Below are 103120 nucleotides of genomic sequence, written 5' to 3' on the forward strand. Positions count from 1 at the left end.
ATCGGGAAAGCAGTGCCAAAAAAGGGACCTCATCAATGTGATCAGTATTGGAAAGGAGGTGCCAAAAAGGGATCTCATCAATTTGTATCAATATTATAAAGGGGGTCCCAAAAAGGGATCAGTATTGGAAAGGAGGTGCCAAAAAGGGATCTCATCAATTTGTATCAATATTATAAAGGGGGTCCCAAAAAGGGTTCTCATCAATGTGTATCAGTATTGGAAACAGAGTGCCGAAAAGGGATCTCATCAATGTGTATTACTATTGGAAATGGAGTGCCAAAAAGGGATCTCATCAATGTGATCGATATTGGAAATGGGGCCAAAAAGGGACCTCATCAATGTGTATCAATATTGGGAACAGTGGCCAAAAAGGGATCAATGTGATCAATATCAGAAATGGAGTGCCAAAAAGGGACTGCATCAGTGTGATCAGTATTGGAAATGGGGGCCAAAAAGGGACTGAATCAGTGTGATCAATACTGGAAACAGTGCCAAAAAGAGACTGCATCAGTGTGATCAGTATTGGAATCAGAGTGCCAAAAAGAGATCTGATTAATATGTATCAGTATCAAAAATGGGGTGCACAGCGGGATCTATCAATGTGTGTCAGTATCAGAAAGGGGGTGTCCAAAGGGGACTTACAAAATGTATCAATATTGCAAAGGGGGGGGGGGGCAGAAAGGGGGTGTCATCAATATGTATCAATATCAAAAATAGGGAGTACAGGGGGGACCATCCATGTGTATCGATATCAGAAAGGTGATTCCAAAAAGGGGACCTTTCAATGCATACCAATAGCGAAAAAAGGGTGTCAAAAAGGGGCCTCATCAATGTCTATCAATAGCAAAAAGGGGGTGCCCAAAGGGGACCTTATCTAATCAATACCTAATGTGTATCAATACCTCAGAGGTGGTGCCCAAAGGGGACTTATCAAAATGTATTGAATATTGAATAGGGGGTGCCAAAAGGAGGCTGTTATCAGTGGGTATCAATATCTGAAAGGGGGAGCCCAAAGGGAACCTTATCAATGTGTATCAATACCTAAAAGAGGTGCACAAAGGGAACATATCAATGTGTAAAAATACCTCAAAATATACCAAAAGGAACTAATCAATGTGTAAAGGTCTCTTAAGGATAAACTGTCTAATTAAAAAATGACATTTAAATTATTTTTATTTTTAACTTAATAACTAATTACCTGTGTTCTGTAATGTGGTCTTTTTAATCTAATTGCACAATACTACTTAAAATTGTGAAGAAGGTAAAGAAGGACTAGCTTCCACCCTAAAACATCTATCTTGTTTTATATATATATATGTGTGTGTGTGTGTGTGTGTGTGTGTAGTGTGTATAATTTATATATATATAATTTCTATTATTATATAATAATATAAACAATATATAGTATCTATTATATGTATTTTATACATATATAAAATTTTAATATATTCCTATAGTCTAAAATCTTAAACTCTAAGTTTTCCACCCTGTGATATTACACACTTCTATTCAAACTCCACAACCATAATCTTAGTTTTGTCATTCAATTTTGGAAGCCTTCTCCACGGCCTCAGGTCAAATGCAGTGTTCTCTTGAGGGTCAGTGCCTGTCAGCACAGAAAATCTAAAAATTCTCAGTACCTAAGGCTCTAACATACCAGTACCTAAAGGGGTGCATAGAGGGAACATATCAATGTGTAAAAATATCTCAAAATATACCAAAAGGAACTTATCAATGTGTACCAGTACCTAAAGGGGTGTACAGAGGGGACCTCATCAATAGGTAGAAATGCCTGAAGTGGATCAATGAGTATCAATGTCCTGTGCCAGGGCCTGCCCACCCTCCCAGAGAGCAATTCCTTCCCCCTGTGCCACCTAACCCTGCTCTCTGCCAGTGGGAAACCACTCCCTGCCCATGTAAAAAATTCTCTTTTTTAATAAGCCCCCTTTTCCTTTACATGGAAGATCATTTTTCCATGGGAGAAGCCATGTCCATGTTTCTGCCTCATTGCCCCGGCCACTGTCTCATTTCTTTCTTATTTCTTTCTAATTTCTTCCTCATTTCCAGGCCTCTCAGCTCCTGTCTGGACTGCTTTTGCTGTGTTCCCAAGGCTCCAAAATTCACCCTGGATTGCACACAGCCAGCCCCCAAGGACACTGGATAAATGACAGGATCTGTGTGTTATAGATGCATATTATAATATTGGCTTTTCGCAAATTTTAAAATGTGTGGTGCTAAAGTAACTTTGTTAAAAGGTATAGTTTTTATTTCTGGTGTTAATTAAGCTCAGTGCAATAGCTGATATCAGTGTGCTTGTGTTAAAATGCCTGCTGGGATGGGATAACACCCAGTGAACACAGGATGAGGACCCTGCTATTGAAATTCCAATTATCAGCACTCACTGGCTGAAGGCAGTGTGGAGCAAGGCCCAAACACTGGAGATGATAAAAAAGGACTAAAGCCACAACCAAGGAATGTGCACGCCCTAAAAAGGCAGATACAAGAAGAAACCAGGCTAAACAATTCATGGAACTTATAAACTAGTTTGGGAAAAATTTTACTGTGCATAACTGTTTATGAATATGCAGCAGGCTGATATAAATAAAAGGTATTTAAGGGCTACCCCAAAGATAACAGGGTGTTCTTGGTTCAGTGCCAAATTGCACGCGGCCCTGATAACCTTAGCTCTGTGCTCCTTGTCCCCTATTGTCCTTTATTAAACTTTTTGGCCGTTCCCAGGAGAGTGGAGGTGTTTTTCACACACGGGTGCTGTGACTCAGGCCACCTCACGAGGCACTGCGTGTGTCTGGCAGGTGAAGGGGTGCTGCTGATTGTCACTGCTATTTGTGGCACCCTGGCATTGCAGGTGGCAGAGCAGAGCCGAGGCCAAGGCACCAGCAGAGACCTCGAGCACCTTCTGGTGCTAAAAACCCAGAGAGGAGAGAAGAACTGCCAGCTTTTAGTTCACTTTTTTATTTGGACCGTAATGCAAACAGGCATAAGTATTCCATAAAATCAGAAGATTGGGACTATACAGAGAGAGGTGCATGCTTCAGAACAACGTGGATATCTTGCAAACAGAGCCAGAGCCAGTCTGAGAGAGGGGCTGGAGCACGGGGGACGAATGGCAGAGATTTTAGCAGCATTGAGAGCTCAGAGGTAGGGGAAGAACCATGTTTCTGGCTGCTTAAAGCACTGGTAGGATCACACACAGCTCAGGTCACCCCACCCCTGCACAAACCTACCCTGGGATCACACAAAAAGCAGCTACAAAAGGAGCTCCCCCTGCCCCACACACACCTGGGGGATGGGATGCAAAGTGAGAGTGCCAGGCTCAAATCTTGGCGTGGTTTCCTCGAGCGGATGAAGGCACAGTGACCTGAGGGTGTGAGGGGAGCAGGGAGCAGCCAGGCCTGGGAGCCCCAGCCAGCCCAGCAGGATTTACCCACATCTCAAGGGTTTACAATGGAAAATTTGGGAGTTCCCTGCCCCAAAGCTGCCACCTTGCCCAGCCCAGTCCCCGTCCTCACCGTGGCACCGCTGCTCTTCAGGAAAAGGCCACTGGAAAATGAAAGACTCCAACCCAACCTTTGAGTCTGAGACTGAAGGTGCCTGGGGGAGCCAAGGGGATAAATCCCTGCTCCTATTACAAAAATTAATTGGCACTGAATATCAAATTCCCCGGGCAGCTGGCAGAAGTGGTGTTTTTAACTCTGTGCAATGGAAAAAAGCGACGAGTCCTGGCTGAAAGTCACCGTGCTCTGCTCATCCTCTGCCTGGGGAATTGTGTGTGCACTCTGGAAAAGCTGCACACTGCTCACAAAGCACACACAGCCTGGGGTTTTTAAAGGCATTTCGAGGCAGCTGAGCATGGGAATTCGACCTTGGGAATTGTGGGGATTTGCCTATCTTGCAGGGTTTTAGCAAAGCAGGGATTTTGCACTGAATCTCTCTCACAGGGAGATTCTCCAACCCCATCCCTGTTCCTGAGCATCCTCTGGGCTGCTGGGAAGTGGCTTTTGTTAAGACAGGATTCCATGCCACGATCACACGGAGAGGAGAACACAAAAGCAGGCTCAGAAGCAAGGAGCATTAATGTCTCAGTCAATTAAGGCTGGTTTTGTTGCCCTTGATAAATTTTTAAAATCTCTGCCAGCAGTTATTGTAGGAACAAAAAGTTTGATTTAATCCAAATTTGATACACTGGCTGTTTGCTCTCTGTTTGCTTTCCTCACCCCAAAACCAACACATGAAAACAAAGCAGCAAAAAGGAGCCCTGAATTAGCTCCTCTTTTAGACCAACTTTTCAAGTATTTAGCCTTTCAATTTTCCAGGTATTAAGGATGCCCCTGGAAGGAAAATACTTTGCCTGGTGATTTTACCTCCCCGATTTTTGCACCAGCCCTGCAGAGAGCTGCCCTGCATCCCAGTTCTTGCTTTTCCACAGCTCCAGAACAGCTCTGAAAGCTTTGAATACAAGAGTCTCGCCCAATTCCTCTCCACAGCAATGAGGAATAGCTGCAAAACTTCAGCCTGTAGGCTCCTGATAAACCAGGAATTTTCAGGGTCAGCATCACAGGTTTGATTTGCTCACTTTGAGGCTCTTCCTCCCCAAAATCTGGCCAGGTAGGATGTGGATGAGTGAGGCAGGAGAGCAGCAGCCCTGGCAGTGAGGTGCTGCCACTGCTCAGCTCTGAGCTCACAACCTCTTGGGGTTTTATTCCTGTGATTCCAGGGCTCAAATTTCCATCACAGCCAAACATCTGCAGGGGTGGAGGCCAGGAATTGCCAGTCTGCTTCATTTTCCCAGCAGGGAAACAAAAAACCAAAAAAAGGTGGATCTGCATGGCAATGCTTGGATATGCCATGAGTTTCCCAAGCTGATTTTCACCTTCCCTAAATTCTGTTTCACCTCTGGAACCAAGTGCTTTAAAGCAGCAGCTTTCTCCCTCTGCCCTGACTCCCTGCTGAGCACACATGGCCACATGGGAGAAGCTGGAGCTGGGATTTTCCTGGGAAGGGGGAGATTTCCCAGGGATTGCTGGAGCCATGCATTGCAGGCACGTGCAAGCGCAGATTGACACACGTAAAAATATTCGGAAATTACTGCTGCTGCTGCTGTGCAAGCTGCCAAAATCCCCAGTGCCACTGAAGCCAGCAGGTGTGGAAGGCATTTTGGATCTGGGAGGACTTGGATTCCAGGCTGATTTTATCCAAGTTTAGGATTACAGGTTTTTCAAGAGCACTGGCCAAATTTTGCTCTCCCTGTTACAGCAGAAGGAATTGCTATAACAGGGAGTTTCAGCAAAGTTGAATGGTCCTGCAAATGTGTCTCCATCTGTTGTGTGAAGGGACTGTGCTCCCCTCTGGAACTGTCAATGCAATTGCAGAGTTATCAGAGCAGTTCTGAAGCTGAGAACGAGTCCCTGGTGGAAGCAGGAACAGAATCGAGTTTTGAGCATAAAATCATCCTTCCAAAAAATGGTGGGAACCCTCAGGGGGCAATGGAATGGCTTCAGTGGTCAGAAGTCAGGAGGCAGCAGCTTTGGCTTGGCCTTGGTGCAGGTCCATGAGGCTGTGAGCACAAACACAACCTCTCCGCCCAGTTTGACCAGAACGGGTTCTCCAGGGTGTGGGAGAGTTCCCAGCCCAGTCTGCACCCACACTGTGACCTCTCCCACCTCCATCCCCCTGTGGAACCCCAGCTCAGGGAGATGGGGCTGGGCTTGCTCCCAGTTATCCCAGGAGGAACAGGGAGCCCGAGGCAGGAGCAGTGCTGTGCTCCCTGCCCAGCACAGGGCACTGCCAGTCCCTGTGCCCCCAGCAGGGCTGCCAAGGGAGGGATCCCAGGGGAAACAGCCAGGATGGGGCACAGGAATCACCACACACTGACAGGGCAGGAGCAGCCACAGGCTGGACACGGGGACATTGTCCCCTCTGTCCCCACAGCCTCCCTGCAGGGAGTGGCTGCTGGCCAGGACACAGCTGCAGGACTGCTGGCTGTGCACAGACACCTCAGATCCCTCAGATCCCCGTGCCCAGGGGGTGCACACAGTCCCTGCTCCCCTGGGGACACACAGGCACACAGGGGACAGGGACAGCACAGAGCCACATCCCATTCTCCGGCCAGATCAGCTCCTCTCCAGCAACAAGCTCAGGCCACAATGTGGAGGTGACAGCTCTGTGAGGCCACTCCTGGTGGCAGGTGTCTCATTGTCCTGCCCTTGTCTCATTGTTTTACCCATTGTCTCACTGTTTTACCCATTGTCTCACTGTTTTGCCCCGTCTCATTGTTTTACCCTTGTCTCATTGTTTTACCCATTGTCTCATTGTTTTACCCATTGTCTCATTGTTTTGCTGTTGTCTCACTGTTTTGCCCATTGTCTCATTGTCCTGCCCCTGTCTCATTGTTTTACCCTTATCTCATTGTTTTGCCCATTGTCTCACTGTTTTGCCCCTATCTCACTGTTTTGCCCCTGTCTCATTGTTTTACCCTTGTCTCATTGTTTTCCTGTTGTCTCACTGTTTTGCCCCTGTCTCATTGTTTTACCCCTGTCTCACTGTTTTACTCATTGTCTCACTGTTTTACCCATTGTCTCACTGTTTTACCCATTGTCTCATTGTTTTGCTGTTGTCTCTCATAAACAGAAGAACAACAAACTCCCAGGCAGCCCTTCCCAGGAGATGAAACCTTGGAAATCACCAAGAGCACTGGATACTCATGCACTGAGTGGTTTTTCCCTGCTGGTGGGCACAGCAGGGTGGGAAAACACAGAACCTTTCCCCCTGGGATTTCAAATCCATATAATGACTCTCTGTGGACACTTGAAAGAACGAGGAAGTGAAATCTTTGCAAAAAAACCCACTTTGTAGTGTCTTGAAAATCAAACCTCCTTTTCAGAGAAGAGACTCTTTAACACCTGGAGAGTGAAAAGGAGCAGAGCTGCTCCAAACTGGGGTGGTGGTGATGGTGGAGACCCTCAGGAGAGCCACTGGGATGCTGGCCAGGCTGGGTCCATCAGGTCCAGCACAGGAGGGGTGGGCAGCAGGCACCCAGAGGGGACAGATTTGTCACCTGAGTGCCCCAGAGGCACAACCCCTGTGTGTGTGACCCCTGGAGCAGTCAGGGCCCAGGCTGGGGCACACCCACCTCCCTCTGTGTTCATAGCAGAGATTTTGTGGCTACACCTGCACATCAGAAAGGCCGCAGGGAGACGAGCAGAGGCCAGGCTGGAAGAGCCACATCTCAGGAATAATAAAAGCACATCCACAAGTTTCTTTCCCCTGTTGCTAAGGGAGAAAATGGAGCTCGAGGGGAGTGTGAGGCCCCTGCAGGTGGAGGGGATGAAGGGGAGCAGTTCAGACGTCTGAGACTGACTCAACAGCAAAGAGTGAATCAAAATTCCCAGTGGTGCAGCTTGTGAGGAGCCAGCAGGAGCAGAGGCAGCTTGGAGCCCTGGGGGGGTTTAACCTCATGGACCTTCATGGCAGGGAGGGGTTTCTGCTCCAGGTCCAGGCAAGGAGCCCTAAACCAGCATTTCCCCTCCAGGTGTTTGCTGAGCTCTGCCTGCCTGGCCCAGAGCCTCTGCAGACCCTGCTGGCTCCCCTGGGAGGGGACATGGAGCTGATGAGCTTTGGGATGCACTAGAAGCGAGATAATCCAGCTCAGACACAGGCTGCAGGTGGGAGGGGGGACAGCAGGGCAGGCAGGAGGCAGGACAGGGGGAAACCTTGCCAGCAGCACGGTGGGAGCTGGGAAGAGGACAAAGAGATGTTTCTTTGGGCATTACCTCCTCCTCCTCATCATCATCAGGTGGCATCTTCCCTTCTTCTAAAGGAGAACCAGAGCATAAAGCAGGAGCCAGAATTCCCCAGAAGAAGAGGATGAGTCTGATTTTCTTTCTGATTTTCTTTCTGATTTTCTTTCTGATTTTAGCTTTGTTCCTGCAGCCCCAGGATGGGGGTCAAGCTTGCAGCAAATTCCCAGCTCTGAAGCCAGGGAGTTTTCTCCCAGAGAGGACCTCTCCCAAACTCACACATCCCAAGCCAAGGGGCCCATCCCTCTGCCTGCCCTGGGTTTGGGGTGGGCTGTCCTTTCCTCCGTGCTCTCCAGCTTTCCCCTGCAGGTCCCCAATGCCGAGGCAGTGCCACAGAGCCGGCCGTGTGTCCCAGCCCTGCTCAGCTCTGGCCACACCGTGGCAGCATTTATTCGTTTTATCCCGTGTTGGATGCTCAGCTGGCACCAGCAGACCTGGATCTCAAATTCTCCCGGTGCCTGGAGCCCTTTTGCTCCTGGGTTTTGGGCTGGAGATGTTTCAGGGACTCAGGGAGTCGAAGTTGCAGAAGGTGTCCCAGCCCACGGAGATGTGGCAGGAGATCCTGGCTGAAGGTGGGAATAACAGCACAGCCTGGGATGGTGGGGCTTGTTCCAAGGGCTGGGAGAGTGGCAGAGCTCCTGCAGCCCTTTCTGTGCTGCCTTTAGCTCAGGGCAGGAGAACTGAGCCCTGTGAAAGCTCCTGGGCAATCCCTGTGCTGTCAGCAGTTCAGGAACTCAGCTCCTCATATCCAGGATATCCATGCACAGCTGGGCACAGCAGGGCAGGAGGGGAGCATCAGCAGCTGCCACCTCAAGATGCCAACCCTGCATGCCTGCCTCCAGCAAGAGCTGCAGCCACGTCCTGCTGTCCTTGTGCTGACAGTGAGGGAGGACAAAGCTGGGATGGGCAGAGCCAAAAAACGCTGAGGTTCAATCCCTGGATGGGCCATTCATCAGGAGCTGGGCTGGATCCTTGTGGGTCCCTTCCAGTTCAGAATATTCTGTGATGCTCCAGGGTGCAGCAGCAGGAAGGACACACAAGGTCACGTTTGCTTTCCCTTGCAGACAGCTTTTCTCTGTTAGAGCCTTTCTGTTTCCTCCAACCTTTCTGTGGTTGTGTTAAATTGCTTTTGGGGCCAGGCTCTTGCAGCAGGGCCGAGGTGTGAGCGTGTCAGAGCCCAGCACCTTTGCAGCTGATCTCACCTCCCTTCTCACAGGAGCTGTTCTGGCTGAGACAGCTCGTGCCACTGGCAGGTGGCACAGAGGGGCCTCACCCCCAGAATGCCACACACGTCTCTCTTGGCAGGCAGGTGGCTCCACAGTGGCACTTTCTGCTCCCTGAAATGTGGAAAGGGCTGGCATCTGCTGTCCCAGAAGTGCTCATGAGATGTGCTAAGAGCTCTGGGATTTCATGATTCCTCTGTTGGCACATCCTCACCAAAGACCTGGAGCCTCCATCCCCCTCCCAGTGCTGCCTTTGTTCCCTCTGGGAGCTGCTTCTGTCCCATCCTCATGGCTTTCCAGGCTCACCTGGGAGGGGGATCAGGGTGTGCAAAGCTCTGGGTGCAGCCAGCATGGCTGCAGATCAAATATTCTCTGGAAAACCCCCCTGGAGAAGTCATTGCCAGGAGCTTTTCCTCGGCCTGCACATCAGCCTGTGTGCTCAGAGCTTGTGGGAGAACTTCCATGGCACCAAAAGTTGGGAGTGAGCAAAAGGAGAGGCTCACAGGGAGCAGGAAAAGAGAGCAGGAGAAGAGAGACAGAGCAGGGCCCATTTAGGAGCAATCATGACACATAAATCAGATCAAAAACCACACAGCTGTACCCAGGATGCTTGGGGATGAATAAAATTCAAGGGAATTGCACATCATCTGCCCCCAGCTTCAGGCATATGCCCAGGTTTGCCCATATCCAGAGAAAAGCCATGAAAACACAAAGATTCAGCTAAGCCCCAAGCTGGGGAAAGAGGCAGCTTGGCAGGAACAACCCCCAGCTCTGGACAAGCAACAAGACCTCACCATTGCCCAGCCCCTGCCACCTCTGCTCACCCCCAGGAACTCCCACAAATGATCACAAAGGTGGTGATTTCATGCAGCTGCAAAATGCCCTCACGGGAAGGAGGGGAAGTGTGGAATTCTGAAAAGAGCCACTGCAGGTTATAAAGCCATCCAACTCCAGTGGGGAAATCCAGGGGAGGGGAAGGAGGTGAAAAGAAATGGCCACAGGACAAGAGCAAGAGAAGGAGGAAGGAAAGGAAATAAAAGTCATCATCATCATCATCATCATCATCAGGACACAAGAACAGGACGAGAGACAGAGCGCTTTCCATGGGCAGTTCCCCTGGGAAAGGAGCCACCGTGTCCGTGAAATACAAAACCCAGTGCCCTCCAGCTGGAGGGGGCAGCAGGTGCTGGGACTGGTTTGGCATCCCCTGGGGGCGAAGGGTCCAGTTAGGAGCAGAAAACCCTGCAAGGGAAAGGGGAGAAAGGCTGGCCTTAGAGGGAGCAGTGAGGAGCACCGGGATCACCCCGACCTGGCCTTTCCGTGTTGTGGGCAGGAGTTTACAGAGCTGGGGGGCTGGGCAGGAAGGTGACCTTGAGCCCTATCCACAGGTGGGAAACTGAGGCACTCTGGTAGAGTCCAGACCCCAGAGGATGTGATTCCTTGGAGAAAAATTCCTGCCAAGCCTCAGGGATGTGGGGAAACTCATTCCAGGCACTACACAAGGAAGGGGTTTCACCCCAAGCTGCCAAGGGCCAGCACAAGGAGCACGATCCATGCAGCTGCCCCAGCCTTTATCCTAAATAATCCTTCTGCTCAGCCAGGGAAAATCCCACCACGACCAAGCTGAGCAAATGGCAGGACTTGGTGGAGCAGAAACAAACACGGCAAATGTCAAAATTTCTTTTTTTTTTTTTTTTTTTTTTTTTTTACTTCTGGTTGTTTTTGCAGCATCAGGGAGAAAAATCTCTGGATCTTTCCTGAAGGGGCATGGAGAGCTGAACAACACCTGGAGCCAGCCAGGCTTCCCTGCAGCTGGGGAGAGCCACCCCTGCCTGTGGGTTTTGCCAGCCTGGAAGCAGGCAGGACCATTTTCCTTTGCATGGGATTGTCAGGTCTGAGCACATCAGTGCAATAAATTGGGAAGCTGGGGGGATATATCCTGGAGAGGTGACAGCTATTCCAGAGCAAAAATCAGTGCCTTCCTCAGCCTCTGCTTCAAGGTGTGCACAAAAACCAAAGCTTCCTTCCCCATCCTTCCTTCCCCATCCTTTCCCAGCCCATGAGGTGGCTGCAGGGGTTAAAACAAAGGTGTGGACTCACTCATCCGTGTCTTTTTTGCTCTCCTCGATGAAGGCAATGGACTCGGATCTAAGGCGGTTTGTCACCTCGTACGTGCGCAGGGTGACTCCAAAAATATCCTCGTGGTACCGGCTGTCATCCTGGGAGGGAGGGTGGCAGAGGGAAAAAGGGCATTTGTGAGCACTCAGGGTCAGCTCCAGCAAAATCCTGCATGGTGGGGAGGCAGCAAAAGCGCAGGAGAGGGTTTGGGGTTTGTCACGAGGGGACAGAGTGACCTTCCCAAGGTCACACCCTGGGCACAGTGGGGCTGTTCTGGGCATCAGAACTCCCTCAGCTGCTGGAAATTCCTGGCTGGCAGAGGCACAGTCTGTGGACAGGCAGAGGCTCTGGGCTCCCTTGGATGGGGCCTGGGTGGAGGTGGGGACATGGTTCAGAAGGGGAAATCCATTGGGAATCATGCTGAGTTATCCTTCTGTGGAGAAGCAGAGCTGTTCCAGCACCCACCCGTGGGTCTGTGTCCCAAACTGAGCTCACTTAAGCTTCAGCTGCATCATCTGTGTCTGGCACAGGCTGCCCAGACAGGGAGATTTGCAGCGGGGACCCACAAAATGCCCTGATAAATCCATTTATTGACGGATGGCCAACAAGCCCTGCCAGGGGCGCCCAAAAGCGCTGGCACTGGTACTCAGCCCGCTGCCCAGAGGAGCCAGGTGACCTCCCTGCACACAGAAACCTTTGGCATGTCCCCCTGCTGACCCTGCCTGGGCACAGGGGCAGGCAGCAGGTGCAGTGCCCCTGGCAGGAGTGGCAGTGGTGGCACGCTGCAGACAGCACTCACCCGCAGCTTGCTGAGGAAGGCTCCTGCCTCCTCTGCTGACAGCTGGCCCTGCTGCCTCACGATGAGCTGCACGGCCTTGAGGACGTCCCCGGCCATGGTGACATCCCCGCAGACGTAGATGTGGCCTCCCTGCTCCTTCAGAGCTTTGAACACGGTCTGGGCCAGCTGCTCCTGTAACACGTCCTGCACGTATTTCTGAGGGATGAGGAGGGAGCTGGGATTAACTCGGGTTTGTCCTGCCCTGGGGGCAGCACTGAGGGGTGGCCCCTCTTTGGGGGACACAGCTGTGCCTTGCAGCACCCACAGTGACAAAAAAGAGATGGGGACAGCAGCAAAGCATCCTTCTGCTCTTGCATGGGCACACCTGCACCATCTCTTCCATTGCCAGGCCTGTTCAGTCCCAGTGGGAATTTGGAGCAGGTATTTGCAGTGGCTGTGGGTCACTCCACTGGGTGATACCCTTTCCCCTTTCCCCTTTCCTTTCCCCTTTCCTTTCCTTTCCTCACCTTTCCTCTCCTTTCCCCTTTCCTTTCCCTTTTCCTTTCCCCTTTCCCCTTTCCTTTCCTTTCCTCACCTTTCCTCTCCTTTCCCCTTTCCTTTCCCTTTTCCTTTCCCCTTTCCCCTTTCCTTTCCTTTCCTCACCTTTCCTCTCCTTTCCCCTTTCCTTTCCCTTTTCCTTTCCCCTTTCCCCTTTCCTTTCTCCTTTTCCCTCTCCTTTTTCCCCTCCTCCCTTTTCCCATTCTCCTTTCCCCTCCTCCTCTCCCACCTGGATGGCAGCAGGAACAGCCTGGGCACACATTCTGGCTGGCACTGGGATGGTGACACGCTTTGGGAATGGTGCCCACAGGGAAGGGACAACCCTGCCCATTTCTGTGCCCCAGGGATGAGCCACCAGTGGCCAGGGACCCTGCCCAGGCTGGGCAGCATTCCCAGGGCCATGCCCACCTTTGGTCTGTCGGGTTCCCGGGAATAGGCCGTGTACAGCTCTCTGAAGACACCCTGGCTCTTGGCAAACAGCGTCTCCTCCTTGTAGATGTGGTCAATCCTGGACTGCCGGCAGCCAAACACCAGCACCATGGGGCATGGCTTCAGCCCTGGGGACAGCGTGGGGACAGCTCTCAGCCCGGGGACACCAATTCCCACGAGGGGCCACCAGTTCCCACCAGCCATCTCCAATTCCCACCAGCCATCTCCAATTCCCACGAGACATCTCCAATTCCCACCAGCCACCACCAATTCCCACGAGTCGCCTCCCTCCACACTGCCACTGCCACCAGATCTGCTGGGACACCCCCAGCAGGGCGGGACCCCCATCCCAACACCCCAACCAAGGGTTCCCAAAACCTGTGTGAGGTGAGGAAGAGGATGGCTCCACCCAAAATCTGTGTGAGGTCAAACAGGGGGCAGCTCTAAATCTGTGGGGTGAGGAAGAGCACAGCCTCACCCAAATCTACGTGAGATGAGGAAGAGGATGGCTCCACCCAAAATCTGGGTGAGGCGAGGATGGCCCTGCCCAAAATGAGGTGAAGAAGAGGATAGCCTCACCCAAAATCTGTGTGAGGTGAGGAAGAAGAAGGACGGCCTCACCCAAAATCTGTGAGGGGAGGAAGAGGACGGCCCTACCCAAAATCTGTGTGAGGTGAGGAAGGATGGCCCCACCCAAAATCTGTGTGAGGTGAAACAGGGGACAGCTCTACCCCAAATCTGTGTGAGGTGAGGAAGAGGACGGCCCCACCCAAACTCTGTGAGGTGAGGAAGAGGACAGCCCCACCCAATCTGTGTGAGGTGAGGAAGAGGATGGCCCCACCCAAAATCTGTGAGGCGAGGAAGGACGGCCCCACCCAAACTCCGTGAGGTGAGGAAGAGGACGGCCCCACCTTTGTGCTGGATGTCGAAGAGCCGCTGCTGCCAGAAGCTGCGGAAGGGGGCGATGCCGGTGCCGGGGCCGATGAGGATGCAGGGCACCTGGGGGTCCTGGGGCAGGTGGAACCCGGGGGCACTGCACACAGCAAAGCTCCAGTTAAACACCAGCAGGGTGTTCCCTCTGCCCACAGCCAGCTCCCAGAGAATGAGGGGCAGAGAATGAGGTGAAATCCCAGGATGTGACATTTTGTGCAGAATTTCCCTCAAAGGGGAACCATTTGCTCACAAACCCAGCCCTGTTTTCTCCCACACTGTGACAACAATTGAGGGCAGAGAGCACATCCTGGTAGGGGTTTCACCCCCTCCTCTTCAGGCCTAGCCTCTGTGGGTCACTCACCCTCGTACAAAGCAGGGCACCACTTCATCCGTCTGGATCCGACTGAGCCACGAGGAGCACACTCCATGGTGGATGGGTCCCTCTCCATCTGGGAAGGGAGGGAGGGAGGGAGGGAGGGAGGGAGGGAAGGAGGTCTGTACGTGGCACATCACTGTTTTCTTTCCTAAAACCCTCCCTGCTACATCCTGCATGAACACCTCCCTGAAACATTCATATCTCAGCATCCATGCTCCAAGAACTTGGCAGAGTTTTGCACATGTATCCCTCTGTGGAGCTACCCAGGACCCTGAGCTGGCAGAGCTGGACCTCCACAATGCTTAGGTAGCACACAGCTCTCCTTTGAGCATTTTTGGCAGGAGCAGCCTTGTGATGCACCCAGACACAAACCCTCCATGGCAGCTCCACTGTCCTCCCTGTGTCCTGCAGAGCACCAGGACTGTGCCCATCCACACCATGACCGTGCCTGGACACATCAGTGTCACTGCTGCACAAGTTTGGCTACTGGGAATGTGGATTTTAGGGTGGGCAAACACAATCCTACATGGAGCTTGGGTTATGGACCTGCCTGTCTCAGGCTGAAAGGTGCAGCTGTGGGTGTGTGTTCTGTCCCCATCTGTCAGAGCTGGGGCAGTTCTCTGCTGTCCATGGGGCAGTTTTTCCTTTATCTCTCCTACAGCCAATCCTCCCTGCAGGAGATCTCTGCTGTCCATGGCCACTGAGTGTCCCTGCAGGGCTGATCCAATTCCAGCATCCCATGGGGAGATGCTGCATTGCCCAGGGCAGGAGCCAAGCATTCCTACCTGGATCCAATGTGAGCCTGGCACAGCCCAGCAGCCTTTGCCCAGTGCATTGCCAGAGGAGCAGCTTCTGCTGCCCTGCATGGCCAGAGGGAGCCCAGGCCCATCTGCAGCAGCCCTGGAGCTGCAGAGGAAAACTCCCCCCTTGTGCAGGATCCCTGCTCCAGCAGAGCCACAGCTGGCACTGCAGGAGGGCTGAGCCCCCATGGGATGGGGCTGTGCCACCCCCCTGACACACAGGGGACAGGGCATGGTCTGACTCTGGCAGTGTTGGGTTTTTTTGTTCTTTGTATTGCATTTGTATTTTTAATTTTCCTAGTAAAGAACTGTTATTCCTACTCCCCTATCTTTACCCTTAATTTTAAATTTATAATAATTCAGACACAGGAGGTTTACATTTTCCATTTCAGGGCAGTCTCCTGCCTTCCTTAGCAAACACCTGGCTATTCAAACCAAGACACCACTCCAGAAGTGTCACCTCTGTGTCACTGCTGCTCTCCATGCCATGGGCCAGCAGCGGTTTGGGGGAATCTACTCTTGCAGCAGGCAGAAGGGCTTCCAAGGCACATCTCCCTGCCCGAGGTTTGCTGTGGCTGCCCCTGTGCTGTTTCCCCCAGAGCCCAGCCCTGGGGCGGTACCTCGGGTGCGGTAGGACACCACAGCCACGGTGAGGTGCACCTCCCCTGGGTACATCTCTGGGGATGAGCTGATGGAGTAGTAGCGAGGCTGCAGGAGGGGCAGCTGGGTCAGCAGCAGCGTGGAGGGCATCTGCACTGAGGGGAACTCCTCCAGCACCTCCACGATCGTGGGGTTCTTGGACCACTTCCACTCCTCGTACTCCTGCAAGCCCTGGGAAAGAGAGAGGGAGGAGGAGAGAGCTGCAGGATCCACCTTTTCCAGCTGATATCCCACGAGGTCCGTGGCAAAGCTGGAGAGGGGGGCAGTGAAGGCACCATGAGCCCTGCTCAGGGCTGGAGACTCAGCCTAAGCACAGTGTGGGATGGAAATGCCCTGGCTGGGCTGTGATTGCCCCCAGGCCCTTGCAGAACCTGGGGCTTGGGCTCTTTACCTTGCTGAGCACCTGCAGACGTTTCTTCTCCTTGTCACTGGTGGCCAGCAGAGCAAACTGCTGCAGCAGCAGCGGGGTGGGAGGGGTGGTGATGTCCAGGTAGTACTTGAAGGCCTGGAAGATGGTGCAGGGTGGGACACGGTTCTCGTCTGTCCAGTTACTGATGACACCTGCCAGGAGGGAATCCAGCACGAGCCTGGCATCAGCTGAGCAGCAGGGCCAAGGTGGGCAAATCCTGGTTCTTATCCCCCTCTGAGACACTGGATTAGGGTTTTCCATCTCAGGCAGGGAATCAGGAAATCCCTGAAATCCAGTGTTGGGATGGCCCCTCCACATCCCTTAATTCTTCTTCCCAGTCCTAGACATTGCCCTTTCTAAGGGAATATAAACACCTTTAGTTTTTTCCATGGAAAATTTTCCCCAGGACCCTGCCCACCCTTCTGTCACAAACATCTTTTATGAAAAATCCTTTCCTTAGGATTTTTTCTCCTGAGAAGCTGAGAGGCCTCAGGAACAAAATGTAAGCAATGGTTATCTGCTGCTGTGGAATGCAACAGGTGCATCTGGGATTGGCTCATGTTGGTTGTTTCTAATTAATGACCAATCACGGTCCAGCTGTCCGGACTGTCTCAATCAGTCACAAGCTTTTGTTATTATTCTTTTTCTATTCTTAGCCAGCCTTCTGATGAAATCCTTTCTTCTATTCTTTTAGTATAGTTTTAATATAATATATATCATAAAATAATAAATCAAGCCTTCTGAAACACGGAGTCAGATCCTCATCTCTTCCCTCATCCTTGGTCCCCTATGACCACTGTCACACCCTTCAAACCCTTGCTCCACATCCCAAGTGCAGACAAGCAATGGCTCTGGGCAGGGCAGGGATGAAGGAGGAGCTCCCAATCCACACAAACACAGCAGGCAGATGAACACAATTTTCCTGGGGCCACCCACCTCCCTGAGGAGCTACAAGAACTTCAGGGACAGGAGGAGAGAGGCCACCTGTGCTCCCTGGTTACCTAGAGCCGTGCTCCTCTCCTCCAGCAGCTCCACCTTCACCAGCTGGTTGGTTGGAGGGGCATCCTCAAGCCTGTCGATGAGGGCATTGACCAAGTCCTCGTGGTTGCCCGGGAAGACGCCCAGGTGGTCCCCGGGCTGGTACTGCAGCTCCTGGTGCCCGTTGGTGTGCAGGCGCAGGAAAATCGTCAGGCGGCTGCAGGGCGAGGAGCAAAAGCAGGAAAAAGTGGTTTGGGGGATCCTTCCCCAAAATCACTGACTTTGGGATGATCTTTGGGAAAGCCCCCGAAGATCCTTCAGGGAGAGGCTGAGCCCTGGCCTCAGGAGCTGCTGGTGCACTGGGAAGGGGTGGTGGCACGTCCAAGCTGTGGTGGCCATGTCACCAAGGTCACAGCAGGGAGAAGGGACACTGCAGCACACCCTGACTCACCCTCAGGGACTTTTTAAAAGGGGGAAACCAATTGAACCTCTTGCTCAGCAATTTTATCCTTCCCTTGCTGCTCCTCTGTCAGGATCTTTAGCTGGTCAGAGTGACCCCAAGAAAAGTTTGAAAGTCTCTTTTCCCAGCCCGGTGCTCGAAGAAGGAGTCAGGGCTCTTCATTTCTCAGTCTCAAGGTTGTTCATTGTTTCTTATCTATAAAAAATTTTCTCCTGCCCTGCTAAGGTCCATCCAGCAGGACAGTTCCAGGCACTCTGCCTGCCCCCAGGGCAGGGTTATGTCTTTGTACTAAAAACTACCTGTACAATGTTTACAATTCCTTTCCAATACCCATCACCTGTGTTAGACAGTGAGCTTCTACTCTAAACCAATCCAAAAGTGCCACCATCACAGCAGAAGATGGAGGCCAAGAAGAAGAAGGAGAAAGGCTGGACACACCCAGTTCCCTCCATCTTGCCTCCTGAACCCCCATACCAAAACCCTAAAATCTACTTTTCCACCCCGTGATAACTTCACTATTATTCTACCTAATTTGTCATGGCAGATCTTCATCTAAGTTTGGTAACTTGCTGCATGGCTCATAATCAAACCCACAGGTGTTTTGGGCTCTGTGCCAGGGCTTCTGAGCCCCCTGGCAGGGGTTTTGGCTGCTCAGGACAGCCAGAGGGATGTTCTGGGTTCCCATACCCCTCCAGCCAGCTCCCCATCCCATGGGCTGAGGGAGGGACCAGCAGGAATTCCACCATGCATGGAGGGCAAGAACACCCCCACTGCCTTCCAGGCTGATTCATGGCCAGCACAAAGGTGGATTCCCTGGACATCCAGGGCTCAAGGGCTGTTTGTAGCACTGTTCTGGGTGCCCCAGGTGTGTGTCCAGCTCCCAGCTCAGCTGCATCTCCTACCTGGACTTGGGGCTCTGCAGGTTCTGGCGTGTGAGGAGCCGGGCTGCATAGACACGTTTTTTGTGGATGCTGTACAGTCCTGAGGAGGAAAAGAGTCAGGGAAGGGATTCAGCAGAGCATGGCCAAGGCTTCTGTAGGATCATTGTGGGTTCAGCCCCTCAGACCAGAGCTGACCACAGGGGTTTGACCTCCCTCCTGTGAGCCCAAGGGATCAGGAACCCCAGGGGTGACCCAAACACATTTTTTTAGTGACAGAAGACTCCAAAACCACCCCTGTGACAGGGCAGTGCCCTCACACTGCCCACAGCTCCTCTTGCTGCCAGTGCCACCTGGCTGTCAGGAGAGCGCCTGGGTTTGGGCAGGGCTGAGCTGGTGCTGCAGGAGCTGCAGGAGCCATGCTGAGGGGCCAGGTGTCCATGGGCTGGACCTGCCTTTGCTCCACAACGCTCCACGGAGCAGCCTTGGACAAAATAAGCCTGGAAAGATCCCAATTTTCCAGCTCCTTGCTTCAAAAAACGGGGTCAGGAGGAGGGAGAGCAGATCATGCCCAAACATCTCTGTTACAGACACAGACAGGACCGGCCTGAGGGGCCTGGGGCCGTTCCTTGGGCATGGGATGGGGGGAAAGGCAGGGCTGAAACACTGGGGATTTAACAGAGACAAAAAAAAGGGGTCAGGATGAGGGAGAGCAGATCAGGTCCAAGCATCTCTGTTACAGGACCAGCCTGAGGGGCCTGGGGTTGTTCCTTGGGCATGGGATGGAGGGAAAGGCAGGGCTGAAACACTGGGGATTTAACAGAGACAAAAATTGGGGTCAGGAAGAGGGCTGGGGGTGGAACACAAGGGCAAGGGGATACAAGGGAGGAAAACTGCTTGGGACAGGAGGGGTTTAACAACTGGATGTGGGAGGAAGGGGTTTGACACTTGGCAGAAATGTAGCTAAGTAGCAAAGAGATAAACTGACACCTGGCTCAACTGAATAACAAAGAAAGTCTGTGTCACTCTAAAAGCAGGGGGGAAAAAAGCCCAAAAAACTACCAAACAACGAATCAAACAATAACCTGCAAAATAAAAACACGCTGCAACATCAGAGCAGACCATGCCCAAACATCTCTGTTACAGACACAGACAGGGATTGGCCTGAAGGGCCTGAGGCTGCTCCTTGGGCATGGGATGGGGGGAAAGGCAAGGCTGAAACACTGGGGATCTAACAGAGACAAAAAAAGGGGTCAGGAGGAGAAAGAGCAGATCAGGTCCAAGCATCTCTGTTACAGACACAGACAGGACCGGCCTGAGGGGCCTGGGGCTGCTCCTTGGGCATGGGATGGGGGGAAAGGCAGGGCTGAAACACTGGGGATTCAACAGAGACAAAAAAAAGGGGTTTGGCCCCTCTAGCCCTGTGTGTTGCCCATGTTCCCCACAGGCAGAGCCCTCCAGGCCTGTACCTTGTGTGAGCTCTGGGGCCTCAGCCACGTAGGTCAGGCGGAACTTGCTCCTCTTCCAGCTGCGGTCGTTGCTGATCAGGGAGTTGTTGGCTTTCTCGATGTTCACGTCGTCCCCCACGCAGAACACGTCACACGCTGCCTGCAGCACCCACCAGGCCCTCAGGCACCCCCTCAGCCCAGCCCAGCTGACCCCCTCACCCAGCCCACACGGACAAGGAGCCCCCAGCAGCGTGGGGCTGTACCAGTGGCCATGGCCATGGCTCTCCTGGTGGTGCTCTCCTTCCCACCTATGTGGGATGATGCAGGGATTCAACACGCTGGTGACCTTTGGGTGGCCAGCACAAAGCAGAGCATCAGCTCCACCCTCTTTACTGTGGGCTGGGGCGGTGCTGGAGTGTCCCGGTGCCAGGAAGGGGAGGCTGGGTTCGGATCCAGCTCCAAGCTCCGTCCTTCTCCCCCCTGCTCCTCCCTGCAGCCCCAGGTTACCTTGAAGACCTTCTTGGCCCAGGTCCTGAAGGATTCCTCCTGGCCACAGAGCTCATCCCCCTCTCCCATGCGGAGGATCCTCTCTCCCCCCAGCTCCTCCAGGAGCGTGTCCACGGCGCGGGCGAAGGCGCAGAAGTGGGGGTAAGCCCTGGAGCCCAGCCCAAACACGGAGAACCTGTGCAAAGACGGCTCAGCTGTGGCTGCTCAGCTGGGAGGGACCCTGAGGGGGAAGGTAATCCCACCAGAAGACACCAGAGTTTATTAATGTGGTCCCTAAATTGTAGGGCTCACAATTCTCTCAGCACACAAGGTGATGAGCAGTTTTCAACCTCAGTGTGCAGTGGGGTGACTCACCACAATGCAGCTGTTTTCACTTACTATATGAACAATTTATTCTCAGAATTCACTTGATGTGTGGCTTTGGTGAAAATTTGCAGTTTGTGCTGCACTGGAGACCACATGTCTGGGTAGCAAGTCAGCAAATGACAGGTCAAGTTCAAAAGCTTCATCCAGATATAGCTATTAAGTTTTAAAAATCGCAGCTACTGATCTGGATTACTTCAGTTCAGAGGCAGGTCTCACAGAAACATGACAGGAAAAAGGATATTTTAAATTTGCCAGAGCACAGCTGGCCCCTCCTGTCCCACCACCACCCACAGCAGCCTGGAGGGGTCTGCACATCGCCCCAACACCTCGGGGTGAGGTGGGGTCTGTGCAGCACCGGCTCCTGCCCTGTCCCTTTACCTGACGTTTGCCAGGGGCCCCGTGCTCTCGAAGTTGTCCCTGGGGTCAGGGCCATCGCTGGAGGATTTCCGTGCGTCCGAGTAGGAGGAGACGCTGTTGAACCGGACCTTGTAGCTCCTGTGGGCAACAACAGCAGCCAGGCTCACACTGGGGGCACCCCCTGGCTTGGGGCTCACAGAGGGGCTCCAAAGCAGAGCTCAGGGCTCACAGTTTCACCAGCAGGCAGTGTGGGAAGAGCAGAGGAATGTGCTCCCTCCGGGGGTAGAGCCATAGCAACCCCTGAGCATCCCCAGCTGGAGCAGGGATGCTCCATGAGGTCCTGGTCACCTCCCATTGTGGTGCTGGCCACCACAGTGACACAGAGCTGCCAGGACCTTGGGCTTTACCTGCCCTTCCCTGGCAGCACACAAGGTCGGGTGTGTGTGTCTGAAGAGATATTCTGAGGGTTCTTTCATTCACAGGAAGTGGGAAATTAAAAAAAAAACAAAACAAAAACCAGAGTGAGAGAAGAAGGGGTGAGGAGGGGGAAGGGGAGCCGAGAAAAAAAAATAAAATCTGACAACAGCAGAAGTATTTCTGAATTGAGCCATCTCCCAAAATTGCTCCGCACAAGAGTTTCTAAATTTACAGGCAGAGCAGTGAGCAGTGAGCAGCGCTGTGTGCATGAGTCACGGCACAGCTCCTGCAGCCGGCACGGCCCGGCCTGGAATGGCATGGCCCGGCATGGCATGGCACAGCATGGCATGGCCCGGCATGGCATGGCATGGCATGGCACGGCATGGCCCAGCATGGCATGATACGGCACGGCATGGCCCGGCATGGCACAGCATGGCATGGCCCGGCATGGCATGGCACGGCATGGCATGGCATGGCATGGCACGGCATGGCATGGCATGGCCCAGAACGGCATGGCCTGGCATGGCCCAGCATGGCATGGCATGGCATGGCATGGCATGGCACGGTACGGCATGGCACAGCACAGCTCCTGCAGCCGGCACGGCACGGCCCTGCCCAGCACGGCACAGCCCTGCCCAGCATGGCCCGGCATGGCATGGTCTGGCACAGCACGGCACGGCCCAGAATGGCATGGCATGGCATGGCATGACATGGCATGGCACGGCATGGCATGGCATGGCATGGCACGGCATGGCATGGCACGGCATGGCACGGCATGGCCCGGCAGGGCATGGCACGGCCCGGCCCGGCATGGCCCGGCACAGACGGCACAGCACGGCATGGCACGGCTCCTGCAGCCGGCGCGGCACGGCGTGGCATGGCACAGCACAGCACGGGAGAGCACGGCCTGAGTCAGGGACAGCCGGGTCACAGGGCCCCAGTGCCACCTCTGCCCCCCAGCCTCCCCCCTCTCCCCAGACCTCCACGCTTTTCTGCTCCTCCACTCTGCTGGCCCTGGCCATGGCCTCCCCTGGGTTATCCCGGGTTAGGGGCCCTCCCTCCCCGGCCTCTGAGGCGCTCCCAGCTCATCTTGCAGTGTGGGAGATTTTCTGCAACCCAGGCTCTGTTCAGGGCAGCAGAACCCTCTGGATTAGAGGAACACAAAGCCCAAATTGCCCAGCTGGGTGCTGGGCCCAAGGCTGGGACAGCAGCTGGAATGAGAAGGTCCCTGTGGTGTGGGATGGATGGGCTGCACTTCAACAGCAGGTTTGGAATAGGAATGCTTTGGAAAACCCTTGGGAAACCCTTGCTGTAGGACATGAGGAGCCAAATACCAAGCCCAGCACAGCCTCAGGGCTGTGGGCAGAGAGCCCTGACAGGCTCCTGTGACACTGTCACACTAAGGCCACCCTGCCCTGAGGGGTCTCAGCATTCCCTGGGGAGCTGGGATCCCTCCGGGCTGCATGGGCAGGAGCTGCTCTCTCCAGGTGCCTTTAACCAGGCTGACACTGTCCCTCTTCCCCCCACTGCCTCCTCCAGGTCTCCTTTTCTCATTGCAAAAGGTTTTTTGTGTGCTTGATGCTAGCAAGCTCCTGGATATTGGTTGGGGCAATCCCGAAAAGAGAAGCTGTGGATCCCTGGATCCCTGGAAGTGTCCAAGGCCAGGCTGGATGGGCCTTGGAGCAGCCTGGGACAGTGCAGGGTGTCCCTGCCTGGCTCTTAGAAACTCCCACCAGTCCTTAAATCACACTTGGAGGTGTCTGGGACAAGCAAACACCGAGCTCAGGGGCTTTAACCTCCTCAAATCTGCCTGACCAGCCATGGGCAGCACCTCTGCACCCAAGGAGAAGATCCTTGGGGTGAGAACTACATGTGGAATGCTCCTTCTCTATCCTCACCCCTCCAGGGCAGCCTGCTCTGTCACTGTCCCCATTGAGGCACGAGGCCATGAGGAGCCTGCTGGGTTTTCAGCTGGGCAGCCCTGCAGGGATCCATCAGCAGGGCCAGCTCTGGAGAGCCACAGACTGGTCCCTGTGTGTTTGTCACCATCCTGGGGACAGGGCCATCATAGACAGACTGGTCCCTGTGTGTTTGTCACCATTCTGGAGCCAGGGCCATCCCAGCACAGACTGGTCCCTGTGTGTTTGTCACCAACCTGGGGACAGGGCCATCCCAGCACAGACTGGTCCCTGTGTGTTTGTCACCACCCTGGTGACACTGCCCTGAGCCAGGGTGCTGGAATTGCCCTGGATCCCTCCTGAATTAAGGAGCAGCCCTGTGCCAGTTGTCAGCTCAGGAGATATTCCAGGGCACAGCAGTGACCCAGTTCAGGGAAATATTTTATTCTTCACAGCTAAAATTAGAGGAGACCCCAAATGATCATTGTCAGAGCCCTCCCTTCCTTCCCCCCCTGGGATCTGCACAAAGCTCATCCTCCCCGGAAGGGGGATTTTCTACAATCCCACATTCTGTCTCCTAGGTACCGGTTACAAACATCACAGGATTATCACAGCTCTTATTTTCCCTAGAAATCTTTTCACACCATGCATGGAGCTAAATCTGGTTCTCCAGCCCTCCCCCACCTACATCTGCAAGGCTGGGAACTCCCTTCTACCTCCAACTCTTACTATTTTGGTGCCTCCTGGACAGGCCCTGGCTCTCAGAATCGATGATTTTGGGAAAATTTCTACTTTTATATGTTGTTTTCACAGATTCCTGCCTCTTCAAGATGAAGAGAGAAGCTTTGAAATGTCACCCCAGGGAATTACAAGCTGGGATCCACAGGCACCCCTGACTCTGGGTTTTTGTCCTCCCTGGAACCTCCAATCTCTCCATTCCCTGGGTCTCCAGGCGGGTCCCATTCCTGGATATTTGCAAATGTGAGATCTGCCCGAGGATTTCCCACTCCCCTGTGAGAGGATGAAGGCAGGGAAACCTGTCCTGCATGCTGGAGTTTGGACTGGGAGGGGAAAGGGTTGGAGTGGGAGGGGAAGGGGTTGGGGTGCTCTTACTTCCTCTCCTCCAGGTTGGAGTTGGGATTCTTCATCTCCATTAATGCACAGCCAAATTTCTACAGAAAAAGAACAAAAAAAGGCCATCAGTTTTGCCAGGTTTTACAGGAAACCAAGCCCTGAGCTCAGCCTGGGCTGTGGCTCTGCTCCCTGCTCGCTGCCCAGCTCACAGCCCCCCAGCCAGGGCACTGTCACCTTCTGTGTGACACTGCTGGGGTCACACAGCACGAACTGAACATTGGACCAGTGGCTGTGTCATGGCAGGGAACCAGGAGATGTCCCTGCTCCAGAGCAGCCTGGAGGCAGCTGCAGCACCTGGACCTGTTTTGGGTCCTTCCAGCTCAGTCTGAGCCAAAAGGGGACGTTCCTGGTCCTGTCCCCTGCTGTCCCTGCTGTCCCTGCTGTCCCCTGCTGTCCCCTACTGTCCTACCTCTCCGTTCTCAGGGGGGTCCCCGTTGCCGAAGGTGCTGGTGACCACCAGGACCATGGTCTCGTGCTCCAGGTGCACCACATCATACTCATCCATGGCCATCACCTGGGGGCACAGAGAGGGCACAGAGAGCTGGGAGCCCCTGGGCAGGCTGGGGATGGGGACAGCATGTCCCTGCTGGGACCTCTGCACGGGGAGGGTGGGAACAGGAGCCCGGAGGGACAGGGCCAGCCCTGGGGCTGCCACCCCAGGGGCCACAGCTGCAATCAGGGCAGGAAATCAGGGATTTTCCTCCACCCCAGACCCACAGGGGCACACCCTGAAGGCCCCTGGCAGCTGTTTTCACACCATGACCTCACACCCAGCACGGGTCAGGAGCAATACCTTGGCATCAAAGGCGTGTTTGAAGATCTCACAGAGGGTTTTTGCATAGACCTGGGACTTCCCTGTTTCTGTGGCATACAGGATGGTGGCCTTGACTCTCTTGGCCATGGCTTGGCCCATCAGCTTGGCTGAGAACTTCACAGCCCTGGGAAGCAGGAATAAATCCCAGTCAGAGCTTGGACCTGACCCATCCCTCTAGGCCAGACCTTTTTATTTCCTATTAAATGAGCAGCCTTACAAAGCTGCAGCATCAGTATTTTGGTTGTCACATGGCAAACAGAGAAGCCTGGAAGAGCTCAATTTGTCAGAGAGGAAGAGGAGATGGGGGAGCTTGAACAGAGCTCAAATACCTGGATGGGGTGAAGGAGGAAAATGCTAAACCAGGCATGGGGGTGGTGTTTCTGCAGGGGCACAGGAGCAGGAGAAGGATCAGAGGCAGGGAAAATAAAAAAGAAGGGAAGGGAAGGGAAGGGAAGGGAAGAGAAGAGAAGAGAAGAGAAGAGAAGAGAAGAGAAGAGAAGAGAAGAGAAGAGAAGAGAAGAGAAGAGAAGAGAAGAGAAGAGAAGAGAAAGCTGGAACCAACCAGAGCTGGAGCTACAGGAGGAACAGCAGCTCCTCCATCCCTTAAATCCATCCCAGCCCTGCTGCACACAGAGCCTGGGGACACCCAGGTCACACCCAGCTGTCCCAGTGCCTGTGATTTGCACTCTGGTGACCTCCCCTGGGAGGAGCAGGCCGGGGGTGGCACATTTACCCCAGCCTTGTGCCCAGCTGGCTCTTTCCCGTGCCTCAGCCATGCCTGGGGGCTTTTCCTCCAGATTTCCCCCTGGCTCAGGCACACAGAGGGGCCCTGGGGGTCCCCAGCCTCTCTCCAACCCTGGCCCAGGTGATGCAGCACCAGGAATGCTGATTCCTTGGCTGTGGCACCACTGGGAGCACCGTGATGGGGACAGGGGTTGAGGGTTTGTTGTTTTAGGGACATTTATAGCACATCAACACTGGTTTTCCTACATGCCAAACATTTTTTTTTTTACTAAGTGGACCACCAAGCTTTTAAATGGGGCCACCAGAAAGGCAGAAATCCATCAGGTCTGGATTTAGGCTGCTGTTGCAGCAGGGAAAGGTGATTTTAGGGAGTCTGAGGGAGCACAAAGCATCTCTGGCCTCTGCAGCAGGAAGGGCTGCCTGATTCACTCTGACAGCCCTTGCCCCGGGTTTTTGAGTTCAGCAGGGCTCCTGCAGCCCCTTTAGAGGAGCTGTGGGAAACAGAGGCTGCAGCTGGAGTGTGACCGTGTTCACAGGGGTCTTATGTTGAGGGAAGAGACGAGGATCTGACTCCATGTTTCAGAAGGCTTGATTTCTTATTTTATGATATATATAAAATAATAAATCAAGCTTATCAAAACTATACTAAAATAGAAAAAAAAGTTTCATCAGAAATCTAGCTAAGCTAAGAATAGAAAAGAATGATAGCAAAAGTTTGTGGCTCAGACAAAGAGCCTGAGCCAGCTGGGCTGTGATTGGCCATTAATTACAAACAACTCTATGAGACCAATCCCAGATGCACCTGTTGCATTCCACAGCAGCAGATAACCATTGTTTACATTTTGTTCCTGAGGCCTCTCAGCTTCTCAGGAGGAAAAATCCTAAAGAAAAGATTTTTCATAAGAAGATGTCTGCGACACTGGAGTGGTCACACTGGGCAGGAGGAGCTCAGCTTCCCCCTGCCCCTCCTGCCCAGGAATACTCTGGCTTTGGGGAATCATTTAGGGAGGACAAAAAGAGGGAAGAAGAGGTAGAAACTCCTGCAGGCTGGTTTATCCTGCCTGCCCCTGGCAGGGTCAGCCTCAGGAACATTTCTGTTTGCTGCTGCATCACCACCCTCAGTGCAGTTCTGGCCCCTGTCCCCAGGGCAGGGACTGCAGGTCTGGAGGCTCAGATCTGGCCAGATTTTTGAGTCTGAGCAGGCACCAAATCATGCTCAAGGCTCTGGGCTCAGGCTGCCTCTTCTTCAGCTGATAAGCTCAGATCCAGACAGGATTAATGGTGAATTACAAAAACAATTCCTCTCCCTACACCAGGAACAATGGAGATTTTGTTTTAAATGACCTGCCACGCTCACATTTTTATAAAACCATCCCTCAATGGGGCAGAGGGGAGCAATAAAAGCATTTTTTTTTCTCCAAACTCCATGAATCCTCCTGCTCTTCCCCCGGCCCCAGTGTCACATTCCTCAGCTGCTGCTCCTGTTTATGGATGCACCACGGAGAGCAGCTCGCAGGAGGTGACAGCTGAAGAGTGGGAGCAAATTGATGGCAGGGATTTGGGGAAACTGAAGCATGGGGAGATGCTGTGACGAGCCAGGGCCACCTGGCAGCCTGGCCACCGTCCCCAGGGCACACCCAGCCCGCTCCTGCCTTGGCCCAGGGCTCTGCTGCCACAGAACCAGCAGCTCCTCTCTGCCAATGGCCCCCAGGGGAGGAATTTGGGCCAGAATCAGCCAAATTGTGCTTCATTCCTGCATCCCTGCTGCTGAGGAGCCTTGGCAGGGAAGAGGGACTGGGGTGGCCCCTTGCCAGGGGTCAACTGACCATGAAGTGCAAATCTCAGCTCAGCCCTGATCCATCTGCTGCCTGCAGGGAGATTCCTCATTCCCATCTCCCCCCTTCCTTCCAAAGCAGGTGTTTGGAGGGCTGGGCACACACTGGGGGCAGGTTCTCCTCATGTAGGGAAAAGTCAATGGGAAAAGAAGGAATATGGACAGGAGTTGGATCTCCTAAGTGCCAGCACAGCCCTGATGAAGAAAGGGGAATCTTCCTGCCCCAAGGGAAGGAAAAATGGGCAAAACACCCTCCAAAAGTGGGAAAGCCATCCCTGAGAATCAAAACCTGCTAACCAGAGAATGAACAGCTTGGGAGAACAAACAATACCCAGGATCTGGGATTCACCTGGTCACACCCCTTTTGGTGGTCTGAGGGGGTGCTCAAAGGACTGCCTGTGTCCCCAAATGTCCCTCATGGCAGGTAAAGCCTTCAGTGGCCCAAAGCCCAGGCTCAGAGCCCATCATCTGTAGGCTGCTGCACACACCCACAGGGTGCCTAAATCCAGGAGCAGCCCCAAACATTCCAGGCCTTTCCAGAGCCTGCTGGTACTCACTTTGCCAGCTTCTTAAAGCCAATGGCCCTCTTCTTGGTGGGTGTCCCATTGACCCCTTTCCAGACGTGGGTGTTCCAGGGATCCGGCTAGGAGAGGGAAAAGCAGGATCAGAGGGTGGGGAGTGCCCAGGGCTTGGAGAAATGCAGCATCCACAGCACTGAGAGTTAAATTCTCCCCGTCAGGAAGGGGAAAATGCAGCATGCACAGCACTGAGAGTTAAATTCTCCCCGTCAGGAAGGGGAGGAATAGCTGCTACTGCACAGCTCTGCCTCTCCTCTCTGTGTCCCTGATCCTTGGAGCCTTGTGGGGGGTTTGTTTGGGCAATGGAACATGCCCAGGAAAATTGCCATCTAATAAACCCTCCTGGCTTGTAGCAGCATCTGGCCAATTGCTCTGTCACCTCTCGAGAGCAGCGTTAATAGGCCACAGCCAAAAAGAAGACAACGCCAGAAGGGGAGAGGTGATGGAAACAGATCCTTTCCCCTGCTCTGCCACAGGTTTTTTCCCCTAAGAGGCCCTTTGGGAAGGGGAGGCAGCTGAAGGCAGGAGCAGGCACACAGAAGCTCATCCTGTGCCCTTGCAGGCTGCAGTCAGAGCCAGGAAGCATCGGGGTGCCTGGTGGGCTGGGCAAGGAGTGAACAGACTGCTCCTGCTCTGGGATTATTCCTTAAGGGCTCTTGACTAAAGGTCACATTGTGTGGAAAGCACCGGAGCAGGGAAGGCTGGATAACGAGGGAGTGTTTGGGAGGGGATTTTCCTCAGGGTCTGCAGGGTTCAACAGCCCAGCAGCAGCGTTTGAGCCCCTGTCCCACTGCTGGATCCCCTGGGTGCAGGAGCATCCTCTCAAACCTGCAGGCTGGAATGGGATATGGGATATGGGATTTGGGATATGGGATATGGGATTTGGGATATGGGATATGGGATTTGGGATACAGGCACCATCGTCTCAAACCTGCAGGCTGGGATATGGGATATGGGATATGGGATATGGGATTTGGGATATAGGGTATGGGATATGGGATATGGGATCCAGGAGCCATCGTCTCAAACCTGCAGGCTGGGATATGGGATATGGGATTTGGGATATGGGATTTGGGATTTGGGATATGGCATTTGGGGTATGGGATCTGGGATATGGGATTTGGGATATGGGATATGGGATATGGGATATGGGATATGGGATTTGGGATCCAGGAGCCATCATCTCAAACCTGCAGGCTGGGATATGGGATATGGGATATGGGATATGGGATTTGGGATATAGGGTATGGGATATGGGATATGGGATCCAGGAGCCATCGTCTCAAACCTGCAGGCTGGGATAGGGGATATGGGATTTGGGATATGGGATTTGGGATTTGGGATATGGCATTTGGGGTATGGGATCTGGGATATGGGATTTGGGATATGGGATATGGGATATGGGATATGGGATATGGGATATGGGATTTGGGATCCAGGAGCCATCATCTCAAACCTGCAGGCTGGGATATGGGATATGGGATATGGGATATGGGATATGGGATATGGGACTTGGGATATAGGGTATGGGATATGGGATCCAGGAGCTATCGTCTCAAACCTGCAGGCTGGGATAGGGGATATGGGATTTGGGATATGGGATTTGGGATTTGGGATATGGCATTTGGGATATGGGATTTGGGATATGGGATCCAGGAGCCATATCCACTCAAACCTGCAGGCTGGAATGGGATATGGGATATAGGATATGGGACATGGGATATGGGCTATGGGATTTGGGATACAGCAGCCATCCTCTGAAACCTGCAGGCTGGAATGGGGTATGGGATATGGGATATGGGATATGGCATTTGGGGTACAGGAGCTATATCCACTCAAACCTGCAGGCTGGAATGGGATATAGGACATTGGATATGGAGTATAGGATTTGGGATATGGGATTTGGGATTTGGGATATGGGATATGGGATCCAGGAGCCATCCTCTCAAACCTGCAGGCTGGAATGGGATATGGGATATTGGATATGGGATACAGGAGCCATATCCACTCAAACCTACAGGCTGGAATGGGATATGGGATATGGGATATGGGATATGGGATATAGGAGCCATTCTCTCAAACCTGCAGGCTGGAATGGGATATGGGATATTGGATATGGGATACAGGAGCCATATCCACTCAAACCTACAGGCTGGAATGGGATATGGGATGTGGGATATGGGATATAGGAGCCATTCTCTCAAACCTGCAGGCTGGGATGGGATATGGGATATGGGATATGGGATATAGGAGCCATTCTCTCAAACCTGCAGGCTAGGATGGGATGTGGGATATAGGATTCGGGATCCAGGAGCCATATCCACTCAAACCTGCAGGCTGAAATGGGATCCAGGAGCCTTCCAGGCCGTTTCCTCACCCACCCATTAGGCACTTCCAAAGTGTGATTAAAAACTGGGAGCTCAGGTGTCCCACATCCCCACGGAGGGGCAAAGCCCCATTATTACACTATAATGCTGGGGTGAAACATCCATTGTGCAGGAATTGGATGGTGTCCGTGTCCTTCCTGCACCTCCTGAACTCCCGCTCCTGCCCCGCCCTGGGCCAGAGGCACGGTGGAGGGTGGGGACAGCACCTGGTACTCAAAGGAGGGCGTCAGGCGGTAGTTGAGCATCTCCTGGTGGAAGACGGGGGTGATGCTGCCCGACATGGGCGGCACAATCCACACCCAGTCGGCGGGACAGCCCCCCCGGCACCGGTACTCGTTCTCCATGTGCTTGATGAAGGACTCGGTGGCCGAGTGGTGATCCACGATGGTCACCTTGTCACTCTGCAGGGGGACAAGAGAGCAGAGCCAGCAGCTGTCAACACATCCCAGAGGGAAAAAGCCATGACTTTACATCTGGAGCTGTTTGTCCCAAATATCCCTTACTCCCATGGTCTTTGGGGATGATCCAAGGTGGCTGCTGAACCTGGTCTTCCAAGGGGGCTGTAAAGTGCTTTGAGAATAGATGTGCTATGGGAGCCTTGTTCCCCCTGCTAATTGTCCTTGGCCAAGCAAAGATGGGATGGGTGGGATGGATGGGACGGATGGGATGGATGGATGGGATGGATGGGATGGACGGGATGGATGGGATGGATGGGATGGAGAGGATGGATGGGATGGATGGGATGGGATGGATGGGATGGATGGGATGGATGGGATGGATGGGATGGATGGGATGGAGAGGACGGATGGGATGGATGGGATGGGATGGATGGGATGGATGGGATGGATGGGATGGATGGGATGGATGGGATGGATAGGATGGATGGGATGGATAGGATGAATGGTATGGATGGGATGGATGGGATGGATGGATGGGATGGATGGATGGGATGGATGGGATAGATGGGATGGATGGGATGGATGGGATAGATGGGATGGATGGGATGGATGGGATGGATGGGATGGATGGGATGGATGGGATGGATGGATGGGATGGATGGGATGGATGGATGGGATGGATGGGATGGATGGGATGAATGGGATGGATGGGATGGATGGGATGGATGGATGGGATGGATGGATGGATGGGATGGAGCACCCTCTGCTCAGACCCTTGGGAAGCTCTTCCAGCAGGGCAGCTCCAACCCAGCTCTGGGAAGGACTTTCCCCCTTTGAGGCTGGCTTGCCAAGGACTGGTTTTGCTTCTCAGCCTTTAGGTGCAGGCTGGGGGAGAGCCTGGGCCAGTTCCTGCCTCACGGATAGGTCAGAAGGGCTGGATTTTCCCCCGATGGATATTCCTTCTGGACCAGCAGGACTCAGGTGCTGGTGGTGTTGTTTTACAACATCCAGAGTGTGGAGATTATTAAATCTCACTGCAGCAGCCCAAATTCAGGAGCACAGCCCAATTTCAGCCACTGTGCTTGGGTGGATGTCTCCACACTTGTCCCACCCTGTCCCTGTGTCCCTCCAGCTGGCCCAGGCACAGCAGGGTCTGACTGAGGTACCTGGAAGCTGTAGAGCACAGCAATGTTGATCTCCACCAGCGCCTGGTCCTTCCACAGCGAGGATGTTTTCCTCATATCCAGGTTCATTTTCTTGGCCACTTGCTGTAACAACACATGGCAGGAGGGGAAGGACTTAATGGCCAAGAAACAAGGATGGGAGAGGTCTGCTTGGGGAGAGGAAGCCAGAGGAGAGGCCCAGGCTGGCACAAGGCACCCACAGGGCAGGGAAGGGCTGATGCTGTGCCTTCCTCTGGGAAGAAATCCTGTCTTTTCCTCTCCATGGCAGGAGCACGGCCTTTCCTCCTCCATGAGCAGACGCAGCTGGCCAAATGCTGCTGAGGAGGCCTCCAGGAGCAGCTGGACACTGCTCTGGTGTTCAGGAGACTGGGGAGGGATGGAACCCCTGTTATAACACAGCATTCCCTGGGAGGTTTTGATGGATCCAGACCCCTGCACAGGCACCTTCTCATGGCTTGGCTTTGTCCCTCCCAGTGTGGGCAGTCCCTGAGCCATGGGACCAGCTGGAGGGTCCCCAAGGGCTCACACATCCCTGAGGAGCCACCAAGGGTCTCTCCACCCTTTCATGTTTCAGCATTTGGCCTCGACTGAGCACATGACCAGGCCTGCTGATCCCTAAGATTCTTTGGGAAGCCTGTGGGAAGCTCCACAGGGATCACACTGGCTGTGTCAGACACCTGCTGTCCCCACAGGACACAGAGACCTTGCCAGCCTCAGCCATGTGGCTCCAGGAGAATTCACAGAATTCACAGAATGACCTGGTTGGAAGAGACCTTCAAGACCATTGAGTCCAACCCAGCCCCAACACCTCAACCAAACCCTGGCACCCAGTGCTACCATCCAGGCTTTGTTAAACACATCCAGGGATGGTGACTCCACCACTTCCCCAGGAAGCCATTCCAGAACTTTATCACTCATGCAAAACTTTTTCCTGTTATCCAACCTGTATTTCCCTTGACACAGTTTGAGGCTATGTGCTCTGGTTCTGTCAGTTCCTGGAGAAAGAGCCCAACCCCACCTGGCCACAGCCACCTTTCAGGAGTTGTGCAGAGTGATAAGGTCACCCCTGAGTCTCCTTTTCTCCAGGCTGAGCACCCCCAGCTCCCTCAGTGGTTCCTCACAGGGTTTGTGTTCCCAGCCCCTCTCCAGCCTCGTTGTCTCTGGATGCGCTCAAGCATCTCAACATCCTTCCCAAACTGAGGGGCCCAGAGCTGGGGCCCAGAAGGGACACCCTGTGCTCTCCCAGCGTCCTGCCTGCTCCCCAGTGACCCCAGAGGCCCGCCAGGAGCAGCAGGAGGTACCTCCAGGATGTTGTAGCGGGAGTTGTCGCAGTAGTCGCGGACGCCGATCTCCGTGCCCATGTACCAGCCGCTGAAGGGGCAGGCCGAGAACTCCAAGCCCCCGATCTCCAGGAGCATGTTGGAAACGGCTGGCAGCCCGTACCACTTCAGGCCCAGGTCCTTAAACCACTCAAACCTGCCGGGGAAAAGGTCAGGATTAGGCAACCAGCCAGGAACTCCCTTCCCAATGCAGGCAGGGGGATGGGGGAGGTCACTTTGCCACCAGGGTGAAGGACTTGAGCAGAACATTTCCATCAGTACCTTCCTTTGGGGCTGTTGATGGGGACAAGGTGATTATGGAGGGGTGTAAGCCTTGGGAGGCTTCAAGGAAAAGGAAATTTTCCAAGGAAATCAGTCTGGATACAAGGGAAAGCACTGAGACATGGACACAACCTCCCTGCCAACTTCACTGGAGGGAAGATCTGGGAGAGGGTCTTGGGTGAAGCCCCCAGGCCATGGCAAGGGTGGAACCAGGGGAGCTCAGTCCTGCTGATCCCCTGGAGCAGTTCTGGGGCTGCCCCTGACTCACTTGGGGTGCCGGATGGGCACTTCCAGCACGAGCTCTGGTGGGATTTCGAAGAGCTCGGGGTCGTTGCCGTTGGCTTGGAGGAGCAGGGGCAGGATATCGAAGCGCCCATACGGAGCCTTCCAGCCTTGCTGGATGCAGATCTGCAGGGAAAAAAAGGCAGGATTGGTGTCCCAGCAGGTCACCTGCTCTTCAGACACTGTGGGCAGGGAATTGTGTCGTCCTAGGAACAGCTCCTGGCAGGATTTCTGCCCTTGTGGTTGAGCAAAGGGAGCTACGAACAGGGGGTGGCCTGTCCCAGCCCACCCATGGCCAAGTCAGGGGAGTCTGGGCTACAAATGAGCCTGGAATCAATCCCCAGTAGGATCGTGGCTTGTGCCTGTAGTGGTGAAGGAGAAAAAGGGTGAGAAAAGCAGAAAAGTGACAAAACCCAGCCTTTACTCCTGGGGAAAAACCTAAGGGTGACACAAACCCAACCTGCCCAGGTGGTGCTGCCCTGGACAATCCCAGACTGCTTGACCCAGCCCCTCCTCCCTCTGGGAGTGCTCAGAATTCCCAGCAGGCATGGGAAGGGTGGGTTTAATGTGGGAAATGGATTTGTAGAGTTCTCAAAACCTGACAGAAGGCCCACACAGTGTGCATCTGTATGCAAACCTTGAGATAAGAAATGCTGACTTAGAAATGCCATGGAATGGGACAGACATTGTTGGGAGAGAAATTGGAGCTAGAAACAAGTTTAAAAGGATGAGCTCACAAATAAGACTGGATACTTTGGAGAAATAGAACTATGAAAGATCATTGTAGTGGGACCCACCAGGGGCAGTTCTGGATGTTTGGCTTTAAGACATCTACAGCATGGTGTGGCTAAAGCTGATAGGCCAAGAAACACTTACAGTGTATTGTAATTAGGAAATAATTAGCTTCTGATTGTGATGGCATGAATTATAACATCTGTATTGTCTCACCCTTCACATGAGACTGAAAATGGAATAAAAGTTCTTCAAACACCTCTCATTTGCCCCATCTCTCATTTATGGGGACAAGGTGATTATGGAGGGGTGTAAGCCCTGGGAGACTTCAAGGAAAAGGAAACTTTCCAAGAAAATCCATCTGGATACACGAGAAAGCTCTGACAGACAGACAGAACTCCCTGCCAGCTCTGCCAGCTTCAATGGAGGGAAGGCCTGGGAGAGGGTTTTGGGTGAAGCCCTGCCCTAGGGTGATGTTCTGATGCTTGTATCCCCATTCCTGTGTTCTGTTTATGCTGGATATCATGTTCTGTGCCTTCAAGACTGGCTCTGAAGAGCAAAGTTTTGTTTTGGTTTTGCTATCAGCTGCTCCCCCACGGCTGGTGGGACACACAGACAGGGCAGTGCATGGTGCTGCTTTTGCTTTTTGCTTTGCTTTTCCCTTTGCTCTTGCTTCTGCTTTGCTCCTGCTTTGCTCTTGCTTTTTACTTCTGCTCATTAGTCAGTTTAGCCAAGCAGCCCAAATTTTCCCTGGACTGTTTCTCCTTTCCCTTTTTTGGGCCTACTCAAACCTGCTCCAGACTGGGACCTGGGAAACACCGAGAGTTTGCACCTTGTGGCTGCAGCAGCTGCCCCAGCACAGGAGGGACTGAGAACAGAGTGACCACCCCCAAGAGAGACTGTCTGGATTTGTCATCTTTGTCAGAGCAGTGACAGAGTGGTGTCACCTGGTATTGTTCATTTTGTGTGCTGGGGGTGCTGTGCCTGTTAAATAAACAGGTTCTTTGCACTTGTCTCCATGGAATCCTTCCCGAAATGGTAGGGGAAGAGGGGCTGTGTGGGTTTGCTTTCTGGAGGGGCCCCCCTTTGGAGGTTTTCTCCCAAATTTGCCCTAAACCAGGACAAGTGGAGAAGGCTCAGGAAGGGCAGAGTCAGACAGGCTGGTACCTCAGTGAGCTCCACGTTGGCGGGGTCGCCCAGCACGGAGCCGTCGGGCTGTTTGTAGCCGGCGTAGCGGATCAGCTGCGCGTTCCAGATGCGGAAGTCGTGCTTGCTGTCCGTGCGCTGCGGGAAGATGGTGATGGCAGACCTGGGGGGAAAAGGCAGAGCTGGTGGGTGCCACGAGCTGCAGGAGGGGTGAGATGCTGGAGGAAAAGTGCTGCCACCACCTCTGGGTGTGCCCTGAGCGAGGCCCTGATAGTCGGTGGATCTGGAATTTGGGGTGTTCCCAGCTCCTGGCTGCTCACAGGGGGTTTCAGATCTGGAGAGCAGTCTGAGCTCTGTGCTGTATGCAGAATATATAAAAGGGGAAATGATGGGAAAATCTTCCCTCTGAGGTCTAACAGGCAGCAAGAAGAGAGAGACTTGGACCAGCAGGACTCCTCCACCCCAGATCAGATCCCTCTAACCCTTCCCAGGACTGCTGCTGGCTGTGCAGTGCCAGACCCAATTCCAGCTGGGTCTCCACTCATCCAGTGGCCCTCGGATTCAAAGCCTGGTGATTCCCTGGTGGCTCACCTGAGGTTCCCCTTGTTGGTGGCGTACTTGATGTGGTTGCAGATGTAATTGAACATCCCATGGGCTGTGGTGCAGTCCCGGGCATCAAACACCTGGAACAGGGAAGCAGTTGTGGGGATGTTCCAGCTCCTAGGGCAGAGCCAGGCAGAGGAAACACAGCACATGGAGAACTCCAGGCACCACTGTGGCTTCTCAGGGATCTAAAGCTCCGTAATTATGTGTTCCCTGCCTTTGGAACACGTGGATGTCTAATCCAGCTGCCCCTTTTGCTTTGGAGAGGTGACTCATCTGCTGCTCAGGCAAAAACCTCCTCATTCCTGTGCTCCCAACCTGCTGCTGTTCCTGCCTCATCCCCCAACAATTACAGAGTCTGCTCTACTTCTCTTCAGCACTCAAAGCTGGAGCAGGACAGGTGCCAGCCAGGGCTGGGGGGCAGAGAATCACAGAACCATGGAATGGTTTGGGTTGGGACTTTTAAAGAGCATCTCACTCCACCCCCTGGCCATGGCAGGGACACCTTCCACTACCCCAGGGTGCTCCAAGCCCTGTCCAGCCTGGCCTTGGACACTGCTAGGGATCCAGGGTCATCCATGAAAGCATGGGGAAATCAGGAAGGGGGATGAACAGAAGTGGCTGTGCCCGTTCCCTGTGTGAAGCAGCCACAGGAGCTGCTCAGCAGCACTGGATTTGTTCCAGGTTACAGGAGGAGAGGACAGCTCTGTACCAAGGGATTCCCTAGGGATCACTGATTTCCAATCCTGTTCTGTGTTTCCCTTGCCAAAAGGACACTGAGCCAAACCCTCCCCTGCTGGATCTCAGTACTGAGGACAAATGTGTCCTGCTGCCTCTCTCCAGGTGGAGCAACAGGTTCGGAAGCAGCAGGAAAGATGTTGGAGCAGGATCTGATATTGGAAAACATCCCCTGGAACACCAGCTTCCATTTCAGACACAGCCACCTCATCTCCCATCCCACAGACACTTTTCCAGCTCCTGCCAGCATCCCAGAGCTGCTGAGGGGAGCTGTGTGTGCTGAACACCTGCCCCTGGGCCTGTGCTGTGCTTCCCAGGTGCTGGAGAGCAGGAATTTGCCTCTCCAGAACTCCAGCATGCCCTTTGGCAGGAATCTCCTGGGTGTTTGTGGTGGGATTGGCGCTCACCTGCAGCTTGGACCACTGGATCCTGCCCACGCAGCGCGCCGCGTTCCTCCAGGCGTGCTTGGCTCCGTAGATCAGCTCCGTGTCCCGCAGCTGGTACGTGTCAGTGGCCTCAATCTCCTTGGTCACCTCCTCCAGCCTCTCCATGTGGGCCTTGGAGCCGGATCTGGGAAGGTTGGGAGCAGAGGAGGTGGAGGGTCAGGCGGAGGGCAGGGAATGCTGCTGCTCTCCACCTGGAATGCTTTGTTCCTACACATCCACAGGGATTGTGGGGATGGTTATCCCAGATTTGGGATAGCAGGTGGGCAAGGACCAGGGGGAGAGAGCAGTGGCTTGTGCAGAGACACAACAACACCAGGAATGAAACTCTACCCAAGAAGCAGCTGCTGGAGGAGCACCAGAGCCTCCCCCTGCTGTGACTTACACGGGTGGGAGATCACATCATGGAATCATGGAATGGCCTGGGCTGGAAGGGACCTTTAAACTCATCCCATTCCACCCCTGCCATGGCAGGGACACCTCCCACTATCCCAGGGTGCTCCCAGCCCCAGTGTCCAGCCTGGCCTTGGGCACTGCCAGGGATCCAGGGGCAGCCCCAGCTGCTCTGGGCACCCTGTGCCAGGGCCTGCCCACCCTGCCAGGGAACAATTCCTAATTCCCAATATCCCATCCATCCCTGCCTCTGGCAGTGGGAGCCATTCCCTGTGTCCCTTTCCTCCATCCCTTGCCTCAAGTCTCTCTCCATGTTTGTTTTTCTTGCCTCCTTCAGGCACTGGAAGGCCATAAGGAGGTCACCCCAAAGCTTCTCTTTTCCAGACTAAACAATCCCAACTCTCTCAGCCTTTCCTCCCAACAGAGCTGCTCCGTCCCTCTGATCATCCTGGTGCCTCCTCTGGTGTCACTCCAGCAGCTCCAGGTCCTTCTTGTGCTGGCCCCAGGGTGGAGGCAGCTCTGGGTGACACATGTGACATTTCAGCACCAGCAGCAGCCTTGGGCTGAGGCAGCATGTGGTGTTGCATTTTAGTTAAATGCTATGCTCTGTCTCACCCCTCGAAAATGTATGAAAATGTTCAGTTTATTCCAAGCGTGTGATCCTCCCCTGAAGCATCATGTATCTGCAATCCCATTGGCCCAAGGCTTATTCCACCCCACTTTGAATCTCCCTGTTAAGCTATGCAAGGGAGATCAGACTCTCTCTTGGCCCTTCTCTCCCTAGGTTCTCCCTCTCTCCCCTTTCCCCCTTCTCCCTCAGAAGCCATGCTGCTCCCGGGGGTGGGACCCCAATAAACCCTCATCTAATTAGCACCCTCAGAAGCCGTGTGGAGTCTCCTTGCCTGCCTGCTGCTTGAGCAAACATACAGCTTGGGGAGCCCCCTGGGGACCCCCCTGGGGATCCCCAGACAAATCACAACCAACAAATGGACAGCAACAAATGGCGCCCAACGTGGGGCACAAACCCACGACCCTGGGATTGAGTCCCATGCTCTACCATGGAGCTAGGCAGGCAGCAACAGCAGCACCCACCTCTTTATGGAGGAGTAGTACTGGTCAATGAAGTCCTTGGCCAGGAGCAGCACCTCCTCCTTGCTCCTGGTGTCCTCTGCCTTGCGGATGTGGGGGCTGGGGGTCATCACGGAGCCCATGCAGATCTGCTCGGTGCACGCCGTGGCCTGAGGGGACAGGAGGGAACAGGAATGTCCTGGAGCCACCACGGCACTGCTGGGCTGGGCTGGGGCAGTCAGCAATCAGCCACAAACAGGGACATTCCCAGCTGGCTGGGGTCACTGAGTGGTGACAGCCAGGCCATGTGCAGTCACCACTTGTCCCTCCTGATCAGACAGTGGAGAGATGGGGTTCACACCCCAGCTTGGCATGAAGTCAAATGCTTTTCCTTATTTAACCCAATGGATTTCCCTCTCTTTGCTTATTGCACCAGATTTGAAATTCAAACCCTACTGGAGTGTCTCAGGTTGAAAGGTGCAGCTGTGGGTGTGTGTTCTACCCCCATCTGTCAGAACTGAGGCAGTTCTCTGCTGTCCATGGGGCAGTTTCCTTTATCTCTCCCCCAGCCAATCCTCCCTGCAGGAGATCTCTGCTGTCCATGGCCACTGAGTGTCCCTGCAGGGCTGATCCAATCCCACCATCCCATGGGGAGATGCTGCATTGCCCAGGGCAGGAGCCAAGCATTCCTACCTGGATCCAATGTGAGCCTGGCACAGCCCAGCAGCCTTTGCCCAGTGCATTGCCAGAGGAGCAGCTTCTGCTGCCCTGCATTGCCAGAGGGAGCCCAGGCCCATCTGCAGCAGCCCTGGAGCTGCAGAGGAAAACTCCCCCCTTGTGCAGGATCCCTGCTCCAGCAGAAGCACAGCTGGCACTGCAGGAGGGCTGAGCCCCCATGGGATGGGGCTGTGCCACCCCCTGACACACAGGGGGACAGGGACTGCTCTCACTCTGTCAGTGTTTTGTTTTTGTTTTTTGTACTATTGCATTTGTATTTTTAATTTTCCTAGTAAAAAACTGTCATTCCTACTCCCCTATCTTTACCTGAGAGCCTGTAATTCCAAAACTATAATAATTCAGACACAGGAGGTTTACATTTTCCACTTCAGGGGAGGCTCCTGCCTTCCTTAGCAGACACCTGGCTTTTAAACCAAGACATGAATTCCTCCACTTCTGCATTCCTGGGTAAATCCACCTTGGAAACAGTGCCATTCACTCATCGATGCTCTGGGAATTTGGGGGCAGCTCTACTCACCATGGCAGTCTTGAGGTGCAGGGTGTCGTGGAGCACGGATCCCGTCTCCCAGTTCTTGATTTTCACAAAGCGGGGGCATTTGGAAGGGCTCCCGTTGGCGTTCTTGGTTGGGGACTGGCGCCCGGATGACGGCGGCTGGAAAAGAGGGAACAACCAGCACAAGGTCAGAACTCATCAGCAAAATGCAGGAAAAGGCCCCTGTCAGAGCCCAGGACATCCCTCTGGCTGCCCTGGATGGCTCAAGCCCCTGCCAGGGGGCTCAGAGACCTTGGCATGAAGCCAAAGAGACCTGTGCCTTTGATTTGGACCCATGGAAAAAATTCCCAACTTTGTATGAGGATTCACAAGGCACAGAAGTTTAAGTAGAATGATAGTTAGTTTGTTACAAAATAGAAAAATAGAATTTTGGGTTTTTAGAATGGGAGTTCAGAAGCCAAGATGGAGTGATTTGGGTATGCCTTGTCCTTCTTCTTTCTTCTTCTTAGCCTCCATCTTCTGGGTGATAGTGGCACTTTTGGATTGGTTTAGAGTAGAAATGGACTGTCTAACATAGGTGATAGGTATTGGGAAATTATTGTAAATAATGTACACGTAGTTTTTAGTATAAAAAGATAACACCACCTCTGAGGCGGTCAGTGTGACTTGGACTGACTTGCTAGACAGACCTCAGCAGGTCAGGAAAAGAATGTTACAGATAACAGAGAATAAACAACCTTAGAAACCACAGCCGAAGAATCCTGACTCCTTCTTCAAACTCGGAGCTGGGAAAAAGAGACTTTCTAACACCTCAGGGTCATCTCGACCACAGAAACCCAGAGAGGTCTGAACAACACACCATTGTGTATGGCTGGATGGCTGTGAGTAAATTCTGGGGTGACACAGCCAGACAAGGTGTGTTATCCCAATATTTGGTGTTATTTGGGATCCTACAACAGAGCCGCTGACTGGCAATGGAATTAAGAAGTTGTGTCTGGTTATGGGACAGCTAAACCTGTGGGAAATGAGTTAAAAACAGAGGCGGAAGTGACTTGGAGAATGTTGTGTTCAAGTTTCCTAGAGGAAGACTCTCCCCCAAAGTCTGTGGGGTGTTTCTTCCCAAGGAGCATCACCTGCTCCAGTTCTGCAGGCGCCAAGCTCTGCCTGGAAGAATGAAGAGCTGAGCATCAATCTGAGCAAGCCAAAGGCACAGCTCCTCTGCTACCAATGCTGGAAAGCTTTAGGAACGAGGATGGATGAATTATCCAAGTGGGGGGCTGCTGAATCATGAGTAGTTGGATTTCTCCAGCCTCAGCTCCCTGACACTGCCTTGGCATGGGCTCATCCAGCTCTCCTTGAGTTCTGTGCCAGCACGGGGAGTCTCAGCCAGCACAGAGCTTGTGAGGAGCAGAACTGGTTACAGGTGCTCCTTTTTGCACATTTTCACAGATAAAACCACAATTTTCTGCTGTGGCTCTTACTCACCGCAAGCACTTAAAGCTTCAAGAGCCATCAGTGTCTGCCAGCGGGGACAGGGGAGCCTGCAGTGGCTCTGGGCAGCAGAGCTCTGTCTCCCAGGAATCAGATCTTACACAGGGATGTAATTCCATCACTGGAACCATGGTGCTGCTGCTGCAGCTCTCCAGGGGACATCTGAGAGCGTCCTGGCCAAAGCTGCTGGTGTTTGGCACCACTTCAAGGCTCTGCACAGCAGCTCTGGGCTGGGACTGGGTCTGTCCCTTCCTACGACAATCCTGGGGCTGGCGTCCCTTTTGAATTATCTGGTTTTCTTGAAGCTGGTGCTGCCTTCAGCAGTGTCACCTCCTTTCTGGGGGTCCTGGGCTCCTGTCACCCCTGCAGCAGGCAGCACAAACTTAAAGAAGCAAAAATCCAGCACAGGGTGGGAGAAGCTGCTGGCTCAGGAGGGAAGGCAGCAGGAGCCACAGGGATGACAGAGCAGCTGAGGCTCCAGCTCTGACTGGTTCCCACTTCACCAGGGCATTGCTCTGCTGCTCCAAAGCTCTGAGACATCAATCCTGGCTGACCCCAAGGCTGAGGCCTGGGCTGAGCAGACACCTTTGCATTTGCTGGCACTGCTGGCCAGACTTTTTGCTCAGTTCTCATTTTTACAATAAGTCCAGACTTTTTCCCCCCTGGAAAACAGGGATTTCAAGCAGCCTGAGGCTTGTGGTGTAATGACACGCTCTGAAAACATATTTTGGGAGCAAGGGACAGAGGCTGGAGGGGAAGGCAGAGATTTATAGCCTGAATCCTCAGCAGGACCTTCTTTAGCCCTTGCAGTTTCCAAAAGCTGCTCCCTGCACCCCTCAGGCTGTGCTGCCATGGATCTCTGACATTCCTCATGTCACAGATCCATGATTGTCCCAAGGACTGTGTCAAAGTCTGCCCCTTGAAGCCAAATGTCCACAGACCACATCTCAGCCTCCCCTCTGCATGCTGCAGAAACTGAATAAAAAATCTCATGCAGAGCTCAAACCCAGCAGTAAATAAGAACCTCCTTGATGTAGTCCTGCAAAAACACTATTTTTAAACTCTTTTTTTTTTTCAATTTTGAGGAGTCCAGCCTGAATCATGGCAGTGGCAGCTCCTGGTCATCTCCCCCCCCGCTTGTTTTACTCTTCCAAGAGAATTGAATCATTCTTTAGTCACCGACAGCTTCCTGTGCTCCCTGACCCACCCCGAGGACCAAAGGGGACAATCTGCCACCTTCCCTCTGAGCCTGATTGCTCAGAGCATCTCCCTGAGATGGGCAAAATGTGCTGAAAACAGCTCAGAAATGCAACCAAAACCAATCCTCACCTGCAGCTCCACCTGCCAGACAGAAACCGGGAGCACCAGGCAGGGAGTGTTGATTGCACCCAGCACTTTTTAATGGGAGTTTTGATCTCCTGACAAGGTGTGCTGCTAAAATACTTCTTGCTGGAGCAGGTATGGCGCCAAAACGTGCTGGGAATGCAGATGTAGCCATGTCCCCATCCTCAGAGCAAGTGGGGGGATGCAAGACTCAAAAATCTGACCAAATCTGAGCCTTCAGACCTGCAGTCCCTGCCCCTTCCCTGCCCTGGGTCCAGCACAGCTCCTGGGGACAGGGGACACTGCCACCACGGGAGGACAAAGGGGCAGAACTTCACTGAGGGTTGGTGCTTATCTGCCTGCAGTGCTCTGCCTCAAACCCCTCCAAAGCTGCTCCCCTTCCCCATTTGTCTTTTCCCTGCAGGAGCTGGGCAAGCTGGAATCCTGGAATCACAGAGTCATTAAGGTCAGGAGAGGTCTCTGAGGTGGTTGATCCCAACCTCTGAGTGAGCACCAAGCTGTCAGCTGGAGCAGGGCACCCAGTGTCATTCCTTGGACACTTCCAGGGGTTAATGGGACCCCATTAATCTGTTCCAGTGTCCCAGATTGCAAGGTAAGGGAAGGTGTGTATTCTATTTGTGTATTCTATTTGCCATCTGTTAGAGGTATGGCAGTTGTCTTCTGTTCATTGGGCAGTTTCCTTTATCTCTTCCACACCCAATCCTCCCTTGGGGAGACATCTGCTGATAACAGCTATTGAGTGTCCCTGCATGGCTGATAAGAACTACAGCATCCCACTGGGAGATGTGAGCCCAGAGGGAGGAGCCAAGCATTCCTACCTGGATAGAATCTGGAGATTCTGGAACACCAGCACGGCTTCTGCACGGGATTGCCCAGAGGAACAGCAGCTGCCTCTCCTTCCCCTGGATCTTCAGAGGCAGAATCCATCCTTCTCTACAGGATCCCTGCTCCAGCAGAACCAGCCCTGACACTGCAGGAGGGCTGAGCCACAATTCCAATGGGACTGTGCCAACAGCCTGACCCACAGGGTGTCAGGTTGGGTTCTGACTCTGTCAGTGCTGTTTTGGTTTACTGCATTGTTTATTTTTATTTTCTTCCCTAGTAAAGAACTGTTATTCCTGCTCCCATATTTTTTGCCTGAGAGCCCTTTAATTTAACATTTATAACAATTCAGAGGGAGGGGGTTTGCATTTTCCATTTCAGGGGAGGCTCCTGCCTTCCTTATCAGACACCTGTCTTGTAAACCAAGATATCCAGTGCCTGACAACCCTCACTGGGAGAGGCCCACGGAGATGCTGAATCCTGGGACAGCAGCCAGGCTGGAGCAGAGGTGTCAGCTCTGACACCCCCATCCCGGAGCAGCTGTGGAGGAGAGAGAGAACCCAGGGGAGCCTGGGAAGGAGCTGTGTGTGAGCTGGTGTGTGTGTGTGTGTGCTGAAACAGGAGCCAAACACTCCCCGCCGCTGTGCCAGGGAGGCTGCGTGAGATCTTTTCATGTTTTAATGAGGCAGCTGGGATCTGGGTGACTCAGGAGAGGGACAAGCCGAGAGACAACTGCGGCAGCCGGGGCGCACACACGTTATGCAAACAGCTCCCACCCGGAGCGTGCCGGCACTCCACGGATCCCGGGCTGTCTGCTCCCACAGGAGGAGCCCTGGGAGCTCCTTGGGGACACGGTGACAGTGGACATCTCTGTCCTGAGCTCTGCAGGTGCTCACGCTGCTCGGCTGGGTCCCAGCGGGGCGAGAGCAGCAGCAGCCGGGTTGTGGATTTATCTCCGTGCTGACATTTCCGTCCAGACTGCATCAGCCCCGCTCGGCTCAGAGCGTGTCCTGTGCCTCTGCTCAGCTGTAAATCACCCCCACAAGCTGCTCTGAGTCGCTTCCCCTGAGAGCCACACGGGCACAGAGCTCCTGATTGCCCTCGGGCTGCTCCCGAATCAGTCCCTGTGGCTGGAACAGGACCTGGCACAACCGCAGCATCCTCAGGGTTAGGGCCAGGGGGATCGGGCTGCTGGGAAACCAGCGAAAGATGCGCTGTGGTTTTGTAAAAAATAACAGAGGGATGGGGATCGATGCCCAGCGGGGCTTTCAGCACCTTATTACGAGCCTCAGTGAGCATTCGCCACCTGGCCAAGTGAATCCACCCAATCCTGCTTCAAAAAAAACCCAAGGAAAGTTCCCACTTGGCTTGACTTTCCCCAGTGTTAATAGTATTTATTGCTGCTTGAAAGAAGTTCAGCTGCCTTGACTGCACACAGCCCTGGGGAATGGCTGGGGGAAAAACCAGACTGCTTCCAGAAAAGCAGGCGTAAGGATTCGGGGATAAGAAGGATAAAAAGAAAGCTGTGCATCCAGTGAAAAAAAAAAAAATAATAAAGAGTTTAATAGCAGCTTAAGACTGGCGGTTTTGGCAGCCCCAGCACAGAGAGAAATTAAGCTCTGCACACAGAAGGTTATAAAGTGCTTATAGTAACAGACACGGACACGCACGGGGCTTAGCAAAGGAGCAGGAAGACTCTGCAGAGCTGGGGCAGAGGGAGCAGCCCTGACCTGTCCCTGGGCTCAGGATTCCCTGTGCTGGGACATGGGGCTGTCACTTGTGTGGGGGGACACCCAACCCGAGGCTGGCTGTGCTGCTGGGACACCTGGCCATGGTCCTGAGGTGAGGGAGGGTGGAAATGGATCCCAGCCAGGCTGGGTACAGCCCTGCAGCGTGGCCAGGGCTGTCCCAGTGCCCTGTGTGGGCATCAGCACCAGCTTAGAGGGTCCAGTGTGTCCCCCATGGGTCTCTGGCACTGCCAGGCTGCAAAAGTGCATGGGAATGTCATTGCATGCCGGATTGCCAGGAGAAATGCATCCAGCCCTGGGCCAGCTCAGGAGGGACCTGGAGCTGCTGGAGGGAGCTCAGAAGAGGCCATGGAGATGCTCCAAGGGCTGGAGCCCCTCTGCTCTGGAGCTGTGGCTTCCCCTGGATCCCTGGAATGTCCAAGGCCAGGTTGGACACTGGGGCTTGGAGCAGCCTGGGACAGTGGGAGGTGTCCCTGCCATGGCAGGGGTGGCACTGGGTGATCCTGTGGGAATCTCTGTGGTCTTCAGGCCACCCATCCCTCTGCTCTGGAGCCAGGCTGGGAGAGCTGGGGGTGCTCCCCTGGAGAGGAGAAGGCTCCAGGGACACCTCAGAGCCCCTTGCAGGGCCTAAAGGGGCTCCAGGAGAGCTGCAGAGGGACTGGGGACAAGGGATGGAGGGACAGGACCCAGGGAATGGCTCCCACTGCCAGAGGGCAGGGATGGATGGGATATTGGGAATTAGGAATTGTTCCCTGGCAGGGTGGGCAGGCCCTGGCACAGGTGCCCAGAGCAGCTGTGGCTGCCCCTGGATCCCTGGCAGTGCCCAAGGCCAGGCTGGACATTGGGGCTGGGAGCAGCCTGGGACAGTGGGAGGTGTCCCTGCCATGGCAGGGTGGTGATCTCCAGTCTGGTCCCCCAGGTCCTGCCTGGATAATCCCATCAGGGAGATCCTTTTGCCCAAGCCCTGGCAGAGCTCACGCACGTCGTGTTTTCCCTGAGGTGATCTTGGTGGCCTGGCAGGGTCTGCCTGACGTCTCTGGCTCTGCTACAAACGTGGAGTTAATCTCCTCTTGGCAAGGAAGCCTGAGAATTTGTGGCCATGGAGTGTGAGAGATGAAAAGGCACCGTGGAAGGCATTATCTGAAGTGCTCTATTGAATTACCATCAGATGAATCCAAAGGACTTTAATGATGCAGCTTGGCCTGGTGCCACCAGAAGGGATCACACTCCCCAGGGAGGCCTCGGCGTCCTGCTCCTGGCTGGGCTCCCATCCCACGTCAGATGAGGAGCAGCATTCTCCAGTGACCTCCATTCCCTGCCTGACCCATGGCCACTTCAGCTCCTGGCCCCAAGGGGCTCAGGGATCCATCACCTGCAGCTTTTGGGGTCACACGCTGTCCCTGCAGGTTCTCTGCGCTGTGAGAACCCACCAGGATGGGTCACATTCCCACAAACCCTGGGAATTCTGGTTTTCCCACCCAAAGCAGCCCCAGCCACGGCCTCTTACCTGCTGTCCTTCAGAGCAGGGGTTGTTCAGGACCACGGGGACGTTGCTCTTCCCCCACAGGTCCCCCGGGACACGATCGTTCTCCATCCGAGCCGGCAGAGCTTTCTGGGGATTGTTCTCCCCTTCCCTGAAACTGAAGGGTTAAAAACCTTTTGGGGTGCTGGCACCCCAAAAGCTCCAAGCTCCAGCTGCTTCCCACAGGAGCCAAAACTTGGCCAGTGCTCCGTGGGAAGGGAGGGAAGGCAGGGCCTCAGCCAGGGCGATGAATCACCGAGGTGAGGACAACCCAAGCACCACGGGAGCTCCACCTCAGAGCCACAGGAGTGCCCACTCTGGCCCTACAGCAGAGCCTCTGCACCCCAAAATCCTGCTGGAACCTGGGAAAACAACCCTGGGAGATGGGGAAGGGAGGCTGGAGAAGCTGGTGGCAGAAGGAGCTTGCAAAGCAGGGAAGAGGAAGAAACAGCCCAGAACAAACAGGAGCTGAGCTCCCAGGAGCTCTCCCTGCTCTTCCTGACCTTTCCACAAGCTGGAGTGGAAGTGATTTCAGCCAGGCAAACTGAGGAATATGTGGGATGTATTTGGGTGGAATATGGGGTATATTTGGGATGGAATATGGGATATATTTGGGGGGAATATGGGATATATATTTGGGTGGAATATGGGGTATATTTGGGATGGAATATGGGATATATATTTGGGGGGAATATGGGATATATATTTGGGTGGAATATGGGATATATTTGGGAGGAATATGTGATATATTTGGGATGGAATATGGGATATATTTGGTGGGAATATGAGATATATCTGGGGACAATATGGGACATATTTGATGGGAATATGGGATATATTTAGGGGGAGTTGCTGGGGATGAGGGAAGGGCTGGGCACTGGGGACATCTCAGTGCTGGCTGCCCCAGCCCAGGTGGTGACACTGGAGTAGCTCGGGTGTAACTCAGGTGTAACTCAGGTGTAACTCAGGTGTAGCTCAGGTGTGACTCAGGTGTAGATCAATGCACCACACACCTTTTGGGGTGTGGGAGAGGCTCTGAAATGCCACCTGAGCTGGTGCAAAACCTCTGCCAGGTGAGCCCTCATCAAGGAGAAAACAAACAGGGTTTAGAGAGGTGACATTCAGACAGGCAGGGGGTGGCACCTGTGTCACCAGCACCCCCAAGGCCACCAGGGAAGGGGCTCCTGGGTTGGGCAGAGCAGGGGCACGGGTCAGGATGGGCACAGGCACTGAGGAAATGCCCTCGGAAATTGTTTTGCTCCTGCTGTCAGTCCTTAAAAGCCTTCCAGGTGCCACTGAATCAATAATGAGAATTCTCATTAATGGTGGCAGAGTTTGGGCACTGACCAAAGTAGGACATTTGCACCCAAGGCATAAATCACACCAACAGCATGCTCCTGATTCAATTTCAGGAAGACAAACAAATACAAATAAATTCAGTTTCACAGTCCTTGAACTCCTTTAACTTAAGGAAAAGACTTCATTTAAAGAGCATCTCCCTGTGCTTTTTCTGTCATTTTTCTGCTTTTACAGAGCCATACTCAGCTGCCAAAATGTTTCCCTGGGCTCTGGCCACCTTCCAATGGTTGGAAAGTGGCCACCTTGGTGGAAGTGGGGAGGCACAGGTGCCCAAGGGCCGTTTTCCCTGGGATTTCTGTGCCCCTCCGGGCCATGAAAGCTGTTCCAGTTCCCTGGTGAGCTGGCTCCTAGGAGGATGTGAAAGGGTTTCAATCAGATAAAACACAGCTTTTAAGAAACCCCACCCAAGCACCTCAGCCAAAGGCAACAGAGATCCTGTGACCGTGCTCACAGGGGTTCTTGGATGAGGGAAGAGAGGAGGATCTGACTCCATGTTTCAGAAGGCTGATTTATTATTTTATGATATATATTATGTTAAAACTATACTAAAATAATAGAAGAGAAGGTTTCATCAGAAGGCTGGCTAAGAATAGAATAAGAAAGAATGATAACAAAGGTTTGTGGCTCGGACAGAGAGTCTGAGCCAGCTGACTGTGATTGGCCATTAATTAGAAACAACCACATGAGACCAATCCCAGATGCACCTGTTGCATCCCACAGCAGCAGAAAACCATTGGTTACATTTTGTTCCTGAGGCCTCTCAGCTTCTCAGGAGGAAAAATCCTAAGGAAAGGATTTTCCATAAAAGATGTCTGTGACAAGATCCCAATCCCTGCTGCAGGGGATGGTGATCCACACAGATTCCAGCATGCACAGGGATGCACAGAGATCCTGGGGACAGGGACAGCCAGCAGCCACACATCCCTCTGTGCCCAACCCAGAGGGCAAGCTCAGGGTTTCCTGCCCAGGCTGCCTCCATCCCAGTAATCCCCAGCAGGCAGGCAGCAGGGAATTGGCAGGATGAGAGCCCAGCCAGCCTGGCTGTCCCCTCGGAGCCAGCCCAGCTGTTGAATCTCCTGGAGAGCTCTCATTCATTCCCACATCCCTGCCCTCCTGCCCTGATCCCAGCGTGCCAGGGGACTGGGGGAAATGGATTGGAGAATTCTCCAAACCTGACAGAAGGCCCACACAGTGTGTGCATCTGTATGCAAACCTGGAAATAAGAAATTGCTGACTTGGAAATGCCACGGAATGGGACAGACATTGTTGGGAGAGAAATGGAACTAAAAACAAGCTTCAAAAGGTGGCCTTGCAAATAAGACTAGATAATTTAGAGAAATAGAACTGTGAAACATGCATTGAATTAAGACTTATGAGGGGTAATTTTAAATGATTGGCTTTAAAGCGTTTACAGCATGGTGTGGCAAAAAGCTGATAGGCCAAGAAATGCTTATAGTGTATAATAATGAAAAAATTTTAAAATAGTTGGCTTGAATGACTTGTAATGGCATGAATTATAACATCTGTATTGTCTCACAATGAGAGACATTGTCTCACAATTATCTCTTCAAATGAGATTGAAAATGGAATAAAAGCTTTTCAAACACCTCTCAGTTGCCCCATCTCTGGGTCAGGAAAGGGCATTGTCCAACAGGGACACAGAGCCAGCTCAGCACTGGGCCACCAAGCTCCTGAAGTCACCTCCAGCAGCTGACAGGCCCCAGCTGCTCCTCACAATGGGCCCAAAATCCAGACAGAAGCACTGAATCCATAAGGAAGAGATCCCTTGGCTCTCCTGGGACTTGGGACTTGGCAGAAGGAACCTGCTGGAAAACGACGGGGCCTCTCCAGGAGAAGTTTGGGATCAGCCAGAGACCCTACAGGCACCTCCAGAATGGTGCTGGGACCTGAGGAGGGTCTGCAGGGCCAGTGCCAGCACGAGGGAAGCTTGGAGAGGATTCCTGGAGGCCTGGGAATCTCGTTGGGATCTCGTTGTGTGCACAGGAGCAAAGCCATGAACGTTGGCAGCTGGAGAAATCCCAGATGTCAAATGAAACTGGGCATTAATTTGGGTGGTTTGGGATTTCCAGGTCCTGCTGGAGCAGGGATTGCTCCCATTCCTTGGCCTCAAGCACCACCTGACAGCGAGGTGCCCCGTGCTGAGGGACAGGGACATCCAGGTGGGAATTACCTGGTGTCAGAACCCAGCACATCCCTCTGGCTGTCCAGGATGGCCAGGACCCCTGCCAGGGGGCTCAGAAGCCCTGGCACAGAGCCCAAAACACCTGTGGGTTTGATTATGGCCCATGGAGCAAATCACCAACCTTAGATGAGGATCAGCAAGCCACAACAGTTTAGGTAGAATAATAGTGAAGTTATCATGGGGTGGAAAAGTAGATTTTGGGGTTTTGGTATGAGGGTTCAGGAGGCAAGATGGAGGGAACTGGGTGTGTCCAGCCTTTCTCCTTCTTCTTCTTGGCCTCCACCTTCTGCTGTGATGTTGGCACTTTTGGATTGGTTTAGAGTAGAAGCTCAGTGTCTAACACAGGTGATAGGTATTGGAAAGGAATTGTAAACATTGTACAGGTAGTTTTTAGTACAAAGCCATAACCCTGCCCTGGGGGCAGGCAGAGTGCCTGGAACTGTCCTGCTGGACGGACCTCAGCAGGGCAGGAGAAAATTTTTTATAGATAAGAAACAATGAACAACCTTGAGACTGAGAAATGAAGAGCCCTGACTCCTTCTTCAAGCACCAGGCTGGGAAAAGAGACTTTCAAACTTTTCTTGGGGTCACTGTGAGCAGCTAAAGATCCCCACAACCTGAGTGCTCCACATCCCTTGTGTGCCTGCAGGAGTGGCAGGAGCAGGATTCCTGCTGCTCTTCCCCATGGATTTGTGGCTGCATGAGCACAGCACCGAGGGGCTGACCCTGCTGGGAAAGCACAGCCAAGGGTGGCTGTGACAAAGCCACCAGAGTGACCTGGGGCTGTCCCTGGTGCTGCGCCTGGCCAGGGCTGCCCTGAGCCTCCCCCGGATGGGGCTGCCCGCAAGGATCCGGCTCTGTCCTTTTGGAGAGAGGCAGGGAGAGAAAAGCCCATTGAGAGCAGCCAGAGCCTCAGCCCAGCCCGAGCACAGATGGGGGAATAAAAATAAAAACCATCAATTGCTTCATTTTACAAATATTTCCTGGCCCTCGCTTGTAAGGGCCTTGTTTGCGAGCTGGGACGGGAACAGGATTTTTGGGATGAGTTGTTTTCCTCTCTTGGCGTGGCTGCTGCAGCCCCCAGAGGCACAGGGTGACCTGAGGATGTCACTCACAGCTCCAGCAGGCTGAGGGGACAGCCACAGCTCAGCCCCTGGGCAATGTTCCCAAAAGGATTTTACCAACAGGAGAGCCCCAAAAGCCTTTCTGGTGGGCACTGGGGGGGCACAGCTCCCTCGAGGGAGCCAGGCTGGGCATCCCCAGGGATCTGCCCTGGGAGAGCCACAGGGAGAGAGGAGCTGGCTCCTCTTTTTAGAGAAGCCCAGGCCAGGTGGGACACTGGGGCTTGGAGCAGCCTGGGATAGTGGAAGGTGTCCTGGGACTGGAGCTTTGAGGTCTTTTCCGATCCAAACCGTTCCATGAGATGTTTTTAATCCCCATTTTGATATCTTTGGAAGCAATGCTGAAGGTGGAGGCCATTGGTTGGATGAACTCCCCCAAAAGCCAGATCCAGGATCCAGGATCCCTCTCTGACCACTCCCAGATCCATCACACACTCTTGGCCAGATCTCTTGGATCCAGAGAGACCCAAAACCCTGTTTGAGGGGGGTTTGTGATCTGAAAGCCAAATCTGATACTTTAAAAAGGAAAGAGGAATCCTGCCCTCCCCCACTGGTGCCAGGCAGAGCCTGGGATGCTGCCTCCCCTTGGAAAGAGCATCTGGCTGCTTGGAGAAATGAGAGGCACCACTGTTTTCTTTTGACTAATTTGATGATGTTGCAGTGCTCCGAGTGATGAAGCAGAAGGGAAGTTGCTGAGACAGCCCTTTCAGAAATTTCTCCAAAGCTTTTCCAAAAAGAAATTAAAGGGGAGAGAAAAAAAAAAAAAAGATGGAAAGGGAAGTTTGTCAGTTTGTCACTCGTCTCCTTTGAATTTCCTTGGCAGAAGGATCTCTCTGATTCCCAGGAAGGGAGCAGAGCCAGCCCTGGCTGCTGCCACCCCAGGCGGGATGGATGATGAGGGTGGCAGTGCCCACACTCTGGTGACAGCTCTGGTGACACTGATAGCATCACTCTGTGCTGTGACCAGGGACCAGCTTCTCCTTCTCCTGGAAAACCTGAGCCTGGGGCTGTGTGGGAAGCTCAGGAGAGAAATTCCTTCCTCTTACCTCATTCCCTGATTGTTCCTCGGGCATGGCTGCACTTGCAGTGCTCCTCCTTCTGGTGGGATAAGCAGCTCTTGCCTCACCTTTCTCTTGTCCCATGGAAAACCACATTCCAGGGGGACAGAAATTAAAATTCCCTAATTTAATTAATTTAATTAAAATTAAAATGCTTCCTTCCCTGGAAAAGGTGCTGGCTGCAGGCTGGAGAGTTCAGCAAGGTCTGGACAAGAGCAGAGGGGGAGGGATGGGGCAGGAGAAGGGATTTGCAGGGTGCAGAGGATGGAGCAGAGCTCAGGAAGGAGGTGGGAATTTGGAAAAAGGAATAACTCCAAAATCTGGGATGCACTCCCTGGAGAGGCAGCAGGGACGGTGGGAACTGCAGGGTGATCCAAGCAAGGAACAAGTGGGAGAGGGGATCTGGGACAGCACAGAAGGAGGAGGAAAAGCCTCGGGAAGAACCTGTGGAATGATCTGGAGAAGATCCTGAGCCTCAGAACGTCAGGAATGTGCCCAGCACTGGGATCAGGGACTAATGAGCTGAGCAAGCTGCAGCCTCAGGGAGCCTGTGAAATATGAGGCTGGCAAATGCCTTTGAGGAGGCACTGACACGGAAAGACCTAGGAACAGATCCAGGCAGTCCCAAAGTCCCAACAGCACAGCTCAAAATTCAGCCAGCACCGAGCTGCAACAGCTCCTGTCCCTCCCTGTGAGCTCCTGGAGGATCCCAGCCTGGCCAGGGGAATGAAACAGCTCAGGGGTGCTGGGAACCACACCTGGATCTCCTGGGGGATCACACCTGGATATTCTGTGGGGTCACACCTGGATCTCCTGGGGGATCACACCTGGATCTCCTGGGGGATCACACCTGGATCTCCTGGGGGGTCACACCTGGATGTTCTGTGGGGTCACACCTGGGTCTCCTGTGGGGTCAGACCTGGGGCTCCTGTGGGATCACACCTGGATCTCCTGTGGGTCACACCTGGGGCTCCTGTGGGTCACACCTGGGTCTCCTGTGGGTCACACCTGGGGCTCCTGTGGGGTCACACCTGGATGTTCTGTGGGGTCACACCTGGATCTCCTGTGGGTCACACCTGGGTCTCCTGTGGGTCACACCTGGGGCTCCTGGGGGGTCACACCTGGATGTTCTGTGGGGTCACACCTGGGTCTCCTGTGGGTCACACCTGGGTCTCCTGTGGGTCACACCTGGGGCTCCTGGGGGGTCACACCTGGCCCAGGGGTTTGGCTGCTGGGGTCACACACGGGGACAAGGGCAGGGCACCCAGGGGATGAAGGAGCAGCACAGAGGCTGAGCCGTGAGGGGTGGGTTGGGAACTGGGCTGAGGGTTTGGGGGAATATGGGGTGTATTGGGGTGGAATATGGGGTCTGTTTGAGGGGAATTTGGGATGTATTTGGGGGGAATATGGAATATATTTGGGCAGAACATAGGGCATACCTGGGGAGAATATGAGATACATTTGGGAGAATATGGGATATATTCGAGAGGAATGCTGGATACATCTGGGGGGAATATGGGATATATTTGGAGGGAATATGGGATATATTAGGGGAGAATATGGGGTATATTTGGGGGGAATATGGGATATGTTTGGAGAGAATATGGGGTATATTTAGGAGGAATATGGGATATATTGGATGGAATATGGGGTATATTTGAGAGGAATATGGGATATATTTGAGGGGAATATGGGACATATTAGGGGAGAATATGGGGTATATTTGGGGGGAATAAGGGATATATTTGGGTTGAATATCGGGACATATTTGGAGGAATATGGGATATATTTGGGTGGAGTATGGGGTATATTTGGGGGGAATATGTGATCTCCAGGCACAAAAAGCCTCTCTGGATCAGTGATGGAGTAGAGTGATGAGGAAGAAGCCTCAGCCAGAGGAGCAGGGGAAGGCTATTCCCTGCCAGGGCTCCCTGCATCCATTTCCAGAATGGCACAAACGTGGAAATTCCAGGGAACCTTCTCCTTTCTGAGGTTTTAAAGTTTTGCATCCAAATGCAGAAGAATGAAGACAGATCAGAAATGCAAATGAAATGTTTTGAGCAACACAAAGAGATTTTGGTGGTCCTGAGGAAGGTGGAAGAGAATTTTCTCTTTGGGAACTGCAAAATTATGGGGTTTGTTCCAAGGCAAGCTGGAGCCTGAAACCTTGAAACCTTTTCTGAACTGAATTCCTGCTCTGAGCACACTTCTCCCTCTCGGGGCTGCTGCTTGGACTGAAACTGCCATGTTTCCATCATGCTGCTCATGTCATGGAAGAGACCTGGGAAGGAAAATAAACCCTGGCAACTCAGTGGGGAGGGGGGGAAGGAGGAGGGAAGATGGGACCTGACAATCTCCCCAGAGCTCTGAGGGAAAAACAGACCTGGGTTCACTGGCAGGGAGTGAATCAAACTCTATTTTTGCTTCCTAGCCCACGGTGAGCCTCGTGGCAGAAATGCCAGCTCTCATCATACCTTGAGCCCCACATCTGTGCTCCCTTTCCTGATTGCAGATGGCCTGAGCTGAGGAGCAGCTGTGGTCACTCCATGGACACACCCTGAGGGCACAGGGTGGGAGGAGAAGCCGGCAAGGAAAATTCCCCTGGGGAATGCAGACCCTGGGGGCAGGGGATGGAGAGGAACTGATTGTGTCCCCAAAGCAAATTTAGGATCAATCAATCAATCAATCAATCACAGGATGGATTGGAAGGGATCTTAAAAAACACCCAGTGCCACCCCTGCCCATGCAAGGACACCTCCCACTGTCCCAGGCTGCTCCCAGCCCCAATGTCCAGCCTGGCCTTGGGCACTGCCAGGGATCCAGGGGCAGCCCCAGCTGCTCTGGGCAGCTGTGCCAGGGCTTCAGAACCCTCCAGGGAACAATTCCTTCCCCATATCCCACCTAACCCTGCCCATTTTGAATCCATTCCCCTTATCCTGTCCCTCCATGCTCCTATAAGAAGTCCCTCTCCATCTCTCTTGTAGGCTCCCTTCCAGTTTTCCTTGGAAGTAACACCGGAGAGAGCAGCTGGGTGTAGTTTGAATTGGTTTCACCAAAGCCCATCTTGAGCAAGAAGTTTTTGGCTCTCTGTGGACAAGCTCAGCCTTGTGCCATCCCCTCCTGCCCTGGGAATGCTGTCCCAGCTCCCTGAGCCAGATTGGATCCAACAAAGCGCCCTGGGCTGGGGTGGTCAGCACCAGGCAGAGAGGAGACAGAGCAGGATCAGGCTCCATCCCAATCCCACCATCTCCAGCTGGATCAACAGGCAGAGAGGAGACAGAGCAGGATCAGGCTCCATCCCAATCCCACCATCTCCAGCTGCCCCAACAGCCAAACAGGCCAGGCTGGAGGTGTCCAGCTCAACCTTGAGCGAGGTTTTGCTCCCTCCTGGGTGTAGGCAGAGCTCAGATCCTGCACTGTTCCTGCCTGGAGGAGTCAGGGCTGAGCTGCATCCATCTGATGAGGCTCACTGGGGCTTTTTTGGCATTTCCTTGGCACTGACCAACACTCTCCCCAGTTATCCACTCCCCATTGTTCCCTGGCCTTTCTGCACTTCTCCTGCCATCCAAGAAAACTTGGAGTGCAGGAGACCTTGAGGATGCCCTGGCTCTGTGTGAGCCGAGCTGAGGAGATGAATCATCCCCAGCCCAATCCCACAGAAATGCCCTTTGCCCTGCACAGCAGCTCCTGACAGCTTCTCCCTGCAGTCAATCTTTCCCACATCCCTGCTCCAGCCTGGGTCTTCTCCCTCATACCACAAGAGCCAGGCTGCAGCTTTTCATCAAGCAGGAGAATTTGACTGAAAAGTGGATTTTCATCCCCAAGGTATAGAGATAACAACGACATTATTATTATTATTATTATTATTAGGATATTGAAAACAAAAAAAAAAAGAGATTTTGGTGAAGTCCCTGCTTTGCTGCTTCAAGATCCTTCAGTTTAAGTGAAATCAAAGTGAAATCAAAGCATTTCTGTTTAATCTCTGAATAAATGAGACTCCTCAGAGTAGAATCACGTTTTTCATCCCTCCCCATGGCTGGAGCAGAATTTCCTTGGAGATCCTGCAGCTGCTGGGATGGGAGGACATGGGTTGAAGGGTGAGGCTGCCCCTGTTCAACCCCAATGTTTGGGATTGTGTTCCCTGAGCTAAACCAGAGAGGATTTGAAGCCTCCCTGCACATTTTGTACCCAGTCCTGACCTTTTCAATGTCTCAATCCTTAAACCAGGCTCTCCCAGGATGGGATTAAAGCATGCACAGCCCAGACAGGTTTTTGGAGAGCGTCCTGAGCTCGGGGGTTAACTCACTTCCCATTGCATGGCAGATTTCTGAATTTTCCAAATCCCAACAATTCGATTGAACAATTGTTGAACAATTCTTGTTCAAAAAGTGAACCTGGAGAGTAGCTGTGCTGGGGAGGGGGTGGCAGGAAGGACACACAGACACCAGCACTGAGCCCAGCAGATATTTTTTCCCTCTGACTCAGTGTGAGCACCCTAACAAGCTTTGAGTACCGTGTCCTCCACAGGAAGCAGGAATAAATTGGGAGAGCAGGAACGACATGAAAACAACTGAAAATAAAACAAGGAAGGTGGAAAACACAGAGGGTGTGGGTGGGATTGGGATGGGAACGAGCGGGAGCTCAGCCTTGGCTGGGAGCCCATGGGGGGACCCCGCTGTGGCTCTCCCCTCTTGTTTCTGATAAAGAAAAATGAACACAACGTTTTCCTTTTCCTAAGAAGTGTCTACAGCAAGAGAACCTGAAATTACAGAGAACTTGGCATTTCCGTGGCCGAGGCACAGATCTGCAGCTCCCGCAAACCCTCGGGGCTTTTCCAGCCAGTCAATAGGCGAGGGCAGCACAACCCTGCTGCAGCACTTGACACTGCTAAAACGTGTTTAGGGACTTGGGGAAAAGCAGCAGGAAAAGGCAACCTAACAGTGTTAATGAACGGTCAGGAGGAGAGGGAGTTGGGACTGAAAAAACCTGGCTGCAAACAACAGCTCTGGGAAGCAGGAAGGGCCCCGGGGAGCTGCCCCGGCTCCGGAGCGGTGCTCGGGGAAACGCTGAGGAAAATCGGGAGCTGTGCCACTTCCCCCTCCTCAACGGGACGTGGGACAAGCGTTGTTCATGTCCCCACCCATGCACACGAGTCCTGAAACAGCGATCTGGCTCTAGGAGGAGCGGGGCAGATCCATCCCGGCATTTCCACAGGGATTGGCCATCCCGAGCTCTGGATAGGGAACATCTCCCCCCTCCCCACCAGGCTGGTCCCACTGCCCTTGCCCTGTCTTGGCTTCAGATGGAGCTGGACTGGGGCTCTCCTTCCCTCTCCCAAAAGGTTTGGAAGCTCATTTCTCCTGGGAAGCACCATGCCCTGCTGGTCTGATCTTCCTCTCCCTTTAAAGTTAGAACAGATTTCAACTGGAGAGCTCTAAAGCAGGACCACAAGGACAGGAATACCCTGGACATTATTTGACAGGTGGGGAAACTGAGGCACAGAATTTTGCTTCAACTTAACACAAATGGAATTGAGAACATGGAACAGAGATTTATCCCAGCCCAGCCCGTGATCCTGATCCACTACATCACTCAGCTCAGCTTTCCACGAGACATTATTCCAAATCTCCCCAATTTCTCATGCTTATATCTTCCTTCCACAATCTTCTCCCAATTTTTCATCTTCCACTTCCCCCCTTTCCCCATCCCTTCCCCTCCATCTCCACCCCGCTGTGCCAGGCAGCAGCCAGCTGTGGAGAGGCGCTCACCGACGCCTCGGCGAGCCAAAACCAGCGCGTTCCACCAAAGGTAAAAAATGTATTTAGGGACCTACCAGTCCACCTGGACTTCTATATCCCGTGTCTCTACCTTGGAGGGCGCATCTCCATCGCTGTCCTTACTGCTGCTGCTCTTCAGCAGGTCCAGGACGGGCTCGATCTCTTTGAGCAGCTCGTTGTCCTCCATGCCGCCGTTGAGGCAGGAGTGAGCACAAGCCCCGTCCTTGCTCCTGCTGCCCTCCGGCCCTTTGCTGCCAGGAACGAGCCCGTTAACGTGGACATGGGGCTCCACCTCTTTGCCCGTTTCCCTGCTCCACAGCGATCCCATGGCTGCTGGCTGCTCTTTGCTTGGGTTGGACAAGTCAACCGCCTTGGGAGCCGGGCACAGGGGTCTGGTGACACGGACGGTTTTGGGCGTCCCGTCGCCCGTAAAAGTGGTCTCCAGGTGAGTGGTGAAGCCCTCGGGGCCACGCAGGATGAGGACCACGTAGGTCTCGGAGGCGATGCTTCTCAGGATCTCCAGCGCCGTCTCATAGCTCATGTCCACCAGGGGCCTGCCATTGACGGCCAGAATGATGTCCCCAGCCTGGATGAGGCCACTCTGCTCGGCAGCCCCGCCCCGGATCAGGTCCGAGATGATGACGGGCGGTTTGCTGACGCGCTCCTTCACCAGGAAGCCGAGGCCGCCCACCTTGCGCTTGAAGAGCCTCACCGAGATGACGTTGGGCTGGATCTGCTGCACGCTGAACACATTCTCTTCCATGGCAGCCCCCTCCTCCAGCCCGCTCTGCAGGACCTCAGCACCCGCTGGACACAGGGGGATTCGCTGTCCGAGGGTGGGAAGGGACAGCTCTGCCTTTTGAGGAGCTGGACTCACTGGAAAACTCCCCTGGGCTTGGGCTGCCGAGGGGCTTCCTGCGGCATGCTCGGTGGCACTGCTCTCCGAACAGCAGAAAAGCGGGAATGTCACCCCTGGGAAGGCAGGCTAGGAGCAGGGCTGGGCATCGTCCGGGATGGGAAACATTCCAGCTTCCAGTCAGCCGCTGGCACAGAGGGGGAGGCGGCCCGCTGGCTTCACCGGCATCCCCGCCGACGGTGCGCGGGCTTCTTTATCTGCAAAGGAGGGGGAAAAACCAACAAAGGAGGGAGATAAGTGAGGCAGGGCAGGCGCAAGTGCCTGCTGAGCTGAGCACGCCACGGGCACCCCGTCCCCACAGATGTCACCCCCCCGGGCGGCGTTTGGGAGCCAGGCTGCAGCCTCGCAGCGCTCCGGGCTTTGTTTCCTCCACCTCCCCCTGCGAAAATCGGCACCATCTGTTCGGCGGGGGCGCGGGGGGAGCGGGCAGCCCTGGCAGGGGCCGCTGGGCAGGGCAGGGCCGTGCTGGGCAGCCCGGCTCGGGCGCTGCCCGCTCTGCCCACCCCGCAGGGCTGGTACAGCCAGGGGGCTCGGCCGGGGCTCGGGATCCCCTCTCCGGGTGTTCTCCAGAGCATCCCGCAACCTGCTGGGTGAGAAGCCGACAGGGAACGGGCAGCCCTGCCCGGGAGGAAACCTGTTCCAGGTGGCTCCAGGAGCAGCAGCCAGGGAACAGAAGAGGCCGCTCAGCTCCCCTTCCTTCCCCCGACTTAGGAAAACACTTGCAAAGGCAATCGCTGCTTTTAAGGTTGGCTGCAGGGATCAGCGCTCAGCTCCTCCTCTCCCCAGATTCCCAGCCTGGCACGGGGAGAAGGAGGCGACGCTCGCCCTCCCCCGAGCCCAGCCCCGCTCCCGCACCAACCGCTCCAGAGGAGGGGAAACATCCCCGGGAGGGCAGCGCGGAGCTCATCCCACCCTCGGGGAAACATCCCCGGGAGGGCAGCGCGGAGCTCATCCCACCCTCGGTGAAACATCCCCGGGAGGGCAGCGCGGAGCTCATCCCGCCCTCGGGGCAGCATCGCCGGGAGGGCAGCGCGGAGCTCATCCCGCCCTCGAGGGAACCTCGCCTGGAGGGCAGCACGGAGCTCATCCCGCCCTCGGGACAGCGCGGAGCTCATCCCGCCCTCGGGACAGCCTCGTGCAGCCGGGCACGGCTGGAACAGCCCTCGCAGGGCTCGGGGAGTCACAGCCCATTGGCTCCTGATGGGACCCTTGTTCTTACAAGCCACGCTTGGCTTCTGTCACTTCTGCTCCCGAAGCCTCCCCGCGCTCCCCTCGCGTTTTTCTCAGATGCTCTGGAGAACGTTTCTCTCCAGGACTGTGCCCTGACACTTCGCATCGAGCCAGCGCCTTCTTTTCTTTTTTAAAATCGGAGTTTTAGGCAGAGAACAGAGGGCACGTGTTCTGCTGGAGGCACTGACATGGCAAGGAGAACAATCTTCTCTCTCCCCATGCTCAGGGCAGCTTTGGCATCTCCAGCCCCAGATGGGACAAACAGGGACCTGAGGGGCAGGGCAGGGACACCAGCGCCACTTGGGCACGCTAACGCTGCTGACCTCAGGGTGAGCTTTTTAGCAGCGAATTAGGAATAAAACGATTCGAGATCCATAACCCAAACCCATGGGTTTAACCCCTGCGGCCCTTCCCCTGCTGTGACTCGGCCCTGCAGAGCAGCAGCAGCAGCTTGCAAAGGGTTAAATACCACTGGGTCACATCCTCAAGGGCTAATTAATGCCCTAATTGCAAATTACACTGGATCAGGACCCCGGGATGGGCTGTGCCGCCTCCCGGGGCTCGGGCAGCAGAGCAGGGCAGGGAAGGTTCCAGTTTCGGGGAGGACGGAGGAAAGCAGGAATTCGCTTCTACCCGACAGGTCCTGCCCCTTTCCTCCCTCCCACCTCTCCATCCCTTCCCCATCCCCACCCCGCTTTCCCAGCCGAGTTTCCCCTTTTTTCCAGACTCTTTAGGATTTACAGGAGCCGCTTCCTTCTCCCTGCCAGGCTCTGATTTCCCGACCCCTCTCCCCCACAAGGTGACCGTCACCGTGCGGGCAGGGCTGAGTCACACCAAACTCATCCCGATGAGCCTCCTGGGGACAAAGGTGGCCTCGGGAGCAGCCGCAGAGCCCCGGGAGCACGGAGCAGAGCCTCCTGCGAGGGGCCAGCCCCGCCGTGCCCTCGGGGCTCTCACCCCGGCGAGTTCTGTGTGCGCGTCTCTGCGGGCACAGCCACCGTGGGCACCGCCTGGCACGGGTCCCTGTCACTGCCAGGGCTGCCAGCCGCTCACACGGGCAGATGTTGCACAGCTGGAGGGGACCGTGGATGTCCTTCAGCACCCCCCGACCTCAGAGCGGGACTTGCTGAGCTCGCTGGAAAGAGCTGAGGAGCCCCCGGTGTTTAATCCCTCTCTCTTCTCCCAGCAGGATAATTTCCAGCTATTTCCATGGAAAAGGGTTGTCATTTCTTGTGTGTGCTCAGCAATCCCGTGGAACCGCTGGCGTTTCTAGGTGCTCATTGTTGCCTGCCCCCAAACCCATTGACACCTCAGCATTCCTCACAAAAGGGATGAGAAGAAAAAAGTCGATTTTAAGTGGTACCTCAACACCCATCCAGAGATTTGTCCTTTTTTTTCTGCTGCTCCTCAGAGTAAGGAAGGTCAGAAAAGAGCCAGAAAGGATAGGAACAGGCAAGGAGAGGAAGGACAGACAGGCCCCAAGCCCCTCAGCCTCCTGCTCCTTTAGGGAATAGCTGGATAAGGATTTTCACAGAATCATGACATCATTTACATTGGAAAATATTCCTAAAGATCATTGTGTCTGATTACTTTCCAACTGGAAAACCTTGCACAAACTCAGAGTGCAGAGAGGAGGGAGAGGGAGAAGTTCAGGGAGGCCTTGGAAAACTCTCCCAGGAGGGTCAGGGCTCTCCTGTCCCACTTTGGGGTGTCCCAGGTCTGATTTCAGAGGGGACGTGGTTTGTGTGGAGCCCAAAGTGCTCAGCCCTGTGGGTGGCTGAGCTGTGCTGAACTCTGTGAGCCCAGAGATTCCCAGCTCTCCCTCCCAGCACCATGAGGACTCTGATTTATGCACCCCAGAGCCAGGTCAGACATTTAAAAGCTACTGGTGGTGTCAGGTCCAACTCCTTAAAGCAGTGAGAGCAGGACGGGGTTTCAGCAGGGTAGGAATACTTATCCCACCCCAAAAAACAGCCAGGAGAGGGAAAAATCCACCAGCAAAGCCTGGCTCAGCTCCTGTCAGGAATAAGCCCTGCTGGAATAGTCCTCCATGGATGGTGCCACCCATAGTTTATTTGGAATAAACCCTGCTGGAATATCCAAAGCACCAATGGATGGTGCAACCCAACTCCTGCCTCAGTTTCCCTGCCCTTCCCAAAGCATGAACCCAACTCAAAGTACAGGAGAGCAACAAGCCCTGAACAGGGGCAGCACCCCAGGCAAGCCTTAACCCTGACCCCAACACCAACCCTGGGAACAGCCCTCCTTTGGCTGATGGGTTTGGGGGAATATGGGGTGTATTTGGGTGGAATATGGGGTATATTTGGGTGGAATATGGGGTATATTTGGGGGGAATATGGGGCATATTTAGGTGGAATATGGGATATATTTGGGTGGAATATGGGGTATATTTGGGTGGAATATGGGATATATTTGGGGGGAATATGGGGTATATTTGGGGGGAATATGGGGTATATTTGGGGGAAATATGGGGTATATTTGGGTGGAATATGAGATATATTTGGGTGGAATATGGGGTATATTTGGGGGGAATATGGGGTATATTTGGGGGGAGTATGGGACATATTTGGGGGGAATATGGGGTATATTTGGGGGGAATCTTCCTCTTTCGGGGGAAAGCAGCAGAGCCTGCTCCCCTCCAGCAGCGAGGAAGGCTCAACCAACCAACCCCACGGGAAGCTCCTTGAGCTGCCAGGTAACATTCCAAGAATAAACCCAGGCACAAACCTTAATGGAATGATGTAAGAGTTCGTGTCTGGAGACCACACTGACATTTAGGGAAGGGGAAAAGGGGAAGACCATGTGGTGATGGGATACAAATCATGTGAACAGTGCAAATTACCAAACACCCAGTGCAAATAACGAAATAACTATTTAGTGCAATACAACAGGATGATTTGATTTCCAAGGCAAAGCGGAGGAGAAATCAATCTCGGGAGCTTTAACACAATCTCCTGACTGTGCCAGGCAGAGCCGCGGGCTGTGCCGGGCTGGGCCGTGCTCAATGCCAGCCCTCGGCCTCACAAATCCATTTGGAGCCCTGTTCTCCCGGTGATAATGGCTCCTGCATGCCTGTGCCAGCTTTAAATGGGCACCATTGTCCTCTTTAATTAGCTTTCGTGGGATTTATAGCGCTCGAGGAAGAGCCCTGGCGCTGATGGATTGATGCCCATTTAATTTTTACGACCCACGGAGCATCGGTGGATGGGATGAGGAGCGCTGGGATGCAGCATATGCACAGTTCCTGTAAACCTGCGTGGCTGTGCCTCTGAAAAGGGAATGTTCAAGTGATTCCCTGGCAGGCAGCTCGCTGGTGCCAGCAGTTCCATGCTCCATCCCTGCCCAGGGTGTCCTTGTCCACGGCCTTTTAATCCTCAGATAATGTTCCTCTGATGTCTCAAGTTTTAGCTTTTACCTGTTTCCGATCCTGTATTAGTGTATAACTCTGAACTGATACAGGGGGTCAGTTGGCTCTCCTCACATTTTGGGCAGACAGAACAATCCTTCCAGGCCCGAGAACCCAGGTCACCAACACAGCCTCAGGCCCAAAAAGTGTAAACAAAAGGGAATGGGGTGGAGGAAACCGAGGGAATGTGACTTCATCACCTGAACTGTAATTGGACAATTAACCTCTGATATGCAGATAGACCAAACTTAAATCTGTCTGAGAAACTCATGACCATTGCCCACCTTGGGTGTAGCCTCTGTGAGACTTTTGCACTGCCAAGGTGTATCCTTTGAAGGCCTTTAACAAATACCTACTTTATTCTTTTAGCTCTGTCTAGCCTCTGTTCCAGGATCACCTTCAGCTGGAACCACCCTCAGCCTCCCCAAAATCCACCCAGGAAGGGCGAGACCTTTTCCCTCTAAACCCAAACGATGGCTCTGCTCCTCCCTTCCCATTCCCAGCTCAATTCCCAACCATTCTTGGGTTGGGAATCATTACTCCAGCTGGGCTGGGACCTTGCCTTTGCCCACAATAAACCTGATTTCCACCAGGAGTGACTGTAATGAGGCTCTTTGCCATCTGTACAATGCCCTGGTGCCAGTCGGTGCCCGCTGACCTGAGCTGGCACCAGCAAAGGGATGGAATTGCACCACTGCCAAAGGGATGGAACTGCCCCACTGCCAAAGGGATGGAATTGCCCCACTGCCAAAGGGATGGAACTGCCCCACTGCCAAAGGGATGGAACTGCCCCACTGCCAAAGGGATGGAATTGCACCACGGCCAAAGGGATGGAATTGCACCACTGCCAAAGGGATGGAATGCCACAGGCTCCACCCTGGAGACCCCCTCACCTCCCCATGGCTCGCTGCACCCAAAACATTCCTGTTCCTGCAGGAAGGGCAGTTAATCAGATCAATCCTTGCTTCTGGTAGAAATAAATCCATGGCCAGACCCCAAGAGGGTTCATCTGCCTCTAATCAGGGGTTGTTTCCTGGAAAACAAACCACAACTGTTTGCTTATAAATCTGCCCCAAAGCCCCAGGACCTGCACATTTATCCAGCTGCTGGCACCTGGTTTGGTGTCCATCCCCTCTCCAGGGAATGGAGCAGCCAAGGAGAGCCAGTTCCTGCTGGCACAGCAGCCACAGGAATGTCTGGGCAGTTAAAATGATCATTGCAGCTCCCTTCCAACACAAATATTCTATTTTTTCCGATCTGCTCCTATCCCATCCCACTCACACCCGTGTCCTGCACACTCCTGATCATGGGACAATAGTGCTGGAGGAGGCAGAGCCACCCCAAAACTTTCCTGCAATTTATTGGAGCCCCTCACCCCCCTTCCATTCACCCCACCCGGCACAACCCGAGCAGAACGCACGAAATGCATTTTAATGTTGCCAAGACAACTGTGTTGACAAAATCCCCCTTTTTCTGTAGCTGCCAGAACCAGGGTTTTGTTGTAATTTGGAGTTCAGGACTGAGCAGATTTCTGCACCACGCCTGCCTTTCCTCTTTTGCTGTTTCCTACAATATTTCCCCGGCGCCTGCGGTGTGTGGCTCCAACAGAATTTAGATAAAAGCGTCAATTCTGCCGCTCGCCCCATCTCAAACTGATGTTCTTATTAGGGCTTGGCCCATCTGTAAAACCTCAATTCCGCCACCATCAATTTTCTGAGAGGCTTGGAATTACACCAGTGACTCCAGCGTGACAAATTGGGGCAGTGTTAACACACCGCCACTTTGTCCTGGAAGACAAAATAGGTAGGGAGGAAATAAATGAGAAAATGCCACTTGATGGATGGTCTGGAGGTCCAATCGCTGCATGAGAGGGGAATTGGGGCTCCATTTAGGAAAAAAACAAAAGAAAAAGGAAATTTCAAAATCACAGCAGGTTGGCTGGAGCTGTAATAGCTCAGGAGCTGCCAGCCAGCATCAATAAAGTCAGGGATGGAGCTCTGAGTCCATCCAGGAATAAACTCCTGCTCCTGTTCAGCCCCTCACGTCCCCTCCTTTGCTGCTGACACCCCAAAATCCTTCTTGCCTGGCATTAAATTTCCCAATAAATCCTGTTGGCACTGTTTTCCTAAGGAGTGACTCCTGTCCCTGTTTAAAACCCTTGGGAGGAGATCGGGCTCCTCGTGGCCCCCAGCCCCCAGGCAGATCCCAGGAATTCTGTCCCTGAGACAGCTCTGGGATCTCCTGAGCGCTGCCACCACCCCTCTCCAATAGGAGAAGGGGCAGGATTGAGATTCCTCCCTTCCTCAGGGATGAATCCAACACATGGAGCCACGGCAGAGCTCCTGCCCTGTTGGCCCTGGCATCCTCAGGGACGTGCCAGGGGAAAATTGAGGATAATTTGTTCCCCCGAGTTTCTGGCCATGCTTAACATTAGCACTTGTTGCCATAGTACCAACAACAGCAGCAAAGTTCTCCGGGGGCCTCCTGGGACCTGTTCCTTGTCCTACAAGGGCTCTGACTCTAATTCCAGCAGGACTCAGTGGGGGAGATGATGTGGAGTTTTCTGTCTCCTGGATTTGCTGAAGGTGCTGCCAGTGGGAGAGAGGCTGCTCCTTGGAAGCAGCACCAGCCTCATCATCCTCACCCCTCCAGCATCCCTGAACGTGGATGTGACAAAAAACCCCAGGAGTGTGTGTGGGGGAGGAATGGCAATGGACCCCATTGATCCCAGGGGTTCTCCCCTTCCCTATGGAAGCTAAACCAGCCCCAACCCCCATCCCAAACCAGCTTTTCCCTGTGCCAGAGGAGAGGATTTTGGCTCCCCAAGCGCCTGCTCCTCACTGCTGGCATTTGGGGCAGGCTGTGACCCCAGGGCCAGCTCGGAGCCCTGGTCCCAGATGTGGCAGGGATGCTCCATTTACTGCCTGGTGGGGATGAAGGCCAATCCCTGCTCGGAGGGCACTGAGCTCCCCAGCCTCTGAAAGAGAGAGAGAACCTCACGTTCCAGCACGTCTGGAAACGTAAGCATGAAACTCTGGAAAATGGGATTAAGACAAGCTCCCCTAGAAGGGCATTGCTGGATCCTGTTAAGCATTTGGGGATTGTCACGGAGAGGAGAAGCCGTGGAAAGCGTTTCCTTGGCATCAGTGCCCCCCCTTTTTGTAGGGACTCACACACACAGAACCTCCAGATTTCCATGCTCCACATGCAGAGCCACCACCCTGGTGACATCTGGGCTTCCCAAATCCACATCCTGCACAGAGGGTGACAACCCAGGGTCCCTTATCACAGGGCTCATTTGGGACGGTGACAACCCCAGGTCCCTTATCACACACAGAGCCCATCAGGGCTCATTTGGAACGAGCATGATTTATCCAGCCTCAGCCAGACAGCGGCTCCCAGGCCTCTTTGGGACACAATACATTTATTTTTGGAGGGATCAGATTGCATCTATAGATTTGATTTAACGCACAGATAGGATGAGAGCAGTGGGAGCAGAACAAAGGCATCAGAGCTCGCTCGGAGCCGCCTCTCTAACCCGGCCCCTCGTTAGCGGGGTTGGGTTTCTTTAGGGGAAAATTGATGGTATCAACAAGTATCAAACAATATCCTCGTTCCTCGGGAAAGGTAAATGCTAATCTATGCGAGCTGAGCTCATGTGACTTATCAGTTACTAAAAATAGTTGTTTTCAGGCACTGATTTAGGGAATCTGGCAGATTTCCTAAGCCTTTGTACAGACACACCACTGAAATGGAAAAGACAAAATACACAAGCAGAGCAGGGAGGGGGGGAAAAAATCTGACAGGGCCAAAACGGCCCCTGAGGGTGAGGGAGGACCCATCCCTCCCCTGAGCAGCCACAGAACGTTAATTCCAAGCGAGGATTCCAAGGAGGATTCAGCCCAAACCCCTCTCTCTGCCTAAGATGGCCTCTCGCTCACAGTTGTGGCGCTGGCAGGGGGAACACAGAGAATCCAAAGGGCACGAGGGATTGTCCCTTTGCTGGGCTCCAGAGGGGCTGTGATGCTTCTCCCAGAGCGGGTACCTGAGCAGGGAAATGCCCCCTCCCAGCCCACGGCTGCGGGGGAAGAGACTCCGCACCCGGAGTTTGTTTGCAAACATTTGAAACTGCAGAGTCTGTGCCTGAGTTTGTGGCGTCTTTAAGGAAATATTCTGGGAAATACAAGCTGGGAAGAAAAGAGAGGGAGGAGGAAATTGCTGATGCAAACCCAAATTCTTTAAATAAGGCTTCCCCACTGAGACCTTGAGCAGAAAATGATAACTAACAAATGGTGCAGGTAGAAATTCCTGGGAGAGTGATTTCCCCCCTGCTCCCAAAGCCTCCCTGCTGCTTCTGTGTGATCATCCCTGTAGATTCCCGTCTGCCAGAGCCGCTGGCACTTGGGAATGTGGGTGAGGGAGAGGAGCTGCTGTTTGAAGCAGCCAAGCCCCCCACTGCTGCAGCTGCCCCTGCGACCTCCCCCGTCCCCCGTGCCAGGCAGCCCCTGGGAAGGGAAAGGGGGACGGGGGAGATCGGCAAGGGAAAAAGGAAGGAAGGAGAAGCTTCGCCTCCATCTCAGCGAGAGGCGGATCCGCTCCTCGGGGACTCGGCAGATCATTGTCAAGTCGCCTGCCAGAATTCCCTCCCGACAGGGATAACTTGGAAGCGTCGGGAGAAAATGTCCGCACCCGGGCTTGGGGTCTCAGCGAGCGGGGCAGGGACGGCGGCTGGACGGGGCAGCGCACACCCGCACAGCCCGGCACCAGATGTGCCAGATGTGCCCGCACAAAGAGCTCGTTTCCCCTCTGCTTTGCCAGTCAGAACCAAAATCTTTCGGCTGCGAGCCCAGCCGGGGCAGCAGCAGGGCAAACACGGCTCGTCCCCTCCGGTCCCTGCGGCAGCAGCTCCCGCTGCATTCCCGGCTCATCCAGAGGGACCCGCGGGGTCCTTGGTGGGCAGAGGGACGGGGAACAACCCGGGCTGAAGCCCCGTTCTCCCCAAAGGACGGGAACCAGCCACAGCAGGACATCCCGAGGGCTGGAGCCGCACTGGGGAGTCTGTCCCCGCCCCGGGCTGAGTGGGGGTCTTGCTTCCACCGCAGCGCCCCGGGGACAGTGAGGACACCCTGGGGACAGCCGGGACATGCCAGGGACAGGGCAAACAGCGAGGGCAGGACCTGGCGTGAGCCACTCCCCACCCCAGCTCGGGCTCGGTGGCATCTCCCGCAATCCCCGTCGGGGAGCGGAGGCTCGGGAGCCCCGGCGCTCCACCGAGTTCAGCACCCGGGACAGCTCTGGCGAGGCGGGCGGATCGGCTCAGACACCCGGGACAGCGCCGCTGCCCCGGGACAGCGCCGCCCGCCTCCCGAAACCGCCTTCTCCCGGGAAACGGCATCCCCCGGCAGGGTGACATTCTGGGAACTGTCCCTGTGCCCTCCCCAAAAACGCCCCCGCCAACCCCAGTTCGGTGAACGGCCGCTCCCCTCGCTGCCCTCTCCGCACCGATCGCCTCCGGGCAGAGTTCCGCCTGTCCCGGGCTCGCTGCCCGCCTGCCACCCCCGCCCTCGGTCACCGCCCCGCCTGCGCTCCCGGCCGGGCACACCGAGTGCCCTCCCGCTGCCCCATCCCAGCTCCGGGCTGCCGGGAGGGACACCCGCACCCCGCGGGGCCCCGGGGCGAGCCGGGCTCGGAGGCGCTGGGGGAACTTTGCGGGGTGCGGAGGGACGGGGGGGGACACCCGCAGCGTGTCCTGGGCTTGGGGAGCGAGTGCGAGCCGCGTCTCGGCGGGGCCACCCGGAGCCGCTTTCTCCGGGCACGTCCCACGTGCGTCCCCGCTCCGCAGAGCCCGGCTGGGGGCACTGCCGGGGCCGGGGTCCCGCGGCCGCCTCCCCTTCCCCGGTCACGGTGCCCGGAGGCGGCGGCGCTTCCGACGGAGCGCACGGTCCCGCAGCCCCTGCAAAGTTTCGCGGAGAAGCGGAGCCCGGTGCGGGGCTGGGGGGCACCTACCGTGCGGCGGAGAGGAGCCGTGCCCGGCCCCGGCCCCGCGGCCGGCCCCGCATCGCTCCCGGCGGCTCGGCAGGGACGGAGCCCGGCGCGGCGCTGGGCTCGGCTGGGCTGGGCTGGCAGCGGGGAGCCAGTCCTCGCTGCGCCCCTTTATCCCAGCATCACCGAAACGAATCCGCTTTGACGTCCAACCAGGGTTTTTATGGGTGTGGAGCGAGCCGGTGCAGCCCTCATTAGGAGACACTCCGCTCTCCAAATCATACATCTTTTATATAACCTCATTTCCAGCGTGGCTTTTCTTCCCCCTCCCTCCCTCCCCTTGCCGGGGAGCATCGCCCACCCCCCCAACTCCCCCACCAATTAAAGAGCTCAGAGACACCCCCCGGCCCCCACTTGTTGCTGGAAGCTCCGCGTCACCCCCCGCGGGCCTGACTCAGCCTGCCCCGGGCGAGTGGGGGGCTCTGCCTGCCCCGGGGGCCAAAGGAGCGGCTGAGCGGTCCCCAAGTCCCTGCCCAGCCCTGCTGCAGCCCCCACACTCCTGTTCCCAGGCAGGTTATGCTGCAGAAAATCCCGCTCTTCTCCCGGCAGCCCGTGCCCGCTCGGTGCCCAGGGCAGACACCTCCATCCCTTCGGGAGCTCCCGGCGCTCCCGGCCCGGCTCCAGGCGGGGCTGGGACATCCCCGAGCCTCAGCTGCCGGAGCTGCCCCTGGAATGCACACGAGGCAGGGAGCAAATATCTCCTCACCCCATTTCCCCTCCTGACTTTCCATCTGCCCCCAAGGCGGCCCAGAGCTTGACATCAGTCTCCAGCCTTTGCGATTGTGCTCATTCCCATGGCAACAACAAACACACAATTATAGATATATAATATTATATAAACCCAGCGGGCTCTCGGGCAGGGCTCTGAGGTTCACCTGCTCCCAGCCTGCTCCCAGCCCCGCAGGCAGCTCCCACCGGAGCACACAGAGGTGTCCTGAGCCTGGGGAAGGTGCCCAGCCCGTGGGTGCCCGGCAGCGCCGGTGCCTCAGCAGAGGCAGGCAAACAACGCAGGGCACAGCGGGCGGCTCAATTACAGAACTTCCCACGGCGAAGGGGAGCGGAGCGGCCCCGCTCCTGCCCGGCACACCGCGAGCTGTGCAGAGGTGGAGAGGCGGAGAGGACGGGCAAACGCAGCAGCAGAATCGGGGCTGCCTCCCCCGTTCCGCCCCTCCTCACCGAGATCAGGCTGTAACACTGTCTGGGGCTAAGGGAAACGTGATTCTGCCTCTTTAGAGCCAGGAGGACTCGTCTAAGAGCAGCTACCCAAGGACATCTGCTCCGATCCACCGGCCAGCGAGCAGCGGGCACACACCGGTGACAAAGGACTTTGTGACCCAGGCACGGGCTGGGGATGGGCAGCTCAGCCCGGGCTGGGAAAAGTCCAAACCCTTCTCCTTGCAGGGCTCACAGCTTAGAGCCGTAGAGCTGCAAGGCTCTGTGGGCTGGAGCAGTTTTCCTTGGATAGGGGTGCAGGCAGACGCAGGGCTGGTGGCTGTGATGTCACCTGTTTGAGGGGACTCTGCACTGCCAAAGCCACCCAACACAAGGCCTCCAGCACCTCCTGCTCCTCCTGCCAGCCAGGCAGATCCATCAGAGGCAGCACAGCCCTGATCCAGGGGAGCAGAGCTCCCTGTGCCACTCTGGGACACAGCTTTGGAAGTCCAGCCCTCCCACCCTCCACCCACGGTGGGATCCCAGCCCAGGAACCAGCCCTGGATCCCAGAGCTCTGAACAGATCCCAGGAACCCAGAGCTCTGAACAAATCCCAGGAACAGAGCCCTAAACAGAGCTCTGAACAGATCCCAGGAACAGAGCCCTGAACAGATCCCAGGAACAGAGCTCTGAACAGATCCCAGGAACAGAGCCCTGAACAGATCCCAGGAACCCAGAGCTCTGAACAGATCCCAGGAACAGAGCCCTGAACACATCCCAGGAACAGAGTCCTGAACACATCCCAGGAACAGATCCCAGGAACAGAGCCCTGAACACATCCCAGGAACAGAGCCCTGAACAGATCCCAAGAACAGAGCTCTGAACAGATCCCAGGAACCCAGAGCTCTGAACAGATCCCAGGAACAGGGCCCTGAACACATCCCAGGAACCCAGAGCTCTGAACACATCCCAGGAACAGAGCTCTGCTCATCCCTGGGCCACATCCTCCCGGGGCACTTCCTTCCCCACGGGAATCTGAGTGGGACCAGCTCGTTTTGGGATCACCGGGAGCTCTGCTGCTGCCCGGAAATCCGCGGGAGCCAGGAGCAAAGTGTCCCTGTGGGAAGGGAGCCGGGGCCTGTCCGTGTCCTGTGCTCCCCCTGCGCCAGGGAGGAGCCCCAGGTCGCCTTTCCCACCCGCTGGAAGCCGTGAGTCAGCCGGGAAGGCAAGGGAAAGGCTTGGAGGCTCATAAACAGCTGAGGAGGCAGAGGGTGGGCTGCGAATGGAGAAGGTGGAGCGAGACCCTCCCCAGCACAGCCGCACCCCTGAGCCCCTTCCCCACTCAGCTCCTGGTGCCACAGCCGAGGCTGCGCCTTCCTCCCTCCGGCAAAAAGCGTCTGGGGACAGCAGGGAACGTGTCCCTGTCATCCTGCCTCGCCCCAGAGAGCAGCCCCCAGCTCTGGAGGAACCCCCCCATCCCCAGCCCCAGCCCTGCCCAGCCAGCCTCGTCCATGGAAGTTGCTTTCCCCTTTCCCACAGCTGGGAGCCGATTCAGGCGGCGCTGCCTGGGAAGTTATCCCCCAAAAACTGCTCGGGAGAGGCAAGAGCCGCCTCCCCGCCCCTCGCAGCGCTGCTGCCCGGTTCCCCCTCTCCTCTGGAAGCAGCTCAGCGCCGCTCGCTCCCGGCCATATGCTGCCAGAGGTTAGGGATAGAAACGGAATATAAACCCAGCGCTTAACGCCCAAATTTCCTTCCCAACCCGCCGCTCCCTCTGCTTCCCCTCTGCTGCTGCCCTTGTCCCTCACCCACCTCTCTTGGGGAGCTGCCGAGGAGCCGGAGCTCCCAGCTGGGGGATCCGCCGGGAATGTGAGGCTCAGGATGCTCGGCTCTCCCTGAGATCCTCGGGAACGCGTGGCCTCGGCACGGATCACACACACACGGATCACACACACACGGATCACACACATACACACGGATCACACACACACACAGGGATCACACACACACACAGGGATCACACACACACGGATCACACACACACGGATCACACACACAGGGATCACACACACACGGATCACACACACACACACGGATCACACACACGCGGATCACACACACGGGTTACACACACACACACACACAGGGATCACACACAAACACACACACGGGTCACGCACACACACAGGGATCACACACACGGATCACACACAAACACACACACACAGGGATCACACACACACACACACACACACACACAGGGATCACACGGATCACACACACACACAGACACAGGTCACACACACACACACACACACACAGGGATCACACGGATCACACACACACACAGACACAGGTCACACACACACACACACACACACAGGGATCACACGGATCACACACACACACAGGTCACACACACACACACACACACACACACACACGGATCACACACACACACAGACACAGGTCACACACACACACGGGTCACACAAACACACACACAGAGATCACACACACACGGGTCACACACACGCGGGTCACACACACAACATCCGCGGCTCGGGACTTACTGGGCTGCTCATTCCCCGCGGCTGGAAATGCGTGCGGAAGGGGATTAGAGCCCGCGGGCTGGAGGAAGGGCTGAACATTTATATTTATACCAAAGCTTTGGGAGCTGCGGAGCGCGCACACCCCGCACACACGCGCAGCAGCTGAGAGCGGGGTCTGGCACTGCCACTGCGGCGATTTGGGACAAATCCCAGGATTGTCTCTGCCCGTGCTCCAGTTTAGAGCGAGCGCCGATGCTGGGCTTTGCCTAGAGGTGGCAGTGAGCCTTCGCTCTTCGCTCTTCCCTTTTCCCGACCCCCGGCACAGCCTGGGAAGTCCCGGAGCTCTGTCGGGCTGGGGCAGGGTTGCTGTGACACGGGAGGGACCCCTCGGAACCCACGCACCCCCTGCGGGACGGGGCGATTCCTTGGCATCGTCCCCTCTGCACGGGGCAAAGGTTGGGGCTCATCGAAGCCAGGTTTGGAGCAAAACTGGGGTTTGATCAAATCCTCAAAACCTGGGAGTTCGTGGCCAGGGCAGGTCGCTTTTAAAACATCCCTGGGGCAGCTCCCAGCTCCTCCCTGCCCGTGACATTTTAGGGGAAAACTCTTTGTCCCCCACCTCCAGAAGGGACCAGGCAGAGCTGTGACAACGCGAAATATCCCAGCACGAACCCCAGCATCCAACAAGACACCTGTAAACCCCACCCAAAGCCACGTTTATGTCCCAAACCTCCCCGCCCTGGGGGTCAGAGTTGGAAAAAGCTGCTGGAAAGATTCCTTGGGAGCTCCTCTCCTCCTCCTCGGTACGAGGTGGGTGATGAAGAGTGATCTCTCTCTCTCACACGTGGGCACACACGCACGCAGCAAATCTAATAAAAAGATATTAGTCCGAGAGAATTTGGCTCCTGGCATTCAACTATCTCGAGCTTCATACAGACACCAAAGAAATGAGATTATGGGAGCACACAAACAAGAAATTCCAGGGGGATGAATTCATGTTTCATCGTTGTTACAGGGCAGGGAAGGACCTGTCTGTCTTCCCTTGCATTTCTTTTAAAATTCTACTTCAAAATATGAACCCCTTCCCTTCAAAAGTCACATTTCCTCCAGCCCCAAGCCCTGCCACCTTCCCATCAATATCCAAATTCCTCTCATTATCATTTTAAGGACGCGTTGAAGGCCTGACAAACACCCCAAAGTTCAAGGACTCCTTGTAAATCCGGGGTGTAATTTAGATTTGAAAAAGGCCTGCTTTGAAACGTCTCTCGGCAGCCTGAAAGGGGCTCGAGTCACTCCCGGGTTATTCAGATGCAAACCCTGTTCTGAAGCACAAGTGGCTGAGCTGAGCCCTCCCCAGCAGCTGGAGGTTGGGGGCAGATGCTTCGCAGCAGCAGCAGCAGCAGCAGAGCTCCACGACTCCACTGGAATCAGCGGAATCGAGATCATTAAAGCCAGCTAAAACCAGCAGCTTCCCAGGATTTTGTGCCATCTGAGCCCCTATTTCCAGCCCGCTCCTTCCCAGCGGGATCAGGCCCCCAAACGGCACCTTTGAACCTTTAGATCAATTCTTGGTGTAATTACAAAGCAGAAAAATCACTCTTGTGTCAACCTTAAGCAGTAAATTTCGTGGTTTAAATTGTTTTTTTTTCTTTTTTTTTTTTTTTTTTTTTTTTTTTTTTTTACTTTTCCAATGAAGTGACACATTTCTGAGGGCTGTGGGTTAAAGACTCTTTTGAAAAGCCCCAAATCCCTAATCCGGAGTGAAAAGTTATCGCTGGAGCACCTTGGGGTGGGTGGTGACAAACGCAGGAAAGGGCCGGGGCTCTGGGTAAATAGGGCCGGGGAGGAGTGGAGCAGCCTGACGAGCCTGATAAGCCAAATCTGCACAACATTCACTGCAAAAAAAACAGCACAAAGCAAACCCAAAGGCACAGAAACAGCTGCTGCCGACTTCTTCATTTCTAAAGAGGAGCAAGGAGGGAAAAAATAATATGATAAAAATAATCCACCACCAAGCAGCAAAGTGCCTGGTGCTGGCCTGCAGGGAGAGGCTCCAAATCCCTGCTCCCCCCAGACCCACTCCAATAAAATGTATATTTTATTATAAAATAAAATGTATATAAAATGTACCAGGGAATATAATAGGGAATTTGGGCATCCCACCAGGAGGAGGGAGCAGTGAGTAGGGTTAGGTGGGATTTTTGGGATGGAATTGTTCCCTGGGAGGGTGGGGAGGGGCCGGGATGGAATTCCCAGAGCAGCTGTGGCTGCCCCTGGATCCCTGGAATGTCCCAGGCCAGGCTGGACAGGGCTGGGAGCACCTGGGACAGTGGGAGGGGTCCCTGCCATGGGAATGGGATGAGCTTTAAGGTCCTTTCCCACCCAACCCATCCCATGGTTCCATTTCCCAGATTCCTCCAGCCTGGATGGAGCAGCAAAGAGCAAGGAGAAGGTGAGGGCAAATCCCAGCTCCCAAATCAATCCCAGCCCAGCAAAATAATAATAATAATAATAATAATAATAATAATAATAATAATAATAATAATAATAATAATAATAATAATAGTCATCATCATCATCATCGTCCTCATCATCATCATCATTCTTGAGTGATGTTCACCTCTAAACCATCCCAGTTTGGCTGATTCCAAACAGCTGCCATGGAGCTCTCCCAGCCCAACTCCCAAAAAAACACAGACAAACAAGAACTCAAGAAAAGTTGTCAGATTTTCCCCCTTTTTTCCCCCAAATCCAACAAAAAGCCTCTGCTCAGCCTTCCCACCAACCGAGGAGAAGTTTGCAGATGCTCTGTCAGGAATCTGGATTTATTCCTGGCGCTGCTTTAATGGGATATCGACACTGCTGGAATTTGAAGGTATTTAAACTTTTCAGTCCCCCAAACCACTTTGCTTTGAGCCAACAAACACCGACCTGGCCAGGAGAGCTCCCTGGGGAGCAGAGTGGAGGGTGGGTGGGATGGGATGAGCTTTAAACTCCCTCCATCCCAAACCATCCATGATCCCACTCTGGGCACCCCCAGATCTCCCTGCTCCCACCACTGGCAACTGGATCCTGCCCAGTTTGTGGTGGGAGGAGGTGAAATCCCGGGATATCCTGGTGGGAGGAGGTGAAATCCCGGGATATCCTGTTTCCCCGGGCCAGGAAAGCCCTGCCTGCTTTGATTTCCAGGCTTTCCTTGCAATTTAACGTCCTCCAGCTCTTTGGAATGGCTGATTCCAGACTGGGTCCTAGGAAAAACCTGGCCAGGGGGATGGACAGGCTGGACAGACACAGCCTCACAAGTTTTTCTGGGCTACTATGGGAAAATCAGGAACAGGAGGGAGGGGAGGTGCTCAGGGTACCAAGGAGAGCTGACATCTAAACCACTGTACTTTATTTTATTTTATTTTATTTTATTTTATTTTATTTTATTTTATTTATTTTATTTCATTTCATTTTGTTTCATTTTGTTTCATTTTTTGCAATTATTTTATGTTATTATTTTATTTTCGTTTTTAAATTTTATTTCATTTCATTTATTTTATTTTTTTTAATTTATTTTATTTTATTGTTTACATTTGATTTCATTTCATTCTATTTTAAAATTTTATTTATTTTATTTAATTTTTTTACAATCATTTTTAAAATTTAATTTAATTTATTTAATTTTTTTACAATTATTTTTAAAATTTAATTTATTTTATTTAATTTTTAAAAATTTATTTTATTTTATTGTTTACATTTGATTTCATTTAATTTCATTCTATTTTAAAATTTATTTTATTTTATTGTTTACATTTTATTTTATTTCATTTAGTTTAATTTAGTTTCATTTTATTTCATTTTATTCTGTTTTTAAAATTTTATTACTTTTCTTTTTAAAATTTTTTTTAAATTTTATTTTATTTTATGTTATTTTTAGCATTGTTATTTTCCCCTCCTCATCCCAGGGTGTTTTGCAGCAGGAGCAGCTGATGGGCTGGAAAAAGCTGGGAGCTGGGAGCACGAGGTGCCCATCCATGCAGCCCAAGGGAGGGATTGGAGGCTAAAAACACAGAAAACAGGAAAAACAACCTTGGACCAGCAAAGCACAGCCCATGAAAGGCTGGAAAAGAACCAATTCCTCCCCAATTCCCATTTAAAAATGGGGAATAAAGGCACAGAAAGGACCAGGGTTTGCAGGGGCCAAACTTCAAAGGGAAAAATAAAAACATTGAAACATTTTTCTTTTCTTTTCTCACCTGGATGAGAGACAGAGCCCAGGGGTTTCCAGGACCACCAGGAATTTCTGGAAACCTCTCACCCCAGTGGTGCAGCACAGGCAGAGGAACCTTTGGCAAACCAAGAGCTTCTGTTTGCCACAGACAGAAAAAATCAGAGCAAGAAGGACCAGGAGGAAAAGCAGCAAACCCTGAACACGACCAGGATCAAGCAAGGAAAAAACTCTTACAAAATACTGGATTTCTCCCTGCCTGGAGCATTCCCAACCCCACTCTGCTCCCCAGGGAGGCTTCTCAGTCTGGGGTGAAAAGAGAGAAATTTGGGGAGTTTGGGGACACCTGAAGGCAGAAGGGAGAGTGAGGGAGGGGATGCAGAGCTGGGATTGCAGTGGGGCACTGCTGGGACCTGGGCTGGCACTGCCACAGAAATGGAGCCAGCCCTGGGCAGCTCAGGAGGGACCTGGAGCTGCTGGAGAGAGCCCAGAGGAGGCCATGGAGATGCTCCAAGGGCTGGAGCCCCTCTGCTCTGGAGCTGGGGCTGCCCCTGGATCCCTGGAATGTCCAAGGCCAGGCTGGACATTGGGGCTGGGAGCAGCCTGGGACAGTGGGAGGTGTCCCTGCCATGGCAGGGGTGGCACTGGGTGATCCTGTGGGAATCTCTGTGGTCCTCAGGCCACCCATCCCTCTGCTCTGGAGCCAGGCTGGGAGAGCTGGGGGTGCTCACCTGGAGAGGAGAAGGCTCCAGGGACACCTCAGAGCCCCTTGCAGGGCCTAAAGGGGCTCCAGGAGAGCTGCAGAGGGACTGGGGACAAGGGATGGAGGGACAGGACACAGGGAATGGCTCCCACTGCCAGAGGGCAGGGCTGGATGGGATATTGGGAATTAGGAATTGTTCCCTGGCAGGGTGGGCAGGCCCTGGCACAGGTGCCCAGAGCAGCTGGGGCTGCCCCTGGATCCCTGGCAGTGCCCAAGGCCAGGCTGGACACTGGGGCTGGGAGCAGCCTGGGACAGTGGGAGGGGTCCCTGCCATGGCAGGGGTGGAATGGGATGGGATTTAAGGGCCTGATGGTCTCTGAGCAGATCCCAGTCCTTGCCAGGGGTTTTCACTTGAACCCCAGAATGTGCCCATTCTCCTCTGCCCTGGCTTCACCCAGTGCCAAAAATGTCCCGGGGATGGAGCAGGACAGGATCAGAGCTGCCCCAGCCCAGGGTGATGATCACACATCAGGAAGTGCTGACTGCTCCCTGCTGCAGCTGCAAATCAGCATAAACCCCCTTTGGACACCTCCTGGTGTAATTCCCCTCTCCCACCAGGAAATCCCCCCTCTCCAGAGCCTGTTTTCCCCTCACAGCTCCTTCCCCTTCCCTCTCCAGCATCCTGCTGCTCCCTGAAGAAGTCTCTCCTGCCTTCTCCAGATTTTGGAATGCTAACACCACCTCAGAGTTGTTTTTCTTGCTCTCAGGGGAGGCCAGGGCAGCCTCTGGCCCCGAGCTGCTGTCCCAGAGTGCAGGAATGAGCCACAAGGACCAGAGCTCTGCAAACCTCCCCTGCAGCCCAGAGAGAGCAGCCTGAGCCAGGCTCCCCCCTCCTCTTCTTCTTTCTCTCTCTTTATTTTTCCTCCTCTCCCCGAGCTCCTATTCCCAGTGGCCAAGAACATTTAGTCTGGCCGGGAAAAGGAAATCTCATTACAGAATTATGGTTCATTTAGCAGGTCCCACTGGAAGCCCTGCAATAACCACTGCCTTCCTAACAGGATTAGCCAGTGTCTGAACCTCCCGCTCTCCCTGCAGCCACCTCCCTGCCCAAAAAACCCCAAAAAACCCCAAACAGCCACAGAAAAACGTGATTCAGGTGGGTACAGGGAGGGCAAGATTGAGGGGAGCTGAAGGTGGAGAATTTGTTGGTGGGAAGGGGGGTGCTGCCAGCAGAGGTTTGAACAGGTTATCCCAGAGTTATCCCACAGTTATCCCAAATTATCCCAGAGTTTTATCCCAAATTATCCCAGAGTTATCCCACAGTTAACCCAAATTATCCCAGAGTTTTATCCCAAATTATCCCAGAGTTATCCCAGAGTTATCCCACAGTTATCCCAGACTTATTCCAGATTTATCTCAGATTATCCCAGAGTTATCTGAGTTATCCCAGAGTAACCCCAGAGTTATCCCACAGTTATTCCAGACTTATCCCATACTTATCCCAGAGTTATCCTGGATTTATCCCAGAGTTATCCCAGAGTAATCCCACAGTTATTCCAGACTTATCCCACAGTTATCCAGATTTATCCCAGAGTTATTCCAGATTTATCCCAGAGGTATTCCAGAGTTATCCCAGAGTTTCCCCAGAGTTATCCCAGACTTATCCCACAGTTATCCAGATTTATCTAAATTATTCCAGACTTACCCCAGACTTATCCCAGAATTGTCCCAGAAATATCCCAGAATTACTCCAGAGTTACCCCAGAGTTATCCCAGAGTTATCCCAGAATTATCTCAGATTTATCCCAGATTTATCCCAGGTTTATCCCAGATTTATCCCAGACTTATCCCACTTGCAAATCCCACTTTTCTTTGCTGTCTTGGCCCCTCCCAAGCTGCCCATTCTCCCCAGAGGTGGGAACTGGGGATATTGATGTTGGAAGCACCAGGGACACCCTGGATTACCCAAATCCTGCTGGGAATTCCCTGCCTGCTGCTCCCAAAGCAGGATCCAGGTGCTCCTGGAAGCTGCTTCAGCTTCTCCTGGCATCAGTCTGGGAGTCTGCACAGCTTTTGTTTGGAATCTACAACACTAGAATCTAGAATCTACAACATTCTTCTAGCTGGAATCTACAATTCCAGGGATCTGCTCTTATTATGAGGGTGGGAAAATATAAACCAGAGGAGAAGGTGAAGGAAAAAGCCAAATTTTGTGGGGCCAGCAGAACAGCCCAGCCCAGGCTGAAATGCCTCTGCTCTTCCCATCCCTGTCCCTACTAAGAGCCAGGAAAATGGGGTCAAAGAGCAATAAATTGGGTGTAGAGCCATGAAACCACCCCTGCTCTGGGTTTTCCTGCTCTCTGCTCCCTCCTTCCCTCCTGTCCTCCCACAATTTTCACTCTGGGCTGGTGGGGCCAAACCCAGGAGATCCCCATGGCCACGCTGGGTCACACCTGGAGGGGACACAGGAGCTGTCCCCAGCAGGCTGAGGGTGGCACAGGCAGCTCAGCCCGGCTCTGTGCTGGGTCCTGAGCAGGGAGGAAGCAGCAGGAACAGGGAAATGTTCTACAGCAGCAGCAGGAACAGGGAAATGTTCTACAGCAGGAGGAACAGGGAAATGTTCTACAGCAGCTGCTGGAAGTTCTCAGCAGCAGGAACAGGGAAATGTTGTCCTGCAGCAGCAGGAACAGGGAAATGTTGTCCTGCAGCAGCTGCTGGAAGTGTCTGAGCAGCAGGAACACGGAAATGTTCTACAGGAACTGCTGGAAGTGTCTGAGCAGCAGGAATAGGAAAATGTTGTCCTGCAGCTGCTGCTGGAAGGTCTCAGCAGCAGGAACAGGGAAATGTTGTCCTGCAGCAGCTGCTGGAAGGTCTCAGCAGCCCCATCCCTCCAGGTGTTCCCTGGGAAAGGCTCCAGACAGGAGCAGGATTTGCCTGGATTTCCTCCCCTCAGAGCAGGGAGAGGTTTCATCAAAAGGAATTGGGGTGTTCTTATTAAAACAGGACATTTTTGCACCAAGTTTGCCAGGACTGGGCTCTCTTCACTCTGCCTTACTCCATCCTAACCCTCCTCATCCTCGCTCCTTCCCTGCTCTGCTCCCTACCCCAACTCTCATGGAAAAAGGGGAATTATTTCCTCAGCCCCAGTGCCCAGGACAGCCCAGAGCTGTGGGGTCACTGCCCCTGGAGTGTCCCTGTGTGGGGCTCTCCATGGAGACTCCCTGGGGGTGTCCAGGGACCCTCCCCACATCCCCACTTTATCCTAAAACAGTCCCCACCCTGCCCTTGAGGGGCCCACACTGTCAGGTGAGGAAATAATTAATGCACACGCTAATTAAGAACTGTGAGTGTGATCAAGGATTGCTGCTGAGCACAAAAACGCATCCAAAGAGATTCCTGAACAAGAGCTGGTCCCCCAATTCTGCCTCAGCACACATAGGGTATTATCAAGCTATTATTATTATTATTATTATTATTATTATTATTATTATTATTATTATCATTATCATCATTATCATCATTATCATCATTATCATCATTATTATATTTCTACAATAAATATATAAATATATAAATACAAAGAGAACATAATAAAAATATAATGAATATAATAAATATAATAAATATATAAAATATATTAAAATGCAAAATATATAAAGCATAAAAATTTTGATAAATAAAATATATTAATATTATTATATATGCTAATATATAATATTTAAAAATATATAATATATTTTATATATTATATAATATAATATTTTGTTTTATTATAATATAATATAATATTTATATATAAAAACATATGTTTTATATATGTATATATATGTATATATATGTATATGTATATTTTATATCTATATAATATAAAGCAAGAGGTGGTCATACTTTTGGGGTAGGTAACTCTGGGATGGAGCGAGGTGTTAATTACAATTAAAACCAAATTCAGCCCTGCAGAGTTCACCCCTCACGTGAGAGTTGCCCTGAGGTTTATCAGCTCCAAGGTCCCACCGAATTCCCCTCCCTGCAGGGATTCCAGAGCCTGTCCTGGTGTCCCCACCCTGCTTCCCCTCAGGAATGGTTCAGGTTGTGTTTGTGGGGAACCACCACGGGATTTTGGGGGACACCAACCCCATTCCACCCAGAAGGAGCAGCAACTCCGTTTCCCCCTGGAATTTCTGCACCACTCAAACTTCTGCTAAAATGTGAATTTATTCCCTGCTTTTCCCAGCCCAGCCCCGGAGCTCGGTGTTTGCTCCCACCTGGATGCTGGGAAGGAGCCGGGGATGCTGAGACGCCTCATTAGGAGGGAATAAAGGCCGGGCTGGGTTGTTTTTCTCAGGGCCGTGCCCTGCGGCTCCCACGCTGTTCCAGCAGAGCTTCTGCAGCGCTAACAAGGCTCTGCCCGGAGCTGCGGGGTGCGGCGGGCAGGGGTCAAGGGCTGGGGGCAGCAGCAGCAGCACTTGGTGCCCACGGGGTGCCAGGGGAAGGACCTCAGGAGGGCAAACCTGGGGTGAAAATTGTGGGAAGAGAGGAGGGAGGGAGGATGCAGAGAGCAGGGAAAGTTTCCCTCAGGGACACTCAGGAATTCAGATTGCAGCATCTCCTGAAGCCAAGAGCTGGGGCCCAGAGGCGTTTCTGGAGCTAATGGGAGCACAGGGGTTGGGATTGTCCTGCCGGGAGGGTGCACAGCCCTGCTGTCACAGACAGCTTTTATGGAAAATCCTTTCCTTAGGATTTTTCCTCCTGAGAAGCTGAGAGGCCTCAGGAACAAAATGTAACCAATGGTTATCTGCTGCTGTGGAATGCAACAGGTGCATCTGGGATTGGTCCATGTTGGATGTTTGTAATGAATGGCCAATCACAGCCCAGCTGGCTCGGACAGAGAGCTGAGCCACAAGCCTTTGTTATCATTCTTTGCTATTCTATTCTTAGCCAGCCTTCTGAGATGAAACCTTTTCTTCTATTCTTTTAGTATAGTTTTAATGTAATATATATCATAAAACAATAAATCAGCCTTCTGAAGCATGGAGTCAGATCCTCATCTCTTCCCCAGTCCAAGAACCCCTGTGAGCATGGTCACACCCTGCTCCAGCCCCTCCAGCACAGAGGGATCCTCTGGGATCCTCAGCTGCCTCCAGCTGGAAGGAAAAGTCACAGTATCATCCTTATTTTCATTTCAAAGCAGGGTCATTGTTGACCTCGGTGCTCCCAGGGCTGGCCCAGCCTTGCCAGGGGGGCAGTGCCAGGGAGGGCTGGCAGCATCCAGGACGGGGCAGCACCTGCAGAACCAGGTGATGTCTCCCTGTCCCTCTGTTCAGAAATGTTGGGATATTGGGACACAAGACAGATGATGGACTTTGGGTCTGGAGATTGGGTAACAGAATGCCTTGGCATCCTGGAACTTTGAGGATTGCAAGATTCAATCAGACAGGTTTAGCAGAAAAAGAAAATTTCATTAAACTCTGCAAGCAAGGGATGTTGTAATATGCATAAGTTTGTGTGTATGATTTTAACCTAATCCTTATAGTAAACATTACCAGTCTTCCTAAAGCAGCAGGTAAGCCTTGGCAGTCTCTGGTTACTGACCCATCTGTCAGGGGGCAGCCTGAGCCCTGCCACAGCTCCAGGACAGGGATCTCATCCCTCAGGACACGAATCCCTGTTGTGCCCCTCAGCCTGGCTTTGGGGAGGGTTTTTATCCCCTTTTCCTTGAGCTGGCACAGAGCTGTGGGTGCCCAGCCTCGCCCTGAGCACCATCCCCAGCACTGCTCTGGACAGGAATGCCACTGGGAGAACTGGGAATGAACACATCCCACCTCTGGGATTCACTGGGAATGAACACATCCCACCTTTGGGATGTCACTGGGAGAATGTCACTGGGAATGAACACATCCCACCTCTGGGATTCACTGGGAATGAACACATCCCACCTTTGGGATGTCACTGGGAGAACTGGGAATGAACACATCCCGCCTTTGGGATGTCACTGGGAGAATGTCACTGGGAATGAACACTTCCCACCTCTGGGATGTCACTGGGAGAACTGGGAATGAACACATCCCACCTTTGGGATGTCACTGGGAATGAACACATCCCACCTTTGGGATGTCACTGGGAGAACTGGGAATGAACATATCCCACCTCTGGGATGTCACTGCGACTGAACACATCCCAACTTTGGGATGTCACTGGGAGAATGTCACTGGGAATGAACATATCCCACCTCTGGGATGTCACTAGGACTGAACACATCCCACCTTTTAGCAGGGCACAACAACCACAGGGGAGAGCAGGTCCTGATACCCAAAGTGTCCCTGCAGCTCCCCCCCCCGCCTTTCCCCTTCCCCTCTCTCCCTGTTTGTTTATTTGGCCATCCAAGCTTCCAGCAGCAGCAACGGGGTCTGGAAACCCAAAACTTCCCCTGGGGAAGAAGTTCTGGCATGCAGCAGCCAAGTCAGGAGACTCTGGGAAGTTGCTCCGAGCCTGTCTCATCTCAGGGCTTGACATATCACTGCTGTCCATTTCCCTTCCCAAGGAAATCTGATTTGTTCCAAAGTTTATAGTTTCAGTGACCTAATCCCAGCATAGTTGTTCCTGTTTCCCTTTAATTTACTGCTGCAGCTTGTATTAATTGATGGATTGCAGAGGGTTTGAGCCGAGCTAATTGTTTTAGGAACAGAAAAAAAAAAAAAAAGAAAAAAAAAAAAGGAGAAAGAAAGGGAGATGTGAGGTCCCTTAGTGGATTATGGAGGGATTCAGAGGGGGAAGCAGCAGCCACCAGGAAAAAGCTCCAAACAGGAGCAACTCTCCTGCAGAGGGGGAGGCTCTCCACAGCCAGAAATAACTTCCCTGGGATGGCCCTGGAGTGGAGAGCAGGGCTGGGATGGTCCCTGTGCTTCACCCCACTGCTCTGAGGAGCTGCTCCTGCCCCTGGGGGATGCTGAGGACCAGAGGAGCTCGGGAAAAAGGGAAATGTCATCACCCTGCATCCAGCAGGGATGCACAGGCTGCTCTGAGGAGGGGATGGAGCAAATCCTGTGAAGGATCCCACCTGTGATGGGTGTGGGAGTCACTGGGAGCTGCCAGCAGGGATTTGGCAGGTGTAAATCGTGGCCAGTGGCCCTGATCTGGTCCCAGGAGAGGGGAGGGGCTCTGTGGATCAGGAACAGCAGCTCAGGCTGTGAGAGCTCACTTTGGCCAGGCCTTGACAGCCCTGTGGTACCAGAGAATGGAATCATGGAATGGTTTGGGTTGGAAAGGACATAAAGCCCACCCCATTCCTGCCCTGCCATGGCCAGGGACACCTTCTACCATCCCAGGCTGCTCCAAGCCCCAGTGTCCAACCTGGCCCTGGACATTCCAGGGATGGAGCAGCCACCCCTCACCAGCCTCATCCTAAAAACCTCTTCCTTGTATCTCATCCACATCAACCCTGTCCCAGCTCAAAACTGGGAGTTAGGTGCTGGGTCCAGCCCCATGGAATCCTGCGGCAATCCTGGAGGATTTGGGATCTCTTCTGCCCTCCCTCATTTCCTTGCTCCATCCCTTCCACCCCTCCCCATCTCCCCCAAGAGAACCAAAGCAGGAACAAACCCAGGGCCTCTTTGAGCAGGGAATCCTTTTGGTGTTGGGGGTGCAAGGAGGGGACACCCCAGAGGAAATCCCAGCTCCCAGGACCCCCAATACCCTCTGAACCACAGCACCACCAAAGCATTGAAGTTTTCCAGGCCAAGAACACTCTCCTTGCTGTTTCCCTGGCCAAACCCCCCTTTCCCATAAATCAGCCCAGGCTCTTTCAGCACGGCTCTCTCTCGCAGAGAGGTTGATTTATTCAGGAGCAACACAGGGAGTTTCCAGATTCACACTAATTGCTCTCCCAAATTACTTAATAGTTGAAATTGCAGCCCTCTCTTTGGAAATCATCTCAGACAGCTCAATAAAAAACTATCAGCGGAGAGACAACTGCAAATTGATAAAGTCTTTGAGACGAGGGTAATATCATTGTTGTCTGGCAAATTTATTCGTCTGAAACCCAAACGAGGAGGATAAACAGCCTCGCTCGGCGAGGAGGACACCGCCCGCTACCGAGTTGCTCAATTCTCTCTTCCAGAACGGCTCTGATTACTCGGAGAGAGCAGCAGCGCTGCCGAAACCAGGCAGGCACAGCCAATAAACCGCTCCAGCCCTCCCCTCGCCGAGGAGAAACAGAATTTAAAAGAAATGTAATAATAATTATAATAATAACAACAACAAGAGGAGTGCTGGTGCGGGTTCTGGCGGGAGGCAGGGGCTGCTGCTCCCCTCGGGGCTGTGGATTCGGGAGCTGGCTGCTGGCCACAGAGCTCCCGCGGGCTGGAAATTGTCACCCAGGAGGGAAGGGGAAAACTTGGCTCATTTTGGCCGCTTCCCAATTTCCCGGCCGCTCCGGGGGAGGGAGGGAGGGAGGGCAGGGGGGGCAAGGGGAGAGCCCGAGGTGTGGGGGGCTCCCGGTGGGGCTCGGCCCCATCGAGGAGGCTTCGAGGGGCAGCACCAAGAGAGTGGGAGCCCAGGAAGAGCCAGGGGTGTTTTGGGGGTGCTGAGCGGGATGGGCAATGCGGGAGCATCACTGCAGTGCCAGGGTTTGGGCTCTCCCGTTTTGGGAGCATCACTGCCGTGCCAGGGTTTGGGGTTCTCCCATTTTGGGAACATCTCCTCTACCATGCAGGGTTTGGGTCTCCCCCATTCTGGGAACATCATTGCCGTGCCAGGTTTTGGGGTTCTCCCATTTTGGGGGCATCACCTCTACTGTGCAAGGTTTTGGGGCTCCCCCATTCTGGGAGCATTACTGCCATGCAAGGTTTTGGAGCTCCCCAATTTTGGGAACATCTCCTTTGCCATGCAAGATTTGGGGCTCCCACATTTTGGGAGCACCACCTCTACCGTGCCAGGTTTTGGGGTTCTCCCATTTTGGGAGCATCACTGCCATGCAAGGTTTTGGAGCTCCCCAATTTTGGGAGCATCACTGCCATGCAAGGTTTTGGAGCTCCCCAATTTTGGGAGCACCTCCTGTGCCATGCAAGGTTTTGGAGTTCTCTCATTTTGGGAGCATCTCCTCTGCCATGCAGGGTTTGGGGCTCTCCCATTTGGGAACATCACCTCTACCATGCCAGGTTTTGGGGTTCCCCCCTCTTGGGAACATCACTGCCATGCAGGGTTTGGGGCTCTCCCATTTTGGGAGCATCTCCTCTGATGTGTAAGGTTTTGGGGTTCCCTCATTTTGGGAACAATTCCTCTACCATGCAGGGTTTGGGGCTCCCCCATTTTGGAAGCACCACTGCCGTGCCAGGTTTTGGGGTTCCCCCATTTTGGGAGCATCACCTCTGCCGTGTGATTTTGGGGCAGTCTGGTGTCAGGAGGGACCTCAGGCTCCCCATTCCGGGGTGACCCCACATGCTGACAGTGACAGCCCCCCTGTCCCACCCCTCCGAGCCCATGGCACAGCCCCCTGCCCTCTGGGAGCCCAAAAAGCTGCTCCTTTCTCCTGCTTTTAAATCCATTTCTGCAAGGTTTGGCAGGAGGGGGGTGGGGGAACAGGGTCATTGTCACCACTGACTGACGGGCACCGCTCCAGACCCACAAAGTTCCTCCCCTCCATCCCCAGCCCGGGGCATCACACCAGGAACAGCAACCAGAAACCCCTCTGGGCTGGGCCCGGGGCTCAAATGCAAAACACTCAACGGAGAGACCCCAAAACCCCCCAGTTTTTCCCCAGAGAGCAGCGTGGCAGCGAGAGGGTTACGAGGAGCCGCTGCCCAGCACGGTGCCAGGAGCCACAGGGATCTGAGAGCCAGCCCGGCCGATGGCTGCCATCTGCTCCTGGCACCTCGTGTCACTGCCGGCAGCGGGGGGAAAACCATCCCAAAGCCCCAAAGCGGCCCCAAAGCGGCCCCAAAGCGGCCCCAGCCCTCCGAGCCCTCCCGGGGAGCGGCACAGGGAGCACGGAGCTGCCACACGGCCGGGGGGACACGCAGGGACACATCCAAGCTGCTGGAGCCCTCTGGGCTCTTTAAAGAGCTGTGAGAGCCGCACAGCCAGGGCCGTGTCCCCCCTGTCCTCTGTGGGGTGGCCGGGGACAGGGAAACGGGGAGGGTGCGGCGGAGCCTGTGGGGTCCCCATGAAGCTTTTCCTCACTCCTGGCACCCAAAGGTGCCCCAAAAGCAACAATTCCTGCAGAAAGCCCAGCCCCCAGCCGTGCCCCGTGCCCCGAGGAGCTGCGGAGGGGGGAGACTGAGGTGGCAGTGCCACCTTAAAGGGCACTGGCTGCCACCCGCGGGGCCAGGGCTTTGATGGCATCGCGGGCACGGGGAAGAGCAGCTCGGAGATCCATCCCCATCCCTCCGGGAAGGCGTCCAAGGGAGGCAGAGCGGGCAATGGGAGCGGGGAGCGGGCGAGCGGCGGCGCAGAGCCCCGGCCGGGTGACCCCGGGGAGAGCGGCCGCGTTTCCTGACCCGCATCCCAACCCCCCCTCGGGGCTCGGGGAAAGAAAAACCCTTTAAAAAAATAAATAAAAAAGAAGTCTCATTCATCATTCAGCCTCTGTTTGTTTTCTGCACTCCGCTAAGCTCAAACAAGCAAAACAGATTAGCTGGGCTCATTTGTTTCCTACTTAATTACACCTCTTCGGTGCTGATGTAATATTTCAAGATTTGGGTTGCTAAGGCTGAAAATCCACCTGCCCCCCTCCCACACCCACCTTGGCTTTTCATTCCCATCATGAAAAAGCCCAGATGGAGAATTTTTTTTTCGAAAAAACTCCTAATTATTGAGGAATTCAAGGCTCTGAATGCAGAAGCTGCCAGCGAGCGCTCAGGTTGTCAGAAGCAGATGGACGCCAGCTCCAGCTTTTGATCACAGCCTCGGAACCCCTCCCCAAAAAAACAGCGGGAAGGGGGGGAAGGACCCCGCATCTGCAGGCGCACACGGCCGCGGATAACTTTAGTCATCCCCCCTCCCTCTCCAGGATTGCTTTGGCATCAATAGGACTTCCCAGGAAGCCGGAGCAGCTGCGGTGCCGACGCAGTTTGCAGGATGAGCTCGGCGCTGGAGGAAGGAGCGCACGCCTCCCCGCAGGAGATCCTTCCCTTTCCTTCGGGTGCTTTTCCTTCCCCTTCCCCACACCTCCGCAGGTGCCCCAAATCTGCCGTGCTGTGCCCAGGGCAGAGCACGGCCCTGCCAGCCCATGCCCGGAGGAGAAGCTGGAGGTGCCCAGGTGGAGAAAGGCGCACCTGGAGGGGTTTTTAGGGCTGTCACGATCCTAAAAGGGGTCCCGCAGAGCCCCCAGCCAGGATGGCGCTGCCGACCTGCTCCGGGTGCTGGCACCATCCCCAGCCCACCCCACCAAAGGTGTCTCCGAAGCGAGGAACAAACAGAGCCGGGAGATCGGGAACGATCCCCCCGTGATGCTTCCCAGCAGGAATCCCAACAAATCCCCCCCGGTGCCGTCCCGAGCAGAACACTCCTGGAAAACACCACAACTCCCGCTGGGACATTGGGAGCCACCCCGAGCCACCTCCCCGCAGGGTCCCCTTGGTCCCCAGCCTTACTTGGGTCCGGAGGGAGGCGCGGAGAGGCCCCCGGGCAGCGCCCCCCGCTCGCCCCCGCCGCAGCCCCGGGCTCCCAGCGAGCAAAAGGCGCACACCGAGGCCATGGCTCGTCCAGAGGCAGGGGCCGGCCGGAGCCAGGGAAGGAGGCGCTGGGCAGCGGCAGGAAAAGGGCTCAGGCGGCGCTGGAGCTGCGGGAGGGCTGCGTGAGCCGTGCCCGCCGCCTTTGCCACGGTGGCATCGCCCCTCGGCTGTGGCCTCTGCCCCTCGCCTGCTCTGCCCGGGACCCACCGTGCTCATCCAGTGCATCCCCTGCGGGCCGGGGGAAATCGCTGCCGGTGGTTTTGGGATGACGGGAATGCCCCCCGGGCACCTGGCACAGCGGGGCTGGCGGAGGAGTTGGGTTATTCAGTAACTTTTAATCTCTCCCGGCTGGAAGCTGCTGCACGCCTGCCTAAGCACGGCTCGGAGCTGATTTTTGGGTGCTCAGGGGGGGCTGTGTCCCGCCGGGTGGGGTTGGGAGGGAGGATGGGAGAAGCTCCGGGCTTGAATTCCAAACATCCAACTCATGGGAAAGGCAGGAAGAGCCCAGCAGCCCCTCAGGGCCACGGGGGATCAGGACCTTCCCTTCCCTTCCCCAAAATGCATTTCCCAAAGGTGCAGAGTGGGGAAATGGCATTTCCACCCCACAGCACGGCTCTTTCTGCCCTAAACCAAAGGAATTTTATCCATCTGTAAGGCAAAGCTGAATTTTTAACCAGGCAAGGAGCTGCTGTCCTTGACGTGCAGTGGGGTTTTGTTTGAGGTTGATTGGAGATAACGGAGCTCTCCGGGCCTTTGGAAGGGTTTTCCATTGATTTTTTTTTCTCAGCTCCAAAGGGAGGGAGAGCAGAAAGGCACATCCAGGCTCCTCAGAACAACCTCAGCCCCTGTGTGCTGCAAAGTCAGGCATGCCTGGACAATTAGGAGGCATCCAAGGGCTGCTGCATTAATTAAAAGAGCCCTTGGAGATTAAATCATTTCCAGGGACCCGTTGTCCCTGTCCCCTCTAACTCTCCCATCCAGCAGGACAAGCTGCACCTCAATCCAACGTCAGGTTCTGCTCCAAAGCCCCTGAACATCCCCAGAAACAATTTCCTTCTTTGAATTGAAGGGATTTTAACCCCAGTGAGAGCCCTGAGCAGGGAGAAATGAGCTTGGCCCGCCTATTACACCAACACTGACATGGCCCTCCTGCCCAAAAGCCTCAGTTTAACTCTGAGGAGCTAAAAAAAATTAAAATAAAAACAGTTTTTGATGTCACATGACTGTTGTCAACACCTCCAGAGCAGGTCACACTTCACATGATCCTTCCCATCCCAAGGTGACTCAGATACAGCTCCTGAGAGCAGGAACCCTGCATGCCTTCCCTCCAAACTCCACTTTTAGCCATTGAACCCAGCAATTCCCATTCTCTAAACCAGAATCCAGCCCTGCAGTTCTGTCCCAGAGCCATTTAACCAACAAACCTCCATGGGAAGGATTTTTGAGCAGCCACATCCCAGCAGAGGCATCAGGGCAGTTCAGTGGTTCTGAGCCCTCAGTTGTGGCTTCCAAATCCCAGATTCCCAGGATTCCTCCCCAGCACCAACCAAACTCATGGAAATAAGGAGGGAACAATAGGAAAAGGGGCTGTGACTGATGGACAGGCCCTTTTTCCACTTTTATAATTGAATTTACTGGGGGCTTGGACATCTCCAGAAGCACTGGAGGAAGCCATGGATGGATGGATGCCATGGATGGATGGATGGATGATGGATGGATGGATGAATGGATGGATGGATGATAGATGGATGGATGCCATGGATGGATGGATGGATGATGGATGGATGGATGAATGGATGGATGGATGATAGATGGATGGATGCCATGGATGGATGGATGCCATGGATGGATGAATGGATGGATGGATGATAGATGGATGGATGCCATGGATGGATGCCATGGATGGATGGATGCATGCCCTGGAGCTGCAGCCAGGCAGGAACAGGCAGCTCCCAGCAGGGAAATTGCTGTTTATGCACATCCCAAATATCTGAAGGCAAACCCTTTGCCTTTCCCACCTTATTCCCATGACAAGAGTAGTGGATCCATAACAATTCCCATCTCCATTTAGGAGCACAGCACAACCTTCCCAGCCACTCATTCCCCAAATTCCCCCTACAACAGGCGCCCCAGAGCACACAATCCCATCCAGCAGCATCCCAAATCCTGGCACACAGATCCAGCCTGGAGGATCCCCCCAGCCCAGCCCAGATCCTGCTCACCTCTGCACCCAGGGATGGTCAGGGAGTTGTTTCCCAGGAAAATCAGCACCAGGGTGCTCCGTGGGAGGTGTGGGAGCAGCTCTCAGGGCAGGTGTGCTGTATTTAAGGAGCGGGGTTGAGCAGGGATAATGAGGCAATCAATCCATTTTCCTCCCAGCGCCCCGGGCAGCTCTGCACGGAGCCAAGCCCGGGGGCAGGACCTGGGCAACGGCGCTGGTGGTGTCTGGAGCCATGGAGCAAGGAATTCACAGTGCCAGAGACAGGGAATTCCCACAGCCAGAACCATGGAAATCACACAGCCAGAACCAGGGAATTCCCGCTGACAGAACCAAAGAATTCACACAGCCAGAACCAGGGAATTCACACATCCAGAATGAAGGAATTTATACAGACAGAACCAGGGAATTCACACAGCCAGAACCAAAAAATTCCCTCTGCCAGAACCAGGGAATTCCCACTGCCAGAACAAAAAAATTCCCTGTGCCAGAACCAAGGAAATCACACAGCCAGAACTATGGAATTCCCACTGACAGAACCAAGGAGTTCACACAGCTAGAACCAGGGAATTTCCACTGCCAGAACCAGGGAATTTCCACTCCCAGAACCAGGGAATTCCCACTGCCAGAACCCAGCAATTCCCACTGCCAGAACCCAGCAATTCCCACTGCCAGAACCAGGGAATTCCCACTGCCAGAACCCAGCAATTCCCACTCCCAGAACCCAGCAATTCCCACTGCCAGAACCAGGGAATTCCCACTCCCAGATCCTTCCCCCTGTCCAGAGCCTCCCTGCACCCTGTGCAGATCCAGGATGTGCAGGCTGCCCATGCAGAGCCATTCCCACCTGGCAGAGCTGTGCTTTAGCTGCTCCCAAAGCCTGGATGTGCTGCTGGAAATGCAGAATGAGCTGGGCAACAGCCAAATGTTTGGGGTTTGGGGGGCTCAGGGGCTGATCCCTTCATGGGAGGGATAATTCCAGCAGCAAATTCCCCATGGAAGGGGTGAGCAAGGAGCATTCCCCATGCAGGCCTGAGCTGGAATTGGGGATGAATGGAGCAGGCAGCTGGGAAGAAGAGTTAAGGGAGGTTAAATCCCAAAAAAGAGCTTGGCCACGTGGAGGAAGGACCCATCGTGCTGAGCATCATCACCCATGGGATTTACAGGACCAAAAATATCCGAAACCCAATCCAGGGACATCAGTCCCAACATCCAGGAGCTCAGGGTGGCTGTCCCCTGGTCATGGGGCAGCAGCCAGGGCCAGCAGAGGCTCTTGGTGTCACCAGACCCAGGGGGACAGCAGGGCTCCAAGTGCCACTGCAGCCAGCAAACCAGCCTCTGGAAAAACCTCTGGAGAAAACCAGGTGTTCCTGGAGTGAGATTTTCCTTCAGGAATCCTGCTGGGAGCTCCCAGCCCTGCAGCACGGCCTGGTGGGGGGAATTTGGCAGCAGATTGCAGAAGGAGCTTGGAAAAAATGGGCAAAATGGGTTCCAGTCTCTCCCTGCAGCATCCCAGTGCTCCCAGACTGCAATCCCACATGGAATCAGCCTGCTCCAGCTGCCAGCTCAGGCCTGCATGGGGAATGCTCCTTGCTCACCCTTTCCATGGGGAATTTGCTGCTGGAATTATCCCTCCCATGAAGGGATCAGCCCCCGAGCCCCTCAAACCCCAAACATTTGGCTGTTGCCCAGCTCATTCTGCATTTCCAGCAGCACATCCAGGCTTTGGGAGCAGCTAAAGCACAGCTCTGCCAGGTGGGAATGGCTCTGCATGGGCAGCCTGCACATCCTGGATCTGCACAGGGTGCAGGGAGGCTCTGGACAGGGGGAAGGATCTGGCAGTGGAAATTCCCTGGTTCTGGGAGTGGGAATTGCTGGGTTCTGGCTGTGGGAATTCCATGGTTCTGGCCATGCACTTCCTTGGTTATGGCAGAGGGAATTTTTTGGTTCTGGCATTGTGAATTCTCTGGTTCTGGCAGTGGCAATTCCGTAGTTTTGGCTGTGTGAATTCCTTGGTTCTGGCAGTGGGAATTTCCTGGTTCTAGCAATGAGAATTCTTTGGTTCTGGCAGTGGGAATTGCTGGGTTCTGGCAGTGGGAATTCCATGGTTCTGGCTGTGGCAATTCCTTGGTTCTGGCTGTGGCAATTCTGTAGTTTTGGCTGTGTGAATTCCTTGGTTCTGGCAGTGGGAATTTCCTGGTTCTGGCAATGGGAATTCCGTGGTTCTGGCTGTGTTATTTCCCTGGTTTTGGCCGTGAGAATTCCATGGTTTTGGCAGTGGGAATTGCTGGGTTCTGGCTGTGGGAATTCCCTGGTTCTGGCTGTGAAATTCCTTGGTTCTGGCAGTGGGAATTCCATGGTTCTGGCTGTGTTATTTCCCTGGTTTTGGCTGTGAGAATTCCCTGGTTTTGGCCATGGGAATTCCATGGGTTCTGCCCCATGGCTGTGGGGCTGGAGGAGCTGGAGCTGAGCTGTTCCCACAGGAGCTGGTGGCTGAGGAGGATGGAAGTTCAGGCTGAAGCCTCATCCACCGTGCCTGGCACCTTGCAGGACGCTGGAATGTGTCACTCCACCAGCTGGAAGTGGGGCCATGGAGCCAGGGGGTCCCACAGGGCACCCCCCTACCCTGTCCCTAGGATGGGGGCACAGGGATTTCCTCACCCTCTCCAGAGCCTCCCAGGGATGTCTGGCACCCCGAGGTGCTGGGACAGATCCCCCAGACCCTGGTGGGACAATTCCCCTCTGGGACAACTTCTCCCCTCCAGGTGCCCAGGCACAAACCCCGAGTGTGGGATTATTTTCCTTCAGCATCACCAACACTTCCCAACCCCACAGGGACCTCACAGCATCCCCAGAGTCCCCTGACCCCCTCCTGTCACAGACATCTTTTATGAAAAATCCTTTCCTTAGGATTTTTCCTCCTGAGAAGCTGAGAGGCCTCAGGAACAAAATATGAACATTGATTATCTGCTGCTGTGGAGTGCAACAGGTGCATCTGGGATTGGTCTCATAGAGTTGTTTGTAATTAATGGCCAATCACAGGGAGCTGGCTTGAACTCCCTGTCCGAGACAGAAGCCTTTGTTATCATTCTTTGCTATTCTATTCTTAGCCAGCCTTCTGATGAAATCCTTTCTTCTATTCTTTTAGTATAGTTTTAATGTAATATATCATAAAATAATAAATCAGCCTTCTGAAACATGGAGTCAGATCCTTGTCTCTTCCCCAATCCAAAAACCCCTGTGAACATGGTCACGCCCTCCCACCCCTAATCCAGGCACAGAAAGCCACCCTGTACCCCCCAAAACACCAGGAATAAATAAAAAACTGGGGCACAGGAAAACCCTCAGCCAATTTTTCTACCTGCTGCTGCCCAGGGCACGGCTCGGCTCTCAGGAGGAGGCTGCAGGTGGCACGTTTAGGGCAAAAAGCTGGGAATTGGGAATTTCCTCCTTCCCAGAGCTGCCAGGAGGAAAAGATCCTGCGCTGAGAGCTCAGGCAGGGTCCACAGTCACAGGGGTCGGGTTTCTATCCCCGAGGGCAGCGTAAAAATAGAGGTGAGGAAAGAGAATCTGCTGAGTAATGGGGCAGCAGCAGGAGCGGGGGCTGGAGCAGGGCAGCCCCTTCCCCTTCCCCTGCGGGAGCGGCTGGAGCCCCCCGGGCACGGAATTAATCCCTGCCAAAGCGGGATCAGCCCGGCGCTGGCTCAGAGCCGCAATCCTGTTAAAGGCCGGGTGGCCACGACACGAGCGGCCAATTAACCCCGGCCCTGGGCGCTGCTCTGTCCCCCCGGGGCTCGGGCTGTCCCAGCGGGTCCCGCTGCTGGCGCAGGGCAGCCCTTAATGAGCTAATCAAGCCCTAATGAAGAGCGGGAGCTTTACCCAGGCGGGACCCCCCCGCCCCGGGGCAGCGCTGGGGTGGCTGCGGGGGCTCAGCCCAGCCCGGCTCCCCCCGAAAGGAGCGGCCTGTGGGGATTGGCAAAATCAGAGGGAAAATCAGAGGGTTTTGGGGAGAGTTGTAAAAGGTAGGCTTTAGGTACAGCAAAAGTGTGAGTAGAGTTAAAGCAGCAGCTATGAAATTGTTTTAACCAAAGGTACGGGTGCTTATGGTGATTGGATAGAACTACTGTCAAAGTGCTTTTGCTGTGTGTGATTAGTTAAAAAGCTTATAAAGTAAGTTATAACATTAAGTTTTTTAGCCTGCTGCCTGAATGTGAGCTGCTAGCATCTTCCCATTGTCATAACCATGAAACGAGACTGATGCTAAAAAATAAACAGCTCGAGGCACTTTCCGCAGCAACCCGGTCTCATTCACGTCTGCAAATAGCCCCCTTGCCAAAGGCCCTGTGCTCCTGAAGGCTCCTGAGAAAGGCCAGAGCAGCCTGGGGAGGAAGCATAAATCAGAGCTGGGAACAATGGCCCATTGTGGGGCCCGGGGAGCACCGGCCGGGATGCGGGACCGCGGCCAGCCCGGATTGTCCCCCGTGTCCTCCCCGGGACCTCCCGCGGGTCACCGCTGGTTCTCAGCTCCCGGCTCGGCTCCTCGCCAGCCTTTCCTTGTGCTGCTGCGGGGCACAAGGCAGCCCTGCCCTGCAGGGACACCCCGGGTCCCCCGGGGGCAGAGCCCTGCGCCACCACCGGCCGCACCTCGGGGCATCGGGGCTGGGAAATTCGGCCCAATAAACGGCTGGATTTGGGGGTAAAATTACACAAATCAAGGCAGATTCGTGTCTCTAACAAGCCCGGTGTGTCCGGAGGGAGGGTGGGTGACCCAAGCAGCAGTGGGACACCACAGGGACACGTTTGGAGCCACCCTGGTGGCAGCTGAGGTGGTTTGTTGTGGTGTGATGCCATAGCCTGTCTCAGTCATCCTGGTTCTTTCCTCAGGTGTGCCAATAACCTCTCCCTTCCCCTCCCTTGCCCCTGCTGAGTGCTGTCCATCAATCTTGGCATTCCAGAAAGGGCTTCTCGTGTGATTGGCGAAGTTCAAAAGATGCCTCTCAGCCCTGGGGGGCATTGGGCCATCCAGGTGTCCTTTGTCCCTTTGTCCCTCCCCTCCTGTCCCTGCTTGGTGGCTCCCTGCCCCTTCCCTGCCCTCTCCCCGGGGTTCAAAGGAGCAGCAACCACGGGCTCAGGGAGTTCTGTTGGAGCTGGTGCTGGATTCAGAGCCCTGTGGGCCAGAATAAAGCTCTGGATCCAAACCCTCCATCAGAACGGACTCCTTTCCTTCACCATCGCCTCAAAGCTTCTCTGCCAGAGGGAAACCTGAGGAGCAGCTCCTGTTATGGAGGGAAGCTCCATCCCAGCACCACCAGAGCTCCTGTCTCCAAGGGCCCAGCTGCAGCACCCAGGCAGCCAAAAGTGTCTGTGGGTGAAACACCACACACCCAGCCAGCCAAAAGTGTCTGTGGGGTGAAACACCACAGTTGCTATTTGGTTCAGCAGCAAGGGCCAGACGAGCCCAGGCATGTCCCATCTGGCTATATTGGTAATTATTCCAATATATTGGCACTGCAACAGTGGTTTAACATCTCAACTGACCCCAAAATTTCAGTACCCCTGTCAGATGTTGGAGCATCCCCGCTGTGCCCACACCAAGAGCACCCAAGCAGGAGTGACACCGTGGGCTCACCCAGCAGCAGGGACAGAGAGCTGGAGCTGCTGGCCTGGGGTTGAGCTCCTCTGCCACTCCTGGTGTTTATCCTGTGAAATATTAATGGGCTGTGATTCATCCCCAGCAAGGAGGAGGTGACAGGCATGTGTGAGCATCGCTGTGCCTGTCCCTGCACACACACACACACAGATCCCCACAGGGATGGACCCAAAGGCATCCCCAGCCCCCCAAAGCTGCTGTTAAAGCTGCTTTAGGGAATATTTTGGACATTTTTCTCTGTTCTGGTGCTGGCATCTCATTAACCACAGGCCAGGAGTGAGCTCAGCCTCCCTGCACTGGGCACTGCAGTGTCACCAGCAGCTCTGTCCCCAGAGATGGAGTCACCAGTGCTGCCCAGTGCCACACCAGTGCCAACCAGTTCTACACCAGTGCTGCCCAGTTCCACACCAGGGCTGGCCAGTTCCACACCAGGGCTGCCCAGTTCCACACCAGAGCTGTTGCATTTCACACCAGGGCTGCCCAGTTCCACACCAGTGCCAGCAATTCCACACCAGTGCCAGCCAGTTCTACACCAATGCTGCCCAGTTCCACACCAGGGCTGTCCCATTTCACACCAGGGCTGCCCAGTTCCACACCAGTGTTGCCCAGTTCCACACCAGGGCTGTCCCATTTCACACCAGGGCTGCCCAGTTCCACACCAGTACCACCCAGTTCCTCTCCAGACTGGTGCCAACCCTGCAGCTTTACCACCCTGTTCACTGCACATCCAAGAGATGGTGACACCACCACGGTGAGCCCAGCGAGGGGAGGCATCGAGTGGTGCCTCTTTAGCCCCAAATCCCCGATTTCTGCTGCTGGGAGAATCCATCGGAGCAGCCCCTTCCCCTCATCACCCCTGGCTGGCTCTGTCCCCGCCCCCGCCCGGGCTCAGCCTGCTTTAATTGGTTCCAGCTCCTGCAGGCTTTGAAAGATGAAAAGCCCTCGACGGGAGAAGTGTGGAGCGTTCATGGTTTATTAATGGCCAGCCATCATTATTTTACCTTTCAAGTGCTCGGGCAGCGGCGAGGAGGGAAGGAGAGAGGGGGGAAACCGTGTGAGCTCCCCGTGGTTTTCTGCTCCATCCCCTGGGTGCCCCATGAGCCCGAGGGGCTGCCTGGCAGATGGATGGTGGCATCCCGGGAAAACAGCGTGGGAGAGGCAAACAAAGGCGGCAGCAGATGCCAGGAGCCTCCAGTGCTCCATCACCGGGCTCAGCCACCCACAGCCCCTCTGCTGAGCACAGCTGGGTGGAAATTCATCTGCGTGCCCAATCCCCGTGTTTGCTCTGCTGCTGCTGCTGCAGCTCCCATCCGAGTGTGAGCTGGGAATTCTAATCCCCAAAGGGCTGGGCTGGGAGGGAAAAAGGGATTTGGAAGGGCTGGACCACAATGAGATGCTCCCAAAGCTCTGATGGACTCATCCCGACCCCACCATGGATAAAAATCAAGGAGAGGACACGGAGCAGCGCAAGGTTTTTTCAAATGTGTTTTGGGTTTTTTTTAATAGTTTTTTGGTCTTTTTTTTTTTTTTTTTCTTTTTATTGGCATAAATAATTCATACACTGTCACCTCACCAAACACTGCACGAGAAACCACGGGAACAAATGGCTATCCAGGTCTGCAGGTCCCAGAGATTCGCACCCAGCCAGACAGCGGAAATTAGAAATTACTTTCTTCAAGTGTAGAAAACGTTAGAAATGTTCCTGTACAAATTTACAGCGGGGAGAATCCATCGTGCCTTTCTCAGAAATTCCTCTTTTTTTTGTTGTTTTTTCTTTTTTTTTTTTTTTTTTAGTTTTTCTCAGTGGTTTGTGGGGGTGATTTGTAGTTTTATTTCTCACCAGCTTCTTTTTTTCCGGAGGTGTTGTTTTTTTTTTTGCAACGACGACAACAAAATATATATATATATATATATATATTTATATTTTTATATATATTTATAAAAAGAAAAAAAAGGGGGTGGAGGGAGGAAAGGGGAACTGAAAATCAGCTCATTCTGCAAACTACCACGGAGAAAACGAAGCAGGCCAGCGAGTTCAGTTGGAAACTGTACAAGATTGAGGTCTGTATATATCTATATACATACATATAGAGATATGTATATATATCCATATATACCTTATGTACAAGGCAATGGAACATGGGAATTTACAGGGACCTGAAATTAAAGGCAGCGCTCGCAGCTGACCAAGCTTCCTCCCCCCCAAAGAGTTGCTGTTGGCAACAAAAAAATAGATAAATTCAAATAAATTCACAGAAAGTCAAATAAATTTAAATAAATTCATAGAAATTCAATTAAATTCAAATAATTTAAAATAAATAAAGGGTGAAGAAAGGAGGAAGGGCTTGACTCAGGGCACTTGGGGGGTGGAGAGGGGCTCAGCACAGAGCCCTTCTCCTCACACAGCCAAAGAGGCCGAGTTCCAGGCACCAGCTCTTCCATAGAATCCTAAAATTGGCACAGGGAAGGGTTGGACTGGGTGTTGGGAGGGAATTTTTCCTGGTGAGGGCAGGCACAGGTTCCCAGAGCAGCTGTGGCTGCCCCTGGATCCCTGGCAGTGCCCAAGGCCAGGGCTTGGAGCAGCCTGGGATGTGGAAGTGTCCCTGCCATGGGGTCTGAGGTCCCTTCCAACCCAAACCATTCCATAATTCCATGCTCTGGGAAAGGCTGAGCAGCTCCTCCACCTCCAAGACATTCATTTGTGCCTCCATCCACGCCAAATCTGCACCATCCCAGCTCCTGCCACGGGCAAGGACCGGATAAAAGTCATGGGGGCCGAACTCTGAGCTCGTCATTCCCAGAAATTGCCCGGTCAGGGCTCAGCGAGGATTTGGGAATTTGTGGGGAAAATGGAAATAGAAGAAAAAGGCAGAGCAGGGAATATCCTTCAGCAGCCAAAGGAGGACACAGAGCTTTGGGGCCACCTCTTCCTCCTCTGGGAGAGTCCACATGACCCAGCCCCAAACGTGGTGACCCCACCAGCACCAAAATGCTGGAAAAACCCTCGGGCAGCAGCAAAGCCAGGGAGGTCTGGGAAGAGAGGGGAGGTGAAGGGAGGAGGATGGAGCGGCAGGGCTGGGCCAGGAGCAGCCCCGGGGCTGGGGGCGGCTCCTGCATTCAAAGGCAGCGCCCAGCAAAGCCCAGCCCGGCTCGGGATGGACCCTCTCCCTCCTCCAGAGCTATCGTGGAGAGCTTCTCCTGCATTCCCCCCCTGCTGAAGCACTGGATATTTATAAACTGGGCCAAAGGGGGGAAAAAAATAAATATTCTTCACAAAGGCAGAGTCAAAAAAACCCCAACCAACAACAACAACAACAAGATTTGTTGGTTTGGCGGGTGGGGTTTTGTTTAAATAATGAAGACTTTGAAAATAAGAGGGAATGATGGGAATAATGTGGCAGCCTGAGGAACTGGAATGGAAGGGAAGGAGCTGCTCCTCGGAGCTCCTTTGGGATAAATTCAGGACAATTGATGCCATTGTGCTGTGCCTGTGGCTGAGACACCACAGCGAGGGGAGAGGGGAGGAAGAGGCTGGAGAGCAGGGAGAGGTTGGCTGTAGGAATATTCAGTTTCTTCCTGGTATTTAGTTTCTTCCTGATGCCCAAAATTCAGTGGAGAAGGGTGTGGCCAAGGGGGAGTGAGACAGGACAAGGGGAATGGCTTGAAAGTGAAAGAAGGCAGAGTTAAATGGGATATTGTGAAGGGATTGTTCCCTGGGAGGGTGGAGAGGGGCTGGGATGGAATTCCCAGAGCAGCTGGGGCTGCCCCTGGATCCCTGGCAGTGCCCAAGGCCAGGCTGGATGGGGTTTGGAGCACCTGGGACAGTGGGAGGTGTCCCTGCCATGGCAGGGGTGGCACTGGATGAGCTTTGAGGCCCTTCCCACCCAACCCATCCCATGGTTCTGTGGCTGAGGCTGCAGCCCAGTGAGGCCCTGACACCACAGGGGAGCCCACCCAGCACCCAGCACCCCTCAGTTCATTGTTCCCTCCACTCCTGGCCATAAAATCCATCAGGAATCTGCCAGCAGCTATGAGACCCCTCAGGGGACACCAGGGTGAGACCTCCCAGGCCAGGACTTGGGACACGGGGAGCAAACCCCAATGACCCCAAGAGAGACCTCATCCCTTCCACCACAGATCCACACCACATCCATCACCCCCGTGATGAGCTCCCCCCTGGGGCTCCCTT

The 103120-nt window shown here is 54.0% G+C and overlaps 1 protein-coding gene across 20 annotated transcripts; it reads right to left on the minus strand.

The window, feature by feature from the left end:
• Window positions 1-2957: 2957 nt before the first annotated feature.
• Window positions 2958-91092, minus strand: NOS1 (nitric oxide synthase 1). Of its 20 annotated transcripts, none has more exons than XR_011682049.1 (31): window positions 70745-71000; window positions 59222-60278; window positions 47633-47765; window positions 40745-40879; window positions 39514-39659; window positions 37993-38155; window positions 36836-36927; window positions 36266-36407; window positions 34353-34492; window positions 33785-33959; window positions 32466-32567; window positions 31108-31302; window positions 28494-28579; window positions 25338-25482; window positions 24954-25058; window positions 24524-24582; window positions 21117-21233; window positions 20373-20547; window positions 19887-20025; window positions 18442-18520; window positions 17103-17296; window positions 16084-16253; window positions 15653-15863; window positions 14218-14305; window positions 13835-13956; window positions 12903-13051; window positions 11958-12152; window positions 11141-11259; window positions 6570-10282; window positions 6448-6511; window positions 2958-6325 (listed from the first exon to the last, which is right to left on the minus strand). XR_011682049.1 is itself a non-coding variant. In XM_071445691.1 (29 exons), the coding sequence occupies exons 2-29, from the start codon at window positions 59926-59928 to the stop codon at window positions 10267-10269; spliced, it is 4299 nt and encodes a 1432-aa protein (XP_071301792.1). In that variant the 5' UTR covers window positions 59929-60278; window positions 90983-91092; the 3' UTR covers window positions 2958-10266. The 20 variants fall into 20 exon arrangements, 4 of the variants coding, with proteins under 4 accessions (XP_071301792.1, XP_071301791.1, XP_071301790.1 ...); XR_011682045.1 differs by having other exon boundaries at window positions 2958-6223; window positions 6274-6325; window positions 6448-10282; XR_011682044.1 differs by having other exon boundaries at window positions 2958-6511; window positions 6610-10282.
• Between the last annotated feature and the right edge of the window lie 12028 nt (window positions 91093-103120).

Source organism: Agelaius tricolor, unplaced genomic scaffold (genome assembly GCF_023055355.1).
Source record: "Agelaius tricolor isolate 1412-34295 unplaced genomic scaffold, bAgeTri1.0.p SCAF_20, whole genome shotgun sequence".
Lineage (NCBI taxonomy): Eukaryota > Metazoa > Chordata > Aves > Passeriformes > Icteridae > Agelaius > Agelaius tricolor.

Coding starts and splice junctions, on each gene's coding strand:
- NOS1 (XM_071445691.1), bottom strand. CDS start 59,928: ATGGAAGAGAATGTGTTCAGCGTGCAGCAGATCCAGCCCAACGTCATC. Junction 25,483..28,493: donor GGCTTTAAGAAGCTGGCAAA/GTGAGTACCAGC, acceptor CCTGCTTCCCAG/GGCTGTGAAGTTCTCAGCCA. Junction 16,254..17,102: donor GGAGAGGAGCACGGCTCTAG/GTAACCAGGGAG, acceptor CCCTCCTGGCAG/GTGTCATCAGTAACTGGACA.